The sequence below is a fragment of the Phyllostomus hastatus genome, unplaced genomic scaffold (assembly GCF_019186645.2).
Source record: "Phyllostomus hastatus isolate PE091 unplaced genomic scaffold, TTU_PhHast_1.1 phas_scaffold_78, whole genome shotgun sequence".
Classification (NCBI taxonomy): domain Eukaryota; kingdom Metazoa; phylum Chordata; class Mammalia; order Chiroptera; family Phyllostomidae; genus Phyllostomus; species Phyllostomus hastatus.
Window position 1 is genome coordinate 16,950,380 of NW_025334041.1, and position 144,179 is coordinate 17,094,558.

Here is a 144,179-nt window from a genome sequence, read left to right on the forward strand (position 1 = left end):
AAGTATTGTACTATGGAGTCCTGTGGTTGCCAAATACAGCAGCATATCAGAATCATCCAAAGTGCTGATTAAAGTATATGGGTTATTGGATCCTACTCAAGATTTACTGAAAAGAATCTTGGATGATGAACCCTGAGATATCTATCTATCTATCTATCTATCTATCATCACCTTTTTTATCTATCACCACTTTTAAACATTTTATTTTGAAATTATTATTATTATTTTTATTTAGAAATTATTATAAATTCACAGGAAGATGCTGAAAAATGTTAAGGGATGTCCCATGTACCCTTTGGCCACTTTATTCCAGTGGTAACATCTTGCATGGCCATGGTATAATATAAAAATTTAGAATACTTATTTATTCATTAAATTGTATTTATTTATTTTTTGAGAGAGGGGAAAGGAAGGAGACAGAGAGGGAGAAAAACATCAACGTGTGGTTGACTCTCTCATGCTCCCCACTGGGGACCTGACTGGCAACCCAGCATGTGCCCTGACTGGGAATTGAATTGGTGACCCTTTGGTTCATAGGCCAGCACTCAGTCCACTGAGTCACACCAGCCAGGGCAGAATATTTATTTTTATAAGCTTTCTAGATGATTATTTGGATACCTAGAAATTGTTGAATAGTGAATAATTATTCAAGGAAATGGGTTAACCCAGCTACTTATAATCCTGTAATATTTAGCAAACAAAAATCATCCTTCATTTACCCATAGATTAGATAGTTCATTCATTTCTCTGATTACAGAAGTATTTCAGAATGATTTGTTGAAAACCTTTAAATAATAATCTCCCTTGCCACTTTTTGAGGATTTGTAGCCTCTCACTCAGTGAACCAGCCCATACGGAAGACTTTCTTCAAGTTCTCTGAATCCTCTTAACAGTACTTTGCAGGCAAAATGGAAATGAGAAATATTGAAAAAGTAGATCTGTTCTGACCAGCACTATGCTGATAGCTGCTGAAATCTTTTCATCTTTCCTGCGAAATTTTCTTTTCAGAAAATACATCTCACTCCACCTTACTTTTCATTCCCTCTATGTTACAATTACTTCTTACTAGTGGAACTAAATTAAAAGGTTTTGCCCCCATGGCAAGTCACTCAGCTATTAACTCATTCATTCAATAACTGATAAATTTGAAAAAAACCCATCCCACTAGAGAATACATGGTAGTATTCAGCAGATTTACCCTTTTTTCTTTACTAGAATAAGAAAGGAGCCCAGCAAAGGCAGTTTTGTAGGATGCTCTAGTGACCCAAAAACTTGATAGGAGAACATGTGAGAAATCTTTCAATCAACAGAACATTTAAAAAAATTTAATTGTTCAGTTTTTTTTTCCATTTCTCCCCCCTTGCTCTCTCCTGCCCTGCCCACCCCACCCCACCCAAGTTCGATCCTTCCCCCTCCATTGTCCTTGTCCCTGGGTCGTTTATGTACAATGTTCCTTGACTTGACCCTTCCCCTCTTTCTCCCATTATTCCCTTTTCCCTTCCCCTCTGGTCACTGTAAGTGTGTTCTTTACTTCCATGTCTCCTGTTCTATTTTGCTTGCTTGTTTGTTTTGTTGACTAAGTTCCACTTATAGGTGAGATCATATGGTATTTGTCCTTCACCACCTGCCTTATTTCACTGAGCATAATGCTGTCCAGTTCCATCCTTGTTGTCATGAAGGGTAGGAGTTCCTTCTTTCTTTCTTTTGTGTAGTATTCCATTGTGTAAATGTACCATGGCTTTTTGATCCACTCATTTAGTGATGGGCATTTGGCTATTGTAATAACGCTGCTATGAACATTGTGGTGCATAGCTTCTTTTGAATTGGTGTTTCAGGATTCTTAGGGTATACTCCAAATAGTGGAATTGTTGGGTCAAAAGGAAGTTCCATTTTTAGTTTTTTTGAGGAGATTCCATACTGTTTTCCACAGAGGCTGCACCAGTCTGCCTTCTCACCAACAGTGTTCTAGGGTTCCCTTTTCTCCACATCCTTGTCAGCACTTGTTTCAATCAACAAAATATTTTATGATTGTCAGTCTTGGAAAAGATGGTGCATACTACTTTTTTTTTTTTAACAATGCCCTGCTTTCCCATTCGCACCATAGGTTCCAGGCACACTGAGTCCATAAATACCTTTCTGGTAGATGTTCTCATCATTGATTGGAAGCAGCCATGACTGGTAGGAGATGAGCACGAAGGGTGTGAAATGTTGGTAAGCAACTATATACCCTGCTGGGTGTAGCTTCTGTGCCTCTCATCCTGTATTTTGCATAAAAACCAAAAAAATGTTTCAGTTCACAATGATAACTCATTTTTCCTGTTGAAACAAACAAGCAAATAAAAGCAAGGGGATATTTATAATATAAAGACCATTTTGCAGTTTGAATTCTATCCAAAATAAACCAGAAGGAAATTTTATGAATCTCCATGCTTGGAGTCCTTAATTCAATAAATGTTTAATCCATTACTTCCAATATATCCTTTCATTTATCCAACTGTCCTCAGAATGTTTTATACTTATTTCATAGCCTTTTACTTTAGGTGCTTTTATTGGTTATCTCTGAAATGTTTATCTATGAGTGTATAATAAATTATCCGAAAATGCAGTAGCTTAAAATGATAACATTTATTTTCATTTCTGAGGGTCAGGGATCTGGGTGCAGCTTAGCTGAGCACCTCTGCTTCGGTGTCTCCTAGGCTGCTACCAAATGTCCCCTGGAGCTGCAGTCACCTCCCAGTTCTCCTGGGGTAGGATTGGCAGCATTGAAGCTCACTCATGACTCATGTGGCTATTTGCAGGCCTGCAGGGCTGCTGGCTGGATGTCATACCTCCTTACCACACGGGCCTCTCTGCACACACAGCTCCCACCATGAAAAGTGACTTCCCTCAAGGAGAGCGAAGGAGAGAATGACAAAATCTAGGTTCTCTTTATGACTTGTTTTTAGAAACAACACCCTGTCACTTTTACTGTGTTTTCTATGTAAGAAGAGAGTCACAAGATGCAGCCCAGCCTTAAAGGAAGAGAATTATATGAGGGAATGGGCAGCAGGAGCCACCACAGTGTTCCAAGGATACATGGTATGATCCCTTGCTTTTGAGGTGTTTTCCATATGCATCCGTGGAAAGCATTACATATTTACAAACGAATAAGTTATGAAGTAGTACATGAGTTATGCAGTCAATGAGTAGCAGAAGAGTTCACAGGAGGAAGCAGTTGGGGTTAAGGCAGTTGTGGAAGTTTGGTGTAAGGGATTAAATATTTTGGCCAGGACACATGGATAAACTTTGGGCACAGCACAGAAAGAGATAGGATATTCAAAGTTTGAAAATAAGCAGTTGTAAAGGGTGGGAGACTCTTTAGGGATTTAAAGGGGCTTAAAATGGCTAAAAGTGATTATAATCAATAACTGTATTACCTGTATTCAAAAGTTCAAACTCCTTACCATGCTGCGTCTATCTATCTCTGTCTCTATCCCTACCTCTATCCCTATATATCTATTGCAATATCTATATCATCTATATCTATATCTATATTTATACCTATATCATCGTTGGCTCTTCAGCTGGCACCTCCCTTTATGTGTCCTAGATCCGTTCATGCTGTGTTCCAAAGGAACCCTGCTTTCCTCACCTACATGCATTGGTATATATTATTCTCTTTAGGCTCTCTTATTCTCCACAGTTTGCTTTGCAAATGTCTATTTATCACCCTGTCAGGAAGCATTGTTTTCTAGAAAGTTACCACTGAAGAAACAAGAGGAAGACATGGCCCACCTTCTGCAGCTGGCCTTTCTCCTCCCAGTGGTCGGTGCCCCACCTCTGGCCTTGTCTTAGCCTGTATCATTTTGTACTTATCTGTCTCCCCTTTTAGTAAGTAGAGAGCTCCTCCAGGACAAGAACTGTGCTTTAATTTCTGTCTCTCTGTGACTGACACAGTGCCTGTTAATTTAGTAGGTGCTCTTCTGTGTTTGCTAAATGAAGGACCATAATCCAGTTAATGAGAATGGGGAGACAGTGAAGTAGATGAAACCGATGGAGCGGAGGGACTGGGCTGGGGAGCAGTGATGTAGTTGAAAACAACCATTGACAGAGATACCGAAGTCAGGGAAGAGCCTTCCCTCCCTTCTTTTCTCTCTCTCCTTCTTCTTGATGATAACTTAGATGTGTTCCTGTTTAATACAAGTGACTTTTTTTTTGTCTTATACTGTAATAAAAGGTAAAGGATAGTTTAATGGAGCATTTCCCACAGTGTGTTTTATTAATGTAGACAAAAACTTACTAAACAAGCAAACAGAAAGTACTGTAGGAAATGATGCTGAGTTAAACAAAGTTTTGTTATTATTTTTAATTGTAGGACTTCACAGAATGCTTAATGTTAATGTATGCACTTTTTATCTTGGGAGGCACATTTAATATGGAAGATTACTTAAATATATTTGACTAATTAAGAAACTGTTTTTACAAAACTATCTCTTGAAACCCATGGATAATTCTTTGAAAAATTCAGTAGTGTATTTTACCCTGGACAGAGTCCTAAGTCATATATTCCCATAGTTTCTACTTGTTTCTGGTGTGACATTCAACAACTAACTAAGCTTTACTCTACCTCCAGCCTGTAAATGAAAATAATAAAACCTGACCTTGGCCAACCTCTGATGGGATGTTATAAGATTCAATAAAATAAACACAGCAAAACATAAAAAACAGGTCTTACTCTTGCTCACTATTTGATCTTAAATAGTAATGTGCCACAGAGAAAGATTTCCTTGTGCCACCTTTTAAATCACTCAAAAAATAAGAACCAGATTCCAAAATCTACTAAAGGGATTACAGTGTGTTTAAAATGAACTTTAGAAAAGTAGGAGACAGAAATACACAGTCGTATGTAACTCTGAGAGGGAAGAACCAATATGAGAGAAGACCACTGCGGAGTGTCACTGTTTCTGCCAGTTCTTCCTGCTTCTGGCTTTGCTTTCAACTTTAGTTTCTTTCAAAGATTGTCTGAGGACTGAGGAGAAGGGTAACCTTGAGAAACATTGTTCTTCTGAAAGGGAAGTTCCTCTGCCAGTGCCCATTCAAATCCTGCTGAGACACTTTCTCTAAAGAGACTTTTTAAAAAAATACGCCTGTCTGCTCACTAACAGTAACTGAAATATTGGTGACTTCAAGAGGAGTCAACCAATGCTAAATCTCAAGTAAAAGGAACTGAAAGCTGACTTTCTTTTTTATTTATTGATTTGAGAAAGAGAGAGAGAGGGAGGGAGAGAGAGAGAGAAGAAACATCGATTTTGTTGTTCCACTTATCTATACATTCATTGGTGGATCCTTGTATGTGCCCTGACTGGGGATTGAACCCACTACCTTGGCATATCAGGATGTCCTAACCAACTGAGCTACTGGGCCAGAGTCCAAAATCTGATCTTAAAGAATAAGTGTATAAGTAAAATTATATTTTGGTTGGCACTATATTTGGAGGTGGTGAAACACATTTCTAAATTCCTTTTTCTTGCCCCCACCCCCAGGGAGAATTTGAAGGAATTCCATGAATTTGCTTCAATTCCACTTTGAGGGCTTTGTCCTTTGTCAGAAATGAGTTCAGTTGTAGATCTGCTGGTGACTGGGGCCTTTATCACTTCACCTTTAAAAATGGAGTTTGCTCACTTTGCATGGTTGTTGTGAGAGCTAAATGAGCCAACATAGACTCAACCAAGGGCACTTAGCAGGCATTCAATAAACTGTAGGCTTAATTTTCCTGTAGATTCACAGGGTTGATCAGATCAGACACTTTTGGCCTAACCCTTGGGGCCACTGAAATCTATTGTTCTTTGAGAATACAAAGGTAGACTCCTACTCCTTATAAGATTTGCCTTATAATTTACATAGTAATTCCTTCTTGATTAGTATACTTTTCTTTCTATAAAGAGTTTATATTATTATTTTATATCATTATATTTAAGTATGAATTTTATTTAAATTGAGTCAACTGTGTAACAGAATAACACTCTGTGTGCTTTTTATTAATACATATGCATTATATGGTAATTATTTGCTGTGGTCATTGCCTAACTGAAGTGCTACTAAACCACGTTTTTGTAATACACAAGGTCCCATGCAGTAGGTGAGCTGGAGGCCCTGAGCTGAGCCTCCGAAACTCTGCAAATCATTTACTGAGAGGAAGGGTCTGAGGAGGCTGGAGTTTGAGTCTTTGTCCTTGCCCTGAGGGTCAAGTATGTCCAGGGAATGTACTTAAGTGGTGGGAAATACATGCTGTAGAGATAAATGGGAAGCTGGGAGGAATAACTAATTAAGAGATACTAATTTTGAGACATAAAATCAGTGTAGCCCCAGCCACCCCAGTTCCCAGGTGTCTGTCTGCCCAAACATTGAATCAATAGCATGCATTGTTTCATAAAGAAGGCATATCCCTGTTACAAAATGAGATTTATTGGCTTTTAATTTAAAACAGGATGTTTTTTATTAGTCTGAAAGCAAGCAATTTTGATTATTGAAAATGTCTGGCTTGTTTAACAATGATTTTTCTGAGAACTCCCAAAGCAGACATGCAGCTTGAAGAGGATCAGGCAATCTACATGATGAAACTATTGAAATGGGTGCAAAAGAATGCAGTGCAAGGAACTTTCTTGACACATGGAAAGAGGGAAGTCCTTCTGGTCAACCAGACATGGAGGCTGGGAGAGAGACAGAGAGGAGAACCAGAGATTAGGCCCTAGTATTCTAACTTTCCCCTTCAGGATGAATCCCAAAGAAGGAATTAACAACATCCAAGTAAGTCTGGGGGTTCCCAAGACCATGGGGGTTGATGCCCTGCTTTCTTGGGCATAACCTGGAAAATGGAAAGTTTCATGAAGAAGTGCCATGCATCTAAAATGCCAGGGGCATTTAACAATAATTAAAGGCGATATCAAAGAAAATGGGCCTAAGTGAAGTCTCACATTGGTGTGGTGTGGAGAAAGCAAATAAAAAAACTTAGACCCCCAAGGACATTTTTAAATGTTATTGAAACTTATGATCAGCAGGAAGACTGTTGTAGCCAAATAGATTGTAGAGGTTGGGCTCACTGTGGCTGGAGGATAGAGCAAAGTCTATGGACATCAAGTGATGGTGACATGATGCACTCAGAAGACAAAGCAAAACAACCTCAACTCAGAAGGATATTCAGTGTCCATGTGGTTACATCACTGAAGAGGCAGCCATGCAGGGGCCAACTCAGGGACCAAGCGGGATATGATATATCACCTAGAGACTTGGGTGTTCCACCATCCTGCGTGAGTACATGTCATCTTCATTCTGCACCCAGATGTTCATGTTTGGAAGGAGAATGGAAATAATTAAAGCCACAAGAGAATCGTCTGACTTTCATGGTAAAGAGGCACCTGGAGTAGGTAGAACAAGATAGTTGTGAAGTAAAATTGTATTTTTTAAAAATCTGAATATATAGTTGTCGGGCTCACATCTGTTCTATAGGCAAGAGAGCTGTGAAATTTGGTCAGCCCTTTTAGGATAGAATCTATTTGTCTTGGAACAAGAATCATGAAACATGAAAAATTAACCCAAAGCTATTAATATATTCTACAACTAATTTCTTTGGTTTCTCCTTGGAATTTTAAAATTATCTTTTGTGTGCCAAGATAGCTGAGGCCTGAGTTTAAAGATAGATTAGTATCTTCTTATGGGCTGCATCTGAGCTTCTGGGAATCAAAGGGAGAAAATGCTGATGCCAGCAGTATAGTCTGTGAAAGCAACTTAGGAACTTCTCAAGTTGTGGAATCCCCTAGAGCTCCTAACTGCTCCATCTTGAAAGGATTTGCATGTTATGATGAATGGAAGCCATTCCTTAATAATCTTCATGGTGATGGTATCCTCTTCTCTGCCATCCTGCCATAGTCTCCTGGGTGGCTGGACAAGAGCAGCCAAAGATGACTGTACGCATAATACATGGGTGGCCATGAGACTGGCTTTAGCAGGAGTTGTCAGGAATTGGGGTCTAGTTAGACAGAGAAGGTCTGGAATATAATAGGCCTTAGTCAGGCAGACAAGCAAGTCGAAGCCAAAAAGCTGTGCTGTGACAAGGAGAAGTTGCCTAGTGTTAAGGAAGGCTGGCCTTCAGTAGATCCAGCTCTGTCTACGGGAGGGGTGTGGGTAGTAAACATTGACTTAAATTTAATACCATGCAAAATGCTGAGGGATGCAGTAAACCCCAATTTGCTTGCTGTTCAGCTGTCGAGATGCATTTAGTATGGATACGCCTGATAGAAAAAATACCAGAAATGAGGCAGAAAAAAGGGAGAAATCTGTAAATGTGGTGAATGGCTTCTCCTTGTTTTATCCCAGTGGTGCATGTCTGGAGACATGAATACATTCTCCTCCTGCTTGAAGGCAGACCTCCTTACCAATCTTCCGGACCAACGTGATCCAGTGCCCAGATAAACATATGCAATGCTTACCGTTACATACTCTAGTCGATGAGTGGTTCCTGCCCTCCGTCTGTTCCCAGTGCTGAACAGCGGACTTCTGCCTGTGTGCTGTGCCTGAAGCCCTGCTGTAGTTGTCTTCCAGAGGCAGGATTCTGTTTTGCTCTTTCTCTAATTCTCTCCAGTAACTTCAGCCCACCCTCAGTGCTGCTTGTTCTTGGTACGGACAGCGACAATGGTGACATGTCCTGTTATCTAGTGCTTTCAAGCTCACAGTATTTATGACATTCAAATAAGATATTACATAACAGAACTGGTAAGCAAAATACAAATTTATTAATTTCTATGTGGTATTAACAGATAAAATGCTAGTTATTTTTTTAATAATACCCTGTATCAGTAAGCTCATACATAACCGAGCATTCAAGGGTAAACATTTTAGAGTCACCAAATGAGTCAATGACTGAATAGCAATTAGTTCAAACTCTTAACTTTTCAGAGTTTTAAGGAAGCTCTTTTTTTCCCACAGGAGGACACTTTACTTGAAAAATAAATGTCTATTGGCTCCTCCTAACCTTCTTCCCTTATTGTGCAAGAAAACCAAACAGTAAGTCACAGAACTCCCTGCTTCTCTCTGTGCCAACTCTTTCAGACCACACAGAAGCAAAAGCTAGATGATTTGGCAGAACTCTCTGACCTGAGGAGAGATTCAGCCCTGGGACTAGAGGAAGGGAAGCTGATTGTGCCGTCACCAGGCCGGGACGGAGGGATAGTTATAGGCAGCGCTGGTGAACTGCCTGCACCCTGGGTGGGAGCAGACCAGTTTGGAATCTGACCCTCTGAGGAGGGTGAGGACGTGTTGGTGTCAGGATACAATGGAAGTTGGCATTTTAGAGAGTTATTGAGACCACAGAGATTGCTTGTGGATGGAGAAAAGAAGTGGGGGTAGGATGCTTATGATCCATTGTAGGTTGCTTTAAATACTTGATGCTGCCACTTTCTAGGATTCAGGCCATATAAAATAATACTGTTAGCACATTTTGTTGGGATCAAGTCCCAACTTAAAAACAAACCAAAACATTAAAGAAAGAATTTGGTACAATGATACATTCCAGAATAACACATCTTTATGTTATGGTTGACTTAGAAGAAATTTTTCATATGTAAGGTAAGATAGATCTTATAAAGGTGTAGCATTATTGTTATGGTCTTTAGAAGTAAACATGTAATTTTTAAAAAAAGATATAACCCTATGCATTTTTTGAAATAGAAATAATAATCTTAGTTAACTTCTATTGAACACTTACTATGATCCAGGAAATATGTTTAGTGTTTTAAATTTATTTTCTCTTCAGAATTCACAACAAAATTGGAGGGAGGTACTATTTATATTGTGACTTAATAGAGAACACAGAAGCATAGAGGAGCTAAGATAATTTGTTCGTAATCACACATGGAGTGCATACCATCTGGAATTCAGATTCATGTGTGATTCTATCATCAACCATTTTAACAAGGATTCTCAGTTGCCAATCCAGACTCTTCAAAAATAAACTGTTTCTTAAATGCAGATTAGAACTACAGTGATAAACCGCTATGTACTCACTGAAATAACTAAAACTGAAGGCTGACAATACCAAATGTGACCAGGATATGATGTATCCGAAACTCTCATACACTGCTGATATAGGAAAGGGTGCAACCTATTTGGAGAACAGTTTGACAGTTTCATGTACAATTAGCATACAGTTAGCGACCCTACAGTTTAATTCCTAGGTATTTACCAAGAATAATGAAAATGTACCTGTGCACAAATGTTCACATCAGCTTTATTTATGACATTCAAAATTTGGAAACAATCCAAATGTCCATCAGCCGATGAATTAATAAAGTATTTGTGATGGATACATACAATGGAATATTACTTCGCAATAAAAAGAAATGAACTACTGATATGAAAACATAGATAAGTCTCAGAAGTATTATGGTGAGCAAAATAAGACAGACAAAAGAGTTCAGTTACTGTATGATTTCATTTGTGTGAAGTTCTAGGATAGGCAAAATTAATCTACAGTACTATAAAGTAGATCAGTGGCTGACTAGTACTGGGAAAGAAGGGACAACTTCATAGGGATATGAGCAAAATATTAGATAATATAAATGCTCCATACCTTCCTTGTGGTGGTGGTGACACAGGTTTATATATCGTCAAAAGTCCATGAACCGTATACTTAAAATGGATGCATTTTATTTTATATAAATTATTCCTGAATAAAGTCGATTTAACAATAGGTTATTTCCTATAGTTAAGTCCCTACTGCCCAAAGATTCCCAGCCTTTACTTTTTTGAACTTCCTGCCTGTTCGTCACGTATATGTATGTATGCATGTTTGGTAGTATATATTAATTTAGTTATGAGATTTTGTCCTTACCTGCTCATAGACTACATTCACATCACAAAATTAAATTACATGTATGTATTTTTCTGTTTGTTTGTTCAGTCTTCTTTTGCTGACTGAATCACAGTTATAACAATTTTTGTTAATCTGATTTCTGACAAAAAACTACCCTGCCAGAGTTGTTAAAAATGCAGTGCATAATGCCAGATTGTCAGATATAAGTAAAATAAAGATTTGAATCAAACATTTATATTTATTATATCTTTGGTAACCAAAACAACAAATAAACAATAATAACAAAAACCTCTCAAGCCAGTCTCTCACCTATATGAAACTGTGGGAAAGGAATCTTTAATGATGACCTGGAAGTTTTAACTCCTGAATCACCTTCTACTGATCTCATATAGATTCAGCTGTAGTTTTTCAAGTTTTGGTTGCAATTAGAAGTCAATGTGCTATGCCAGGAAGAATTTAAATGCTGAAGTCCAGTGGCCTCGTTAGAATTTGAATTTGAATGTTAGTCACTGCTTACCTACTGGGTGACTATGAGCCACTGCCTAAGCTTTTTGATCATCAACTTACACACCTGAAAAATAGAGATAATTTCCCTGGGTTGTGAAAAATAGGAAAAGTACCTAGCATATAATCAATACTAATATGCAATATTCATGATTGCTGTTATTTATTGTATTAATGTAGTATGATAAGAAGAATGCTAGTTTTAAAGTTATGATCCTGGGTTTAAGTTTCTATAGCAGCTTGGGGCCTGTGGCACACTCCTGGGCCTCTTTGATTTCATTGGATATTTTTGAAATGGTTATAGTAACAACATTGGTTTATTGTGAGGTTTACATGAAACATGACAAATTGGAGTAATACCTGGTACAGAGTAGGAACCCATAAATGTTAATTGATTTAAAATCCAATATTTATTGAAACTTTCACATAAAGTGTTTGGTAACTCTATTAAGTAGAATATTAATAATCAAACACCATTCACGAATCATGCCTAAATATAGGTATTTGCACAAACTTAGCTTAAGAAAAAAAAACGCTGAGGTCATAAACTGAACTTTTACTATTTTATCCAAATATTCAACATTTTAAAAATACAGCTAAGTAACTGGCCAGATAATGAAGAAAGCATTTCATAATCCTGTACCCCGAATGCTCATTCATATTTGTTGTTAGTTAGGTTTCTACGAAGGTCTAGAAGGTGGGAAACAGAAGGCCATGCTGCTCAGGATAGCACAGCACCGATCATCTCTTTTGATAGCACAACTGCTTCTTCATAACTCGGCTATTAAGCAGATGAATTAAGCAGATGTCGAAATAGACTTGAAGCTCCAGGGACTACAGCTCTATAAAATTATTCAAAATACAAATGAAAATGACATTTTGCATGATCAGAATAATGTTATGTACTATTGCCCCACTGGGAATGCTTTTTTCTAATAAAAGATAAAATAAATGAATGCATATAATAAATAATAGATAATGCATCTTGTGTGAGAACAAGAAAGTTAACTCTAAGAAAATAAAGCATAATAATAAAGGCAAATGTTCTTAAACAGTGAACACAGAAATATTAACTTATTTTCCTGTAAAAGTATAGGTAGCAACACATCTTCTAAACCTTTGAATGAGAAAATAATATATTATTTGACCTATTTATTTGCTTGACACAAGGGCAAGCAGACTCAACAAAAGGTCTACATTTCTGCATAATACTCTATTTGCTGACCTGCAGGTATAATCATTCTAATTTGGGAATCAATATATGGTTGGAGGTCAAGATGTGTCAGCCCATCATAGTTTTTAGTTAAATAGGCATGTACATGTGAGACCTTTTAACTTCCAAGCACTTAGTTTTTGCATTTAATTAGGAAAGATCTTCTATCATTTGTTAGTCTTATTTAGAAAATTTAGTTTATTTTATGTAAAGTGATAGAAATATAACTACTGGTATTTAAAATAATATAGATTGATTCAATCAAATGTAGTTTAAATAATAAGGTAAATCTCACATACAGTTATTTTCTAAATAAATTATCAAAGCAATAGCTTCTATCATCATTCATATTATTTCCATCTCTCATTGTCTCTGAGAATTGTCAAAAGTTCAAACCACAGCATGATATATTAGAGAATACAGGACCTTCTAGTTTGGTCATGGATAGGTTATACAATAAGATAGTCATAAAGCATTAATAAGTCATAAAGAGAGATAAATATATCAGAACAAAATAACTGAATAATAACAAAAGAACACTAGCCAGATAAGGTTCCCTGTAAGGAGCAGAGTTATAAATGCATTATGTGGAGAAACCTCATTGTTCCATAAATCTATGTTGTGTTTCATAAGTTTTATAGCTATTTGACACATAACATCCTTTTGACTTTTATGCAACTTTTTAGAATAGTTACTTGCCCAAGATTGTGAGCTATAATACGGTAAAGTTTACCATGTCACTGAAACCAAAATATTCTGACTTCGTGTTTACTGTTTTTTTTTTTAATCCTTACCCAAGGACATTTTTTTTTCATTGCTTTTACACAGGGAGGAAGGAAGAGAGGAAGGGAGAGAGAGAAATATTCATGGATCACCTCACATATGCGCTGGAACAGGGGATCCTTTGCGCCAGGAAGAGGGATAGGGTCCACAACCTAGGTATGTACCTTCATCAGGAATTGAACCTGCAACCCTTTGGTTAGGGATGACACTCCAACCAGCTGAGCCACATTGGCCAGGGCTGTGTTTACTGTCCTTTCTGCTACCTTGAATAAAGTCAAAATCATGTAGAACTAGGAGTATTTATTTAACCAATTGACTATTCATCTTTTTTAAAATAGAAAATTTATGTTCATTAAATAATTTGGGGGGATTCAAATTTACTATCTAGCTAGTAGTTTCTTGCTTATGGTCATAAACATTTATACTCGGTAAATCTACCATTTCTTATATTTGTGTCTCAAATGAGAATGTCTGATCTTTGAGTCACTGTTTATATTTGAATAATGGAGCTATATTAGCAAATTAACTTACCACAATGAATGGCGTGAAAAGCTTCACTTATGACATTTGTATAAACTAAAATCAACCATGTTTTGCTTAAAAAAAGGATTTTCACTAGTTAAAACTTAATGGATTAAAACTTAAAAACTTAAAATCAAAAACTTAAAAACTTAAAAACTTAAAATCAACCATGTTTTGCTTAAAAAAAGGATTTTCACTAGTTAAAAACTTAATGGATTACCTATGAACAATCCATATATAATTCAATAACCCTGACTTCTGACTAATTCTATAAGAACTTAAAATATGTAGACAACTATTGCATTTTTGCCTGCATCCATTTCCCTTTGTTCTGATGTAAAAGCATCTTGACTTTCCTTGGGGAGCCACACCTCCCTATTTTAGTCTAGGCTGTGGAAATGGTCACCACAGGCTTGGTCAATCAAAATCTTTCAGGTGTTATTAGGAAACAAGACTTCTTTCTCACACTTGGATTGCTCAGATGGATGAAACTAGACCTAAAGTTGCTGGGGCCATCTTGCTACCAGGTGGAGACAACTGGGTAGAGAATTAAGTCAACATAGAGGAAAGGAAAGCCGAGAAATGGAGCGATGTAGATGCATAACAGCATTTCTTCACACCAATTGCATTCTGCTTCACTTTTGGACTTTGGTGAAATGAGCCAATATTTTATGTATGTATATATGTATGTATGTATTTTTATTTACATATTTATTTTTTGTCAAAATCAGTCAACTTTTTCCATTTCAAATAGTGTCAGAAGTATTACCATATTCAATGTGAAAATTAAGAGGCTGTGTGAAAGCAATGGCTATAGTTTCTTTTTTCTCTTTCCCCCCCTCCAGCTTTATTGAGGTATAGTTGGCATATAACTGTGTAAATTTAAGGTGTATGATGTGATGATTTGATGTTTATGGTACAAAATGATCACCACAATACAATTATTTAACACAGCCATCACACCACACAATGACATTTTTCTGTTAAGAGAACATTTCAGATGTACTCTGTATGCCACTTTCAATGATCGAATACAGTATTATTAACTATCATCACCATGCTGTAAACTAGAACTCCAGAATTTACTCAGACCTGGAAGTTTATACACCTTAACCAAAATTTCCTCATTTTCCCCAACCAGCAGCCCCTGGCAACCACAATACTACTAGTTTTATAAGTTTGACTGTTTTTAGACTCCACATATAAATGAGATCCTTCAATATTTGTCTTTTTCTGTCTGACTTTTTAAGTTAGCATAATGTCCTCAAGGACATCCACGGTGTCCCCAAAGGCAGGATTTTCTCCTATTTAAAGGTTGAATTATATTTACATATATACACAGACATACATGTATATACATGTATACATATATGTGTGCGTATACTCCCACATATATATATATATATATATATATATATATATATATATATATATACACACACACACACACACACACACACATACTATTAAGCATATTTTCCTTCTGCATTCGTCTGTACATGAGTACTAAGGCTATTTTCATGTCTTGACTACTGTGTATAATGCTACAATGAATGTGCAAATATCTCTTCAAGAAAGTGACTTCATTTCTTTTGGATATATATATCCAGAAATGGAATTACTGGATCATATAGTAGATTTATTTTTAAATTTTTTAAAAGATTTTATTTATTTATCTTTAGAGAGAGGGGAAGGAAAGAGGAAAGAGAGTGAAACATCAATGTGTGGTGCCTCTTGTGTGCCACTTACTGGGGAACCTGGCCCATAACCCAGGAATGTGCCCTGACTGGGAATCGAACTGATGATCCCTTGGTTTGCAAGTGGGCACTCAATCCATTAAGCCACATCAGCCAAGGCTATTTTTAATTTTTTGAGGAAACTCAAAAAATTGTTTTCCACATTGTTTTCCACAGAGACTGCACCAGTTCATATTTCTACCAATAGTTCATGAGGGTTATTTTCTCCACATCCTTTCAACAGTTGTGATGTCTTATTTTTCTAGTAGTAGACATTCTAATAGTTGTAAGATGATATTATGGTGTTGATTTGCATTCTCTGATGATTAGTGATGTTGAAGATGTTTTCATTTATTTGTTGGTCTTTATACTTCTTGGAAAAAATGTCTATTCAGGCCTCTTTGTAATTGTGCATTATGGAGTTTGGCCTCTTGTTGCCCTTATGTATGACCCAATGAATTGTGTTGAAGGAAACAGGTTTGTATTAACAGGGTTTCAGTTTTGAGGGGAGGCTGAGAGCACTCCTGCTCTGAGCCCATCTCTCCCACAAGACCCAGAACTTCTCTTGCTCCTCAAAAGACTACAAACCAAAACCATGCCCAGAAGTTCCCCATTTCCATATCTGTCCTTAAGCCAGTCACGCAACAGATCTCCATCCTCTCTGACAAGTGCACTCGTGGGTTTCAGAGTCTCCATCCTCTCGAAGGAACTCTCTCTTTCAGGGTCTGAGGTGCACGGTTCCTAGTCTCCCTGTAGTGGTCCAGGACCCTTGTGCTGTGCTCTTCTGGATCATAGTGTCCCAGAAGCTGGAGCCCAGTGTGGCACTTGTCCCAGCATCATACCCTGCCTCCAGGAGTGGACTTCCAACCAGGCAGGGCCTAAGCCCCTGGTGGGCCCAACATCTGCCTGATTCCACCAGTGCTCCTGTCCATGTGGGGCTCAGGGCCAGAGACCCAGAGTGTACAAGTGCTGAAAGCCCAAAATGAGCAAGAGTTCTCAACTGAGAGAGAGAGAGACCCCCAAACCAAGGTCCGAAAGTCCATACCAAGGAAAGAGAGCCCAAACCAAGCAAAGACTGAGTTTCTCTGCACATTTGCTTTAAGAAGGGGCCCCTCCCAAAATTTCACGAAGCCAGTGGGAGTGTCCAGCTTTCCAACCAGTGGCCATGTTTGTCTTTGCCCCTCTTTCTAGGCATGGGCAGGAGTTTCCAGTCACCCTGGGTGGGGCGCCCAGCTCCCACAGCTCACACAAGCACTGTATGGTCTCCCCTAACCCCTGCTTTGCTATGTAACGAGTGGCTCAACTGCTGGCACAAGATGTTCGCACAGCCACTTTGTCTTTGTTTATAGTTTGCCCAGCGCAGTAGCCTCCTTCCACAGCCCCTCCCTTCGGCCAGGCAGGACTGCTTTAAACTGCTACATCAGCAGCTTTCCCTACCCACCACCAACCCTTCTGCTGGACTTGGGGTAGAGTATCCCCTGTTCTCCAGGGATCTCAGATCTGACCTACCCTGTTACATTTTGCCTATTTTAAAATCAGACATTTTTGTGCTATTGATTTGTAGGAGTATAGCATCTATTTTGGGTGCTAACCCCTTATCAGATATATGATTTACAAATATGTTCTCCCCTTATGTAGGCTGCCTTTTCCTTTTGTTGATTGTTTCTTTTGCTGTGTAGAAGCATTTTAGTTTGCGTACTCTTATTTATTTTTGCTTCTCTGCCTGTGCTTTTGGTGTCATATTCAGAAAATCATTGTCAAGTCCAATGTCAAGGAGATTTTACCCTGTTTTCTTCTAGGAGCTTTATGGATTCTTACATTTAAGTCCTTAATCCATTTTGTGTTAATTTGTGAGTGATGTAAGATCCAGTTCCATTATTTTGCATGTGGATATGCAGTTTTCCCAACACCATTGATTGAAGAGTCTGTCTTTTCCTCCTTGAGCATTTCTAACTACCTTGTAAAATATTAGTTTGCCGTATATACATGGGTTTATTTCGGGGCTTTCCATTATGTTTCATTGGTTTGTGGGCCTGTTTTTTGCCAATACTATATCATTTTTATTACTATAGGATTGTAGGGTATTAAAATCAGGAAGCATGACACCTCTAGCTTTGTTGTTTTTCTCAAGATTACTCTGGCTATTTGGGGTTATTAGTGGTTGCATATGATTTTAGGATTTTTTCTATATCTGTTAAAATGCCATTGGAACTTTGATAGGGATTGCTTTGAATTAATAAATGGCTTTGGGTATTATGGGTATTTTAATAGTATTTTTTTCTATGAACATGGGATATTTTTCCACTTATTTGTGTCTTCTTCAGTTTCTTTCATTAATGTGTTATAGTTTTTACCTTCTTGGTTAATTTTATCACTAATATTTAATTTTTTGATGCTACTGTAAATGGAATTTTTCCTTTATTTATTTTTCAGGTAGTTCATTGTTGGTGCATAAAAATGCAATGGATTTTTACATGTAGATTTTTGTATCCTGAAACTTTATGAAATTCAGTTAAGTGTTGTAAGTGTTGAGAATTTTTGCATCTATATTTATCAGTTCTGCTGGTCTATAGTTTTCATCTCTTGTAGTGTCTTTGGTATCTGCCTTTGGTATCAGGGTATTGCTGGCCTTATAAAATGATTTTTAAAGTGTTCTCTCATCTTCAATATTTGAAAGAGTTTGAGAAGAGTTAATATTAATTATTTTTAGCCCTGGCTGGCGTAGCTCAGTGGATTGAGTGTGGGCTGTGAACCAAAGTGTCACAGGTTCGATTCCCAGCCAGGGCACATGTCAGCGTTGCAGGTCATGGCCCCCAGCAACCACACATTCCTGTTTCTCTCTCTTTCTCCCTCCCTTCCCTCTCTAAAAATAAATAAATAAATCTTTAAAAAAATGATTTTTTAATATTTGGTGAAATTCATGAGATACCATCTGTTTTTATTAGTGGTATCCCATAATTCACCTTTTGTTTTTTCTTTTTGCTCCTCTGACTGGAAATTTCAAATGACTTATCTTCTAGATCACTAATTTTTTGTTCTGCTGAGTGGAGTCTGTTGTTGATTGTGGAGTCCCTCTATTGAATTCTTCAGTGAAGTCATTGTATTCTTCAACTCTAGTATTTTTGCCTCTATTTCTTTGTTAAACTCAGTTTGTTCATGCATTTTCCTTTAATTTGTTAAGTCATCTGTGTTTCCTTTTACTTTATTGAAATCTTTAAGAGGATTATTCTGAATTTTTTGTTAGATTGTTCATAGACCTCCATTTATTTAGGGTCAATCACTGAAGCTTTATTTATTTCCTTTAATGATGTAATGTTTCCTTGATTAATCATAATCTTTGTGGTCTTGCATTGTCTGAACATTTCAGGAAGCAGGCAGCTCTTTCAAATTTTACAGGCTGGCTTAAGCAGGAAAATCCCTTACGAGTCAGAGATTCTATTCAGAGGTTCTGGGTGGGCTGACTGGTATCTTCTGTGAGCAGATTTGCTGCTGGAGTCTTTGGGAAGGCTATTCTGAACCTGGGTCAGCAGGTGAGCAGGCCTGGTGATTGAGTCCACATATGTATGTCTGGATCCTGAGTCCTCAGGAGTCAACTAAGTGCAGGGATGGACTAAGGATGGAGCTGGTGTCTGTATCTCCAGGGCCTGCCCTAGTCCTAGGGCAAGTTTGGGCCTGAGGCCATGGGAATTGGCCTGTAGCCTGAGGCGTCAGGGGGCAGCATGAAGGTTTGGGCTATGGGAACCTGTGTGTCACTTGGGTGGGCTGGAATCTTGAAATTGGAGTAATTGGTCTGACACTGTCACCATGGAGCCTGGGTTTGAAGGAGCCTGCCTGGGGCTGCAGGAGTTAGTCTGGAATTGGTGCAGGTGGGTGCTGTGGTTCTTGATCAAATCAGACACTCATTTTACTCTCCCTCCTCCACAGGAAGGGTGTCTCTCTCTGCATTGGGCTGCCCGGGCATGGGAGAGAGTGATGGAGGTAATATGAAACTATCTTTCCTACTCTCTTCAATGCATCGTATATCTCTGCTCCATGCAGAAGCTGTTATCCCTCTCCTAGAACCCTTAGCTCTTGTGGAGGGGTCTTCATGCTTGGATAGTTATTCAAATTGATGTTTCAGGGAGGACACAAGTATTGGAACTTCTTATACTACCCTTTTGCTGACATCACTCTCCATCTGTGGGCCTCCAAAATACTATATTCTAAGATAGCTTCCAGCCTGGAACAATAGGATCTCAGAAGAGTTTAGTAGTATATTAGCAAAATCAAGGGTTGATGGGAAAGGGAGGGAGTTCTTTAATGGCTATCAAGAAGAAATTTTAACTTTGTTAAGGAACCCCTTAACAAAGGGGTTGTTTCTAAATGTCAAATCTACTTTCAAAAGATAAAGATTTGATTTCCATTTCAGGCCAGATGGCATAATAGACATTGTATTATTTTGTGGCTTGCCTTGACCTTATTTATTCCTTGAGGTACTACCACACCATCACTCTCTCAGCTCCTACTTTGTTTCCAGGATATTTTTTTTTCACATTGAAAGACAACTTTCCCTGAAGCATAGGGAGAGTCGTCTTAGAAAACCTCCACACCGAAGCATTTCACATACTAGCTCTTTCTCATCCTGCCTGACTAACTCACTGGAATGGAGGAAGTAAGAGGAGGTTAAAGCTGGAGTGACCTAGTTTCTTAAATATAGTAGATTAACATAACCATTTGTTAGGCAGAATAAATGAATGAGTAGTGATAAGGTAGTATTTTTGACTCTTCCTTCACAATTTTTTTTGTTGTTGTTGAAATTTTGACTCTTTCTTAAAACTCACTTTGGCAGTGATAAACTTTGAGGATGGTTCAGCTAATACTCCGTTTTGTACAGTTGTACAGTCATACAGACCTTGAGCAGGTCCTCAGAAGTACCAGACTATCTTTCAGTTTCTGGAGTTTGCATATGTTAGTGCCTCCTTATAAAATATTCTTTGTGTCACCTATTACTTACCTATCTTCTAGCCTTCCTCCAGACATCAGCTTAGATATCACTTCCTCCAGGAGAGCTTAGAGCTCAAGTTTGGCATAGATGTTATTTCCATACATTCCTAAAATATTCTCTGTTTACATTTATTGTAGCCTTATGATTCTGTGTTGAAATTGCCCTTTCTTTTCTGGTTCTTTTACTGAATGTTAAGCTCCTTTGGGCCAGGATTGTATCTTGTTCAGTCTTATATACCCAGTGCTTAGCATAGTGCCCAGCACGTGGAAGCTACTAGTCCAAGGTTACATAGTCAGTGGGTGGCAGATGTGGAATTCAAATTCAGCTCTATCTGCCTATGAGGCTTTGTGTGCGTGTATGTGCATGTGTGTGTGTGTGTGTGTGTGCGTGTGTTGTGCTGAGAAACACTACCTCTCCCTCCCAAAGACACTCACATAAACACGTAACTATTAAAATGTAGTCTTGAAAGTATTGCATGGTTCAGACTGTTAATATTTGTTAGGGAAAGATCCACAGCTAAAGTAAATTATTCTAAATCCTTCCACTGAAGTGTGGCAAAAGTTGGCACCACCTGTGGTGTTTCTACAGCTGGGTGCTTTGGCCGAGGAATGGGCCTCCATGTGCTTGCCATGTGATGGGCAATAATAATACCTAAGATCCAGCCATGTGGAATGAATATGTCACAAGTGAATTGCATAATTGTGTTCTTCCCCAATCAAATGATGTTATGTCATAAAATATATCTAGAATATGACTTGTTCATTTATGTGAGCATTTACATTTTGTGGGTGTTTCTAATACTGAAAGGAATCACATTTTAAATCTTTTCACTTAAGTGTATTTTAAGAATTTTCATTGTGTGTTGTAATTCATAATGTATCTGTGGTACAAGATAACGTGCATTTTAATTTCAATTGCAATGTGAATTATGCAAGAGTTTTGAAGTGTTTTTTTCTTCTTAATCATTTCAATGTTCAACTTCCAGATTGTGATAGCATTACAGACACTGCAGCTGCAGGGAGAAACAAGAGTTTGATGATAATTCCTACAGCTTACAGAGTGTATTCTATACCCTCATCAGTGAGAAAGTTAATCTGTAATCTAGATGGCACAGGCCAAACACATAATTTGTTTATTATAATTGTTCATCCGTTTTCATGTGTTTGATGTCTGAAAACTCTAATTGGCAAGTATCTACTTAGAGCACAGGTAGTCAGTCACATGGTGTTTTAAACAGGATTTGAGATAAAAAATTTAAAGTAGGAGATTTAGCCTTAAAACACATATTTCTGAGATCTCTTGAACATCAGGTGATCTTGGACCAGATGCTCCTGCAGCATAATGCCCTGGAGTGCTAGAGCACCGGCCTGTCTCCTTTCAGGCACATCTACCAGTTGGCCCTGCGACCCACACGTTTCTCCTTTTCCTATTACCTCCTCGGCCCTCTTGGCATTCATCTCTTCATATTTGGACTAAAGTATTGCTGTTTGTATAAATAATGATAACTTTTCAACAAATCAAATGGATCCATGCAAAATCCATTTTTGAGACTAATAGCTATTGAGTTCTTTAATCTTTTTTAAGGGTTGAGGAATGTTTTTTAAAAATAAGGTGACATCACAATGGGAATAAGTGAACTTTTGGCCAATATTATTTTTTATATGACTTCATTTAGTTAAGTAAGAACTTATTGAATATCCATGGAGCCCTGGGGATACAATCATCCTTCTTCAAGTAACTTACAGACATTCTCTGCCTGTGTCAGTCAGCTGTCAACAAACCAGTAATAGGGCTGTGGATTTGGGATTGGGTAGATTAAAACCTGTTAAATAAAATAGAGTTGAAAGTATTTGACTTTTTAAAAGCTATCTATTTTATGTATTATTAAATTTTAGAGAGAGAGAATAAGGGGGAGAGAGAAAAAAACATCAATTTCTTGTTCCACTTATTTATCCATTCATTGGTTGATTCTTGTATGTGTCCTGACCAGGAATCGAACCTGCAACCTTGACATACCAGGATGATGCTCTAACCAACTGAGCTACTTGGCCAGGGCTTAAAACTATTTATTTCAAAATGTGTTAGTTCACAAATAAAGATAATAAATAGAGTTATCATCAAAATTAAAGGAATCATAAATCCTTAAATTATACTTTTATTTTGAAAAATACCTGTTTTACGAGGAAGCATTTTTCTTCTTGGAATAAAAGAGAGTCATTGAAAAGTAAGGTTCACTTGTTCTCTCACTGAGCATAGTTATTGAAAGTAGGTCATTGCTTTCCACACCAAATTAACTAAATATGTTAGCCTTGACCTTAAAAAAAAAACCACATTGTTAATGCTTAAATGACCATGGTGTTCTTCATTTATTCCTTAGTTGGGAAAGAGCTGTTTACATGTTCTTTGTCCGGACTTATTGCCTTCAGAATGCTTCATTGTTTCTTCCGCTTTCAAGAGAGAGCACAGAGATTTGCCAAATTCTGGTACCAACTTTCCTGGCTGTGGCCCTTATGTGGTATTTCGACTCTGGAATTCCTCAGTAGTCTGATCTGATTTTCTACAATCATGGCAACATAATGAAACAAACCCAGAATGAATGGACAACGTTAAATCAGTTATTAACTGAAGTCTATCAATTTGCTTTTTTACTCCAAAACTTTGCACTTTCCTTTCTAAATCCTGTGGTCCTCACAACCAATACCTCTTCTCTATAAGATGGCACTGGTCTCTTAGGTAAGAAGCAATTTTATACTCGCTGGTATTTCCCCATAGCCACGGGGACTTTCTTGAAGCCTCTAACAAAATCTTCACACATAAATCATTATTTTTGCTCTTGAAGTTCACTCCTAATGGAACCCTAGTACCTTCTTATCCATTCAGTGAATTTCTGACTTTCTCACTCTGCATTCACCATTCCACCAGTAGACTCAAGTTAGCTGAGGCCTCTAAGAAGATATACATGGCCAAATTCAACAAAGCCTCCTTGGTCTTTTCTTCTTTGACCTTTCCACAGTGTTTGGCCCTCTCCTTGAAACTTCTGTTCCCTCATGTGAAACGACAATCTCCTAGTTTTTGTTTCCCTTCTTACCTAGTTTTTTTATATATTTTTTCCACCAATTTCCCTTCTGCCTATCCCTTAAGTAAAGTAAAACACATTTTATTTTTGGACTTTCATGTACTAGCCTCTTCTTTGATGGATCTGCTACATACTTACAGCTAAAGACACACTCCTATGCCACTGGCTCCCAAAGCTGCATCTTTAGTCGAGATCTTTTTTTCTTGCCCCACACTTTTATGCCCAACCCCTAAATACACATATTTATGTGGACTACAGTTCGTCAAATTCAACCCATACTTTTGCACTAAAGACTGATCTTTCTCTTTTACTCCTTATCCTAGGGAAGAGTATCTTTGTATATGTAAAAACTCAAGCTGAGGCCTGGGACTAATCCTAATCAGCTCTTTCTTAATCTTGAGTTCATTCATTTACTCCAGGGAGGTGGAGAGCACTAACTTTCTGTCCCTGCTGCCATCTTGGGATGTGCTCCCCAAATCTCTCACCTTGCCAACCTAATTATTCTCAGGGTCTGACCTTGGGGTTTTTCCACCTTCACTGAAGATCTAGCTAATGATTTCTTAAATCGTAAGTCTGTTCCCATTACTCTAAACAAACAAACAAAAGCCTTTCACGGGCTCATTACCTGTAACAGAGGTTTTGAAACTTTTTTTTCTGTAAAGGAAATATTAAGGGGAAGCCTACACAGGTAAAAGCTAAGAAGAATTTGTTTCCCAGCAGGTGCTGAGAGGACTCTTAATTTGAAAACAACTGGCCTGCAATATGAAATACAGATTTGTCCATATGACAAACAAGGGCCTCCTTATCTTACCTTCCTGGCTTTTCATTGAGCTTTCTGGTGAAGGAGGCCAATTATGAAAACGAATTGCAATCTGAACCAAATGGGATAATAAATGGGAGGAATTAGGTCTATATTTTCATATACTTATTTTTATGTTTCCATAAGCCTTAATTAAAAAGCTAAATTAGCAATACTTCAAGTTATAAATTAATAACCATATATTTTAAATACTTGTACTATAAACAGCTTCATTATTTTCTATAATTTTAATGAGATTCTGCTTTGAATACTTACCAGTTTTATTGTACAGAACAGAGATGCAAAAAAGGAAACTCAGATATTTTGTAGATCATAACTGCGTAGCAGAATTACCTCATTGCTTTTCCTGCCTTTCTCCCTGCTGGCCATCGATAACTTCCTAGGTGTCAAGCTTTGTTTGAAGACACTGAGTGTCTTTCCATGGCCCCCATCTGCTTCCCACCCCCTAGCCCCCCCAGTCCATAAAATAAAAAAATCTGAGTCTGCTAATAGGCAATCAACAAGGTAGAATTTTTAGTGAACTGAATGAAGCACAGCAGAGAAAGGGCTTCTGTTATCATCCAAATCACCAATGGAAGATATAAAACCACGTACTTTTTGCCTAAATTCTCACATTCAGTTGCAGAACCAAGTCTAAAATCTAGATCTCCAGGCTAATAATATTCATGCCATACCACATTGTTCCTTGTATTGAGTTCAACCAGTGATTTATTTGACTAGCATCTGTGCTCTGCATATAAATATAGCACCTCAATATTTCACAAATTTTAAAGGCATATTTATTCACCCCACAAATATTTATTGAGCACCTATTATGTGCTACAGATACAGCTATGAATGAAATGGACAAGTTCCTTGCCTTCACAGGGCTTAAATTCTAATAAGGGGGGGCTGGACAGTAAATAAACTGACAAATCTGTAATGTAATAATAGGTATTTAAAGCAGGATAGAAAGATGGGGTATATTAGAAAATGACTTTGTGAATGGGTTGTTTGTGATTCTTTTTCAAGTGAAAATGGAACTGATGTATTTGGGGGAAAGTATAAACAGAAGGTATGCTTTTATCCATCTTGACACTTGGACTTAATTTAGTGTATTCACATACTCATGAACATACAAACACAAAGTGTGTTAGTGAGCTTATGGTGAGAATGGCTTTTCTGATGAATTGTTAAAATGCTATTTTAACAGCTGTATCTCTTTTCAGTGTGTGTGGTTCCATTTTACTTCAACTGATTTCAAAGACACTGTCAGCTGACAGTGTTAACCTATCTAACTGTTGAGGCAAACTTTGAAAGGCCAAGAGATATAGAAAAAAATACTACAAAATGACTTTGCAAAACAGAACACACACACGGTCCTCAGCACGACTGTGAAGAAGCTTTCCTATCCCTGGGGAATTCCAGTGTGCTGCAAAGAGGTACGTTTCCTCTTATGCTCTCTCTCATCCTCTTTTATTAGGAGAGAAAATGATGGTGTTCATAACTCCTAATGGACACAAAGGCAAGTGGCAAATGTTTTCTCCCCCTGACTACCACTTTTTGCAAATACCTGGGAATTTCCCTCGACAATTGAAAAAAAAAGAACATCCAGTTGGTAATGGCTAGTATCGAGCCCTGACTATGTCCCAGACACAAGGAAGTACTAATCACTAATAACTTCCTGGTATAGTACATATATGAAGTACTTTACGTGAGTTATTTCCTTGAATGAAAACAAAACCCCCATGAGGTAAACATTATTTTTTTCCTATTTTTTTAAAGATTTTATTTATTTATTTTTAGAGACAGGGGAAAGGAGGGAGAAAGAGAAGGAGAGAAACATCAATATGTGGTTGCCCCTGGAGTGCCCCACACTGGGGACCTGGCCTGCAACCAAGGCATGTGCCCTCACTGGGAATGGAACCAGCGACCCTTTGGTTCGCAGGCTGATGCTTAATCCACTGAGTCGCACTACCCAGAGGAGTTAAACATTATTATCTTCGTGTTGCAGGTAGGTGTCCTAAAGAGGTTAAACATTTTGCTGAAGGTTATACACGTACTCAGGGGAGCCAGACATGGCTCCTAGCAAGTGGACTTAGGCCTCAAGTCTTTTTTTTTTAATTATCATCTGAGAATATGTTTTTATTGATTTGAGAGAGGGAAGAAAGTGGGGAAGAGAGAGAGATAGAGGGACAGACAGACATTGATGTGAGAGAGAAATATTGATCAGTTGCCTCCCATATGTGCCCCAACTTGATATCAAATACACAACCTAGGTATGTGCCCTGACCGGGAATTGAACCCACCACCTTTTGGTGTTCAGGATGCTCCAACCAATTGAGCCACCCAAACAGAGCAGCCTCAAATCTTAAACATAGCCATCTGAATGAGTTTTTTATTTCTTAAAAATATACTTCCGGATCAGGTTCTAAGTGGAGAGTCATGGAAAAAAAAAGAACTCTATGAAGTATGAGGCACAGAATGTCCGAGGGAGGTCACTGGTCGTGATCAGGAGGAAAGCAGCCTGGCGTGGCGAAAGAACGCTGTTTTTCTAAGTATCTCTCTACTCTTCCAGAGAAGTAGAACATGGTTGATGTAAACTGAAACCTTGGAGAAAATTAGATAATTTTTTCCTTGCAGGAGTTTTTTTAGACAAGTAAGTTCAGCAAAGCATTTGTAGATTGTGTTTGGAAAGACCAGGGAAAAGCCTTACAAATATCAACCAGAATTAAAAGGGTACTTGTGGTTGGTGGGTATGTGAGCTGTATAGCATGAATTTCTGGGCCCTGCTTCTTCTTTCGTCTGTGGCTTCTAGGAGTGAAATTATTCCCATTTGCAAGCATTTCTCTGTTGACGCATCCATTAACTCAACCGATATTTAGTGCACATCTACTTTACACCGAGTGTGGAACTCCACGTGTGAAATACACAAAAACCACAGAGCGAATTCTCAGTTTAGGAGAGCTTATGGAACGTTCCTGCTTCCTATAATCATTTAACACATTTCATGAGCGTAAATGTATGCGATATATGCTTGCTTCAGGCTTAAAACCATAAACAAGGGAAAATATCTCACTGAGCTTACGCACTGAGCTTGGACATTCTAAAGAGGAGACAGAAGACACATAAACAAATACAGATAAATTCTGAGTATTACTCTGATGGATTAAGTAGGGGCTATGAAAGAGGACAACGGAATATCACTTTTTGGAGGAGAGATCAAGAAAACCTCTCTGAAGGGGTGACATATAAGCTGAGATGGGAAAATGAATTGGGGACAGTCTTGAAAAAGGCAATCATAAAGAAAGGGAATAACAGGCTTACAATCTTCAAAAGTGTCAAAGTCATAAAAGTCAAGGAAAGACTGAGGAACTGCTTCACACTGAAGAACACTAATGAAACATGACAACTTAACACATACAGTATGATGCTGGATTGATCTTTTTGCTATAAAAGATGTTATTGCAACTATTAAAACTCTAGTTGGAATTTGGCAATTAGATGGTAGTAATGTGTGAGTGTTTCTGATGAGAGTGGTTGGATACCGGTTTGTGTAGAACAATGTCCCTGTTTCTAGGGAAGATGCGCTAGCGTGTTCAGGGGTGACGGGCGTGATGCTAGCAAGTTACCCTCTAGTTGAACAACTAGAGGTGGTGGGGTTGGGGGGAGATTTTCACATGTACTTGCAACTATTCTGTGGGATTAAGTTTCTTTCAAAATAAGAAAACCTAAGTAAATAAAAGGGCACAGATGAAGCTAGGAAAAAAAAAAGAAGTCCAGACAAAGGAAATGAAAGACTTTACGTGGGAGGCAGGAGATACAGGGGGAGGGGGATTAAGTAGCTTTAGGTAGATTTAGAAAAATTTAGTTGCAGAGACAAAACAACAGGTTTCAAAGACCTATTCCTATGATTTCTATTATACTTTCTTGTTTTCAAGACAATGAGATGAGCATTAAATGAACTGAAGATCCAGGAGGAGGCAAGAGGAAAAAAATTCTCAAATTTTACCAGGTAGTCAAGATACTAAGGGACAAATTGTATTTCCAGAATACTCTCTGAAGACTAATATATCAAGGTAAAATCATAGGCTACACATTTTATACTTGCAAGAATGTTATTTTCCAACGGTAAATTGAGACACTGGGGATGGGAAAGTTATTATAAACTAGCACTTTGAAACTTCAATTAAAAGGCTTTATTGAAAATGTTTGTCATGACAATACCCCACTTAGTGTTTCAGTGAAGTCATTGCTGAGGTCAATATCTGTGGAAAAATGATGTAATTTTTGTTTCAGTTCAAAAATGACAGAAATAGATTTTCACTAATTATTACTTCCTTATTTTAACGAGGTACTTTTTAATATTGTCACCCCAAGATGCTGACACCTCATTACTTGGCAAATTTATATGCTTTTCAGACCTCTGAGGTATAGAATGAAGGCTTTATGAATCTCTAACTCAGTTTCATTCTTTATATGACTGATTGAAAATTAACTCGTGAGGAACCACTAACAATGTGATTGAAAATATGGTCAGCCTCTACGTTGTCAAAAGAATTCAATATATACACATACACACACATGCACACATGCCCTAAGGACACACATGTGTACACACACACACACACACACACACACACACACACGAAAGCCATGTTTTTATTGAGTGTGGACATAGGAAAGACAAGAGAGTAACAGGATCAACCTTTCTGTTTTATGCTTATAGTAGGTGAGCCTCTAGTCAGAATATTCTCCAAAGAACATTGGAATGTGCCCAGATTACCCCACAATACTGCCTTGTGCCTGTCTGCTGGGGACATGGCTCCTATAAGGGGCCAGAGGGGAACACTGTCTGTAAATCTATGGTTTTTGTCTCTCCTCAATCCAATTCTTTCTCTGATACTTAATTCTCTATATTCTTGCTTCTCAGGGTGAGGTCCCTGAAGCAGCAGGGTCACCTTGGAGCTTGTTTGAAATGCAAAATACAAGCTCCACCCCCAGACCTGCTGAATCAGAATCTAGTTTTCTAAAAGTTCTTGTTTATTCTAAATGTTGTCCCAGTTTCCCCCTCTTTGTCCTCCTTTGCTCAGCCCCCGCCCCCGCAGCCAATCCCCACACTGTTGTCCTTGTCCACGGGTCATTCATACATATTCTTTGACTAGTCTCTTCCCATTCTCTCAACCATCCCTTCCCCCTTTTTAACCACAAGCGTTATGTGTACTTTCCAGTTTTAAGCTCTCCTCTACACTCAAACATGCAGAGTTCCCCTAACTTGCAAAACTATCATCAGACCTTACCCCTGTTTTTTTTGCTGTAATTATGTTTTTCCTTTCTTTTCATGGCCACTTCATGCTGCTTCTTCATTGCAATTCCTTTCTGCTTTCCACTCCATAACACCCTGGAGTCTGGCTTCATGTCCATCTGCATGCATGCATGAAAGTCATGCATTCATTGTCCTTTCACCTCATTCCACCTAGGACCCACCACCTCCCCCTTCTCAGATCATGGGGTTCACACCCCTCCCCCAGGGAGCAGAGGACCCTGTTTAGGTCAAATAGTTGATCACATTCCTCCTGGCCAAAGTGATTGGTGCCTGCAACAGGATGGGCTTGTGACCAGACTTGTTTGGGAATTCTGGGGAGGGAGACTTTTTACTTTTACTTTTGTGGCGTTTCAGGATGACAGGAGATAAATTGGGGAGTTTCTCCTTCAATGTATCCTTTTTAGACCCAGCTAGAAGTGACCTCTGCCCTGGACCCCTTGCTCTTGTCCTCCTCCTGCTGTGTGTTCTTCCCATTGGTCAAGGCATCTTCAAGGCCATGGGGATGGACCAGGCAGAGCCCATGACACCCACTTAACCAGGAACCCAGGACTCTGGAATTCTCTGTCCAGTTGACCACATGCTTTCTTCCTGCACTTCTTGTGCTGCTTCTGAAGTACTTCTTGCTGCTGCTGTTGTGTGTACTTATTGGCCTGAGGGGCGACTACAGGAAGCTGGCGTGGACAAAGCATGCTCCAGTCGGCCGTGTATTCACACGTGTCTGTGAGAATCCCCTCATGGCAAGGCAGAACTGAGGTGAAAACAGAAGCAGCCGCTAACAGCCATCACTGTTCATTCACTATTGGTAGCAGATGAGACTTATCCCCCCCCTCCCCCAATCTGTGCTCTGGAATTTCACCAGTGACTTTACATTGCCACAGCTTTTCCTCTGTTTGCATGTCCTTGGGGCACTACTGACTTCCCTAAAACTTAGAAAACCCAGTTCTCAACTGAGTGAACCTGAGAGCCACTCTAGATTCTCCCCACACCCTCAGGTCTCCTCACCCTCGGGACCATTCAGTTCTAAATTGTTTTTAATCAGCAGTTTCTTTGGTCCTTCACTGTAAATGTCCTGGGTTACTTCGGTAGATTTCAAGCTAGTCTGAAGTGCATTTTCTATGTAACCCAAAAAGTGAACTTCTAACAAGAAATCAAGTATATACATTTTTCTACTCATTAATCATCAGTCTTTCCTCTTCACCTATGGAATGCACACAGTCTTTTGCTGGCTTACAAATCCCTCAGACTCTGTCCCTTGATTACATGCCCAGAGTACTTCATTAATGAGCCCCACGTTTGTTGTCTACTTTGTGGTAGGCGGGATTATAGGCAGCGAGGATGCTGCGGTGAACAAGACAGGCACCTGCTTTGGAAGCACTACTAAGGACAAATTGTTGGTAAACAAATAAACAGAGTAGCCCATAAGGGAAATTTAAAAAAATATTAATAAAGTCTATTCACAGAATGAAAGTGGGGTTGTTTGCCAGAGAGTGACAGGGTGGCTTAATTGAGCTGTATGGTTTGAGAACCTTCTCTAGGGATGTGACGTTTAAGCTGAGATGTGAAGGGCTAGAACCCGGGCATGCAGCGCAGCCGAGTGAGCCTTCTGAACGGAGCGCACGGAGCATGCAAAGGCCCTAAAGGAAAAACTACTGCCCGCTCTTTGGTTCACACTGTGTACCTCAGCCCAGCCTCACACTTGCAGTTCCTTAAGCGTGCCAGGTTATTATAAGCCTCTGTGGCTTTGTGCACACAGGTCTGTCTGCCAGGGATGCCCTGCCTTTCATTCTACCCAGCCAGTTACCACTGACCTTGCCAGCCCCTTGCCAAGCAGGTGGAGGTGCTCCCTCCCCTTTCCTTGCATGGATTTCCGCTATAATAACCTAACCCTGTTATGGTATTGAAGTTCTCTTAAAGGCAGAGAACATGTTGCATCACCCTGTTTTCTCTAGAGCCTTGCATATACTAAACATGCAATGTATATTTATTTAAATAGATGAAGGAAATGTTCTTTTGAAACTCTTTCATCTATTTAAATCCCCATGCCATTTTGTGCTAATTCTTTTCACATATCCTGTAACTTCCTTAATATTCTCTGTCGTGGGCTTTTTCTATTTTTCTCCCCATCTAGTCTCTAGGATTCTCTAGGTTTGAAGATTTATTCACAGCTTTTTAGTTCAGACCCCTTAAATTTCCAGAACTTCAACCACTTCTGTGTTTGTTCATTAAAAAATTTTTGTTTTCAATAAGATGCTAATGTTTCCTTTAAAAATTCTTTATTCATATTAATTGAGTTGACTTTCAGTTCCTTGTTTCCTTACTTGTCTTTAAGATCTTAAACATTATTGACAAAGACAGCGGGCAAAACAAATCTAAGTCAGTATATATTTTTAAGGAATCTCTGGTATCTACCTACATATGTGATAATTGTCAAATATTTTTGAGTTAGACATGCTAAGTGCTTTATAAATACAGTTATTTAACCTGTACAATGGTCTTAGAAAGTAAGTACCTTTATTATTTCCATTTTTCAGGGGGGCAAATGAGGGTTCGAGGGACTGGGAATTTGCAGTCCGCTAGCAGCAGTGTGGGAACCTGGGCTCTGACCCGCATCTGTGTTATGTAGGGTGTAATGGGGGTACACAGGATGTGGCTTAAACATTAAACACTTCACGATAAGGCTGTACCTCCTCAATTTGTCATTCTGCAGATTATTTCCAATAAAGCTAGGAATGTAGGAGGTCTGGAATTCCTGCAGCCCTTTAGTAATTGAGATTTGTACCCAGACTTTTACTATCTTGTTTGGTCACATAAAGAAGCTGATATATGTACACACACACATGCACATGCACGCACATGCACATGCATGCACGTACACACACACACACACACACACACACACACATAAATTCTTTCTGAATCCAGCCACAACACTTTTGTGTTTCTTGCACGTATTGAGACATGTTTACTATTGGAAAGGGCAAGAATAGGACTCAGGTAGCGGCTTGGTAAAATTTTTGCTCTGTAACATAGAGGTGGAAATACAGGATTCATGGAGGCTGTTAAGAGAGGCACATTTTGCACATCAAACAAAGCTATAATCAGTCTTCAGGTACAATGAATGGCTTCTTTTAGTCAATGTTTCTGAGATTAAATCTGCTTCTCCTGGAGAGCTGTATGGAAATGTGACAGGGATCAGACCCCTGGGCTGATGAAGTGCTTAGTGAGCACTGAAATCACTGCACCGTTTCCTTCCCCGCAATTGGGACAGGGCTTAGGTGGGGGCAGCCCAGCCGCCATCCTGGGAGGGGAAAGGCAGGCAATGTCCCATGGCCAGAGAAATTCAATTACACGGGAGAAACCCACCCACAGGCAGAGTGCATCCCACGCCCGCCTCAGGAAGAGGGTAAACAGACCCCTGTGACTCAACTGCAGTCAGTCCACAGACATTGCCAGACTAGGATTCTGAAGAAGCAGCTTGGATCAGTTGTTTGTCCTATTTTAACCTGGGAATTAAAAAGGTTAATTCCCTACTAGAGAGTGTTGGCTCTCTAGTGAGGAATTCTTATGACTGAATGTCAGGACATGTTTGCCCCATGCTGGATTTGAGGAGGGTTGTGACGCTGTGTGCTGCTGCAGGCTTTGGAGAGGAGGTTGCTGAGTCATTGTGTCTTTTCTGTATGAGGAATGCTGCCAGCCGTGATCATCGCTGACCTCAGTACTGACCTCCTTCAGTGGGGTTGCGTGTGGGTGTCGGGGAATGTGTTGTGGGGCTGGAGAGCATATTTGGGGAAGTTAGGACTCGAGTTAGGCCACCTGGATTGGAATCCTGACTCTCTGACTTAATAGCTATGTGACCTTGGATAAGAAATTTACTACCTCCGTTTCTTCAGCTATAAAATAAAGGTGTCAGGAATACTTGTTATATAATATTGGGAAGATCAGAATAAAAGAGTCACATGCAGAAGAAAAAGGGTCTTCATAGGGTATTTAGCCCTGAGTGATAACCAACACACATTACTTCTCTGCAGTTGTATTCCCATGTAAAATGTCAGGAAGCTGGCTTTGCCTTGGGAGACATTTGACAGTGGTGAAGACGATGACCGCACCGTTCCCCATGCAGTGAGCACTTACTACACATTAACTGTGTTATGCACCAGGGCGCGAGGAGAAGGGGGTTGGGCCCAGTTCATGTGTCCCCACCACCGAGACACGTTTGGCATCACCTGTCTTCTTCTTTTTTAAAAAGATTTTCTTTATTTATTTTTAGAGAGGGAAGGGAGGGAGAAAGAGAGAGAGAGAGAGAAACATCAATGTACGGATGCTGAGGGCTGTGGCCTGCAACCCAAGAATGTACCCTGACTGGGAATTGAACCTGGACAATTTGGTTTGCAGCCCGCGCTCAATCCACTAAGCTACGCCAGCCAGGGCCTCACCTGTCTTCTTATGGCTTGCACTTTTCCTCTAGTCATCAAGGCCATCAAGTCACTCCCTGATTTTTGAGCAACAGCAGTTGTCTCTGCCTCCCCTGGCAGGAGCTGAGGCCAGGACTGATGGGAGACTTCAGCTCACCTCCAGCTCCTGGTTGAATCTGGCTGTACCCATGGAGGCTCGGGCTCACCCAGTGGCTGCCCAAAGCATGCAGGCAACACATTTTGGAGGTATGGGAGTTAATGCCCTCTGGGCGACTTGACTCATGAAAGAGAGAAGAGGGGAGTAAATAGATTCATTATTCACCTTTCTTTTTTTGAGGTGGCCTGGTCTGATTCAGTAACAAATCATATGGTATTTGCTTCACTCTTTTTCTACAGTCATTTTACTTTCCCCTTCACTGTACTTCCTTGAGACTATGCTTCCCAATTAAATGTTTGTAGGTTCCCTTTGCCTCAGGCACTGCATCTGAGAATCGAGGGCCCAGAGGCAAGAAACACCTTTTTTTTTCCATAATAAGCTGATAATGTAGCTTAATAAACATGAACACTTTAACAATAATTTTAAAATAATGTGGTAATGGCTATTCTATTGCCATGACAACACAGAAATGTGTCCCTCAAAAAGGAAGGAAATGTCAGGTAGATTTCCCTGAGAAGGAGACTCTTTAGAAGAATGAATAGTTTTTGAAGCATGAACAAAGATGGGAAAGAAAGGCAGAAAGAACAAATCGAGCAAGGACAAAGTTGTATGAACAAATGCAAACTTGCATACAAGGAATGAGGGGTCCCATCTGACGAGAGTAGAGGGCGTGTGGACTGAACGGCTCCGATGGGCAGGAAGTGTGTGCTGATTCAGACTGCGAAGTGTCCTGGATGCCACACTGAGGAGGAACTTCAACATTACACTCTGTGTAAAAAGGAGCTTTTGAAACCTTTGAGCAGGGAGGTGATATGATCAGAATGTAAGTTATTTTTGGCATAAAGTATTACGGAAATTTTTCTCCATGGTCCAAGACAAAAATCATAAAATATTCCTAGGTTCAAAAAATATAGCTGATTTTACTCTGTAATACTATTTTATCTGTGCTTAAGAAAACAATGAAATATTTTAAAAAAACTAACATAAGATATGGAAGGCAAGGAGCCTACGTAGGTGCCACTAACTCCAGCCCACAGATAGCCATAAGCACCTAATCTACAAAAGGGGAGGGACTAGAAAGTGAAGGATAAACACCAGAAATATTTGGCGGCAGTATCAAGAGGACTTGTGGAGTGAGAGAGAGGAGTCGACGATGCTCAGATGGTAGCCACATAACAGAGTGAATGATGGTACCATTACTAAGATGGAGGCCAGAACAGACACGCAATTTTGGAAGGGAAGCTAATTTTATAATAACACAGTTAAGTTTCCTAATGAACATCCAGGTACTAGTTCCTAGAAATAGTTGGACATACAATTCAGACCTAAAGAATGTTGCTAATGTACAGATAAAGTTGACCACAGACATTCACTGGTAATAGATTCCAAGGCTTTTTAGAATAATCAAATTGTAAATATCAATTTAGCATGTTATCCAAGCCTCCATTTGCCCCACCCTCCCAGCCGATGCATTAAACTGCAACAGAAAGCTCTAATAAGCTTGAATAAGGATGATGAATTGTATGATTGAGATGTAAATTCTCTAAGTCATTAGGTTCACTCTCATCTGAGCATCTGGGTCCTTCATAGAACACAGGAGCCAGATACAGGCCTCAAAAAAGAACAAATTATTATGTTTTTGAGAACTTAAGGGTCCTTTATGAATATTCAAAATTGAGATGATTAAGAGTTATTTATAAATGTAAAAGACATTCATATTCAGATGATGAATGAAGGCAAAATAAACCAGGAAGAGTTTACAGAATGTAAATATTTATTAGGCATGGAAGGAAACCTCATAAACATTTATATTTAAGTAATGTATGTCAATTTTATAAACAGCAATTAACATCTATTAAGACATTGTCGTAACATGCCAGACACCGTTGTAGGAACATTCCATGTGTTAACTCTCTTCGCATTTGCAAACTTCTAATGATAAGGTATTATTGCCATCACTTTTAGACACAGGAAGGTCCGAGATCACGGGGATTATGAGCCAGGTTTGGAACAGGCAGTGCTGGGCCTGCCCCCCGCCTTTACCCATTACGTCATTTCACCTCCCTCGATATCTAAGAAAGCACCGCTCTTATTTACGTTTGCCTAGCAATTTATAGTTACTGATGTATGATTTCACATTGACACAGAACAGACCTCCAATTCAGAAAATACAGTTATTATTAAGGAAACCGAGGTTGAGGAGTTTGTATTCTGTAAGGCCACACAGCTTTTTCACAGCTGACCTTGCAGGCAAGCACTGTCAAGGCTCGAGAGTGCTTACTTCTCACTAGAGAAGATGAAAAGGCCAAAGGTGCATGAGCCCTCAGACTGGTGCTGTGAGAATACAATCGAGGAAGTGTGATTTTTACTTCCTAGATTTGAAATTAGCTGCAGCAGCTTCCTTGGGGTCTGTTCCCTGGGGGATAGGGCCCCACATGCCAGACTCGTCCATTCAACATGGTTTACCCCCACAGCTTACCAGAGGCAGAAGATGAATGTGTCCTGTGGGGTTGAACTGGAGGAGAAAGCGCCCCAAGTTGTTTTACCCAAAGCCTGCTAAGACTCAGTGGGCAGCCTCTTTGCGCCTCAATGCCCTGTGCAGCCTGGCCTCAGGCATGTTTAGAAAATGGGCCCATTTTCTCTTTAATGCTCCAAGGAGGTTTTCTTGGTCTCTCTATGAAGGCAAAAGGAATTGATAACCCTTCTTCATAAAATGAGCTTAACTGACATCGTACCCTTAATGTTTTTATGGTTTAGTTATTGTCAGACAATTATAGAAGAAGATGGTGGTTCGTTCACTTATTCAACAAATATGTATAGTCAGTAAATTGTAGCCTTTAGGAGAATGGACTCTGGAGCCAGCCTGAGTTCAAGTCCTGACTCTGCTCTTTGCTGGCTGGGAGATCGATCAACGCCACAGTTTCCTTAACCGTAAATTGAGGCTAATCACAGCACCTAGCTCATGGGTTGTTATGTAGATGAGATGCATGGCACGGGCGTGCTATGCAAGCATTATTATATTACTGAGCACCAGACACTGCTGCAGGGACTGGAAATAAAGCCATAATCAAGGCAGACAAAAACCCTGACTTCGTATGGCCTGAATCCAATTATTGTGGTCAGGCACACAGATAGCAAACAAGCATCAAGTTGGGTATACATTGTGATTTCAGGCTGTGATCTAAATTGCATTATGGCTGTACATATTCATATGTTTAACTACATAACACTTTGTATTCACTACCACTCTACCATTTTAAAGCACCTTCCACATCTCTTATGACCATTGCAATTATTTCTTGGCCCAGGACATGTTCGGCACATAATAATTCGAATCCTCCCCCAAATCCCAAAAGGGAAGGAACTGAAACTCAGACTCGTTCTCTAACATGGTAAATGGGGGAGGTAAAATGCAAACCTCCATGTGTCTCTGTATGAAGTCATAGTCTTGTAACTGTCCTCTGCTGCTTCACAGCCCGGGACGTGGTAGGATGGGAATCATACCCATTTCCTGCTGAGAAAGGTGTGGCTCAGATTCACTACCTTGAGTCAAGGTCATATTATGCAGTAAGTGGAAGAGCTGGGATGTGAATCCAGGTGATTGAATTTCTATGCCAGTGTTTTATCTACTATAGCAAAATTGTCAAATTCCACAGGTATTTGAAGAATGGTCAGAAATGCCATCTACTCCTTCAAACCACTTTCACACCTTTATTGCTATTATTCACATATTCCTCAAGCTTAAACCATGTATACTTTTAAAAATCTTTATGAACTAGCCCTGGCTGGCATAGCTCAGTGGATTGAGCATGGGCTGTGAACCAAAGTGTTGCAGGTTCTATTCCCAGTCAGGGCACATGCCTGGGTTGCAGGCCACGGCCCCCAGCAACCACACATTGATGTTTCTCTCTCTCTCTCTCTTTCTCCCTCCCTTCCCTCTCTAAAAATAAGTAAATAAAATCTTAAAAAATCCTTATGAACTGCATAAGCCAATTTTTTGGAACTGGGAATGCAACCTCTCAAAGAAATACTATTTGAAATAGTGGTTAGGTTCTTAGACCACTCCATAAAAGTCTCCTTAACATTCAGGAGCTTGGAAATACAATGTTAATGGAAGCCACTAGACACTGGTGATTTGCTAGTTACTCCAGATCCATGTCAGGAGACTCCTGTCTAGGGCAATCTGAGAGTCCCGGGGTCAGTGCCCAGTTGGGAAAGGAAAGGTGGAGGGTGACTGTGGAGGAGAATTGCCCTGTCATCCAGCAGGTCTGGACTTCTGTTAGTCAGGGAAAAACTGCATTTTCATCTCCTGGAAAATGTCATAACAGCATGAACAGAGATGATTTTTCTGTGACAATAGTCATGTTCTCTATAGTTTTCAGTTGTTAAAATATAGCATGACAGTCTATTCAGACAAGGATCTGTTCATCCCCCAATTCCACTCCACTGTCTGCCCAAATAGATTATGTGTGAAAAGAATCTTTGAAAATTACTTGCAAATCTAGTATTTCTCTGATACATCCACATTCTCAGTGGTGTTGGGAAAGTTGGTCAGGAGAGAGACAAATAGGCAAATCAATATTAGCAGCATGAATATAAAAGGAAATTGTGTGGTGACACCACAGACTTTTCTCTGAAGACCATTAAATTGTCCAGAAATATTCTTGCATATTATGTGGTTTACAGGCAAATGTACCCAAATAAGCTCCAGAGCTCTCTGAGATTTCGGAACTTTTACTTTCATCTGCCCGCCAATGAATGTGAAAGGGACTTTTCTCTGCTGAATTTCTTCTTTGGAATCCTAAAGCATTTCCCTAAAATGTTTTTGATCCTCACATGCTTTTTTTGAAAATGATGTTTTTCCTTTTTACTAAATGGTTCCCTCTAACTACTTATACAAAACATTTATTTAAAGATAAGTGGTATTATATTGTCCAGAGTGTTGGAACATTGATATTCCAGAAATGAGATTATATTAAATGGAATTATGGTAAAGTAGAAAAAACAGTGAATTAAAAGCCGGACACTCAGGGTCCAGCCTGGTTCACCCACTAAATCCTTTGAGTATCATTTGGTTGCAGTGCTTGCCGCATTGTTGTGTAGCATTGTATGTATTTATTTATTGTACATAAATAAATACATACGTATTTGCAAAATGAAGGTAGTCTTAACCTGAGAAATTCTAAGTAACCTCTTGATGGTAAGAATCTCTCTTTAGACTGTACCTTAGCACCTTTCTAATAACTTTCATGATACCTAGGAGTGTATCATTAATATGTTTTTCATTAAGGCCTTGCCTAAATAATGAGGAAATGATTTAGTCGTCTGCAAAAATGAATGGAATAGGATCAAATCTATTTAATACATTTTGACATCTATTTTATAGGCAAAAATAATAGAGCAAAAATGTTTTCATAATAGCACCAGAATTCACTAAGGTATCTCCAAGAAGTTAATGCTTTAAAGTGCAAAAGAAAGTACAGAGTAATTTAATTACACAGAATATTAATGTAATATCTCTCTGAATTTAGTCTGAAATGTATTTGATATTTTGTCTTCCTTAGATATATTGAAGTTCTCTTTGCCATGTCCACTTTAAAATGCTTTCTTGATCACGCATAGACCTTAAACATGGATTTGCATCTGAAAAATGTAAAATTTCCACCTTGTCCATTGTTGAAAACTTAATTACTCAATTTCACATGCAAATTATCCCCTTTAAGTATGAAGAAACATATATGTAGGACAGCATTTAAAATCCCACCAGGGAAACCTTAATAACTTAAAAGACTTAATATATGTCCAAATTGAGATAAATTATTTCCTTTATACTGGCAGCTTTAATTCTTAGAATGACTACCTTAAATTATCAGCTTGAAATGTAGGGTGACACATTACTTTAATCACTTGTGCAAAGGGTTACTTAATTCCATTTCCCAGAAATTCAGTGAAATCCATAGGCCTGTATTCAGTATGGCATTCATGACTTAAAACTCTTATTTTAGAAATGTACAAATTTTTTCTGAACTATGAAGGGAAGAAACCACTACAACAGTATTCCAGTTAGTTTTTTAAAATGGAAATGGTTGTCTGGAATTGTGTCTAGTCTCTATCTCTAGTGTCACCTTAGGAGTCGGTGCATGAGATGTAACTGTAGAGAGAAGAGCAACTGTGCCTCCTTTATGAGGGAGGTCATCACTAATAGTCTTAAAGCAAGTACATTTTAGCAAAGTTCTCATCTATTCCTGAAAAAATATTTATTGATATATTTTCTAGTGATAAGGACCTCACTCCCTCTTTCCTTCTTTTGCTTTTTGAGCAACTTTGAACAAAGATATGAATATTGACTCCACTAAAATTGAATAAACAAAGAAGTAGGAGATTTTCCATTCATACACTTAAACTGTGTTTGACACACATCTGCTGTATCCCAGACCCCGTGCTGGCAGCTGGGAAAATAATGATGAAGACACGCAGCCATAGGCTCCCGCCTTGTGGAGCTCACCTGAACAACACATATGGATCATTCACAAAAAGCATCATGGAATTGAAAACTTTGTATAAATGCCCAAAGGAAGGCTTTCCTGTGGATGAGCAAGATATAAAGGGAAAGAGCAGAGGGATTATTCCACTTAGAGGAAGTGTGCAGACTCTTTGGTAGAAGAAGAAAACTTGGAAAATTGCAGGAACTACAAAAAGTTTCCTCTGGAGAGGAGTAAATTATTGTGAATGGACAGACAGGAAAGGGGTTAAGAGAGCATGGAGGGCCTTACTGGCCAAATAGGGATTTTAGTGTTACCCTGACAGCAGGGTAAAGCTACTTAAAAATTTTAAGGTGGGGCATTATATTTACATTTTGGGAAAAAAACTCCATATTCAACACAAAGAATGGATTTAAGAACATTAAGATTGGGTAAGGAGAGGCCAGTTAGGGTATTGTTTAATTCCCAGTGAGGGATGTGGGTAGTTTGGAGCAGGGCAGTGACAGTCAGTGAGTGCGGACAGAGGATGATGGGATTAGTTACTTTTAGGAGGCAAACCTGACAGGGACTGATGGTAACACGACTTCCTAGCTGACCATGGGTGCGCGTGGCCCTGTGTTTAGTTTGGGCTGAAGACTTACATGCAAAAAGAATGTGTGTTGATTCTGGGCACACTCTGTACTCACCTATATGACATTTATCAGGCTCTCCCTCTACCAGTACAATGGGCAATGTTCCAGATCGAGGCCTCTCTGAAGGTCTAAAGCCCTGAGTGACTAAGATAAACAAAGCCCTTCTGCAAGCCCGCCTACAAGTCCTCAGGCAGAGTGAGCAAGAAAGAAACTTCTGTCATGGTAAGTCTGAGGTTTTAGAGCTGTTTCTGTTCTGCAGCATAATCTAGGTCATTCTGACTGGCTTAAGTGTTAAAATGTGCTGAGAGATCAAGAAAGGTGAAGCTTGGGAAAAATCCATGGACTGTAAGGAGAACTGGATGGAGGCAGAAGTCAGAGTAGAAAGGGAGGGCTGAGGCGTGAGAAGATACGGAAACTGACACCAAGTGTACAGAGAGAGATTCTGTCAAGAGCTTATCAATGATGGGGAGCAAACGTTGTCATGGTTGCTGGAGAATGATGTAAAGGGTTGTCGTCGTTGTAAAATGGGGGAGACTTGAGGGATGTGTGAGTAAGGAGGGATTCCAATGAGAGAAAAGGATAGAACAGAAAAGAAAATACAAAGGAAAGCAAGTGGTGATCGATGTTGCGTGTTCCCTGAAAAGGCAGAAGTGGTCTGCAGTGAGGGCTACTGAAGAACTAGGCCAGTTTTGACTAAAAGGTAATTCTTGGTTCTTTAAAAAGAGAATCATTTGTTGGGACAAAAACAAATAAGTTAATTTAAAATGTAACTCACTAAATAAAGAAATAAGTAAATAAGTAAACTGGAAACAGTGATGAAACCTTCATCATATTTAACTTACGTCAGTCTTTTTTTGTTCCAAAGCTGTCTATCTGCAGTAAAGGAAGTGCTCTTACTTTGTCCCCTTCCAAGTGAGATCTTTTTAACATTTAGAAGCAGCCTTTGGCAAAACTCTAAGTCATCATCTCTAATGTCACCCACAATTAATGTGGGTCACATTAATTAAGCTCTTTCATGTCGCAAGAAATACAATGATGAGGATGTTGAAAGGACAGAGAACAAAGTAAGGGAGCACAGGAAATCACTGTGACATTTGTATAGTCAAAAAGAACTCAAGCACAGTTTAGGGTACAACTTGGTAGAATGTAGACCCCCTGAAGGCATGGATTTGAGTCTGTTTCCTTCACTGCAGTGTGGCCAGCTCTTAGAACAATCTCCGGCACCTAGTGAGCACTCAGTAAGTATTTGCAGAATGTATGAATGACTAACAACTCATCACGCCTTGCCCTTATAAATTTATGAATGCTTCTGAACTCTGTGGTTCTGCCATTCCTGTGACTAGCCTTTCTCTTATTCTGCTTCTTTCAGTCAGTCTTTCTGCAGTCACCACCAGTCACCAGCCCTCCACTCTGCTGTGCACTCCTCCCACGGTCTCTACATATTACTCAGGTTTTTAACTATTTTGTGGTTTCCATTTTCCGTCTTGTCAAGAGTTTATCTGATGTTGCAGCACTCCACAGCCTATGCATCTGTTTGAAGGTTTTCATTTGCAGGTCATAAAAGACATGATTTGATTGGTGAGTTAGTTACTATCTGATATTAAAAAAACACAAAACCCTGACAGTGCATAGCTCTGGTGCCAGAATACTTAATAAGACCCCCATTTAGCTCTGTAGCTTTCGGATTTGCCCACAGAAATGAAAACATTTTGTGTTTGACCCAGGACTCAAACAGATACACAAACATATGCTCACACACACACACACACACACACACACACACTGAAACAAACACTCATGACACAACACTGACCCTTTTTAGTCAAATGCCTTCAAATCTATTCTAACATATTTTTATACTGTTTACTCCATTTTACCCCTTCTGTTCTGTTCCATTTCCACATATTCCATTTTCACTTAGAAATGATGATGAATTGATTCATGACCAAAAGTCAGGTCTGACATATGGTTTGAAAAATCCTGGTCGAGCCTGCATTTGGCCAGCTTTGGTTTGGACTTGAATTTTCAATCCAGTTACCTACGATTAATCATCAGTGGTCAGTCAAGACAGTAGAGTCCTGTTATAGGCGTGAGAAATTACTTGTATGTCTGTCACTAGAGTCTTTCATGAGATGGGAAGACACTCCTTTTTCACGCGGGTGTGAGAGGCACTTCTCATAGTCTTTCTGATACAGGCAAATTCCTCCTCAATACAATGCTCCTTTCTCCTTCTCCCACTCTGCCCGTTTCATAAACTAACCCCTACTAAAATGTTGGTTGATGAGTTCTTGCACTGGGAACCCTCCTAAGGTGTATTTCGGTTTTAATATCATCTTACTTAACTTAATGGAATTGCTCTTGAGAGCACATCACGTTTAGAAATGATTCATGGGTCTCTTAGGAAATAATGGTGACAGAGCAGAGACAGGTGATGTTTGGAGGACACAGGGACTTTTTAATGCCTCTTTGATTATATATATTCTCCTAATACTGGTTCTGTGTGCACATAAAAGTATTATATCTCAACTCTAATGGGAAGTTTGTACAGGACCCAACTCCACCCCTAACATACTATATAGAGAATTTCCTGAGGTAGAAACGCAGTGCAGTGGCCGAAATAAAGGCCCCTCAAAGATGTCCACATCCTAATTCCCGGGACATGTGAATATGTTACCTGGCATGGCAAAGGGGACTTTGCAGATGGGATTAAAGGTCTGTACTTTAAGAGGGGTGGGTAGTGTCCTGGGTTACTAGGGGTCCCAATGTAATCAGTGAGCCCTTTGCATAGTTCTTTTCGCTGTTGTTAAAAAGGGAGGAAAGAAGGAAAGAGGCAAGAGAGAAAGAGGGGAAGAGGACTAATGTGAGGACGGGATCAGAAAGATGCGACTTGAGGGGGCTCGACCTGCTGCTGTTGCCGGGGGGAGGGGGTCCACGCTGAGGAGCTGGAGATGTGGGCGGTCTAGCAAAAGCTGCACAGAGGGTTCTCTGTTGTCCATCCGTATAGCAAAAGGGCAGCATGGAAACATCTCTGGTCATGCAGAATTGGCATGTAATTCCTTGTGTTAGACTGAAAGCAACAAAAGAAAGAGAACACCAATGAACTTCTAAACCGGGGGTCAATTTATGGATGATTCATCCTATGGTTCAGTAAAGAGCCAGAAAGATGTAATGAAGGAAAATATGAAACTGTGAGAACAACTTGGCTCACTTTCTTAATCCAGGAAAACAAGATCACTCTGACCTGAATTAACTTGGGCCCTAACATTTCACTATAATTTGAGCTATTCACTGAAATTAACTGGTAAATGGCACAGTTATTAACTATTTTTAGAAAGTCACAGTGTGATCATGACTCAGGGACAAAGTGAAGCAGAAAACGGATGTCATAGGCAGACAACCCAGGGGTCTGAGAGCCAATACATACTGAAACAGGACAGAGAAAAACTCCAAGGGGAACTTTCTTTTAAGGTTGCAAGTGTGGCCTTTCTCTTTTCAAGATAACCTCACACTGGAAAAAAATCTGAGCACGCGGGGGGTGTGGCTGTTTCCTATTGCTCTTTCTGGTATATTTGTACTGCAGGGACTGAACATGAATGACATTTAACATAGGTCATTGAAGGATACCAGGAAAATCCCCTTTTTATTATTATGTAACTCCCTGGGCATATTTAAACCACTGTTTGTGTGTTTGATTTCCCCCTTTGGGTGCAAATGGTCACTTGCTTTGCTCCCTACTGGATAAAGATAGGGGGTAAAGTCTAAATTTTCAATGAGCTGTGGCATTAAGAGAAAAAAAATTACCTCTGCATTAATAAGCAGCTGAGAGCTTCTGTGTGGTCAGATAATTTTAAGTTAGAAGGAAGTTTAAGCAAGACTTCTTTATTTTACTGGCCATTCCAATTTAGATCAATGCATATGTACTCTGGCCAGGCACTGTGGAGCTTTTGGATAGAGATGAAGTAAGATCCAGTCCTTGATCTGAGGGAATCTAAATATAGTGGGGTGGGCAGAGGTGCTACCTGTTACAATGAGGTAAAGGCTATGTTAGGTGTGTCAGTGTTTTTAGCTCCAAGCAATAGTAAATGATTTTGGCTAATATAAATCAAAAAACAATACATCCAGCTGCAGTTCCACAATTGCTGGGAAGGCTGGAGAATTAGGCACAAAGCTTGTGAAGCCAGAGCAGCTGCCCAAATACAGTAAAGCTACTGGATAAATTAGTTGTTTCTGCTAAGCTCTAGAAACCACCCGTTTGTGTGACCATCACCCTAAGTCTGGGACTGGACTCTCCACGGCCGCGACTGCCACATCCAGAGCAGGACGTTGTTTGCACAGCTGCCTCTGTCCACCTGGGTACAGGGCTCTCTCTGTCTCGGCTTCTTTGTGTCGCCAGTTCCTAATTCCAGGTCCCTGAGAGTGGTGTCTGATTAGCCATTCTAAGTGCTTGGCTTCTCCCTTGTCTCCCAGGCTGGCCTGACAGTGAGTCTCTGGCACTGCAGCTTCCATGCTGCCTGCCGCCATTAGAGTGCAGCTGGGTGAAGCAGATTTTAAACTCACAACTTAGTCCATCACAGTCTCTTTTAGCTTACACGATCTTTTGGGTGAGTCCTTTTTAATTCTCAGTCTTTCACTTTCTCCCCCCACCCCCCTTGCCTGGTTTCTCTCCAACTTGGTATCTGAGTGTGTGGTGGGATAACAGTCATATGGCAGTATGGTCCCGGCTGGTCCCCTGCTGTGGAGGAGTCTGGTTTGATTCTGGTGCCGGACCAGTGTGCCTTTCTGGAACGCCGTGCGCAAGTGCCATCCACTGTGGATGATTCCCGTCATTTTTTTTGGAGTCGTGAAGGCACAGTGTAGCTTCTTTGCCCTGACCCTTAGCGTTGGCCGGTCCACTGGCCCTCTTGGCACCTTCACATTCCCACACCGATGGGTGTGGGAGTCTCCCGGCTGGGCAAAGAGTGCCACGGTGAAGTGCGAGCGGCCAAACACAGATCAGAGCAGAGGCCCTGCTCCCCACAGATCTCACTCTTCAGAACCTGCAGCGTGCTTCTGCTGAACCCCCTGAGAGCTCCCTTCACCCTCGAGCTTTCTTCTCCTCACATACTGGGGTGGGAGGGACCAGCTCTCTGTGCCCCTTTCACGTCTGTCAGGAATTAACCGATGTCCCTGTTTTAGTTATTGTTGAGGTACAATGAATCTCGTGGTTGCAAATGATCATGATTTCAGCGGAGAAATGAACCAAGTGTCAACCTGGCCAGACAACTGTATAAATCAGTGCAAGAAACGTGTAAGGGGCAAGGAAAGGGTCAAAAAAGACTTCCTTAAGGAAGCAACCCTGCACCGTGTGCTGAGGATGAACCCATGCCCCAGTTTAGATAGTTTAGATTCTACTCACACAGGCCGGTTAGGGGCTAGGAGTCCTCACGATGTAACAGAGAAGAGTTGGGGGCACTGTCCGAACAGTAGCCATTTATACCAGCCTGTCTTCAAGTCCGAGGGTCCACAGGAACCTTGTTTTGTGTCAGCAATATCTAGAAGGTTGCTTCTTCCAGTGGCTGGTGGCTTGAAGACACAGCTGAGTGAGTGAGGCCCAGGAGAAGCCCGGAGAAGCCGAGGTTTGAGGAACCAACTTCGGAGAGAATTCCCTTTGCTGGCAGGGTGCAGGGGTGGGGAGTGCCGGAGGGGTTGGTGGGGGAAGATCAGTGATTAAACTATTTAAAGGAGTGCAAAGGGCAGAGTTTTGACATCAGAGCCAGGAGGCTAGATAAAAGGGGAAGGAACCCAGAAATGCTGGAGCTGGTGATCAAAAAATCATAGACAAGGGCAAGGCCAGTTCCCCAAGATGCAGCTGAGGTACGGAGGGCCACTCACTGGGAGGCAGAGCTGGTGAAACAATTCGTACTGATCCCTGAGAGCTTTCATTTCAGATGCTGTCAGGTTCTACTAGTAGATTTAATACTTTACTTTTCTGCAAATAAAGGTTGGGGGGGCCTTATCACACTACACCACAGGGGGATTGTGGTAACAGTATCCCAAGAGTTTTAAAGTGCAAATGTTTTCTGAGACAGGTAAAGGTTGCATTAGGTATTAAAATCCAGCTTAGAGTTAATATCTTCATTGTTGCATCCATTGTTTACCAGACACCTCTACGTGTAAATTACTGAGTTAGTGAGTTGGGAATAAAATAAGGTCTTGCCTTCAAATAGGAAGGCAGTGTTGCCATGTGAACACACGTATACACACAACAGTGTCCAAGGCATGAAATCTGTTATAAGAGGACTGGGTAAAATATTACAGAATTTATTAGAAGGGAGAGAATAATTCAGATTAGGGCCAGACTGAGGAAGGCTTCTTAGAGAAGAGTGTTTTTTCATTAAGCATTGAAAGACATGAAAAATCTGAACACTTAAAGATGGGTCAAAAAAAAACAAAAACCCTTCAGGGAGAAGAAACAGCATGGAGAACAAACATCTGTAGGGTTTGTAGAAATGGAGAACCATTTGTTTTTGAAAGGAATGTCAATGATGTAAGAGACCATTATCAGGTTCTAGTAAGGAGACTGACGGTCCTGTGACAAAGGAGAATGGGGTGGTGCTGTTTGGACGGGCGGTTGACCCAAGGGGGCCATCCCGTGACTGGAGCTCTGGGTGGATCACGTAGGTTGGGCAACAGGAAGCCTCAGCCTACCATTGGGAGGTGGCAAGTAAGGAAGGAGGAGAGAACGTACACAAGAGGGAAAGAAATTTCTCCTTTCTCATTATCCTGGTGCCTCCTTACTGGAGCCGAATCCTCCCATTACATTTTTTGGCACGTCCCAAGCCGAGGCCTTGTCTGCCTGCATCTTCTGGGCTGCGTCTAACAGCAAATGAAAGGCTAGAGACAGATCGGGTAGGACGAAATGGAAGAAACACTTTTCTTAGTTTTTGTTTCTTTGTTTTAAACACTCTGTGTTCTTGATGTTGCAAAGAAGTGAAACCATGATTGCACCTTTCATTTCATGCATGTTTTAAAGTTTATTTTTTCCCGTTTTCCCCTCCAAATTTATTTTTCTTAAATTTTGAGCCATCAGAAACAATCTTGGATTATAAAGAAGGAAAATACAAAATGAAGACATGTCAAGGAAAATGGAAGGAAACGCCGACAGGCGTTCTGTATTGCTCACATTTTTAAAAAATCCAGGGCCTTTTGGAAGATTGAAGGGTAAAAGTTCTGCATTATGTCCCCAGCTCCTCTGAATGATGGTAACAGTGCCAGGGATGTGGGAGGTGTTTAGTCCTCGCCTGGGAAGGCCTCATTCACCTGCCCCAGGCTGGCAGGCATCCTCTGCTCTGAATCACTGCAGCAGAATCTGGTAGGGCCGGTTCCACGACTGCACGAGGATTTGCAGGTATGAAGATTTTTAGTTCCTGTCAACACTGAGGGTGCCTTTTTACCTCTATGCAAACATCAAATCACTTCTATTTCCTCTTATAGAAGGAGGTCCCTATTTGTCAATTGTTCTTAGACATACCCACCTGCTATACATATGTAATTACTAATTGCTTTGCTTTTCCATGTACTTACTCTTTCTTGCTAGGGTGAAACTGTAGCCATCCACCCTCTTCTCTTGGTTTCAGGAAAGGAGTATGAATTGTGGGTGTTGTAGTTCTTATGCCTGTGAGGGTTTCTGGTTGGGCAGCCTGGAGCTGCACTGGGAGGACTTCTAGTCCCAGGTGGCTTGGTAAGCTGCAGCTTGGGTGCCACAGACAGAGCAGGACACGTTTGGAGAGAGTCCTTGGTTTTCCTAGAGTGACTTCCATTCACTGACATAATGTTCCTGAACTGAAGAGGCTTGAGTTCATTTCCACAATTGTAAGTGTTGTTTTTAAAAATTAATATTTTCTTCACTACTGATATATGGTACACATAGGACATTGTGTCATTTCCAAAATAATTAAAGAAACTAAATGCTTCTTCCTTTTTCCCCAAGCCCTGCTTGGAAAGGAAAAAAGGGAAGGTTATTGATATTCGGTGTTGGTGGGACATGGTTTAAAATAAACTTGGACACATGGGATAGATTAATACTTGAGACATGTTATAAAATAAACTGATTTATAAAAAGAGGAGGAAGACACAGAACATTCAAAATCAAATGTAAAAGAAAAAACACTTTGATTTGCTTCAAATATGTGGATGATTGAAATCCTCTGAAAATTTTAAATATTTTGAAAGACAGCCAAGGGTGTTGAAAAGCCTCTGGGCACTGAAGTCAGAGGAGTTCAGATTCAGGGGCCCCGCCACTTTAAGTAGGTGACCTTCGAAAAGATGTTCTACCTGGTCCAACCTCAGATTTCTCATTTGTAAAATTGGCATTAAACCTACTTCACTGGGTTACTAGAGTGGAATTAGCACAGTGCATTGCATCAAATAGACGGTTGGGAAATAACTGATGGAGGACAAACTTAGCTTCTTCCTAAGTAAGTTTCAGTTGAATTTCAGAAAGAGATGAAAGAGACAAAAATATTGTATGATTCCACTACGTGAGATAGCTAAAGTAGTCAAATTCATAGGAACGCAAAGTAGAAATGAAATGGTGGTTGCCTGTGAGTGGGGGAAGGGAGAAAATAAGAGATGTTTAATGACTACAGAGTTTCAGTTTTGCAATTTGAAAACATTCTGGAGATTGGTTGCACAACATTGTAAGTACACTTAACACCATTAAATTGTACAGTTGTAAATAGTTAAGATGATAAGTTTTATATTATGTATTTTTCACTACAATTTTTTAAAAGAAGATGAAGAAAACATAGTGGAAATTCTGGCGCCTCCTATTTATTAAGGTATCTCTGACTCCTTAAAAATTGCCCAAGTCCATTTTCAGTAGACCTAATTTCAGATTGAAATTGGATTATCTATGTTCATGTGTAGTTTTAACATAACAATAATTAGTTATGATTATGATGTATTTCTGACCAGTCATTCAAGGTCAAGACTAAGAATAAAGTCTTAGTCTTTGTGGTAATCCTTTTATACTTTCCTTAACTTAATTATGTGATTACTAATTTATAATAGTTATTTTTAATATGATTTCATGGGTACTGTAAAGGTATAGCAATTTTGAAGTCCTGATTATTAGTTCAAACTTGAAAAGTTTAGATATGACCAAATATATTATTTATTCTGGTTTTCTCACATTCTCTGTAGCTTATTTATTTTTAAAGATTTTATGTATTTATTTTTAGAGAGAGGGGAAGGGAATGAAAAAGAGAGGGAGAGAAGCATCAGTGCGTGGTTGCCTCTCGTGCACCCCCCTACTGGGGACCTGGCCTGCAACCCAGGCATGTGCCCTGACTGGGAATTGAACTGGTGACCCTTTGGTTTGCAGGCCCATGCTCAATCCACAGAGCTACCTCAGCCAGGGCCCTTTATCTTATTTATAAACAGATCATTTTTGTGTCTGTGATTTCAAAATAATAAAGAGTGTTAAGACAGGACCTATTAAACACCATCTTACCTTAAAATGTATTAGGTAATCTGGAAGACAAAAGACAATTTAGGGTTTTATTTATTTTAAACATGAAAGAATGTCATCATTGACTTTCTGGAAAATCTTTTCTTAAAAAAACACTCATATGCCTGGCTGTCTATTAAAACTAAGTATCCTTTATGGCATTTGGTTACAGAAACCAGGATTCATGATGAGTGTTCAAAGTTTTGCATGCGATCTATTTAAATGAACATATTTAAAGGAAAACTCTCTGAAGAGCTATGTCAACAAGTCCAGGGAAGCATGAGAACGAACACACAGGAGAAGGAAAGCTGCAGAAGCACTCGATCAATATGATTCTGTGCCTGAGAGGGCAGCCCTGGGCTTGCTCTTGAATGCCCTACATGGTGTACTCTCTCTAGGAAGTGTCATTTATTCATTTAACAGTTAATGTTCTTCCACTGGATTTGGGGTTAAAGAGTGACTGAGTCACACGTAGTCCTTAAGGGTATCCTGGTCCACTAGAAAAGATATGTACTCATAAAAAACCTAAAGGGAGGAAGTACTAATCTGTGCATCACTCATGCCTTTCCTGGCGTTACTGTTGGTTAATTCCCACTCCGTAGAAGACATGCTCAATGTCATGGGATTGAAACAAGCCTCCATAAATCTTTGCTTGAACTGTAACCATTAGAGACCAGAAAAAGCTGAATTTGAAAACTTGCGTATGAGTCACTCAAAAGCAGAGTGAAGTAAGTGCCCCAAACACGGAAGAAATGTGTACCCAGCATTTCAGAGGAAGGGGAGGTCATGGTGTGTAAATATCCAGAAGACGCTCTGGGAAATGATGGAGATGTAGCCAGGCCTGGAAGCATGTGCAGAGTTGAAATCAAGAGAAAACAATAGAGAAAATATCTCCTCTGGAGCCATGCTTCCCAAAGTTTTTACAGATGAGATGATTCTAGGCAATATCAATAAAATCAATAACTGATTTGCACAGTGAGAAAGTTATTATATTTTTCATTCTACTTTTGTTTTTCCAAGGACATAGATGTATTGTTTATATGACTTTTAAAAATTTTCTAACACTTGTTTAATCCTCCTTTGTAACAATAGAGTTGTAACAAGCTCAATGATTTTAGCAGGCAAAACTTATTTAGTTGTAACTTAATAACTTTTAGAAAGACATTTGTTTTTATAGCCGTTGCCTATTTACTGTAATAGATACTGGTTTTTCCCATTTATGTTACTGATAGACATTTTCTATTAAAAGACTTCTCTGAGCTAAAATGCGAGCGGATTTACAGAAACTAGTAAGTACAAATTAGTCTGGTGCTTGGTCATGGAAATATCATGAAGAGCTACCAGAAGGCCTGAAGTTTGGGAACCACTGAGGTAGAGGCAATGTCAAGTCCAGAAATGAGGAAGTGAAACTGAACAGGCTGTCTTTATGTATGGCTGGAAAGGAGGGGCGTTGGTGTTCTGTGGAGGATGTCCTGGGGACTTTGGATGATGATGCTGGGATAAGGTTAAGGCAGTGGAAGTTTAAAGGGATTCTGACTTCACCTTTTCCATGGTGGGGTTTCAAATGGGTTTCCATCCTGGGACAACATGTGGGAAGTTGTGCTTTAGGAAGATCATCCACGGATTGGCCTATAGGTGGGTTGGAGCTCAAGGAGTGTGAATGTGGAGAGGGCACTTTGGAAACAGGTTTTAATAATCTGATCATGAATAAGTAACAGGAGCTGGGAATGAAAATGCAAGAGAGAGATGAGGAAGATATTCAATAAAAAAGAAAATATGATGATGATGATGATGATGGTGATGATGCTAATGATGATAAAAAATGACAGGCAAGATGCTCTTGAGTTTTTAAGCTTGGTGGCCTGAGAGAGTGACAGTGACACTGAAGCTAAAGAGAGACAGCTAGTTCTTGTGGGGACAGATGTTCCTTTTACTTCAGGCAACTTGAAGTGGCCTGATGGGCAGACCTTCCAGTGGAAGGGGAAACCGCGCTGTTAATCATGTGGGGTTGGAGTTAGCGAGAGAAATGCAGGCAATAAGCACCTCATTAAGGGGCAGCTTAGTTCTGCTCTTCCTTCTGCCCATTCTAGGAGGAATGCCGACGACAGAGAGTCTTCAGGATCTAGGGATAGGAAGGGCAAGGACGAGCAGCTTGACTATTTCCTCCCAAGATTTTCCTTTTCCTTTGGGGAGTTCTCTCTTCGTTACTGTAGCTTCCACCTTACTCGGTGACGACACATCTTTACAGAGTCCTTCCTCAGATTAAGCAAAAACATTTTCATTTCTACCCAGGAGAATAGCCACCAGATAGAATTTCTAGGAATGATAGAGGGGATTTGTGTTTTCTATTTCCATTGGGAAAAGCACTGAATCTGAATGTTTTCCCAAACAATACAATTCACAGTAGATAGATATTTAAAGATAGACAAATACCACAAAGGCTAGTGTGCTCACCTTCCAGCTTAACAAGCACAATATGCAAATTAAAAAAAAATTTAAATTGTTTATGGTATTAACCTTTTTGTCCACATTTTTTCTAGAAATTTATTTAAATGAAGGCCCCCCCATCCTATTCCCCAATTTCATTTCAGTGAAGTGAAGGTTACTGCTTATCCTCTCTTTGTAGATTTTCTCTCCATTGTGTGTTTTTATTCTTTTATCTGTTTTTAGTTTTGTTTAGTCTTTCCACTGCAATCACCACACTGTTGTCCCTGCCTGTGAGTCTTTCACAGCCACTAAGATGTGGAAGCAGCCCAAGTGTCCACCTGTAGACAAGTGGATAAAACAACTATGGGACATGTATACAATGGAATACTACTCAGCTGTAAAAAAAAGAAGAAAAATTTTTGAGAACATTGTGCTAAGTGAAATAAGCCTGTCGGAGAAAGACAAAAACCTGTGTGAACTTAATTCTAAACCTTCAGACTAAGGTGCTAAAAGGAGCCTCTTTACTCTTTGCTAACAAAAAAAAAATAGCAAGTCTCCAGCAGAGTAAGCAGTCTCTACTCACAGGCATTCTCTTTGTGGAGGATTTTGATAAACTGAAAGTTCAGTAAAAGAAAAAAGTACTGCTTGTTCTTGACTATCAAGAATCAGGCATCATTTTCCAGATGTAAAGTGTTGGAATATAGTTTTATGTTATGTCTGTAATCCAGCCTATTTTTCTGTATTCTCCTGGGAAAAGAAAGCATGTTTGTTACAGCTCACCTACTTACTGAAAAATATAGACAATTATACTGTCTCTGGTGTTTTATTCAAGTTCCCAGAGGTTGATGTCACAAATGAGCTAGTCAATGACTTGGAAAGTGCATTTCACTTGGACTAGGATTTAGAGAAAACCGTTTCAGGATATTAGAGCTGAAAAAAATGTTGGGGACTGTACCACCTAAAAAGACTTGAAAATAATATTAAAAAATATTGAACTATGCCTAGAGGTCTTAATATGGACCTAAATATATTCACAAAGATATTAAATAAAAAACTTAAGGTCATTCTTACATATAATTTAAAAATTCAAATAATATAAAAGCATGAAGAATGAAAAGTAAGCTAAAATGCCAGGTTTCGGATTTCTGGCTGCGAGTCCCCTCCTAGGAAGTGCAGTGTGGAAGCGTTCAGTTTCTATGGAGTGCTCCCAGTGATAAATATCCTAAGTATATGGAATGTCTAGTGCCTTTATTTTCTTATTTTGGTGATCGACCCGTATCATTGCATATGAAAATACCACATTATTTCTTACCACAGGGTTATGGATGTGCCCGAGTTTATTTATTGGTCTCATATGGATGATTTTTAAATGTAATTTCTGGTCTTTAGCTGCTATTAACACAGCTGCAGTGACAAAAGATGTTAAATTGGAAAATTTGGCTTATGATTCTGAGACAAGAGATTTCAGATACCAAAAAAAAATGTATGTGACTAAAACCCCAACTGGGAATATTTTCACAATTCCTAATGTCCTCACTTGCTTCTAGGTTTTTTAAAAAAGGAGGAAAAACACTGTGAGGATTTTGTGAGAATGATTTTGACAATATCTGGATATAGGGAGGTAGAAATGAAGGATGGTCCTTTTTTTACCTCAAGCTAGAGGAGCTGGCTTTCTTGCACACTCCTGGAAAGCCAGGCATGCTTTCTGTTAGATACCCAGAGCCGAGGGAGGCATAGCTGACAGAGGAATTAGATGCATTGCTCAATCCACAGGCAGTTGTAAGCTCTGAGGGTACCCAGAGCTTGCTCACGTACGTAGGCATACACACACACACATGCATGTGCACACCCTCCTACACACAGTATTAGCAATGGGCATCACATCAGCAAAGCCACCTTACAATAAGAGCTATAGATTAAAAATATTCTGTTTTTATTTATCCCTTTGCTTCATCATTCTCCAACTTTAGAGGAGGCTTCAGTAACAGAAGCTGGCAAATTGGGTGATGGAGGAGGTGAGGAAGAAAAAGAGATGTGCCCTGTACTGTCCTCAGAAGGCTGTAGACTTACAGGGCACATGGGCAATGGAGTCTGTCATACACTGGAAGACTCCCATGCTGATGGAAATATTAGATGGGGTATTCTAATTTATGAATCAAAACTGCATTTTGCGACTTAAATTAACCACAAGATTTTCTTTCAATCTAAGAGTGACCAGAAGATACACGGGGCCAACTGGGGAATTTTTGTCAGTGGTGTTAGAAAAACTCCCTCCAGTGAGTACATTTTTAAGAGGAAAGCAGTGGACAGAATATAATTGCATTCTGATTCATCTCACAAATTGTGTTTGAAGGAGTTACCTACCTATCTTTGCCTACATATAAGGGAAAAATTCGTTCTTAAGCAAGGACAGTATACTAATATAAGGGTTTCCAGAGCAGCAGAGAGTTAATTAACTTGCAGTCGGAATCACTGAAACTCAAACCATGCTCTCTAGAGCTACATTTTCAATTCGGTAATCACTGGCTACATGTGCCTTTTAACATTTAAACTGTCCAATAAAAAACTTAGTCTCTCAGTTGCACTATCCATATTTCAAGTGTTCAAAAGCTAAGTGTAGCTACTGATTACCTGATTTGACAAGGCAGATGTGGAACATTCTCCAAACCACAGAACTTTTGGTCTTCGTCAGGGACATTAAACCACTTAAATCTCCCAAAACATGGTGGAAAAGGTATACAATTATTGTTCCCACAAAGCAGATGTAAGAATCAAAGTTCAGAGAGGCTTAGAAATTTGATCAAGAAACTTGGTCTTTCCTCTAAACCACATTGGTTGACCCTCAAAGCAAGTATAAAATATAAAACTACCCTCACTCTACTTTCAAAATACATTGTTGAATATTCTAAAATCTAGAAATCCCTAAGGGAAGGAGGCTTTACTCATCTCTGTATCATTACTGGATTGGTGGGAAACACAGTCTCATGTCCACTTTCTAATACCCCTATGTTTTAACCCATACAATTTATTCCCAGATGTAGGCGCAACTAAAAGACTTTTGGTGAATACAAAAGGTTTTAGTAGTAATAGAGAAATACTAAATAATAGTGTTTATCTATTTATCCCTTCACTTTGGTATATGGTTCTCTAAGAAAGTAATCACTGACTTGGTTATACATAGATTGTTTTGAGACCAGATTTATTTTCTGTTGTCTTTTACAAATGAAGATAAATGCAACTCATAATAAAACTATCACCTCACACTAAGTATCTGGTAGTGTGTGGGGATAACTGATTTACTAGAGAGAGAAAACACAGGAACAACTGAAAAGAGATAAAGATAGTTAGCAGTCACTGGGTTATACACACCCCCATTCCTTTACAGGAGGCCAAAGAGGTTCAGCTGGTGCGCGGACCAAGGGTGTCACCTCCGAGTTGTGTGTCCCTAAAGGCTGAAGCTCAGAAATGCAGTCTAAGGGGGCCTAGAGTGCAAGGCCTCAAGGGCTGACTTGCAGTCCTGAGGGAGCTGGGGAGTGGGCTCTGCCCCTTCTCTCCACTCTCACCGCTACCTCCCTAGTTCAGGCTGCCGCCACCTCTCCTTGTTTCCAGGTCCACTTCATCTTTTGCTTTCCATTTTCTAAAGTGTGAATCATAGATCAGGTCATATTATTCCCTGACTTTAAACTCATCTGCATCTTCTTTCTCGTAGGCTAAAGTTCAAGCTCCTGGGGAGGTCTCATAAGGCCATTCAAGGCCAGTCCCTGCTGGCCTTTGTGTCCTTTCCCCAGACCTCCTACCTCTTGCCACTTCCCCAGACCTCCTACATCTGTGCCTGCCCCACTGCTGTGACCCAGCTTTCCTCAACTACTTCCTGTTTCCAGAATGAGCCACGTTCACCCCTGTGTCCCTGTTCTGTATATAACATTCCTTTTATTTGAAGCACTCTTTACCTTTCTCCCTACAAACCCTTTAGTGTAGAGGTGGCATTTGAACCCAGACAGCTCAACCTCCAGAGCCCATTTCATAAATACTATGTGACACCATAGAACAGACTGGCTAAAGGGCCTCTCCCAGCCTCTTGTACTTCACAACCCGTCTGCTACTCTCATCCCTCCCTTTTGCATAACTGCAGGTTGTGTCCACCTTCCTGTGTGTCTGACCAGCACCCATTCAAGTCATCTTTGTATTTGACTTGCCAGTTCAGATGACATAGTGTCACTTCCCTCCCATTAGAATATATATTTTTAATAAGGAAACATAATAATAGAAATCCATCCTCATAAATAATTCCCAGTCATCTTTAAGACTTTTAAAAAAGAGAGATGAACAACTTAGGCTGATACTTGACTGGATGCAGAGTGATACTACAAATATTCAAAAATGGTTATAGCACAGCCATGACCTGTCAGGACGGGTATTGGCCATTAGATGGTACCCAGTATCCTCACCTAATATCCACTCTGCCTGCACGCAGGGGATAGGCGTGGGAACATTGCATTGACCCATGTTTCTGGACAGGCCGGGCGAGGGATGTCTTTTAATTGTGCATCAATGGGAATTTCTCCTGGCTCAAGTAAAAAGGAAATTAGGTTCAGATTGTTGAGTGCATTGCTTCACCCTCCCTCTTATGTAATTGCTTGATCTCTTCATGTCTTGAGTTGAATTTGGCCATTTCCTAAAGTTGAAATTCCCTGTAATTAACCTATGTACTTATGCCTGTTGCAATTTGAGAACAGTTTACTTTCTTTTCCAGAATCGGTTGTTATTGTCAGTAAATTGATTGAGAATGTTGATACCAAAGGTTTCTCAGTAACCTCCTTTTTTCTTGGATATCATCGTGTTTTTTTTAAATGTAGTTATTACTATTATTTTGAAATATAACTTAGTGCTTGTCAATGAGAGAGATATTTTTGTTTATCTGTAGATCATCATTTCTAGTAATCTTTTAAGTGTGTGTGTAAATGCGTGTGAGTGTGCAAAATGGTATAGTGACTTGCTTTTCCTTCAGTCTCTATCTTGCTAATGATTGTACAGGATGTGGTTAAATCAGAACTGCATTATAAAATTCTGTTTGAAAGGCCTTTTTCCTTTATGAAAATATGTATAATTCACAGCTTTCTTACTGATTCATTTTACAGTGCATTTAGTGTTATTTAATCCTAATATTTTTAAACAGTGCCATAAAATAAGAATTATTTTAAGATGAGGTCCATTTTATCATTCAAAGAAGATGGTAAGGATTGAAAGTGGTTTCCATAGTATTGGTTTTGAATGACATTTTACATACTCTTGACTCGACTGTGTGGGGTCCTCTTCATGCACTGTGTCGTTTAATTCTCACGTTAATAAGTGCTCTGTTCTTGCCGTGTGCTTCCTATTTGACTGGAGCAATTTCTCATGTCCCTCCTTTGAATTCATACTTCAGAACATGATTCTGAAGTCATTGCTTTCTGATGATTATGTGATGATCCCCCTGGTGTTGTTGGAAGGTGTGGTGGGAAAGCAAGGGGTTAGCTGCAGGCCAAGAACATGCCAGAATGTCCATTATGCTGAGCGAGGCAGGCCCAGGCGTTCACCTCTGTATGTCAGTGGTACCTCCTACACAGAGCGGCTGCCTTCGACCCCCTTGTGCCTCAGGTGTCTTCAGCTGGGATACTGGCTACATTTGCATGCATCTGAACGGGAGAAGGTCAAAGGTGCCAACTCTTTATCTGTGGACCACATTCCCACCTTCATAGCTAACGATTTTTCCTTCTACTCCCCGTTTCCTTGTGCAAACCTTGTATAAGCTACATAATCCGTCTGTGTCTCAATTCCTTATCTGCAAAAGGAACTGGTAACATTGGCTACTTTTCCCATGAGTAGGGCTGAGAATTAATAAACTGGCATTCAAAGGCACAAGTGTCTGAGATGATAGGGCCTCCATAAATTTAGATTGCTGTTATTACCATCCTCCCTTTTTGACTGCCAGCAGAATAATGACTCACACGGGATCCAGTGTTTATAGGGGGCTTTGCATTTTAAAGTATTTTATAATACTTAATAATTCAGAAAAGCCTCTCTGTGTAGTCTCAGCCTCATACTTCTATGGACAAAAGAGTCACTGAAAGTTCTCTGTAGATCACTCTTTTTCATGAACTATTTGTTGATTTGTCTGTTCAGATTATTATTTTTTTAGTCTTATTTTGTGTCTCATTAAAAGGATTTGTTCTACGTCAAGCCTCCTTGGGGCGCATGGGGTTTATTCTTCTGATTAAGTTAATTGGATAATCTATATGTAACTTGACTTATCAGTTGGTGATCCTTATAAATATCTTGCTTCCTTAAAGGGAACTGCAGAGCTTAAAACTGAGGCTGAGGTCAGAATGGAGAGCTCCAGAAGAGAGGGAGGACCAGGGGCAGACTTCAGGAGCTTATCAAGCCATGATTGCATAATCAAAGGGTGGAGCCCAGACAGGGTATTTACTTGTATGGATAAGCCTTAAGTGTTTACCCTGCCTGTTGCATCCCCTTTCATCCCCTCTTGCCCACTAGGAGACCACTATCCAATAAATTTGAGTCCTGGGCCATCTTGCTTTGTTCATTGTTTATATCCTGAACTAATATGATACGCTTGGGCTCTTTATCCCTCTTGATCTCCCATCCAATGCCTAATTCTGGTTCAGAAAAGTCCCTGGGACTTTACCCAGGCACTGGTTTAATTAGTGCCAGGTTTTTCCCAGCACTCGTGAAAGGGGACCAGGCATGGCTTTGATCAGTATCTTCTTGGCAATGGTTTGCTTCTTTTCCCACTGCTCTCCTCCATGCCCTAGGTATCCTGCGCTCTCAGGCACACCCAGATGTACGCGGTCTTCTTGAGGTTTCTTTGTGAATGCCCAGACTTCAGGCCGTCCTGCTATCCCCTGCTCTACCTGGGTGAGTTACGGTGGTGACTGGAAGAGTCTGCTTTGAAGACTTTGCTGTTTCAGGGTTCCACCACAAACATGGTGTTTTTCACACAATCCTGGAAGTGTTTAACATCAACATGGTCTTTATTAAAGAACTATTTCTATAAATGAAAGCACCTGTCCACATCCTAGTGGACAAAATGAGCCTGTGTATGGTAAGATGTAAAAGTGAAAACAAACAATAAATAGTAGCTTCGGAGGCATTTCTCCTAAAAGCCATGACACTAAGCCTGAAAATTCTATTCGAACTTTTATGTAGTTTTCTGTTCCATCTGAAAAAATTGATTGTGAAGAATTGCGACTTTGAAATTGGCAGCTCAAATGTGGCTTTAAAAATCTTTATATGGTATATCCAATGTTTGTCTGAAATCTTAGTGCATCATAGAATTACCTTCTACTTTTAAAATTTTTGTCTGGAGACATTTATAAATTAAGCCACGCTCCCAGCCTTATTCAGCCCTCAGTGTGTTGGTAGTAGGTACACAAGGACATGTGCAGCCTTTACTAACAAACAAAAGATTTGGTATGTATGATGTTAGAAAATTAAAGTCAGGTCAATATTTAAAAATGACCAAGAAACAGAAACATTTTTTTTCACTAAAATTCCACAGAATCTTTATCTTAGCTATGCTTATTAAATATAAAAATGCAGGACCACATGCTTCTTTACTGAGAGGGTCTAAAACTTTAGATACGTTAATTTTGCATAGGGAATAGGTAAGGGTCAGAACCAGTTGAAAGCAAACCTGAGAAGACAGGACAGCCCCCAAATGGATAGGTTTGGAAGGAGAAAGAAAGAGAAAATAATGTTTGCATTCTTGTTGAGTTAAAAAAAATCTTAGAGTGTCTTTAATTTTTAACAAAATCCCAAATCATTTGACTCGTTCCAAACACCATAATTTTAACTTTAAGTCAATATGGGGAATGACCTCTCTTTTGTGTGACTGAAAGAAACACCTGGCTATCAGGAATCCTGAGGTCTGGTGTCGACGTGTCACCCACCAGGTAAGTGCTTTAGGAGATTCACTGCTCCGCCGTCTGTCCATGTTTACCAAAGGAGAGGACTGAGGTCGAGCAGGAGCATTCACATGCGTACTGCAGGAAACTCTGAGTTCTGTGCGGTGACTCCGGACCCCATTTTTGTAGTGAAAGCAGTGGCTAAAATGTGAGGGGCGTCAGCTATTTTCTCTTTGCCTTTCAACCAGATGGACTTGGCATCTACTTATTTATTTGCCAACTGTATTTCTGTAAGATTTGAAGAAATAGGTTCTCATGCATGAGAGAATTATGTTTGCAACCATTCAATTAAATTATTGCTAAAGTCTTGTCAGTTTGAAAGGTATGTTTTCTGTAACCATTAATGATAATATGTACTGCATACAACACGCGTGGACACATATTGATACACATGGTTATATATTCCTATATTACCTTTCCACATTATAACTTCATGCACCCAATCATAAAAATACATATGCAAGAATATTGAAAGCCCTTAACAATAAAAGCTAATTCCCAATAATGGCAAGGTATGGTGAGTTGGGGAGGAGATCAAATATTAAACAAATAAGCAAACAATGGGGGATATGGGAAGTTAATGAAAATGTACAAAAACCCAGCCTAAGCTTCTTTAGTAGTCAAGGTAAACCCTGAAATGTGAGGAGGGTATGAGTCTTTTAAAAGAGAAAACGTTAAAATTAGGAAGAAGAAACTTCCCATCCCCAAGCTCAGAATAATGTGCCATACATGGCTTTATGTGATAACATAATGGAAAACCCCCCTCCTTACAGTTTTACAAAAATATAGAGAAATTTCATATACAGCTACAGTTCATCTTTGTCATGAGGAAACACCGAGGAGGTAGTGCGAAGCCATCTCTCTGTAAAGGCCACTTTGGTAGGAGGCTGGAGTAATGTGTTTTCCCTTTTTTTTCAATGTTCCCTAAATTTTTCATCGAATTTATTTGGATGACATTGATTAATAAAGTTTTTTAAGTTTCAGGTGTACAGTTCTACAGCCCATCACCTGTACATTGCGTTACACGCTCACCACCCCAAGTCAAGTCTCCATTCATCACCATGTATCGCCCCTTTACCCTCTTCCACCTGCCCATACCCCCTTTTCATCTGGTAATCACCATACTGCTGTCGGTGTCTATGAGGGTTTTTGTTGTTGTTATTTGTTTGTTTGTTTGTTTTTTGCTTAATCCCTTCACCATTTTCACCTGGACCTCCACTGTTGGTGGGAGCACAGACTGGTGCAGCCACCGTGGAGAGCTGTATGAAGTTACCTCAGAAAATTAAAAATGGATCTGCCTTATGACCCAGCAATTCCACTTCTGGGACTATATCCCAAAACACCCTGAAACATGGATTTGAAAGAATATATGCATCCCTATGTTCAGTGCAGTGTTATTCACAATCACTAAGATTTGGAAACGGCCCAACTGCCCACCAGTCGGTAAGTGGGTAAAAAGCTGTGGTGCATTTACAGGATGGAACACTACTCAGGCATAAAAAAAGAAGGAAATCTTACCTTTTGCACCAGATGGATGGACCTGGAGGGTATTATGCTAAGTGAAATTAAGGCAGTCAGAGAAAGGCAAATACCATATGATTTCACTTACATGGGGAACCTGATGAATGAAATAAACTAACAAACAGTATAAGCTTAAAGTAGCCTTTTGGTTCAAATTGATTTGGGGATAAGACTAGAAAACCTGTATGCTGTGAAGGGGTCACATACCCCCTCTTTGTATCAGCGTGACTTTTAATGGAAACTACACGGCAGGCCATCTTAGATTCACATTCTGAGGACGTGTCCGAAGGGAGACTTTCCCTACTGTTCTCAAATACTGCACAACAAAGTTTCGTGTAGAAATAAAGTTCCTGACATGGTTTTGCTTTTCTAGATGCCTGCTGGCGCTTGGCTGGAGGAGCCGAGAGGTTGTGCAGGCTCTTGGGCAGCAGCACCTGAGTAGGTCAGGTGTAAGGTTTGGGGTACAGTAAAAGGGGCGGGGCCTACTTAGGAGGTTCTTCATGCCTCTGCTATGGGGCTGGGTTAAAATGTCTCTCCCTGTGTTTCTCTCTAGTAGAAACTAAAAAGAAAGAAGATGGAAGGGGGCTACAACTGTGTTGTACTTTTTGGGGGGTTTGAAGAAAAGAAAAGCTGTGTTCCCTGCCTCTGTCACTACTGAGCAGTGTGTCGGAACCTGGCAATCATTTGCAGTTTCATTAGTAATACATACATAAGCATACTTTATCCCTGAAGCTTCATGAGTACTGTGGTTTGTGATTTGATTATTTTTCGCTGATGTAGCTGGCATGACCAGATCACATTTTCCATGGAAAACTTGCGTTAGTGTGTGTTTCTTTGCTTCTTAGAAAGGCATAGTGTGTTATCTCTTACTCCATTGCAAACTAGCCCAAAACAGTGACTCAAAACAAGCATTTTGTTATCTCACACCTGGTAACTGACAGATTTAGGTAGGAATTGGCTGTGTGGTGTTCTGCCGGTCATAGGGTGCATCGTGGCTCTGGGCTTGCAGATGGGCTGGCCTGGAGGGTCCAAGATGACTTCACACTCATACCTGGCATTTTGCGGGGATGACTAGAAGTCAGGGCTCAGTTGGTACTGTCGCCTGGAGCACTTATGAATTGTCTGTACAGCATGGTGACCTGAGGGCTGTAGGAATTCTCAGACAGCAGCTGGTTTCACCTAGAGGAAGTTTTCCAAGAGACCTAGGCAGAGGCTACAAGGTCATTTATAATAGACTTGGAAATCCCAGCACACTGCTTTTCCTGCTTTCTATATGTCAAGCAAATCACTAGAGCCCGTCTCGATTCCCGGGGAATCTCAATGAGAGGATAGCTAAGAACTGAATCATAGGTCATCTCTAACATACCACAGGCCAATATGCACTTCTTGCTCATATACTTCGTGCATAAACGATCTGCTCAACAACATTATCTTCTGAAATTTGAACAGAACTATGAAGGTTTAAGTAGAACATGAACATGGCTTTATGACAGTCAAAGAAAGATAAGATGTCATTTAGTAACTTGCATACAATTACTAAATGCTCCATTATTAAAGTTGAACTAGAATTTCTTTGATAGTAGGCTTAAATAAATACATTAGCTTATAGTTATATATTATGTCTATTATATATCTATTATATTATATCATCTTCTATTTACATCTTATTTACTTACTATTTTATTCCTTTTGTAAAATGGATAAAATGAGATGCCAAATTCTTATTGACATATTTAGGTGTTAATGTTAAAGCCTACAGAAAAACTGGCACAGAGGATAGGAGATATGCCAGCCATTGGCCTGTTTGCCCTCAGCCTGCATTCCTACAAGTTAGTGCTCCTCTGTGTATTGTACGTTTTCCATACCCCACAGATTACCGTTCCATGTTTTTTATTGTCAGCAAGATTCCAGTTTGGTCTTGCGGATGAGAGGTCCTGGTAAGAGACTGAGAAATGACGGAATGGGGAAAGTGACTCACTTCCTGTTTTTAGCTTCTGGGCCTCTATCCTCAGCAGCAAAAAGCTGTGAACTCCAGCATCTTCTGTCTGTTCCAAGAGCCATAGACAGAATTCTGCCTTGGAGCCAGCACCAATGCCTCCTCAGGTGCCCCAGCATGTGCCAGGTGGTGCTCCCCTGGGTTATACCAGCACTTGGCAGCACGGCCCCTGGGTAGCCTCAGCTCCAGCTGAGCAGTGCGTCCTCAGCAGTCCCAGCACCAGTTTTGTAGGTCCCAGTTGTATCTTCCAACTAGTGTGCTCAACACACCTTGTCCCAGCTGTGCAAGCGTCTACTGAATGGCACCCCATCATGGTCCAGGTCTGACTGACGGGCCCCGTGGTTGGTGTTCCCAGTACTTCCCAAGGCATCCTGACCATGCAGTGGCTAGTAGACCTCTGGGTCCTACCACCACGGCCCGCCTTTTGTTTTCCTGGCCGTGGGGGTAGTAGCTGCTTCCTGCAGGTATCCATGTCTAGGTTAATTCACATTCACTTTCTGTTCTTTCAGCCTTCCACTTGCCCCTGATAGGAAAACCTTGTATGGTTTCTGTTTTCCTTACTGCATCCTGAGTGGTGCAGTAGGTGCTATGTTGCTGCTAGTCATTTGCAGAGTTGGATAAAATGTCCACTAAGGAAGAATGTTCGGATTAGTGGAACTGGTGTGACAGAAAGGTGAGCAGGCCATTCATGAAGTATTGGTTCTTTCTGTTTTCTGAGTTTTTAATGCTCCCCCTTGTTTGCAGGCTTTGTGTACGTAGTCCCAGTTGTGCTTTTCAAGGAAAGACTGTATTTACATAAAACAGAAAGCAAACATTACTGGGAGTAATACTTGTTTTGTATTTTTGTCAGCGCCAAATTGAATTTTGTAACAGCCTAAGCCCTAGGAATAGGTCTACTGATCATTCTGTCATTAACAGTTTGCAGACACACTCTCAAAAAAAAGAAAAACTGGTTGTTGTTAGGAAAAGGGCTTGTGATAAAAACCCTTTCATCTCTCTTGGTTTGAAAGAACTAACAATTTTTGGCTTTGCCGATGTTTTGAAGCCATGAACTTCTCCAAAATTTTTATGCTTTAGAATTATGTGTACAGGCTGTGGGAGTGGAAAAAGGCATAGCCAATTTCTTTTTGAACAGAGGAATCAACAAAGAGGAATGTTTATTTGCTGTGCCTTGGCTCTTCATTCGTCACCTCTGCAAAATTTTGTGCTAAGAAAAAACTTTTATTTAATGTTAAGACTTAGTAACAATGTGTTATTTCATTTTTGGCTTTAAGTATACAAACGCTAAATAAAGATTAAAATATTAGTATTAAAATGTTTTGAATAAAGGTAGCTAGGAGGAAAACTTTAAAATTAGCATTTAGTTTGGCATCACTGTAATAATCTTTGATATTTAGCAGACAAAAATGATATGGTATATGTGTATTTGAACAAACATGTAAAATGGCCCTGATTTATTTTTAGCACAGGAAACCTGGTCAGTGGGGTACTTCTCTTTCTATCTTTAGAGTACCCCTTATTTATGGTTAGTCCATATCCTAGATGTTTTTTGATTATTAAATAACTTTGGGATACAAATTACTGGCTTGAATTGAACTAAGTTTATTTGTTAAAGCCAACTGGGGCTTCTTTAGAAGATCACTTGATGTGACTGTCTCTGTGAGCTTGGAAAAAAACAAATAAATGGTTGAAATTCATAACCACCCTAGGTCAGGAGTGAGCTATTCAAATATTCACGGAATGAGGTCTTAGGCGGAATGTAGACTGAAGAATCAAGACATTAGCTAGCTCTCAAATGTATGACTCTGAAGATAATTTAGAAAAGTGAAAATACTTGTGATTGTTTGGTTTACTTACTTGCAATGAGCTACTTTAGTCCTTTAATAGAGCATTGAGTATAATACAGATGAGGAGGTAAAAGGATAGATATCAGAATCTCATTTATGGTTGGGGATCTCTGTCTATCATCTCTGTTCCTTTCCCTCCACTTTCTGTTTACAGGCAACCTCCTCATTTTGGCCTACAGCTGATAGTGGAAATTAAATATGTCCCTTCTTGGTTAGTCTTTCCAGAGCTTTTTCACTGTGGCTGGCATTTCTTTCTTTTTTTTTTAAATTTTGTTCAAGTATGGTTGTCTCCATTTTTCTCCACCACTCCCTCCACTCTCTGCCCACCCCACCTCCCACTCTCGACCCTACCCCCTTCGGCTTTGTCCATGTGTCCTTTATACATGTTCCTTGAGGACCCTTCCCCTTTTTTTCCCCATTATCCCCTCCCCCATCTCCTCTGGTTACTGTCAGTATGTTCTTTATTTCAATGTCTCTGGTTCTATTTACTTGCTTGTTTGTTTTGTTGATTAGGTTCCACTTATAGATGAGATCATATGGTATTTGTCTGTCACTGCCTGGCTTATTTCACTTGGTGTAATGCTCTCCAGCCAGCCACTCATGTAAACTACCTATGTGGCAGATTTGCAGTAGATTTGCAAACTACCTAGAGCACCTTCACAGACTTCTATTGATTGGTTGCATATTAATTTTGGTCTGTTAACCCAGTTAGTTCTTTCTCACTTTTCAAGGGAAAATAAAATTCATTTAATATGTACTCTATATTTATTGAGCACCTACTATACACTAAAAACTGTTCTAGGTTCTGGGGATATAAAAGTGAATGAAACAGACAAAGAAATAAATCTTTGCTTTTATGGAGATTATATTCTAGTGTGGGGAAATGGGACATAACAAAATGAATTACTTATACATATAGCATATTTAGCTGCTGTAAGTGGTATGGACAAAAACAGACAGAGAAATTGAATAATGAATGTGTATTATTAATTTTAATGAGGAGGGAACTCCTCATCAATGAAGTGATATTTAGAAAATATCTGAGATGCTGAGGAAGTCACCCTAGATATCCAGGGAGAGGAAAAACGAGTATAAAAGCCCAGAAGGAGTATGCCCTGTGTTTGCAAGGAACAGCAAGTAACCAGTTTAGCTGGAGTCATATGTGGAAGGAGAGAGACCTCAGACAGGGGGCCTGACACTAGGGTACAGGGCCATGTGGGCCATATGACTTTGGCTTTTGCTTGGTTGATAAGCCACTGCATAGTTTTGAACATGGACAAAATGGTATGACCTGAGTGGTATGATCTGTTTTCCAGAGAAGAAAGTGACAAACTGTATTGTGTGGTGCTGATAGGTCAAGTAAGATTCGGTATTTACCATTGAATTTGGCAATAGGAGGTCATAGGTGACCTTGACAAGAGCATTTCTGGCGAAGAAGGGGATGGCCCCATGGTGTGAGAGAGGGGAAGAAAGTATTTGTGGATAAGGAGAGAAGGCTTTTTTTGCCTGCCTGTTTTGGCTACAAGGGGAAGTGTACAATGGGGCAAAGCAAGGTCATGACAAATTTGGTTGACTTTTTGTTGAAGACATCAGAAGTATCAGCATGTTCTTATGCTGACGGGAAAGATGCAATACAGGGAATACACTTGTAATGCAGGGAAGATGGAGGAGAGTTTCTGATGCATTTCCTCTGAGTGGGCCAGCAGGAATGGGACCAGCCACACATGTGGAGGAGAGACTTGGCTGGCAGTGCGGACAGCTCATCCACAGTAATAGGAGAGAAATCCAAATGTGTGAGTCCAAGTAGTTCAAGGGAAGTGCTGGTAGGAACAGGTGGACATTCTCTCTGATTGCTTCTTTTGAAAATCCTTAATAAAATATGAAGCAAGATCACCAGGGAAAAATGAAACCAGAGAAGGTCATTAGAGATTTGGCAAGGAAGGAGAGGGGGTGTACGTGCCACAGACATTGAGTACAACTGCTCGTTAGCCTTAAGAACCAACCTGGGGTTAGCTTGGTTTTTCATCAGCTATAAGCAGCTTTCTGGATTAGGACAAGTGGATGGAGTGTTGCATTTCACCAAAGTGTGGTTCCATTAGTCAGTAGGAGAAAGTTGTGTGGTACTAAGAGAATTACGGAGGCACACAGGAAGGCCATTAAGACTGCTTTTCGTTTAAGGTATGAATAGAGGAAGAGAGGGTTTGTGGGGAGGCAGGTAAAGTATGGGGCAGTGAAAAGGTAGTAGGATCAGTAGGTGGCTGGCCTTACAGGGTAAAAGGATTATTGAAATCAAAGGATTGCCATGAAATATTAATTTATATTAGAGTTATCTCAATTTTAAGAATTTTCCTTTGTTCCCATTGTGCTTTCCTATTTATCCTGTTTTTTTCTAAACCTGTCCTTCATAAATGATCTGTGATTTAATCACTATTTCCCTCTCTATGTAAAATGATTATTTTTATAATCAAATAATATCTGCTTATTACAAATTGGAAAATATAGAAAAAGAAAGTGAAAATCTGTATCAAGACCCTTACTATTTAAACATGTACTGACAATTTATGACTGCCATCCCTAACTTCGACCTTGTTTCTCTTTGTCTAAATTGATAAAGCACAATAGTAATCATTCTATGCATTTAATTTTGTATCATGTTTAAATTCTTTGATCTTACCATAGTCTCACAAGTATAATGATGCTGTTACACACTTTCCTCAAGATTGTCTTTAATGACTGCATAATATCCCAATACAGGGATGTTTAATACATTATTTAATTTTGTCTACATTACAGGATATTTATAGTAATTTACTTTGGCATTAAAACTGTATGGTAATGAATGTCTTTGTTCATAATTTAAACAATTATTATTTAGCTTTCCTAAGGAATCTTTATAGGTTTATTCTTCCCTATTTCCAACAGAATAATCCCAATTCTGCAAACTGATTCTTACACATTTTTGTTTTCTTTATGTGAGTCCTCTCAAAGTTTCCACATAGCATTTTCATTATTTCCACAATATTTTAACATAACAGAGATCTTATGTGATCAGCGTGTCAGGCTCCAGTTTATTTATTATTTTACCCATTTTTCAATATGTTGCTACATTTTTTAATGATGCTCTGTCATGACCACAGCCATAAATTCACTCAGGATACTTCTTGCTGTGTTGATTAAGAACATTTATTTTTAAGTACTTAGTTCAGTGACTAAATATTTTATATTTACGGTCCAGTTTTTCCTTTTGAAAGTTTTCAGAGCCATTTAGGATGTTATTTATATTGAAAAACTCAAAAAACATGCCAGTTAGCAGGTGCCTTTGAGCTGCCTTTAGATTGCACGGGGCATGGAGGGGCAACGTGTGGGGGTCAGGAAGAGCAACCTGAGTGACCGAGGAGTGAGGCTTTAATGAACTGGAAGCCCATGATGGGTGCTGGTAATTCTTGTAGCTGTTTCCTCAGAAGAGCTACTCCATGCCCACATCAGCGTCTCCAGGGACATTGCCCACAGGATGCTCTGTACGTAGTTGCTGGCAGTGTTGACGTCAGGGTAAGATTCTTGAGCCTTGGCTTCTGGCTCTTACTTCAGCTGCATGATTTGGGGTAACTTCGTTAATATCTATGTATGTCAGTTTCCTTAACTGGAAAAGGGAGACAATAATGTCATTTACCCCAGGGCGCTGTTGTGCTGGTGAGAAGAGATAACAGACGGGAAGGACAAAGGACCCAGAACTCCGCCTGGCACAGATTGTGCCCAGTAATTGTTAGCTATTATTAGTTCCTGCAAATCTCAGTGAACCAGTATTAGACAATGCCTTTCCTACTTCTACCAGATTTCTCTTGTTTTCTCTCTTTGTTTCCCATTACCTTATTTTAGTCACAATGACTTTAAAATATTAAAAATAATTTTTTCACATTGTTCTCTATTTTCATCCTCTTCCCTTTGTAACTAAACAGGCTTAATTTTCTGTTTTTAAAATTTTGTTGTAGATTAAAATTTGTTTAAAGGAATGTTCTTATTTCCTCCTACAGGTTTTGTAAGTGTCATCTCATTTTTACCTTGGATATCCAACTCAGTCCTAAGAGACTTTCTTATTTCCTATCTTTCTTCGATTATTACATGTCACTTCCACTGTTTATGATATGTTGGTTGAATTTAATTAGATGCTCATTTTGGTTATTGTTTGAAGATATATTTTGAAAAAATGTTTTAATATAGTCATGATAAATAAGTGTCTGGGTTATTGATAAAATTTTAAAGAGCAATTTATCTCTTCTTAGGCCTTACACTTGCAAATTTTAGGCCTCTGCACAAATAACAATTTCTTGGCGATTCAGATTAATTTTTCCTACCTTTTAGAGAGGACTAGTCCTGATTATCCTTTGTAGTCTCACCAGGAGGTTGAAGAGAAATGTGATGTATGTTTAGAAATTGGAAATAGGGAACAAAAGGGAATATTGAAAAACTTATCAATCCAAGAGAAGGAACAGAACAATAAAAGCAAGTAACACACCACATAATGTAGTAGAGAGTAAAAGTCATGAGTTTTAAAATAAATGTAGGCCCTGGCTGGCGTAGCTCAGTGGATTGAGCGCGGGCTAGAAACCAAAGTGTCCCAGGTTTGATTCCCAGCCAGGGTACATGCCTGGGTTGCAGGCCATAACCCCCAGCAACCGCACATTGATGTTTCTCTCTCTCTCTCTCTCTCTCTCTCCCCCTCCCTTCCCTCTCTAAAAATAAATAAATAAAAATTAAAAAAAATAAATGTAAAATGATAGAGGTCAACTATTTAAAGATAGATTAATGATCAGTGTGAATTTTTTAAGCATATATTTCTTTGAATTGAAGACACCATCCATTTTAAGATACACACTTACTTTATGAAATACCAAAAAGGAAACATCTACATTCTGACACCAATTGCATAATGCATCTTTCTTTTGGAGATATTGAACTGTGTAAAAATGTGTTTTAAATTGTAAAATACAATTATAAAAAGGAAGTTGGAATGGCAATATTAATATAAATATATAATTTAGGTCAGACAACATGTATGGGAATAAAGAGAAACACTACAGAAAATAAAGAGAAAATCCAGTAAGAAAACATAACCTTTACATATTTATATGGTATTAGCAACAAGGCCCTGAACCCGATGAAGTAAAAATAGACCAAATTACAAGAAAGGTTGATTTTACAATTTTAAAATCATGGTTAGAAATTTTGTTACACCTTCAGCAGAAACTTATAACCAAATGTGTAAAATGATTATAGAGTGTCCTTGAACAATGTAATTTAAAAACTTCATCTAATAGACACAAAGGGACTCAGGAATTTCATGCATATAGTTAATAACTCATTCTTTAATTTTAGATTCTTATTTTTATGAGAAAAATGAAAATGTACTATATATCTCCCAAAACCTTCCCATACACACTAAATGCCATACAGTTAATATAGTTATAAAAGAGAATATATTGCTTAGTTTCAGCAGCTTCAAAATTCATATTTCCTTTATTTATACTCTTTTGATTTTGAAATGACTAATTATAATTCTAATATTCTACTGGTTGGATTTGAAATGAAACTTTTAGTTTTCTTGAATATTATTTAGCTGAAACTGTTCCTTTGAGTTTAGGGAAAATAAATATATATTTTGCCTAGAGACACATTGACCAATAGGTCATAATCAGAGATTCTTATGACATATAAAGTTTGTGTATTAAAGACTAAGAGACCTTTATTAGGGAAACATTAACCATGAAGACCTTCAGATATACACGTATCTGGTGAGCTGGAAAGTGCCACATGGAGCAACAGAGAACTCTTTTTGCCTGAGCTACCTTCAGAACCAAGGCTTATGCTAAAAGCAGGTTTTTATATTATCTTAATATCCAAAAGTGTCTTCATCTAAATCTTTCTAAGAGAAAGAAAAGACAAGGAGATGATGAACTCCAACCAAACATACTGAGGGAGACAGTATTTGTCCCTAAACCGTAGAGTAGAACTCATCTTAGATGTGATCCCTAGGCTGTCCCAGGGAGGACCACAGCACCCAAGGGAATTTCCTTTATCCGTTTTCCTTTTCCCTAAAACAGGAAGAGGATTTCCTTTATCACCCCGAAATCCCATGTCTAGCACAAGGTCCCAAAGATGTTTGCCCCGGAAGGGTTGATGTGTAGGGATGGCCTCTTGAGCTGTCATGTATTTTATTATGTCTAGTAATATGTTTGTCTAAAACCAAGCAAAATGCAACCAACATATTCTCATCACCTTATAATTGCAACTTGGTGATGCTCTGCCTTCACTATGCATCAGAACCTCCTGGGAATTTTTATAAAAATAATGATATCTAGGCTCCATGCCAGGATCTTGGGCGAGACTAGACATCTGTATTTTTAAGTTCCATCGCTGATTTTGATGCAGAGGAATAGATGAGAAGCATTATTTTACACTAACCTTCTTAGAACCAGTTAGGGGGCTGGAAGCAAGGCCATCTCAAAGTTTGGGAACAGCAGTCCAGGAGGTCCCAACCCGTAGCAGGTGGTGCTGCGGGCACAACTCCTAGCCTCCTCAAGTTTTTCCAGATGGACGCAAGGAACCCGCCAGCTCCCACAGAGCAGTGTGGCTTCAGCAGAGGGACACTCACCCAACCTGAATATTTCACCTGCTTTCAAGGAAAAGGGGAGATGGACAGGAAGGGAAAGGAAGAGCTCCTGCTGGACAGCTTGGAAGTTCCTTTGGGCCGCTAGGTGAGCAGGTTCAGTTTTTGACTAATGAAAAATGTTTTAATTTTTCAGAAGGTTAACAAAGTACAAAGGACAGTGATAGACACTTATTTATTCCATTCCGGGTGGTTTCCTTTGTATTTAATTTGCCATTTTTATTAGAATTTAACACCTGAACAGAATGACAAATAGATGGTTCTCCTAATGGTTCTAAATATTTTTAAAATGTGTTCAAATAGAAGGAATTTACATTGAGTATTTCACACTTTCACATCCTCAATCTGGGACCATGTATTTATACCCTAATATGTGTAATTACAGTAACCAGTTTTCCTGGTTTTCCCTGGGCTGAGAGATTTTAGTTTCCAAATGGGGTTGTCCTGGGCAAACCCAGATTGATGGATGGTCCCTCTACTTGTTATGTAACTGTTCACTTGAACAACTGTTTTCCTGTTACTCATGCCTTTGAGTAGGACTCAGCCTCTTGTTATTCACTATGGTTTTTTGCATCAGTAAGTAATATGAATATTTTGGAAGATTGTATGGGAAAGGAGATGATAGAGTTGACCAGGTATACCCCCCCACTCCGTGTTCCACTGAGAACATGTTCATTATTTATGTCTTCTTTTTACCCTTTAGGCTAAAATAACCCACAGCTCGAGCCCCCAAGATCCTCAGTAGGTTTTCTTTCTTAGACAGGAAAAGTTTGGTCTCTCTCCGTTTTTTTCTTAAGACTTTTTTTGCATTTCATCAATACTTAATATTGTATTCAAATAAGCAAACTTTTGAAGACTTAATCATCTTTCTGAAAGGGAATGATCTTCCAGTTCTTCAGTTCCAGAATACCAAAGCATTACTACTAATAAAATATTCTTGTTTAGCTACATTATATATGTATATTCATTTATGACTACATTTATCTACCTATCTATCTGAATATTTATTCATATATGAATACATATAGTATTTCTCAAGTTTGTGTTTTGAAAAACATTTCATACTTTGCACACGATTCTCATTTACAAAACTGACAAAAAAAACACACAAAAAACCACTGTGATTCCCTGAAATGTTAAAACTTAGGCACGATAAATTGTTGAGAATTTAAGGGAAAATCCTGCTTTACACATTGGATGATGTGGCATTAGTGCGTTTCTTTCCTTAATATTATCAGTCCCACCAGACTTTTCCCATGCGCTCCTTCCCACAGTAATTATTATCTCATGAACACTCTGTTCTCATGCAACAGTGACTCGACATTCATATTTACTCTCTGTCAAGAAGGTAAATCTGCCAGATGATATGTAAATGATTCATTCACACCAGTGTTCTAAGTTCAAACCCAAGGAAAACTGTGGGTGTACAAAAAATATTTGGTAGGTTTTTTACTCTCTTGGCAAAGAATATTGGGGATCTTATAATTAATGTATCCAGTAATAGTGGGACAAGTATTGGCTGAAAAAGTTGGATTTTATTGCAAAAGGACTGATAAAACCTAGTTATGAAATAATATAGTAATTTTTCAAATATTCTCTTTAAGGAGGCAAAAAAAACATTTTCAGTATGAACAATCAATTAAACTACGATGGCAATTAAAATTCCACAGTGATTTTTCTTCTTCCTCTTTTACAATATTCCTTAAGCATCTTTGTCAGTAGCCACTCATTACTCTTGCTGTAACCGACAGAATTGGCACAGATGGGAAAAATGAAACAGACAAGGACTGCCATTTTAAGCAGCTATTTGGTGTTAGCTGGGGATTTGTGGTATTTAATTTAATCTTTACAACAACTTTTTTAAAGAATAAAAACAGCTTCCTTGAAATGTGATTGACATACCACTACAACAACTATAAATATTTAGATATTTTATGCTCTGGTGATGAGAAAAGTGATTCTCAGACCAGAGACTTCCTTTGTAAGCTCTGCTTTGAACCCATGTCTGTCTAATTCCAAAGCCCGCATTCTTCCTGATGCACCTTCAGGCCTCTGTTGCTGTGAGCCCAGCACTCTTGTTGGCAGGAATAATGCAAACAGCTGCTAGAATGTCCGGGGAAGAGTGACGAAGAGGGGACAGCCCTGGTTTGGTAAGAGGTATGATTGCAGGGGAGCATGGGGTTGGAGACTGCTTTGTTTCACTCCTAGTGAGTTAATTTTTTTATTATTTTTACTTCAAGCTCTTAAAATCTAAGCTATTATTGCTTGTGAGATGAGATAGCATGAGACTTTTTTAAGGATCTCCTATTTTATAGAATTCATGGGATGGGTAGAACCACTTAACTTGTACCCACCTTCTTAAGGGGTTCAAATCAGGAGAGGACAGTTTGATTTCTGAATGTGCTACCTTGGGCAATTCGTTTAACCTTCCTGCCACTCACTTTTATCATCTGAAAAATGAGCATTCTTCATCTTTATGATAACGTTTTTCTCTTTTCTTCACGATCACTTGCAGTCACTTCCCTTGGGTCTGAAGGCCAAGGGTTTCCAATTTCATGAACTGGGACTGGCTGCATAATTTGCAATGCTCAGAGCAAAATGAAAATATGGGACTTCTTGTTGAAAACATATTAAGCATTTCAAGGTGGCAACAGCAGAGCATTATGCCAAGCATAAAGCCTCTCTGAGAATGGGGCCCTGTGTGACTGTCCGCAGAGGTCACACGTTCATGTGCTGGGCCCTGCTGTGAACTTGGTGGAGGTCTCCTGGGATCAAGAATGAGGCTTGGCGCTCTCCGGCAACGAGCCCACGGCGTAGTCCGCAGTCTTACTTCCTTTGAAAGGGAAGGTCTGACCCCATGGGTAGGAAGCATAGTGTAGAGTTCAAAACCATGTCCTCAAAAGTCTGGTATTTCTAAATGGAAAGAATGGCTGTGCTGCTTCACGCCTATATAATCTTGGGCAAATAAATCCCTTAAACATAATTTTGTTACATTTAAAATGGGAATAATGATAGAACCAATTTTCTAGAATTACTGCAAGTTATAAATGAGAAAATTAATGCATGCCACTTGGAATGTAGCAAACAATAAATAATAGCTCTTACGATAGATAGTTTTAAATTATTTTATAGTTGTGTACCTGGTGAGAGTCCTCACACTGTCCCTTCCCGAGTGAGGCTTCTGGGAAGGTTCTGCGCTATGCCATCGAGCTGAACATAAAACAATTTCTGATCTACTGTTCCTCTGTGTCTGATTCTCGCTCACTAATATGATGTTATCTTGAAAAATTATTATAATTTCCCCAAACTTCAGTTCTGCCAGTGATGGAAAGGCCAATGCATAAAGGAACTGATAGATGGTTTGACATGCTGCTGTCACCAAGATGACATACTGATGGAATGTTTTGAGTTACCAACATTGAAGGCATCATTGAAATTATTGTGCATTACTAATACTGCTTAATGCACCGGCGTCCCTGGAGATTCTTATAAAGCCATATTTCTTAAGAAAAGTGACTTCTGTCATTTTCCCTGTCAGATCTTTTAAATATTTAGTCATTATGACTAAAGATAACACTCAAACTATTTAATAATTGGTGATAGGGCATATACACTATCGATCAGAGAGCCCTGCTAGCCCATCAGAAGACGCCCTGGGGTAGCATTCAATAAGACCATCACACCAGGATGATGTCTAGTGAAATCACACTGGGCAAGCATCATCTGATGGTTATAGTTCCTTTGTGGTCCATCCAGGCATTTTGTACCAGTTACATACTCTCAGGAACTCAAAGTTATTCGGTTAGGTTTGGCCTTTGAGGGACGAAGAAGTCCACCTGCTCAATAATTGCTCTTCTGACATTTTCGCATTTGCTCTCACCTCTGAGAGTGATAGCCTGCATGGAAGTACTTTCACTAGCACATAGGTTAAGAGTTAAAAGCAGTGCAGGCCATAGAAATATGAAGGAGGTCTGAGGTATTCGAGAACTAGCTGGAAAAGACTTTGAGCCTACTAGATGGCTAAAAATAGCAATTTTCACCATAAAATGACAACCATAAACATAATGACTACAAAAGAACACATTTAAAAGGAATACTTCTTTTAAATGGTATTGCTTCCCTGGTTATTTGTTGGTAAACTCACTTGACCCATAAAAAGCTGAAGTCTTTTGCTAAGTTGTACAGTTAGTAAATGTTTCCAGCTACTTAATGCCTGGGTTAAACGGTAAACTAAGAGCAAAACATTATTCATTGACTTTTTAAGGAAAAACATAATGAATCATGTGGATTCAGATAAGTGTGTTGTTAAAGGCATAGTGACAACAATGTGTCCCCAATTAACTGGGTGGTAAACTGCTCTTTTCCCACTTACTCATTCCAATAAAGACTGACTCATGCTTCTTTAGACAAAGTTTTAAAAATTCCTATTTAGGATAGCACTTGCACTGAGTGTGAAGTTGGATTGGAAGAAAGCACAGGGTAATGACAAATGTGGCTGGCTCCTTGCACCTGTGTAAACAAGCACTGACCTCCACAGGTCAGCATCACCGACCTTCCAGCAAGGCTTTGCTCTGATACAGCCTTTCCCTGTATTCATAAGGAGAAAAAAAATCCAGATTTAGGATGAAGTCCTGTGTGTGCGCACACACACACATAAAAAAGATTGGGAGAAGAAGGAGGATTTGTTGGGGGGTTATGGGAGCAACCACAGAACAGGGAGAAATCCCTTAGGCCAGGGGAAGAAATTAACATGGTGGTTTTGAGAATGTGGTTCTCAGAACACACTGCCCCAGGACCACAGGACTGCAGCCTCACATCACTTGGTCACTTTGTTACAAATGCAAGTTCTTCGGTGCCAGATTGGAAACACTGGAGTGGATCCAGCCAATAGCATTTGATCAGACCCTCCAGGTGATTTTGGTACAGCTGAGATTTAGAACTACTGGCTTAAAGGACAGTGAAGGTCTGCTTGGTGACCAGAAGAGGGCTACTCCAGAAAGAATTTTAGCTAATCACCAACTTGTGCCTCTGTTTCTGAGATATTATGGTTCTCCAGGACCAGAGCTGCATAGGCACCATTCCTGGTTCTTATGTGGGTGAGAACTTCTAACTGTATTTGACTGAGTTATAACTACTTTTTCCATCAAGTGTTTGCTTCAAAGGAATCCTGGGTATAAATTGTTTCTTACTGCTTTTTTCTCCATAAGAAATTAGAGTTTAGGTAGATCTGTCTAAACTGGTTTCCAACTTAAAATGTGCTTTATCTTTTTGAAAAACACTTTTTCGTCTAAAATTTTTTAACTTATTTTATTTTGATTTTCTTAATTTTGTTGAGAGAAATGAACTTAGTTTTCCTATCACAAAGCTTTAGTGATAGGAAACCTATGGTGTGCTAAGGACTTTTAGTTTTGGACATGGTATTTGCTAAAATCAACCACAGAATTTTAAAGATCTGCCAGGAAACTTGAGGTTTCAGCACGAATTGCATATTGCATAATTCAGCTTTTCGTCCGATCTTTCCATGTAGTTTCAACTGTCAGAGGAAAAAACTGCTATTGCACCATTTGATGTTTTGAAGTATGGCACCTTATGAGATAATTTTTGCATTTGTTTATTCATTATGCTTGGAAAATATGCTGGTCCCCGTCCTTTTCTTTCCTTCTTTTTCTTTCTTCATTTAATTTGTTCTTTATACCAGAAAAGTTTTTTGGTTTCTTTTAAAAATGAAATAAACTTCTCTGAAATAAAATGCCAAGACTTTGGAGGAGTAATATGACAAAACAGAAGAGTCAAAGTTCAAGGACTTGTATTAACACAAAAAGAACAAGAAGTAGGGATGGAAGTAGCATGCTGGAAATTTGAACTGGAAGGTGGGATGTTTCAGAATATTCTGTTAGGAACCTTGAGTCCAAGAAGGGGTTTACAGTATCCTGAGTTATAGCTCTATGGGGTGGCAGTAATGTATATGAGTAATTATTTCTGAGTAAATCACTCACCAGCTGTTTGACCTTGTAGGTTACTTACGTCTCATTGCTGCTATTCATTTTTGTACTCTGTAAAATCTGACTTAAAATGGCTTTTTAGCAGTATACAAAATTAATATACAGAAATTTGTTGCATTCCTGTACACTAATACTGAACAACCAGAAAGAGAAATTAAGAAAATAATCCCATTTTTTGCATTAAAAAGAATAAAATACCTCAGCTAAGTTTCAGCGATGGGGTACCTAATCTAGTACATTTTGATACTTTTAGTTGTAATTCACCTGTGTTCATAGTTACATGGTTCCGCATTGTATTAAAACACAATTTATTTATCTATTCATATGACAAAGGATATTTTGGTTGAGTTCACTTTTTTATTAATATTATATAATGAACATTTATGTACGTCTCTTCTGATGAACATATGCACGGTTTTGCTGGAACAAATAACTGGGATGGGACTTGCTGGGTATTAGGTTGTAATTATCTTTCCTAGATGATGCCAGATTGATTTCCAGGTGGTTGTACCTGCTGATGCTTCTGCTAGGAGTGCATAGGATTGCCCTCCCCAAACGTCTTTGCCAGTAATTGGTGCTGCTAGTTTTTAAAATTTTGCACATTTGATGGGTAGTAATTGTATCTCATGGTTTCATTTAGCATTTCTCTTATAACCAATAAATAGAACATATTTTAATATATTAGAGGTCATTTGTATTTATTATTTTTTGTGAGAAATACTCATGCATATCTTTTCCCCCAAATTTTCTATAATGTTTTTATTTTGCTTAGTAATGTGTAGAAATCTTTTATATATTTTGGAATTCACTGCTTTTTTCTTTTTTACTCGTATGTAATAGATATGTCTTCCCCCAGTGTTTGCCTTGTGGGGTGGGTCTGCTTCTAGGGGTACTCTGTGTCCTTAGTCTACTTCTGTTCCAAGTTCACGTCGTCTTCCTCAGCACTTATTTATAATAAATATCAGTGTCTGCTGACACAGATTACTTTCATGACCTTTTACTGGGTTATCTTGAATATTAACCTTTTGTTTTCCTTTTCTTTTTTTGTGATTATTTTTAAATTTTTTACTTTTATTACATGTATTGAGTAATAAGATCATATAGGTTTCAAGCGTACATTTGTATGATATGCTGGTGTCATCTATGTATTGTATTGTGTTGCCACCGTCCAGAATCAAATCATCTTCCATCACCATATATTTGGTCCCCTTTACCCTCTACCACTCCCCCACCCCTTCTCTCTAATAACCACCACACTGTTGTCCGTGTCTGTGAGTTCGTTTTATATCCCACATCTGAGCGAAATTACATGGTTCTCAGCTTTTTCTGACTGACTTATTCCACTTAGCATAATATTCTCAAAGTATAATATATATGTTTTAAAATAGCTTAAGGACTTATAAACACAGATATATATGTCATATGTTATATATACATAACGTGATTTTTCTTTGAAGTGAATTGAATGTATAGAAGGATTTGGGAAAGAAATCCAGTTTTGTGATTTTAGTCTTCTAGTCACCAAACAGGCAATGCCTATTTATTGAAGTTTCAACTTAATATTCTTTTTATTATACTTGAGATTCTCATTATTACTTTTTTGTAGAATTAAAAATGCATTTCTAGGGTTTTTTTTCAAGGCATATTTATTTATTTATTTTAATATATTTTATTGATTATGCTATTACAGTTGTCCCATTTCCCCCTCTTCTTAGGTTTTCTTGTTTATATTAATCCAGGCTCTGAAATTTTTTTTCCAATGGAGTGCTAACACACATCTAGCCCAGCATCCTACCAGAAGGCAAGGATTTGTGAAGAATATGTTTATATGCATTTTTCTATTTAAATGGGAGTGATTACCTTGAATTTGGTTTCTCTGCCAACCTAAATATGCTTACATACATGTAGTTGTATTTTTCACTTTGTAGGTGGAAAATGTTAACCAGTGAAAGAGCCCATTTTTGGTCAGGAGGTGCTCCACGAAGTAGGTCTGCAGGAAATTTGATTGACATGGAAGCCCCAAAACCCTCCAAAAAGTGCAATATCACAGGTATGGGAAGGTAAAACTGTTGTAACTTCTTTCATCCATCACCAGCAACTATTGAAGGTCTAACTCTGAAAAGTCTTACAAAAGATTAAAAGAATTATAAAATCCCAATATTATCATGGACACACATACACTATCATTAAAAAGAGGAATAAAATAGCAGATGCAACAGATTATAATACTAAAAGAAGGCAAAAACTCATTAAATGAGTGGTATATGCAGTACATATATAATGAATTCCAGGGTTAAAGACATCTCTAGAGGTTGGAGTGGGCTACGAAATCTGTATGGAGCATAAAAGAATTAAATTGAATCTTAGAGGAAAAGTCGTTTTGAGAGTTAGATGGAAGTTGTTTGATGAAAGTCTGGAACTGGGAGAAACACAACTTTTCCAAAATGCATCTTCTATTTTTAATATCTGCCACTGAAAATGTACTTCAGTCAAGATAATAGTTCTGTACACATCAAACAAAAAAAATTCCGACAGTTTACTCAAATTCATCTTTCTCTTTTGGCTGGCCTCTTGGCTTTCATTTTTCTCTGAAACAGAACCAGCTTCATGAAGTCCACAGAGTCATGACCAATATTATTGAGAAATGACCAAGTATGAGTAGCTCTGAATGCAAAAAAAGACTTCAGTACTTTGACATATGCAAAATTCCTTAGAGCTGATATGTTAATATTTTAATGCGTTGCTGATTCTTAAATTTTTCATATTTCAAAGTAATAACATGTTTTCATTTCATAGTGGAAAACCTGTTTTTTTTTGTCATTTTGAACTGAAAAAGCCCAATGAATTCTTGCAAGTAGTAAATCTGATGTTTATTGTATATGAAAAAATTATAATGTTAAAATTTATCAATACAAAGTCATCAGGAAATAATCTGAAAAATGCATTGTCCATTTGGCCTATTGCATTTATTAATTAATTTATTTTTATTTTTTTATTTTAGAAAGAGTGGAAGGGAGGGAGAAAGAGGGAAACAAACATCGATGTGATGAGATACATTGATTGCCTGCCTTCCATGTGCACCCCAACTGGGGACCGAACCTGTAATTCAGGCATCTGCCCTGATCAGGAATCGAACTGCCGACCTTTTAGTTTGTGGAACAATGCTCCGACCAACTGAGCCACACCAGCTAGGTGGCCTGTTTTTTTTTTAAAACAATTATTTTGCCTACTAACAGATGTATTTGACATTTTTTACATATTATATATTATTATAAAATAAAAAATAGATAAATAATATAGATATATTGAGACTAACTATTCAATGTTTAGAAAAAATCTGGATAATTGGCTAAATTAGTCTATTTGTTCAGAGATTTTCTTTTGTGAAAATAAAACACAAAACTATAAGGTATAAGTTTATATAGTGTGGGTCATTTTGAAGGAAATGTTGACTATTATCTAAATTATTAACCATTCATTTATTTTTAAATTATTGTCTTATCATATATGGTCACAGTAAACTGGTAGAATAAGTTCTTTTTCTCACAGCATGAAAATATGACCAAATTTAATATTAATTTTGGAGCACCTATTAGCCTGGAGATCAAAAAGCAAAATAAAAAGTCTTGAATTTTTAAGCTATAATGAAAGCTATAGTGAATCTATAGTGAAGCTATAGTGAATCTTGGTTGTATCATAGAATGACACTCACCTTTGTTTTGCTTTGTTTTTGTTTAAATAACAAGAATGTCCAGACCCAAGCTTGCTTCTCAGCTGGCCAGATGCTTTCACACTGCATGGCAATAATGTTTCCAAAGCTACAAATCCATTCTGGAATGAACTGTCTGCTTCTAACCCATTTTTGGATGATATAACTCAGCTAAGAAATAACCAGAAGAAAGGTAATATTTCCATCTTGAAGGAAGATCCTTTTCTTTTTTTTAGAGAAATAGAACCTGGAAATTCTGTAGATTCCTCTGGAGATGAACTTACTGTGCACCAATTGCTTAGGCAGTCTTCCTCGAGGAAATCAGCAAGATCTAAAAGTGTTTCAGAACTTTTGGACATTTTAGATGACACAGTGCACGCCCGTCAGAATATACAGAACTCTGACCAGATCCTAGAACAAGATTTGGAATGGCTTCAGAATGATCGAGAGGCTTATAAAATGGCTTGGTTAAGTCAACGCCAGCTGGCCCGCTCCTGCCTGGATTTGAACACAATCAGTCAGAGCCCGGGATGGGCACAAACGCAAGTTGCAGAGACTGTCGTCGTTTGTCAATTAAACCACCAAGGAGGGTCAGTACAGTTACCTGAATCAGATATCACTGTTCACGTGCCCCACGGTCATGTAGCTGTGGGAGAATTCCAGGAAGTATCCCTAAGGGTTTTTCTTGATCCTCCACAAATGCTTAACCATGATCATTTATGCACTGTAAGCCCACTGTTGGAAATCATGTTAGGCAACCTTAACACAATGGAAGCCATTTTGCTGGAGATGAAAATCGGCGCTGAAGTGAGAAAGGATCCTTTCAGCCAAGTCATGACAGAAATGGTGTGTTTACACAGCCTGAGTAAAGAAGGCCCTTTCAAAGTGCTGAACAGCTGCTACATTTATAAAGACACCATCCAAGTCAAGCTAATAGATTTGAGTCAGGTGATGTATCTAGTGGTTGCTGCGCAAGCTAAAGCTACTCAGTCACCAGCTGTCACTATTTGGGATTATATCCACAAAACCACCTCGGTTGGAATTTATGGGCCCAAACATATCCATCCCCGTTTCACTACTGTTTTCACAGTTTGCGGACACAGTTATTTGCCAGGAAAGCTGACAATCTCTGATATTAGGAAGGGTAGAAAAAACACATCTCCAGTTGTGTTTCAGCTCTGGGGGAAGCATTCATTCTTACTCGACAAGCCACAAGATTTAAATATTTCTGTTTTTTCGTGTGATCCTGATTTTGAAGTACAGGCAGGAGGAGAAAAAGGAATTAAACAAAAGCAGTTGCAAGCAAGTCAAGTAGTTCATCACCAATTTTTATTTTCTTTGGTTGGCTCCAGAGAAATGCACGTGTTTGTTTTCCGTGTTCAGCTGGAGCCTGCCGGTGGCAGGCCGGTTGCACAGTTCTGTATCACTACGCCTGACCCAGCTCCAAACCTAAAGAGACGCTCAAATCTGCCAGGTGGTTTGCAGAAGGGGAAGGAAATCAAGTCTGCTCCTTCATTACCAACAGTGCATGTTAAATATCCCACCTTTCAAGACAAAAAGTTGAACTTTACCAATTATGGAGTAACTCTGAAGACGGTGCTAAGAAAAAAGAAGATTGACTACTTACTTGAATATTTCAAAGGAGACACAATAGCTCTCCTTGGAGAAGGTAAGGTCAAAGCCATTGGACAGTCCAAAGTGAAAGAATGGTATGTGGCAGTCTTGAGAGGTAAGATTGGACTTGTACATTGCAGAAATGTCAAGGTGATTGCAAAGGAACAAGTAATGCCAGTGACAGATAGTGTCTTCACTACAAGGAGCCTCCTTGAACAAATTGTCCTGCCCTTTAAGAAACTGACTTATATCTACTCAGTTGTATTGACCTTGGTGTCAGAAAAAGTTAATGATTGGAAAGCTTTAGCTGATGTCCTGGGTTACTCACATACGGCACTGGAAGATTTTGATCGAACACAAGCAGACAAAGAATCAGAAAAAGTTTCTTACCTTTTAAAGAAGTTAAAGGAAGATTGCCATGCAGACAGGAATGCCAGAAGGTTTCTTTATGAGCTTGTCGTGGTGAGTATTGCTTGATCACAGTAATTTATTTACTACAGAACATGTTATTAACTTGGTAATATTTATAACCAAACACATGAGAGAAGAAGCTAAAACATTCTCAGCAGTCTTGAATTAAGTGGAAGTCACTTTACAGCAAACATGTAGCTTTTCCTACGAGGTCATATAAATGGTTTCTTAGATTCAGTTGCGGTTTTCCCAGAAACTAGGCCCATAAGGATCATCTTTTGAAGGAAGATTAAAGTTTCTGTTTGTGCTAGAGTATAACAGTTAAGAGATTCTCCTCCTCTCTCAAATATTTAGATAGCTCTTAAAATATCAGACAAACTCCAGTAACCTGAATAAGAGAAAACTGAAATAGAACTAATTAACTTGGCCTTTGCAATAGGTCCACATTTTTGTGTTTTTTAAAAACATACAATCACTGTCTTTTACTTTAGAAATTTATTCTTCTTCTGTATGTAATTCATCAAAACCTTAAAATAATATTATTTAATCTTTTCTTAATCCTCATGTTTTAACAGTACTCCAAGGATCATTTTTTTAAAGATAACATTCACCCCAGTGTAAGACTCCATGGAGAATTATTAAAAAGATGAAGAACAATTTTGCTTTTAAAGTGGAAATTCAGTATTTTATAAAAGTAAAAAATTCAAGAGCATATTTTTAAAATTTTCTAAAATTTATAAGTAATAATGATAGGTAGCACTCCTCCGAAGTTCTTTATGTGTTTGGCACTGTGCTGAACACTCTACCCACACTGTCTAATTTAACCATTATAACAATGCCATGGGGGAAGTATAGCTGGTCTTCATCTTACAAATAGAGGAAACTGAGTCTTAGGAGGTTGGGTTCCACGGTTGTTAGTATTGGAGATGAGATTTGAAAGCTTTTGGTTCCAAAGTCAGGTTTAAAACCACTACACCTTTCTGAAACAAAGTTGTCTGTGTGTAGAAACGTTTAAGTGTGTGTGTTGGCATGTGTAGTAAATGACATTATAATTGTGCAAGGTTGGTGCCCTTAGGAGAGGCATGGTCCATGTAGATGAGGCAGGTTCATGTTAGAGGAGCAGAGTGTTTTTTTAAAAGATTCTATCTATTTATTTTTAGACAGAGGGGAAGGGAGGGAGAAAGAGAGGGAGAGAGACATCCATATGTGGTTGCCTCTCAACATGCCCCCTGCTGGGGATCTGGCCAGCAACCCAGGCTTGTGCCCTGACTGGGAATCAAACCTGCGACCCTTTGGTTCACAGGCCGACACTCAATCCGCTGAGCTACACCAGCCAAAGTAATAGGAGCAGAGTGTTAATCAAAGTGCAAAATGTGGAGATAAATTTATTCAATGACATTAACAATAATTTATATAATAAATAAATATATATAAAATATTTCTTCTCCTTCAATTATTTTTATGGTTCTATAGTGATACTGAGAGAAAGCCTATATATTAGGCACAATTCCATTGGTGAAGAAGAGAGAGTTAATTTTTCAAAACTCATAATTATCAATAGCATTGTTTAAAGTTGTAGGACTGTCTCATTGTCATGCAATGGCATGATTCTGGAAAGTTTTAATCACATTTTGATGAAAAGTAGTACAGTGTTTACCATGTTTACCAACACTAGTATGCTCACTCCTTAGAGAAATCCTGTAGCCAATCACCTGGTAAGGAAAGGAATTAGTTTTTGAAGAGTAAATGATCATCCTGGGTTGATAAATTATAGGCTGCTAGAACTTTAGGGTGTCTTTAGAAGTGTCTAGTTCAACATCCTCTTTTGCAATTAAAGATATTAAGAAACAGATGAGTGGTTAACCCAAGGCCCTATAATTAGCCATGGAGTTAGTCTTCCATCTCCTCTAATTTTGGCCCAGTTGTGCCTGCTGTACTTTGCTAACTGGATGTGCTTGAGAGTAAATCAACTTTTTCCATTTTAAGAAATTCATATATATATGTGTGGTGAGAAATGGGATGCCAGCTTCTAAAATATGTAATGAAAAATTAAATTTCTAGGAAAAAAACCAAATTACTGGCTTTTGATTATGACATGTAATTATTGCTGCAGGCTCTGCTCAAGATGGATCGCCAAGGGTTGGTGGCTCACATCATCCAAGAGGCCACTATCCTGACTTCAGCTGTCAAGCTGGGCAAGGGCTGGAGGGAACTAGCTCCAAAATTAGCACGACTCACAAAGAAACAAATGGAAGCATATGAAGTTCCTCACCGAGGAAAAGCTGGGCATGTCGCTGTTGAGGTAATATTTCTGTTTGTCTAATTCAACAGTGAAAAAATGCAGACCAAGTAAATCAAATGTAATCAAGCCTGAAGCACTTACATGGGTTAATTTAGGGCGTGTTCTCAAAGACCCACTAACTAAAGTCATTGCCTCTATAATCATCAATGGTATCTGAAATATACACATACCACTTTTTAAAGGCCTTTGAAATATGTATCAAGACTCTTTAAAATATATTGATGTTTCTCCTATTGGATTGCATGTTAATATGGCCTTTGATCAAATAAATTGATCAAACTGGATAGCTAACCAGTTAGTAGGCAGGGCTAGAAAATCTTGAGGCAGATAACACATAAATGTGATGGGACCCAGTCAGGGCATGGGGAAATTTTAAACATAATAATAATATTTACCAGTCTGAGGCATAGACTTAGTCATTTGTGATAAATAATATTTGGTGATAATAGCATTAAGAGTGTGGATGGTAATGAGAAAAGATTTCTAAGAACTTCACTGTTTCTTTGACAAGTCTGTGTGCAATAAGAATTGTAGGCATCAAATACAGAGTGGCGGCACATACAGCAAAGTAAATATTCACATTGCAAATATTAAATTAAATTAAATTTAATTTTTATTAATATTAAAACAAATGTATACTGTTAGGTATAAGTTAGATACATATTTTCTCTATTCACCATAAAATGTGAGTCAATTTTTATGACTTAAATTAAAACATTCCAGTGATGAGCACATATAAAATGTTCTGTATCTTTCTCTCGCATGAGTGTAAGCATTTTTGAGTCATTGCAGTTAAGGAGAGATGATCTCTCTGATTAGGTGGTGACTTGGTAGGAGGCAGAAGCTATGTCATCCACTTCCTTTGGGGGCATAGAGCTGCAGAAAATTTTCTTTTTTTTTTCCTTTTTTACTGTTACTTCTTTTTTTAAATTGTTATTCAACTACACTTGTCCCCATTTCCCCCCACCACTCTCCCCCGCTCTACCCACCCCCACTTCCCACACTCAATCCTATGCTCCACTGGCTTTGTCCATGGGTCCTTTATACATGTTTCTTGACAACCCTTCCCCTTCTTTCCCTCTTACCCCCACTCCCCACTCTGGTTACTGTCAGATTGTTCTTTATTTCAATGTCTCTGGTTATATTTTGCTTGTTTGTTTTGTTGATTAGGTTCCACTTATAGGTGAGATCATATGGTATTTGTCTTTCACCACCTGGCTTATTTCACTTAGCATAATGCTCTCCAGTTTCATCCATGCTGTTGCAAAGGGTAGGAGCTCCTTCTTTCTTTCTGCTGTGTAGTATTCCTTTGTGTAAATGTACCACCATTTTTTGATCCACTCACTTACTGATGGGCACTTATGCTGCTTCCAGCACTTGGCCACCATTATAAATTGTTAAGCTATGAACATTGGGGTGCATATGTTCTTTTGAATTGGTTTTTCAGGATTCTTAGGGTATACTCCAAGTAGTGGAATTGCCGGGTCAAAAGGCAGCTTCATTTTTATTTTTTTTTTTGAGGAAATTCCATACTGTTTTCCACAGTGGCTGCACCAGTCTGCATTCTCACCAGCAATGTACTAGGGTTCTGTTTTCTCCACATCCTCTCCAACACTTATTTGGTAATTTGTTAATGATGGCCATTCTGACTGGTGTGAAGTGGTGTCATTTTGGTTTTAACTTTCATCTCTCTGATGGCTAGTGATGCTGAACATCCTTTTATATGTCTCTGGACCCCGTGTATGTCCTACCTGGAGAAGTGTCTGTTCAGGTCCTTTGCCCATTTTCTAATTGGATTATTTGTCTTCCTGGTGTGGAGTCATGTGAGCTCTTTACATATTTTGGGGATCAAACCCTTGTCTGAGGTATCATTGGCAAATACATTTTCCTATATAATTGCTTACCTTTTCATTTTGCTGATGTTTTCGTTAGCCATGAAGAAGGTTTTCTTCCTATGCCAGTTGGGTGTGCAGGACAAAAGAAATTTTCATGAAAGGACAAGAGTCAAACCAAGTCCGTTGAATCCCAGCAGGTGCAGTAGAAGTCACAGCAGACCCACTTCTGGGTACCTAGAGCCTCGCTCTCCAGCAAGACTACTTCACACAGACTTTTCAGCCAAGAGCAGCCAGAGGCTGAGGACAGGTTTTCTCCCCATAGACTACATTTATCTCCGTACCCTAAGCAGTGCACCACCACCTACAAATCACTTTCTACCAAATGGGCTAAAGGATGAGAAATTTATAAGAAAGAAGACGGCAACAATACTATGGGGGATATGCTGCTCTGATATTTCAGTTAACAGATTAAAAAATTGTCTAACTGAGATACCACTACACACCTACTCAGACTGGCAAATCCAGAACACTGCTAACACCAAATGCTGGTGAGGATGTGGAGCAACAGGAATCCTCACTCATTGCCGGTGGGAATGCAAAATGGTACAGTCATTGGGAGGGGACTTCGGCTGTTTCCTACGAATGAAACATACTCCATACTTGGCATATACTCCATCAGTTGTGCTCCTTGGTATTTACCCAAAGGAACTGAAAACACATGTCTACACAAAAATGGCACGTGGATATTTATAGGAAGTTTATTTATAATGACCAAAACTTGGAGGCAACCAAGATGCCTTCAGTAGGTGAATGGATACATGAACTTATGTGCATCTAGACGATGGAATATTACTTAGTGCTAAAAAGAAACAAGTTATTAATTCATGAAGAGACATGGAGGAGCCTTAAATGCATATTGCTAAGCAAAATATGTCAGTCAGAAAAGGCTCCACACTGTGTGATTCCAAATATATGACATTCTAGAAAAGGTAAAACTATAAAGACAGTAAAAAAATCAGTGGTTCCCAGGGATTGGGAGGGAGGGATGAATAGGATGAACACAGAGGATTTTGGGGGGCAGTGATACCATGATGGATATATGTCACTATACATTGATCCAAACCCATAGAATATACAACACCAGAAGTAGACCATAATGTGATAGACTCTAGGCTTTGGGTGATTGTGCTGTATCAATGTAGATTCACCAGTTGTAACAAATAGAGCGCTCTGGTGGAGCGATTGATAATAGGGATGCTATGCATATGAGGGGGCAGGAGGTACACGGAAAATCTCTATACCTTCCTCTAAACTGTTCTGTGAACCTCAAATGTCTCTTTAAACAATCTTTTTAAATTTGTATAATTGAAAGCAGGGCTTTTTTTTCATAGTAAGTCTCTGTTTTCAAAAAGGCTTTGTTGAAAGTGATTTATCAAAGAATTATTTATTCTCTCAGCATTGTTAAGTATCTGACTTCTCTCTAATTATGGATGTTTACAGTTTGTCTTCTCCCAAATCTTGGTGGAGGCCAAGCAGCCTACTTTTCCATTATTTACTTTTGTACTGCCCAAATCACAAATGACTGTGCCAGAGGCTAATAAATACTCCGAAGCAGGAAAGGAAAGTCCCTAGGTGTCTTTCTAGGGGCTAATGTTTAACTTATTGTGATTCATGCTCACAGTCATCACTCCGATCCCTGTTGCTAAATTCTTAAAAATAATCCACGGTATTGGCCCAAGCCATCCCAGACAATGTGTGGGAACTGCTACCCGTTAGGCCACTTAAACTACAAAGTATCTTGATTTCCATCCCCCTGAAAAAAAAAGTAGCTGTATAATTTATTCTCTCAGGAAGGAGATGATTCTTAAATATGACCAATTTGCAAGTCAAGTAGTCGATTTCAAAACACACTGATACTGGTTCGGGGTAGGGGGTGCAGAGGAAGGGAACCGCGGTTGTGGCAGGAAGGTAACCAGGCCTGCTGCTCCCCAGGCTGCTTTTATTTCGTTATCTCACTGCCTCAGAGGGTCCACACTCCCAAAATGTCCTTCTCTGTCTGCCAGTGCCGACAGGCCCTTTCTCCCTCTTTCTTTTCAACCTCTCTCGTTCCCTTTGTCCTATTTTTATTGTAGCTCACATTTGTCTGGCACTTACTCTGTGGCAGCACTGTTCTGGTAATGTTTCAAAAATTGACTTAATCCTTTCAACAAAAAAGCTTGTGGGTCAGGCACTAATATTATCTAAAATGGAGGGAGGCTACGCTACTTGCTTAAACACGTGTTGCCACAAACGCATGGAACCAGGTGAGGAGCGCAGGCTTTGCCTTTGGGGTCCTTGTGCTTTACACTGTGCCCACCCACCCCAAGTCCAATGTGGTGGCTCAGGGGCAGAGCTGGTAGATGTGGTTAGGGTGGGGGTTTAAGCATCGCATCTTCCATTTCTCCCCCTTTTTAAAGTGATGATACTACTAAAATTGGCCTCAACATCTTCATTAAGGCTCAAGCCAATTAAATAATGGAGATTATTAATAGTATGTCTGTCAGATTTTTGTTGAGTACTTTGGCCATTTCTTATTCTTTTATAAGATGAATAAAAGCCTCTGTCTGGAGACTTCTGAGAACATTACTTTTTAAATTAACCATCTCCCTAAATTAAATTTTAAGAAATGTTACTCAATTTTTCTAATGACATTGCAATTCCTACATAAAAACAAAACTATAAAACTTGAAATATGATTCTGTCCTTCTGTTTCGCAGAGTATTTCTTTAAAAAAAAACAGTTATGCTATACAGATGTTTAATTGTTGTCAGGGTCTTCCTGTGAAAGTTAGTAAAAATTGGACTTTTTCTGAGGATATTTATATCTTTAAATAAAATAGGAATCAATAAAATATTAGAAAATAGCCCATTTTTTATGGCAGTTGGGCTTCGCAAGGGGCTATGCTGGGGGTTTTGGGGATAAGAGACACAGACCTAAATTAGGAACTCTTCACTTAGCCCTCTGGGGATGATGACCATAGATGGCAATAAATTCCCTAGCAACTGTCTCCCATTGGCCCCCTACCTAACAATAAAGATCATGATCTTTCCATCTTATTCAGTATGGACACATTCACCAAGGACACTCATGGTTCACTTACCCCTTTAAGATACCTTTTACCAAAGCTCTCCTCAACCCTAGGCTCAGTGAGTAGGCCTGTTGAGGCTGATTTCTTATTGACCTGCCGCCCTTCCTATGGAAGCCCAATGAAATCAATATTTCTAATTGTAACTTCTTTTTCTTTCTCAGAAACCACTCACCTATAGAGAGTTAGAACTGGCAAGGTATGTTTGTGTCTTTTTGTAGTCAACGCTTAAATAGTGAGGATCTACCTCTCTGTGTCATCTTCTGGCCTTCCTCATTTTTGACTGGCTGCTGTAGTGTTCAGAGCACTTTATTTGAAGTCTGGATAAAAAAATGACAGAGTAGGTGATCCTCATACAACTATTTTTTTGTTTCATAAGGAAATGAAACTTCTGTATGGAATTCTTCCTACTTGTTTAGTACTTTTTTCCTCTGTATATTTGCTCTCAGTAATTAATTCATTCATACTTGACACATTTTCAGGGACTTCATTCTCAGCACTGGAGCTTTAGGAGCTACAAAAAAACACAGACAGAATGAAAAAAATTTTTTTCCTCTCTAAAGCCAAATTTTATTTGCTCTTAGAATTGGGACAAACTCAATATTTGAATTGTTATACTTTAAAGAAGTATGTGATTAGATGCTAAAAACATGAAAATAACTAAAAATGAGAATGTAATAGTTGTGTAATGTATTGTGAGCAAACTGAGTTGTCAGCTAATCATATCAACATTTTCTTCACATATCTCATTTATTTCAACAAACTTTGTAGGGAAGACATTATACTATCTGCTTTTTATAGGAATGCAAACTAAAAGTGAATTAATTTGTATTATTCAGAATAACATGGCTATGAAGTGACAGAATTAGGATTCAAATTCGGGTATTTCATTCACAGTCCTAACCACTGTGCTCTACTGGTGATAAGTCCTTTTAAAATTAACTGGATTAAAAAAAGACCAAAGTTGGGAGAAACCATTTGGGGGACAGAGCCCAGTCCTGAAGGGTGGGAAACCTTTGAATAATTGGAGAAGACTAGAAGGGGATTTCAGTGCTTTTGGGCACCAGTGACTGCTAGAAACCACTGAGGAGGACATGTGGACCTGAGGGTAGAGTTTATCTTAATAATTATTGGGTTACATGGATATGTATGTGTGTGTGTGTGTGGGTGTGTGTGTCTGTAGTCTGTCCAGAACATATCCAGCCATGTAATATAAAAAATAGAGACATTTATTGAAGAAAATACAAGAAACATTGTACATAGGACAATGACACCTCAGTTCCCTTCAAAATAGGCACCTGGGGACCTTTCACAGTTCTCCCAATTGCCATCAGCTGCCCTGTAGTAATTTTCTGAATCTCACTAATGGTCTGAAATCTCTTCCCTTTCAAAAAGTGATTTTAGTTTTGGGAAAAACCAGGAGTTGCAGGGCACCAAATCTGGGCTGTAGTGGGGCTGAGTCACCTAGGTGATTTGATATTTTGCCAAAAACTTTGCATAAGACGTGATGCATGAGTGGGCACATTGTCCTGATGAAACTGCCAATCACCAGTTGCCCGTAGTTGCAGCCTCCTGAATCATCTGAATAGTTCCTGTGGAGGAATGTTCAAGCTTAATGCAAAATTGATGCACATTCATTGCTTTACTCATTCAGTCAGTTTGAATGGGATGCTCACACAGTACACATGCTCACTCAATGGCTTCTACCACCCCCACTGACTAGTACAGTGAAGTTGTCATTGTTCACGCATGCACATTTTAGTCCATTCTCCTTGGCCACCAGGTTACACTGATATCACGTAAACCATTTTCATTATATTAAAAATTGCCGGACCTTTTCTGGATGGATGGATAGATAGATAGATAGATAGATAGATAGATAGATAGACAGACAGACAGACAGATGGAGGAAGGAGTCTCTAATGATTGCCAGATCTTAGAGGTTAGGATATCTTGTCTGGATTCAAGTTCCAGCTCTGCCATTTATTAGCTCTAGAACCTTGGGAAATTTATTTGACTTTTCTAGGAATCAGTTTTTTTTTAATTGAGGTGAATTATCCTCTCCTATTCATTGGATGTTTGGAGGATTAAAAGACATAATATGTATGAAGTATTTAGGATGATGCTTTGTACATTGTAATAACTTAATACATATTATCTGTTATTTTGACTAAGAGAGGAGAGTTTGGCAACTGTGTGACAATGAGTGATTTTGGAAAGAGAGTAGTGTACCGTAGAGTAATTTTTACTAAAACGACTGAGAGTAACAATAGAAACAATGCCGGTAAGGGAAGAGTCAGCAGTGATTTCAAGGCTTCTCCTGAGAAACTGGCAGGATGGTAAAACATGGGAAAAAATGAGAAAACGTCTTGGCTGATCAGCTTGTTCTTCCTGGCTTAACAGCATTTCATTTTCCTTGGAAAATGTCTCTTGCAAAAGGTAGAAAGGATGTCCTGGGCTCCCACTGTTTTCTGGCTCATGAGGCCCCTCCTGAATTCTGCTCACAGAGACAAGCATTGTCTGCTGCTGTCTCTGGAACGCACTCAGTTCTAGCCTCGGTTCTTAAATCTGTAGGTCGCTGTTCTTTTTCGGTAAGAAATATATTTGTGGTGTCTTTAAAAAGGGAAAAGGATTATATGGAAATGTATCTAACAGTGGTAAGGTATATATAATAATTTCTCAAATCTTTGTTGTTTTCACTAAAGAGTTGGCATAGTGACATAGTATTAGATCACCATTGTCTAGTTTTTGCAATAGTTTAAGGCTTGTTGCTATAGTCCTCAGTTCCAAAAATGCTCCCTTTTTTTGAAATGATGGAATAAAGAAAAAAGACATCACAGTAAGGGGTAGTGCATTGTATTCCTATGATCTTTGATTTAATTCTGTATGTCTCATCACCACTCTGAAAATAGAATAGAAATAATAATTGTATTAGGTTAAATATTATAAAAATACTTTAAAATTGATTTTAAGACACTAATATTTGATTTAGATTTTCTTTATCAAGGTTTATTATTAAGGATCACAAACCAAGAAAGAGTTTTAGAAAACCAAAGTCTACCTAAGTAAAAGACATAAATCAGCACTTACTGAAACTGTTTAACATTGTGATCGATTCATGGGAATAATCTAGTGAAATGACCTTATATTTATGGTTAGGTGACCTGGATTCTTTTCTTGGATTTTGTTCTTTTCAAGTACAAGCTCTAATTAGCATTAATCAAGCAGCTAGCATGCGCCAGAACCTTTCATACCTGTTTACCTTGTATACTTGGCAATGCTTCTATGGCATTGGGTACACTTCCCATCTGCCCCCTATTTTACAAGAGAAAACACGGTGCAGAGAAGTTGTGTAACTTACTCAAGACCCTGTAGCTACTAAGTCAGGAGTCTAGATTCAAACCCACAGTGTGGTTCTCTAAATCCAGAGCTCCCACCACTATCCAGGCTGAGGCAAAAGTAGGTTTACCGTCATTCATATGGAAAACAACACAATAATTAATAAATAACAATACAAGAATAAACTATGTCCCCTTCTTGTAACTGTCAACCTGTTTTTGCCACACCCTGTATTTTTCCTCATTTACTTCCATATTGAAAGACTGGATTGGAAAGGCCCAGTGTCTTTAAACTCTGATGTTCAGATGTTTCTACTGATACACACTTGCGGTGGGCTTGAGGGATGGATGGCAAGGGGGCAGCCTGGAACCTTCCTAGTTGGAAATTTGTGAGAATGGTTTGACCAGCAGGTTTTCTTCTGATATTAGACTGTTTTGAACTGATGTACTAATAAGGAATGAGTTCCCTATAGTCCTCTGGCTCATTCTGAACCCCTGGCATTCCAAGTGGTTGGTTATTCCTTGAACAAGTAAAGCTTGGCTGTCTTAGAGTCTTTTCCAAGAGAATCTTATGTCAAGTTTTAACCAAGTATCACCTCCCTTCTGAGGAAATAGGGGTGCTTAGTATGTTTTCTTCTGAACATAACGGCAACTTCCTCTTCAACAATATTTATGTCCTTACCAGTTACAGGTGATGGGAGGCCCACCTGAAAATTGTAAATGATAAATATATGTAATAATTATTCCTAAGGCAAATTTGTCTTAATATTTCTGCAACTAACTGTACTTAAAATGAAACCTTGCTTCTATAGTTTTATGAGGAAGTAGGTGGATGATTAGTCTTTTAATGTGGCAAAGTGTAATTATTTAAAGGTAGTTAAAACCAATGGTATTCTTTATGCTATTCATATTTTACAAGCTAAAAAAAAAAGACAGAGCTACTATGGTCCAATCTGAATTGCTTTTATTCATGTCAAATTTCATTATCAAGTCTACTATCTAACATCTTACTGGCTTCTGGGAATAAGTACTCTAAACTTGGAAAACTTTATTTTTTTTTAATCTCTACCCCTGTTTCTTTTATTTTATCATTTCACTGATTTCTTTTTCTTTGCTCCTATGTTTTGTTCTCTGGTACCTAGAAAGTAAACTGAAATAAGAAATATTCCTTCCACTCAAATGCTGGGACTTTGGAAAACCACTCAACTCTGATAGATTAAATGCTTACTGAGGCTGCCACCCTTTCTATAAAGAGATCAAAGCATATAGAAGAGAAATGAACAGCTCCTCATTTTGATCAGCATCATGCTGCCCATTCAAAGATGAATTGGTAACACCGTGAAGTTACGATTAAAACATACCTAAGAGTTGAGGGATAAGAATGATGCCTATGTGTCCAGCATTTGTGATAGAGATGAGAAGGCTGAGAGAATTATTCTGTGGTTAGGGATAATTAAACAAAAACAAACCCTTGGGAGCATGCTTTCCTTTTGATTTGTCAAAGCATTAGGGCAGAGTTTCTGCATATTTTACTCTTAAATCATAACATTGAGCAACAGTGGAAGAACTATTTTAAAACCACTGAATAGATACAACATAAACCTGGGAGAGATCTTGGCAGTTCACCACTCATTTCCAGCTTTTGGAGCACTTAACTTAGGTTATCTTGGAAAGGATCTTGTTTACTCTACTCATTTTATTCAAACGTTTCCAGAGGACACGGCTTAATTTTCTTATTAATTTACCATGCAGTTTAGAATCCTTTGTGGCTTAATGTATGTAGTTTGTAACATAATTTTATAAAGTCTGTAGTTAATTAATGTACACAAGTTGCCTCTGGTGTCTCTGCCTTTAATAATATATGTTCACTTGCTGAGTAAGAAAACTAGAATGACATAAGATAATAAGAAACGCCCAAAGAAGTGAAAGTGTAAAATTGAAGGATTGGAGTTCAGACGTCATAGAGCTGTACACAAGGGACAACAGACAACTGATGAGACTATTTATTGTGCTGATGAACACTGGACTTTTGTCAGGTGTTGTTACAGCAAATCTCAATAAAGAAAAAGTTATATTTATCGTATCTGGCAGATGTTTGCTTACTAAAGGAAAACATAGTTGCCCAAAATTAGTATTTTTCTTCATCATATCAAGGTACAAAACTATAACATTTACTTTTGATTCCATTCCTTTTCAATTTTTCTTGATACTTGCCCCCTAACCACATAGCCCTATTCCATAATAATTTTAATACCTGCCTGTGGTTTATGTTTTCTACCTAGGGGAATCCAACTCTTTTTCTTGAGTATTTTATATATGCTACCTCTTTACTTCTCAATAACCCTAAATTCTCCATCTAGTGAAATTAGGATTCAAAACAAACTCTCCATTGTAGAATATTACTTTTTACATATTTTTATTTTAAAAATACTTTTCTTTTCCACTGCTGCTCCTTCTAGCTTTGTCTCTTAATCTTTTAACTTTCAAATTCCAAATGTGACCCATTTGTCACAGCCACAGATGGCTTGAATTTCCTTGACACCTGCTCACTCCTGCAGATTGCCCTCCACCACTCTCTTTAAACTGTCTTCTCCAAGGTTTCCAAAGGCCTACCGATCACCAGAATCCTTGCTTTTTTCACCTTTCCTTCATGTTTCCACATTACTTGATGTTAGAGGAAGTAGAGAAGGTAACAAAAATGGGATGTCCTCTGTGAGTGGCGTATTGCTAGGTGTTTAACAACCAGCTCTTCAATAGTAGCTGTTGCCAAAGTCCATGGTGTAGATACTCCCAACAAGGATGCTTTAAATCCCCCAAAGTGATGTCACTGAACGTGGAGTTGGGAGGCCGTGTGAACAACACACTGTGGGGAGCTCTGGTGAAGTGGCTGCAGCAAACCCCTGCAGGTCTTTTCTGGAATGCTAGTGGGCCTTGGCTTTTGCAATATGAAGCACCCCGTTTCATTTTCTGTCACCCTGACTCCAGTGTCCCTCCATGTCTTTATTGCTTTTATTTCTTACTGTGGCCCCTAGTTGCAGACTTAGTTGAGGGTTACATTTTTTATCTCTTCATTCTTTTCCTTGGCATTTTCTTCTACTTACATGCTTTTCATCATTACTTTATTTCTTATAAGTGATGCTAAACCCTTGCATGCTCCCCATTCAATTTCATATCAGACAGCCCCTCCCTTACCTCACACTCATAGAGCTAAAACCAGACTTCTGATCTCGCCTCCAAAGTACTCATTTCCTACTATACGCCAAACACATCACGAGGTGCCTTGGACATGAGACTTGGAAGTTAGTACCCATATTTTATAGGGTAAAAAAACCCAAAGTTATGATTATTTGATTAACTTACCCAAATTGACCCATTCAATAGGCAAGAGAATGCTGTTGTGAAGACAGGTTTTGGTACTATGATACCAAAACCCATCTTTCTTTCTATTATCCCGTAGTGCTTCTAGATAGTAGAACTATCCTTTTTACTTACACTGAGTTAAAATATGCAAGTAAGTTTTGCATATTTATTGGTTGTTATTATTACCAAGTCCTGTATATTCATACTCTGGGCCATTTGTGCAAGTATATCTCCCTCGTATGTTATAAACTTCTAAAAATAAGAGCCATGCTCTAGTGATAATTTTATCCCTTTATGTGACAAAGTTTCTTATAGCTGTACGTACTCTCTTGGTTTAATAAGTGAAATAATTATTTAATGAACAGTGATATTTTTCAAATATTTCTATTACATTTGTTCTATAATCATGCTTTTCTGTCATCTGTGTTGTGAGCAACCGATGTTGTGATATACAGAAAATCAAATTTTGCACTGAAGAAATATCCAGGAGAAAAACAGTACATGAAAGATGCTCATAGTTTAGTACAAATCATGATGGTTACCATTATCCTAGTATTTTCAGCCTATTGCTATAGCATCCACTTCTAGGCAGCTTACGGCTTAGACTCTAGGGAATGAGTTTGGAGCTATATCCCTCATTGCATTTCAGAGTAATTGAGGTCTCCTGAGGAGTCTTTTTTATACTTTCAGAAGTCTTAACTGGGGTCCAGGACTCAGCAATCTATCCAGATTTCTCTGAATTCAAGAACTGGTCACACTGTTCTGCTCTGAGTACCAATTGCCAAATGCGAGAGGGTTAGCTTGCCCTCTGTCTGCTTACGTGGATGTATCACTGAGCTTCTGAATTTGAAGTTTCCAACTCCTGCATCACTTGGTGTATCTCCTACTGCCGACGGCACTGAGGAGCTGCTTCATGATTATGCCCCAGGCTTTTCTACACACAGTGATCGTGTGCTGCAGCGAGCTATGTGATGCAGAGCTTTTCTACCCAAGAAGTCAGTGGGGCTGTTTGCGCTGCCTCTGTCTATGAAGTGACTTTGACTCTATAGTGAACAAGCCAAAAAGACCTGCTTGTGATTCTTAAGAAACTTTCGTTTTCTGCGATACTATGCTATATCACCTTGGTGCTGAAATGCTCTCAGTAGCTGTTTGTCATAAAATATCCTCGAATACATCTTTCATCAGGCTCGATCACTAAAGGACTTAGATTAAATTTTTAGGTGCCTGTGCCTGAAAACACCGTTCTGTTAAACAATATATGGCAAATTGAAAAATAATATACCCATTAGTTGAGCGTCAGGGACAATTAAGTGAATGCAACATAGAATTCAGTTCTCAAAGCTTTTATAGAGGGTTATCAACTAAAGAATAATCTACTTTCTTAGTGCTTCTTTGTATCTGAGGAGGGACAAGTAAGGTAGAGTTTGGCGAAAAGGCTCTATTAATATGTCCAATTCTTTTCCTACTACTGAGCTATTAGTGGTGACCTGCACTTTTAGGAGGTTTGATTTCAATGACTACTCAGAAATAGAAATAGAAAAATAGATGAAAGACCTCATTTACTTTCTATCAGAGTGGTAGGTTGGTGAGGGTGAAACTCAGAGAATACAAAAATTTAGGGTGATTTCTGTTGTTCTATCAAGGCCACACTGATACGCTATAATTTGGATAATTGTCTTCCCTTCTCTCCCTTGCAGAGTCAAACTTTGTCAGAGAGGCAAAAAGATACAGGCATACATAGTCCTCAAGGAAGGCCATTTTGGACAAATAACACCAAATTATCTTTTGAGCCTGATGTCTAGCTTTTTATGTAGATTGAATTGAAACATAATGATACTCTTTATTCAGGTCTTTCATTCTTTTAACTTAAACTGTAGCATATATTGGGGATATCAGAAGAGAGTGAAAATTATAAAATTGTATCCCAATGCCCTACTTCATCTGATATGACTGTTAATGGAAGCCCTATTTTAAGAAGGCAACTCTGCATAACATTTAGCTCAGTCTGTGTTCCTGCATTTTGCAAGTGATAAAATTACAAATGAATTAGTTTAGTGAGCCCAAGTAGCAAGTAATAAAGTTTATATTCCAAAATATTCCAATGATAACTTCATGGTTCCTTTTGTTGTTTTCCTAGAGAAAATCCATTTTAAGCTGCGTGTGTGTATTACTCAATTTGTCTTATTTGGTTGGCCTTTGTCTCTATTCTCTCCCAGCCTGGTTGCCTTGGTTACCATCACATACACTCTTGTACATGAGAATTTTCTTTGACGTACATTTATTTCTATGGAAACAATGACTCCATTGGTATGGGTGGGTGCTTAGGGATAGCATAATGAAAGGTTGAATATTGATCTTTTGGCCATAAAATGTATCATTAAATTACTTTTTTAGTTAGAGGACTACATTTTTGCTTTCCCTATGACTTGATTATGAAGCTATGTTTTTCCTTGTTTTTAGGCTTGCTTGAATAAAATGACTAATGTGTTCAACATACTATACATCCCATTATGATATGTGGCATCTTACAGCTCAACACAGATGCGTATAACAATAATAGTATTATTACTTTAACATTAAAAGTCTCTCAATGAGTTATTAAAATGTTTTCTATCATATTAAATAAGTCCATGTATAATTAGTATTTCTTATTTTTTATGTCTTAAGAGGCTTTTAAACCTTTTTTTAAGCATCTGGTTTTCTCTCTGTTTTACTTCCACACTACTCCAGTTTAATTTTTTTTCCTTATAGATGATGTGGAAGCCGGCCTACGATTTTCTCTACACTTGGGGAGCTCACTGCGGAAACAGCTGCCGAGACGTGTTACAAGACCTCCAGTCGGCGTTAGACAGAATGAAAAACCCTGTGACCAAACAATGGCGAGACTTAACCGGAGCTTTAATACTAGTGCATTCTTTAGAGCTTTTAAGAGCAACTGCATTCTCCACTTCTGAGGAAGTATAGAAATGAAGGGTATGTTTTTTTGGAGGCAGAGAATGGTCGAGGGAAACGTGTGCGCGCGCGTGCGTGCAAAAGAGAAAGTGCTCAGAAACATATTACTTATTTTTTATTTATGTTTGAAAAAAATATTCTCCGTGTGAAAGCACAGCAGAACACAAAACCCAGGAGTGGGTTTTATAATCAAACATGTATTTTTGTTTTTATTTCAGATGCAAACATCAGGCCGCTTTGTTGTTGAGGAAGGAAAGAAAAACCCTCTCTCCCTTTCAAAGTTACTTTTAACTTAAGTGAAAACAAAGGGCCGTTAGCATAATTACATCATGCAGATACCCAGATAAACGAGAAGCTGGCAACGTGAATAATGAAGTTTTACCAGGAGGCAGGCAGGGACGGAGGAGAAGCAAGCACAAGCTTTGTGGACCAACCAGCACCAGTCTGCAGGGTTCCTGCCTCTCCTCTCTTCTCTCTGTGGGGCGTGTGCGGCCATTATTCCCATTTTCCGTGTGAAGAAACTAAGAACCAGAGATGATGCTCAGGGTTATAATAGCTAGTGTAAAGTAGGTTTTTTCTCTGCAAAACCTGGTTCTATTTTTTTAAAATCCAGAGTGCATAGTAAAATAGTAAAAAAAAATTTAAAAATGCATATTAAAACTTAACTGAAACTCACTACTCTTGTCCACCATCTCTTGAAAGACAGCCAGATGGAACTTGTGACTTATCGGAAATCTGTTGCTACAAATATGAACTGGAGTTTTCACCGCCCTCCTCTTGCATCTCGGGGCCTAGCTAACCCTGGGACTTTCTTTAGGATTGTAATGTAGAATAATAGTTTGTCAACTCTCAGGGATTTTTAGTACTAAGGTTTATGTAAAAAAATAAATTTGACTTATCACTCTTGAATACCATCATCTTAACCAGCAAAAACACTGATATCCATATATGTGGGTGTGCACATGCTCTCTCGAATGTGGGTGTATACCAGAGCGTTTCATAATGGTTTTGGAAGGCAAAGATAAAATAGGAATTTGGGCCAGGATAAAGAGTATCTCCTGGCAGAGAGTTCACAAAGATATGGTTTGTGCTTATGCATATGTCAGTCCTCTGGCCACCTGCCAGCATTCCTGTGCTTTGGCCAATCATTCATTTATTGTCATTCAATCGATAGAGGGAATGAGTGTTCCTACTTGTGGCAGGCACGTAGATGCTTAGGTCAGTGATGGGAAAATAAAACCAGCACCATCTCCGACTTCAGTATTGCTGAGTGATGGATACAGATAATAACGAACACTTATACAATTCAATGTAAATGGCATCTGTAATAACAGCTACAGTGGAGAGGCTGGGATACCAAGAGATGTAAGATGGGGCCACGTCCTGAATCAGAGGGATCATGTAAGTTTTCCCTGGGAAAGAAGTGATGAGCCTGAAAGAGGATCAGGCTTTGCTTCCAGTCTGGGGATGGAGGGAGGTGGAGCTCCTCAGTGCACCGAAGCCCGAAGCCCGCAGGCAGGCAGGAGGGGAGCACAGGCAGGCAGGGGCTGGGCAGGGCAAAGGGTGAAACAGGGAAAGAAGGAAGGACACACCTTCAAAGGTTTTGAGCACAAGCCAAGTCAGGATTTTGTTTTGGGATCCTGAATAAAACATGCCCATTTGGCTGAAAAGTAAAAAGCAGAATCATTTCAGAGCTTTTAATACATCCACCCTAGGGTATTTGGTATGATGGCAAAAGAAACCTGAATTAGGGTTTAAGAACTATCTTTGTGGCTTTCAATATTTCTATGTGATGATAAGAGAACAAAGCCTTCCCAAGGAGTTATAGACACACATTCAAGGACGGAATTCATTTTCAAAATAAATTCTAGAGGAGAGAAATAAAAAACGACTTGAAGTTCAGGGCACCAGTATTTTAGTAGTATTTTGCTTTCTTTAGAACATTCTTGGAATCTTATTAAGATGTCAGCAAACCAGAGAACATGGGGAAGGAATAGTAAGGAATTAATAACTGGGTTTCCCCAGGCTCTGAGACCTGAGCAGACAGAGATCTCGTTAGCTGATTAGGATAGTAAGATTAAACAAATCACTTCAGATTTACATTGTATCCTGTGTTGTGATTGTGGCTGGGAAGTTTAAAAAGAGTTTAAAAATGCAAAACGTGATCTTTGCAATGTAAGAATGAAGCAATGGTTTAAATGTTAATATACACAAAGATATTTTATAATCTTGTAATAAATCATTTCAGGCAAATTTTAAACCCATGACCAAACATTCTCTTCTTATATATCCTACTATTTTATAAATCATTTCTAGTTTTCTGAATTTTATACTTTTTTTCCATAATGGATTTTCACAATCAGAGAAGATTAACTCAGTAATCATGAATTGCCTTTCATTTTTGGCAGCAAATCAAGGGAATTAATAAGGCACTTAAATCCCATCCCTGACATCATTAAAAACATCAAAAGTGATTAATCTAAAACTTCTTTAAGCACTTTGGAAGTGAAAAAGCATAGAGGGTTCTCTCATTTCCTCAGGCTTTGTCTCTAATGATGCCTTAGGATGGGATTTCGGTTCAGTGTTCAGCTTGCAGCATGCCAGCTTTCCCGTGTAAGCCTCAACCCTCTACTTCCTCCTGTTCAAGTCTTAGTAGGAAGGCCAGTTAAGGAGGTGCATGCAGTAGTGAGTATCAGTAATGGATGCAGCACATCGCATGTCCGGCAATGCAGAAAATAGTATAGGAAGTTTTGAACTTGGGGATGACTGGTTTTTTGGAAGAAGAATGCACTGCATTAATGGATGGTGTTGGTCTAAGAAATATCGTGGCTAATAAACAGCTTTGAACATGTGATATGCAAATACAAGAGAGAAAATATGCTGGAAATCATACAATACTATAAACTAGAAATTTCAAAATTTGAGTTTTCATACTGTGCTACTGTAACTTATACTTTCTGTAATTTTTGTAACGCCTAAGGAATATTTGAAACAATTCAAAAGAAAAAGAGAATAATGAAAAATTATGCTGCTGAAGGCTTTTCTAATTAAAATAGATCTTTTTTCTTCTTATACATAGAAACTCTTCCCTGTTCTTCTCTATGAAGTGTCTCCCCATGTGTTGCTGTATAGCTGAGTGAGTGATGATCCAGGAGTCATATGTTGCCATTACACTAGGTTGAGTTAATCCGAAGACATTTTTAAGAATAAAATAATCACCTGGAGAGTTTGTTGGAACTCAGACTGCTGGGACCCACCCCAGAATTTCTGACTCAGTGGGTCTCGAGCGGTGCCTGAGCATTTGCATTTCTGATAAGTCCCCAGGTGACACAGATGCTGCTGGTCCAGGGACCCCAAATTGAGAAGCACTGCATTAATTTCCTTCATTCCTATGGAAATAGAAGAATCTCTGATAAACTACAAAAACTAACTTTTAGATAAATAAAATTCTGTCATTTCATCAGAGAAATAATTTTTTAACTGTAAAAGAAAAAAACAAACAAACCCAAATCACATTTATTTATATAAAGGGAACTTTTTCAAAATGAAGTAAGACCCTGAAAAGTAGTAATTTTGATTATAAAACTAGTTAAAATACTTAAGATCTGCCTCATTCCAAATGTAATGATGTTTGAATGAAAATAGATTAGGAATTTGAGACACCTGTGCAATGTGTTGAGCTTTTGCAAGTATAGGCGATGATGCTCTTGTCACTCTAAAACATCTTTGGCGAAAGTCTTGTTTTTATTGATTTGACACTTGTTAAATGTCTGGTTGAATTAATGTTTCCCCACCAAAAAATATGTTTATAGCCAACATGATTAGTTAAACTATCTACATGCCTTACTTTCATTGTAGAATTATGCAGTGATTACAGGTACTTGTTGAAGGGATGGCCAGGTGTTCTCCCTTCCATGAGCAGTTCTGCATTTAAAGGGATGGTGACTCTGAGAAGAGGCGATCAGCAGAATGACCTCACTTTGACATTCATGTGTCACGTCTCATTTTCTGCTATAGTTCTCCTTTTAGTTATTCCTCGGTGGGTGAGTAGGAGGATCTGTGACTTCTTTCTTTCTGTTCTTAGAGATATGCGAGACTGTGCTTTTATTCCAAAGAAGCAGATTTAACTGAGACATTTATAATCATATATATAATCATATATATAAAATAATATATAATCATATATGATTATCATTTATAATCATATATATATATATGGCTAAGTTGAAAATCAAAACTTAGTCATGATGAAGCTACTGGTTTTACTTAAACTGATTCTACCTAGGTCAGTCTTCTAAAAGCATTTGGAATTGGCAAGTTTGATGTAACCTTGAGCTTATACATGTAAGGTTTAATGGTAATACAATTACCATTACTACTATACTCCTTGGCACAGCAGACAAACCCATTCTGGGGGATTTGACTCCCAGGAAATATGTACTCAGTGCTCACGGAGTCCCCTCACATCCTGGTGAAAAGTAAGGGTAATGTGAGGGAGGACCCAGGAAAGAATCTGATGCGGTCTAATGACAGAAGACTATTCAGGGACAATGGGAACATTGTCTTCTCCTCCTTGTGCTGGTCTTCTTCAAAATGGAATATGTATTTTATTCTTTCTTCTTATTTAATCAATAGTAAGATACAAATTAACGGTTGCTTTGTTTTCCCCAGGACTGATTTAACGCAACTTAAGGCTGCTCTTTAGGAGTCCTGAGAAACTTCAGCTAGAGCGATCTCCCAACCCTGAGTCGAACTGTCCTTTGGCAGTCTTCAGGAGCTGGTGTCAGAAAACCAATTTCAAATTGGCTTAAGCACAAAGAATTTATTGTCCCTCACAACTGAAAACTCCAGGGATACTTTCAGACATTCCAGGATTCAGGCCTTGAAGGTGTGATCAAATTGCTCGTGTGTGTGTGTGTGTTTTTTTTCCCCTCTTCCATTTTCTTTGGGCTCCGCAAAGCTGCCCAGTGGCCATTGGGACTTTTGGAAGGTAGACATAGGTCAGGCCCGGACACCGCCCCTGACTGCTTGTTAGTGGGGGAGGCCGCTACTGGTCTGCGGTGCAGTCTCCCTTCAGCCCCCACCTTTCCCTTCCCCAAATCCTGGCCAGGTGTGTGTGTGGGTCTGCGGTGAGGGTGCCACTTCTCTTGAGGGCCCTCCACAGCAACGGGGCCGCAGGCTTGGTCAGGGAGGGACCAACAGGGACACCAGTGACTGAGACAAATGCAGAGTCTAGTTGTCCCTGCTCTCCCCCAGGCCGTGTCCCCCTTTTCTTTCACTCAGCCCGACCTACAACTTTTGCCTTAGCGCCAGAGATGAAACAAAAAAAGGTAGGACTCGAACCAGCTCTCACTAAAGTGTCTGATCAAGCCACTGTAATAAGTCCCTGTGATATCTCATTGCTGGTGGTGCAGCTTTTCTGAGTGAATCCTGATTGACAGGTAGGGCAAGAGAATAGTTCTTGATAACGCCACAAAAAGAGGCCCTCTGATTGGACCAATTTAGGGTTTGTGCTTATCCCTCAGCCAATCACTGAGGACTGTAATCAGTGGTCCTTTGATTGGGCAGGCCTGGGTCATGTGCTCTGTTTGTGCCACTCCATCCAGGCCACCAGGTTTGAGAGTCATTGGTTACCCCTGGGGAAATAAAAATCTGTTCCTGGCAAGTGGGAAGAGGTGGTTGTTGGGGAGGCCAAAAGCAATTTTCCGCTAAAAATGTGAGTGAGATTAACCTCAGCACTATTTTCTGTATCAGGAAACCTCTATCCTTCAAGTGTAATTGAAGAAGCTAGTCATATAAGTCCTTGTGAGACTGGGCAATGGGCCTGCTTCTGTAAACTTCTGCAGTAAATCAAACGCTAAGTAAATGAGACTTCACCAGCAGTATCTACCCTCCACAGACCATCGATAAATTGTTGGTGACATGACAGAGCCATTTAAAACCCCATCAAGACTACGGGTTCACCCGGCACAGAGACCAGGGTCAGATCCCCTTTAACTGCTCACTCTGCAGCAGGACCTATATATAACCTGATAGATGCACCCCGCCTGCTGCCAGGGAGAAGCTGGGAGACCGGCTAGGGGAGGAGGCTCCAGAGTGACTGGCTGAGAAAACTGTAGTTAGGCTCCCGTGGCTGACCTGCCAGTGAAAAACAGCCCGGGAACCTCTATGGACCTTCTCTGAATGAAATGACAAAAGCAAGTCTAAGGTCAGTGGTATTTCCATCTATCTCAGCTATGTGACTTTTCATTGGAGACTTTTATCTCCCCTTTAGAATTAGTAATAGCCTCTAAATACTGTCCAAGGGGAAAGTGAAACAGCAATGTGAGCTAAGTGAATTAGATGATTCTAATCAGTGGTCCTTTAGATGATTCTAAGGGAAAAGTACGGCAAAATGAAAGGGACATAGAAAGATGGCGTGTGTGTTTGCTTTGTATACATATGCTTTATTAAGAAATAATTCACATGCACAATTCACCCTGCCCATTTTTTTAAAGAACACATTAACTTTCTTTCTGAAAACACAGTTTGTGTTTATTGCATGCTCAGTCACATTCACCATTTACTCTGTGGAGAAATGCCCCTCTGGAGAGAATATCATATTGTTGCATGCTCAGGGTTGAGGGGAATGCTGTGGGTTGCAGCAAAATGAAAGATTAGTGATCAAAGGTATTTGTGAGAAGATGAGAGAGCACTTGATGTTACATTCCTAAAGCTATTTTTGAGAGGTTTCACTGATAGTTCAGGAAAAAAAAAATCCTAATTCCTCCTTTCACACTCTCAGAGAACCTTCGTATTTGTATTAGTTTTCCCCATTTTGGTTGCTGAGGAGATGACTGTGTGCTTAGGGAAAAGAGTCCAAGTTCTGATGTGAGCGCGGCCACCCAACTGCGAGGAGTGAAGCCACCTGTTCTGGGTTCCCCCTCTGAGCAAGGTTGCAACTCTGTCCTTAAAGGGAGCTCTCTGTTAACCACTTAGTGCATTCTGTGTTTATCTACTAGAAAAGTGCATTAGTTTGCTAGGGCTGCCACAGCAGAGCACCACAGACTGGGTGGCTCAACCAACAGAAATTCATTTTCTTGCAAGCCCAAGGTCAAAGTCTTGCCACGGTTGGTTTCTCCTGAGGGCCACAAAGGAGGGATTTGTCCCAGGCCTCACTCCTGGCTTGTAGCTTGTTACCGTCTCCTGTGTCTTCACATGGTTTTGCCTCTGTGTGTGAATCTCTGTCCCAGTTTCGTCTCCCCTGAGAGACACCAGCGACTGGATTAAGGCCCATTCTCCTGACCTCATTTGAGCTTCGTTACCTCTTGAAAGACGCTGTCTCCAAAGACAGTGGCATTCCTAGTACCTGGGGCCGAGACTAAAATATGCCAGCCAGGGCGAGGGGAGCATAATTCAGCCCATAACAAAAATGATTTGGTCAAGTTTTGTTTCCTTTTATTTACCCAAATCAACTACTTTGTTTAGATGCCTTTTGGGCAATCCTGCAATGAGCCTTTTTAAGTTTGACTTCCTTTTCCATCACAGGCAAATCACAGATTCCTGAGAAAGGATAGGCCTCCCAGCCCCACAGAATGAGCAGAACTGTGGGAGATGGCACACCTAGAGAGCTGCGACTCGCATCGCTGTCCTTTTACCTCAGGCAAGATATGTCATCAAACTTCGCTTCCTAGAAGTAATGAAAACTATTGGTGTAGATAATACATGCTTGTAGATAATTTCCCTTGGGTTTTCTTTGTTGTCACTATGGAATCTCAGTGCTGCCGATAAAGACAGTCTAAGAACAGCCTGGGTGCCCTGGGTGAGGGCTCTGACATAAATCCGAACATAAACAAATTATTAATTTGTTTATGTTCTAGTGAACAATGAGATGACCGGGATTATCGTCTGTTGGGGAGAAAACTAAATAATGGACGGCCTAGATCACCCAACAAGCACACGGAGCAAATCTAGGGAATTTGTCCTGCAGGCTGTGGTGGGCGGGGAACACAGACAGGGTGCCCTGGCCTCGGAGGGCTGCGTGAGTTATCCAGAACAGGGATGTGAGAGAAGAGGCAGAAAAATCTCCAACTGGGAACTGCAATTTGAGAGGGAAGCTGAACAAGCCTTCCCAGATTGTCATTTTTTAGAGTTTCTTCAGTGCAATTAGGGTAAGCAACATTTCCCAATTTGCCTGGACTTAGGGGTTTCCTGAGACTTGGAAATTTCGTTGCTGAAACCAGGAAAGTCCCAGGCACACTGAGACAGTCAGTCATCCCAGGTACCAAACACTGAAAGCCACTGTTAACAATAAAAGTGGCCGCTGGGAAGGATCACACTTTAAATCGTCAACAGGCTTTCTGCCCCAGAGCCCAAATAATCACATTCGTTAAACCAGTGTTAGCGAAGGGACATGGGATATTTTTATAGGTGAAGGGAGTCGTGAAAAGTACCAAGAATGTGTCACTGACTTGGAGACAGAGTGTTTTGAGAAAAGGGCAAAACTTAAAGTGAGTACAAGGTGCAACAATTGATAGGGAGAGATACCAAGAACAAACCTCACTAATTAAAATTTTGGCTGAGGACCAAACCTGATAAAGCTCACACTGCTCTTTGGACCGTCTTTGCACAGATATTTGTGAGTTTGTTACTCAGTTACAAAACACTGAATTATTAACTTAATTCAGTAAAAAAAATAACCCAGTTGTCAAATCAATTTGCAACTTTACTGGCCACTTATGGAAAAAAATATTTGTCAAATATTAATTTGGTTTACAAAGACCAGTGTTAGAAATATTCACCTGCACATTCAATTTAAAACATGGAGAAGGTGTGAAAATATTTGCAGTGTCTAACTTTGTGATCTTTGAAAAGCATCCTTGGAAAAATTCTCAGGATTCCCTAGAACATGATAGTGACTTAACTATTAGGACTTAAGGAACACTAAATTATGCCAAGTCAAGCACCCTATGATGTGTGAGCAATGATCCAAATAAATTTCAATGGAAAGTCATTGTTTTAATTATGATAGTCCAGTCACTGTTAGTCTCCTCTTTTTTCCCCTTCTTCTTCCTCCTCACCTGATCTCCCCTTGTCCTCTGTTTCCTTGTCTTCTTTTTATGCATTGGCAAGAAGAATAAATGTAGATCTATTATTTTCAGAACAATATATGAAGTAACTGCTTCTGAGAAAACTGTTCATTGTCCATTACGTCTAAAGCACTATGCACAGCATGAGACATAAATAAAAAACTCTTTCCATTCTTACTTCATTTCCTTTCTAATTGGAGGAGCTAGGCATGCAAATATATAATTACAGAGAAGGCAGACAAAAATAACCCATCAAAAGTTCAGTTTACATGTAGACAGGCCTTGAATGAAAGCTCACTGTCTGGAAGGATTTACAAAACATATTAAACATGAAAAATCGTGAGAGCTGTTGTCACCATCACTGCGACTCCTCCCCGATGCTGCCCCTGTGGTTTTGTGGCAAAACAACGGACACGCTTGTGTTAACCAAGATTCTAATTTTTTAAATTCACATTTAGCTACACTCAAAGCTCATTTAACAGTTCATTTCAACTGTGCACATAGTAAAAGCAGTGGACTCGAAGACTTCTCTTCTCTCTGAACTACCAGCTTCTTAAATTCCATTTGCCCATGTCCTGGGGATGCAGAGTAAGCATAATCAAACTGCCATCCTGCCTTCTCAGCCCGTTTGTATATTGATAGGCTCTGTATTATTTAGGAGCAAAAAAACACCTTCAAATGGAAAGTTTCTAAAAACTTATACAAGGTTCCTTATTAAATATTACAGTGACAACTCCATTAAATGCACTCCTTGATTTCTTGGGGGCAAAGGGCACTTGGAACAAAACATTTAAAGCTCTGAGTAAATTCAGGAATCTATCAGTAAGTCCTGACTCAACAGAATTAACTCAAGTTTACGGGCAAGGCTCTTACATTAATAAAGGAGATTGTATTTCCAAAACATTCCAGTGTTTAAAAAAGTCTTAGAAAAACTACAACCCTGATTAAACAATGCTCAAGAAGAAATAATTCTGTTTGACTAAGTACTTCATACAGGAAAAGACCTTGAGAGAGGCCCCGTTATAATTAACTGTGAAGATGTGACTTTGACAGTTGTTTCTCTTTTTTTGGGGGGGAAAGTAAACATTTTAATGATTGGGATACAAAGATTAAATACTTTCTGGATATTGAATAAGGTAATTGGAAAGAATCCCTGGAGCAAGGGAATTGATATATCTCCTAAAACACTCTAACAAATAAAGTTGTAGACTATCAGAGCCATGCATGAAAGGATTATCTAAAATTATATATTATATAGGATTATGTATATGACCCATTCCAATCAGTAAACACACTGCAGCAATTTTTAAACAAAAATATATAATGCAATAGATTTTTGATGCTTTTATTTATTTTAATTTAAAAAAATTTTAAAGATTTTATTTATTCATTTTTAGAGAGAGGGTAAGGAAGAGAGAAAGAGAGGGAGAGAAACATCAATGTGTGGTTTCTTCTCACATGGCCCCCACTGGGGACCTGGCCTGCAACCCAGGCATATGCCCTTCCTGGGAATTGAACCGGCCACGCTTTGGTTCACAGGCTGGCACTCAATCCACTGAGCTATACCAGCCAGGGCTTATTTATCTATTTTGAAAAATAATTTGATATTTCACCCTGGCTGCAACTGAAGACCTGAGAAATAACATAAATTATGAAGTGATCAAATTTTAATACGTAAAGTGGAATCATTGTGACATAAGCCTCTCTAAGGTTGTGGTAAATCATAACAAACCTGTAGATTTCTAACCATTATTGATTTGAAAACACGAGTATGTAGAAATATTTATGATAGAGCTAGGAAGCCTTACATGTTGCCACCATTTTGGATTAGTAACATGTTGTTTTTGTTTCCTTTTCTTCCTCCCAAGTAGTGACAGTCTTATTAGTGATACCTTGAATGTAAGTGTCTCTACTTTGGTCTCCTACTTCCTGCAAACAAAAGGTTCCCTGCCCATTCTGTGCTCGGTGTTAAGGCTTTGTATTTTGAGTATACTTGGGACTTGCACTACAAGGAGAATTTGTGAACAAAGTGGCTTTAGTCATTCATCCACATACCTATTCATTTTATTCATTTACTAAATTTTTAAATGAGTTTAGTGCCTGGTCTGTATTTGGAATTCCACTAACTTCAGTGGAATGAGTGACTGAATGGGTGGGGACCTAGTTAACCAACCCTGCGTCTCAGTACAATCAGGTTCATTTGTATAAATAGGGAGGAACAAGACCCAGGTTTCTCGCTGCCTCAGGAAGCTACATGTCTGTGATGGACAAATAATGGCCACAACGTCAGGACGACCACAAAGGATGGCAGTCCAGTGAGGGACAGGGGAGCTGTCATTCCGCTCATGTGATTCTGTGCCTCTCAAGTGACAAGCAAGTATCATGGCATTTTGCCCCTAGCAAAGCTTGGTCCTACAGAAGATCACTGATGAACTTCAATGTTCCTTTGGGCCTTTCTTACAGACGTTTTGAAGATGACTCATTATTGCTACATAACATTAGACGTCCATATTGATTGCTCTCTGCCTGTGCCTTACTTGTTATTACATATTGTCAATAGCACCCTGCTGCTGGGAGTTCAGCTCAGGCACCATTTGGAAAGGGCTCTTCCCATGAGAGGTTTACAGCGAGCCTCCAGTCCTCTCAGCATGGTGGAGAGAAAGGCATAGGTGCTCAGGTCAGGGAGCAGTGTGACTGAGCCAAGAAAACAGGCAGGTAGCCCCTCCAGGGCAATAAATACATAGCCCACCGAGGTTTTACATAATCAAAGCTATTATCAACATATTTTGCAAAGTGTCATTCTTGCATTCTTTTCTGGGATGTGTATATGCAGAGACTGAGAAGTAAGGATCCAGATACAAACAAGCGACAGTTCTCAAGGAGAAAACAGAAGAGCAGCGTGGAAAACAGAAGTAGGTGAAGAAGGATTCAGGCAGGGTGACAATAGAGCCTTACCTCGGTGGCTGGTTATCACTGCTGCCTTAAGAAGAAGAAACTGGAAACTACAATGTAATTTCAGAAACCAGATCTAAGCAGTCGCAAGGATAGATTTTAATGCCCAATTTAACCATATAGTACTGCGAGCGGGGTAAGACGAATTTCCTAAAGCTCTCCAAAACCAGTTCAAGAAACTTCTGGGAATGTGCTGTGTATCAAAGTTTAAATAACAAAGAGGGGTGGTTTTATCAGTGGAAACCACAGCGAAGAAGTTGATAGGCATGTTCTGCACTGTGGCACGTAGAAGATCTGATGACAGGGTGTGGCTTTTCGTGGGAAAGCTCAGGGTCTAAAGCTGCTAGGTCCCTACCAATCATAAGAACCCATGGTATAAGGCAGGGATTTTCAACCTTTTTTCTCATGGCACACATAACTAAGTAATGAAATTCTGTGACACACCAAAAAATATATACATCTTTTGCAGGTCTGTCAAAAAATAGGTATAATTTTGATTCATTCATACTGGACAGCTATTGTTGGGTTTTCATCATTTATATATTTGACAATCTAAAGGAAAAGAGGTCAGTGCCCCCAATTAAATAGTCAAATATTGCATGTTTTAAAAATTCTTGCGGCACATCGGTTGAAAATCACTGGTATAAAGGATGACTAACAAGCCACGTTCAAAGCCAGAGGAAAGAAGGGGCAGGGTGTTGTAAGACTAAGGGTCTGTGGATGAATGTGTTTGAGAGCTCAAAACCCCAAGTGATGCTTTTTTTAAATTGCAGAGTAGTCCGTTTTGTGCAGGTGATGTGTTTGGAACTAATTATTACATTAGTTAGCTGGGACTACCATAAGAAAATACCGTAGACTCGATGGCTTAAACAACAGGAGTTTATTTTTTCATAGCTCTGGAGGCTGGAAATCCAAGTGCATGCGCCAGCAGGGCTGGTTTCTCCTGAAGTCTGTCTCCTTGGCTGGTGGATGGACGCCCTCTGGTTGCCTCTTTATGTGGCCATTCCTCTGATACCCCTTGTTCCTCTCCTTTAAGGACACCACCCTAACTCATTTTAATTTAATTACCTCTTTAAAACCCAATTTCTAAATACAGTTACATTGTAAAGTATGGATGGGGGACCTTTAACATGTAAATTTGGGGGGGGGGCACAACTCAGCCCATAACATTGCAATGTACAGTCTTCAAGAGACAGGTTAAATGGGCTAGAGAAGACATATTCACATCGCAGGCACCGCTAGACTTTGTGTGGAGGGAGAGAACACTCTCCGGTGGCAGCGCGTATGTGGCTAAGACATGACCTTTACTGTGGGCTGCACCGTGCTGCACTCCTCTCCTGGGGACGTGGGGCTGGGGTTACAGCACCCACACAGACCTGCCAGTCCCGAGTGCAGATTACGGCACTCTCACCTAATCTTCTATCATCTTAATGCAATTCAGAAGTACACCACTCTCCAGATATGATCCCAGAAACCTAGGTTAGTTAGCCCTGATCTCAGTTCTGCATGAAAATGTCCACAGCCAAGTGGGCCTCGTCAGACAGTAAGCAGGCCCCTGCCTCTGGAGAATGCTGTCTTCAAAATGCTTATTTTCTCAGGTGTGCTATGTGTTTACCTCTTTGATTTGGATTCCAAAAGACAAGCCCATATCCAACTTTCCTTGTCTCTGTACTCTGTAGTGTATGATATATATGTGAAGACAGAGGCAAATTAGAAGGGACAGTAGTCTGCAGCTCTAAATGGCACTTTTTTTTAAAGATCTCACTGTTGTGAACATCAAATAAGGTAGTATAAATGCGAGTGATTTGTAAAACTATTAAGTGACTTCTACACAAGCAAATCTAATGATCTAGGTTATTTGGTCCCTGTGCTGGTGATTCTGGCATTTATCTAATTTGGGGGTCAGTTAGAGACCAGCCTCATTCATCTCTTTACCCGTTTACAAAGTCAGGACCATCCGCTTCATGTGCTATGACAGGCGACTCCTGGAGAAATATCACCCGAGAAGGCACTGAGTTATTAAAGTTACTTACAAATGTGCATGCTTTACTCACACAACAACAGATGTGGGGAATGAAAAATGTGTGTCAAAAGGAATAAAATGCCTTGAGGAGTTTTCTCAGACTAAAAGCATGAATAATGCAGCAAGTAAGAAATGCAAAACAATTTGTTGAAGGGAGGACATTAGCAGGAGAGCTCCGGGGCAGGTGGGTTGCTTGCTGGGGGATTTTGCTGGGTGGCACATTTTCAAGGGAAAGGAAGAGGATGAGTTTCCACTGGCATTTCCTGCCAGGGCTATAAAACTCAGAACTGGGTGGACAGAGGACAGGGAGCCTTTACAAGCCCAGGAGATGACAGCAGTGGGGACAGAGCATTGGGAAGGCCGTGAATGGGCAGAAAGCGGAAGGCTGAGCAGCCTGGGGTATGAGAACGTTTGGAATCCTCCACCCTTCTCCGATGGGTCTCGCTCATCCTGGATTTTCTTATGATGTTTGACAGCTTGGTTCTCTGTGTGTGATCCTTGGTATTGTTATAGCTCCACACTTTATTATGTCAGTTTTTCAGCTTTAAGAAGTACATACTACCTACATTAAAGACTACAAGATGCATAATTTAAGATAAACAATATCCCTTGCCTTAATGAGATCTGCTATTTAAACGTGTTTCTTCTTCACAATCATATCTTATGCTCATACTTGTCATGTACCTTAACACCTAATTATAATTTATATACCTAATGACAACACTTTCTAACTGAAAGTTAAAACAAAAACATAATGTTGAGTAAAGAAAGTGAGGAGAAAAAGGATCCATGTACTATGTAACACTTCATATACATTTTTTCTAAAATAACATTTTCAATACTGGAATTAAGTCATCTTTGTAAGGTTCATAAACAGTTAAAATTCCTAAACAATTCTGTAAATGCTCAAGATTATATAATTAAGAATAACTGAGCAAACACTCACTGTCCACAGTATTTCTTAATTGTTTATTTATCAAGAGAAGCTATTCCTGAACTCATATTCTTGTTGCATGGTTCATGAACACAGGTCAGTGGCAAACTTTCATGGAATTCAACCCAAAGAAATTCCTTTTGTTGTTGTTGTTGGGTTTTTTTTGTAGTATGTTTATTAATTATGCTATTACAGTTGTCCCAATATTATCCTCCTTTTCCCCTGTCCACCTAGTCCCCCCCGCCCCTGGCCCTAGCCTTCAGCAATTTCCCTCACCTTAGTTCATGTCTATGGGCTGTGCGTGTAGTTCTTGACACTCCAAGGTCATTTTGCACTTTGAAAGATAACAGCCTTCCTCATCTCTACAACATGTTTCAATGAGTCATTTCTTTAGAAATCTGCTTAAGCCTTCTTTCTTGGTTCGGCCCCAGCAAACTCACAGAAAGCTGCACCCCCGGGGATGTAAGGTTGTCTCCAACAATATAAAATCACAGATGCACGGCCAGAAAGCCACACACGTGAGGTTTTGTCAAAGCACTAGAAACGTGGCAGTTATAGTGTCCTCAACACTAACATCCTCCCTGATGGAGAAATGGACCCTGCATATACGTGTTAGGTATATAAATTCTGTGTTATCTGGGATCACATGCACTTATGTCTACTAAAAGTATAAAGAACATGCATGGGGAGATGCATGGCAAGTAAAGTGATCATATTTAAAGAGAAAGAAGCAGTTAAGCAGTGGGTCATTAGCTGTTTTTATTACGCTTTTGTTTTCTTCTAATTGGAGTTTGGACCTATATGCAGCAAAATATTACCATACATTTTCCCTAGTTCCTCTTACCTATAGATGCTTGTATGAACAATACAGTCTCTCTTTTCATGTTGGAAATACTTGGTAGCCAAAAATCAATTAAAAATTAAAAAGATAAACAAACAAAAGCCTAAAACCATATTTTTCTACTAGGAAAAATCCTAGCAGAATTACTCATCAAGCATAATTTTGCCTGAAAATTTTCATCAAGCCAAATCTCAAATCACTGAGGACTCTTGGCCAACCTCCCCACTTTGTAGTAAAGAAATACACTTTTATCCAACACTAAGTGGTTCAGGATGCTACCTTTAGAACAACCAGTTATTATGTCTGACTGTGTTGTAAGGATCACTCGGTGCCATGAACTGAGTAGGCAGAGGACTGAAAACCTTTATGATTACTACAGTTGTCCTCTAAAACATTAAAGCCACACATGAATGACATATATGGACTGTCTCCCAAACACGGAGGCATGCTGCAGTGAAGGGACCCTGAGCTCAGGACCAGACAACTGGGGTCCAGCTCAGTTCTGCCATTTAACAGTAGTTTAACCACAGGCGGGCCAGTCACCCTCTCTGTCTTTTGTTCTTGCGCTGTAAACTCAAGATTTGAAATTTGTTCTGACTGTGGGTCCTCTCAGGAGGTGGCAAAGTAGTGGAGTGTTAAGGAGGTAGGTTCAGAGGGGAGCCTGTGGAGGACTGTCACCCCTTCCTGACAGGCTGCTTGTAGGGATTAAATAAAAATCACACCAGCATGGCTGTTAGCACCATATCATACTTGCTATTTGACATAACTAGTGTATGTTTGCAGGTTCCAGCAAGTATAAAAGGACTCACCTCTTTTTACTGCTGTGATTCTCTACACGGAGAACCATGCTAGGCTTGTGGAAGTTTATGATGCTGAATGTTTTGTCTTGATTGATTGCAAGTGAAATATATATTCACACTATTTGTTGCATCCCGGGATTTCAGTGACATATATGGCCTGTCCTGGGCCTTGAGGAGTTAACAATGTCGTTGAGATATAACAAGTAAAGTATATGAGAGAATTGCAAACCCATATAAGGCTCTGGAGGTGAAGAGCTGGGTAGTGAGGGTTACAGCCCATCTAGAGGAGGAGATATGGGATAAGACACACCAGTGCTGGAGCCTGAGCTGGAACAAAAGAATTATTCATTGAATTACATGGGAACCCAGCTAAGTCCCAGAGTCCTTTGTTATCTTAGTCTCTTCCCAACCACTGTCAGTGCTGATTAATAAAATGGAATAACAAAGTCCTGAGTGCTCTCATCACTAGCAAGGAGGGCTCTGGGTTCTGGGAAGAAGCTGGCTTAATTATTTACAACTTGGGGCATGGATTGATAACTTCTTTCTTTCTTAAGCAAGAAACTATGTGCCAACATTTACTTTCCTCCACTTAAAAGAATTAATTCCATTCCATTCTAAAGCTCAAATACTCTTTCCAAGCAAGCTATTTACTTTTTCAATCCTCTCTGCCAGGAATTCGTCTGCATGCTCATTACTGATATCCTGCTCAGTGAGGCAATGTGTTTGGTTTTATGCTTCTTAGGTTGAACCCAGAGAATAATTCAGCCACCACAAAAGAGGGAAGTAAGCCTTGAGCAGAGACTTACTGCCCACCACTGTTTTCTAGAATGGGCAATGCCTTTCCTCCCCGCTACCAGTTCCTTGTAGGAATCAGGCTCTGGGAGATTTTCTTTCGGGCTGACTACAGCATGGAGAACGGCGGTACGCGAAGGTCCAGAGGCAGATGGAACTGGGTCGGCCTCTACTTTCTACAACCTACTGTGTTTATTTTGGCAAATTACTCAGCTGCTCTGAGACTGTTTCCTTATTTGTAAGATAGGAAAAAATTGGATTATTGTGAGAAGGAACAAGATAATTCATGTAAAATACTTAGAAAAATGAACTAATTGAAGTTCTCTATTTGTGTGGCACACAGAATTTAAAATACCCATAATGATTCCCTCCCCTTTCCCTTCTCTCTCTTTCAGTAAAGTAAACCATGACATTTTAGAATAGTGATATTTAATGATTTCTTTTTATTTTTGAGAAAAATGTTAAGAGGAAATTTGAACCTCAAGTAATTGAAATAAGAACTCAAGACTTCAGTTAGTTAAAAGAGAGAGGGCAGCTGTGAACAGAATAGAGCCAGGCACTTTGCTTACACCACCCCAGCCACCTAGAGGAGGACGGTGCTGTTTCCCCAGTGCATGCTCTGGGGGGCACCGCTACTAATGTTCTGTTCTACGAGGATTACAGCTTTCCTTTGTGTGTAGCCGTGAACATGAAACATCTAAGTTTTTGTTTTGCTTTGTTTTGTAGCTATTTGAATTTCTCATGTTATTTGATGTCAAGCTTTCTGAACAAAGAGGTTTTTCACTGAACTGAGTAAGATGATCAGAGAGGTGATTTAGGATGCAACCTGAGTGAATGTGTTCTTCTGTGTCCCATATTAATCATTTTATTCACTTCAGCTGGCTCGTTAGCTCACAAAGCTAATAAACTCTTTGAAACCCTTCCACCCCCGTTTTGGCGTTGCCCGCCACAAGGGAGGACAAGCAGAGGGTCCTGAGTGTTTGGACGGAAGCTGCATAGAAGGGTCACTGACTGCTGCTTTGACATCGCGGTCTCTGTGTTTCCTTAATGTGGCCCAGGTCTCAGGAGCAATGGCCGCAGAGCAGCTCTTCAGAGAGGGGCCCCCTGCACCTTCCTCTCGTGAGAGCATGACTGGAGCTGAGGTATTTTCTTTCATTATCCTTACTTGGCTTAAAACAACCCCAAATTTCTGGACCACTTCCTGCAGTGACCCTGATGAAACCATATATGGCTCAGGAAAGCGAGGAAATAACAGTGCACTCTCTGATGTCATCAGCTAAAGGTACTGGAAAGGGATTCCACAAGGGCTTTTTAATTTTATCAAGTGCCTTTTTTTTTTCTACATAATTACTTACCTTTGTGAGAGAAATAATGGAAATGCTGGGCATTTAAGTGCCTTAATGTGCATAGGAACTACCTGTGAGTGGTAGGTGCTGTTATATGTGGCTTTACTAATGAGGACACTGAAACACAGGACGTTGAGGAAATAGCTCATGGTCACACAGCTTGTAAGGTTAAGCGATAGTCCCTAGAATCAAACTTGAGTCTTTGGACTCTGACTACAGCAGAACCATATTTGGGGAGTGTTCAAAAAAAAAAAAGGCTGTAATTTGCCCCAGGATGCTATTGCTCCCGGATGCCATTTGGATTGTGTGAATAAGATAGTTTTCAAAAGGCAATTGCCAATCCCGATTCAGGGTTCGTTTTGAATGGCCTTGCCTCTGCGACAGTTACCTCGGTGTTTCTCCCACGCAGTAAGTCTCCCAAGTCATTCTCTTTCCACACCAGATGGCTATGTGGTTTATTAGTAAAGGCGTGAGATGTCATGCTATTCACTGAGGGCCTGCTATAAGAAGATTATTTTCTGAATTTATTATAAATTTCCCAGGCATGTACTAGATATATTTGCTATCGTAATGCCCAATTTTTTTAAAGATTTATTCTTTTAGGAAGAGAAGTAGCAAGCTGCTGCAGAGAATAAGTATTTTCACTCTTTTTCAGTGCACATATTACATCATGCACGTATAAAAAGTCAGAAACAATGGTATTGGGGGGATGCTAAAAAAAGAACTACAAGAAGAACCTTAAATCACAGAACTGTGGAATGCACTAAGCAGGTCACAGTGGAGAAATGGCAAAGGGGAATGTGAATCAGAAATGCTTAGAGGAATCTCATTTTTCACTTCTGCTTAGTAATAGGCAATGAAATGAAAGGTTTTTTCTAGTTACAGCCCAGAAGGAAATGAGTAGTGATACCATTCAGCCCATAGGAAATACCTCGTTACCCTACATCATTGAGATTATTTTCTCCTTTTCTTGTGACATAATATAAAATACCATGTAGATTTTTTTTTACAGAAATGTGCATTAATGAAAATAAATGTCCCTTTCCCCAAATTTTGTGTGGGAACTATGCTGGGGCATAGAATGTTCTTCTGGTTTAACATCCCCTTTAATCAGGTTATCATTTATCCTTATAATTGCATGGACTCCAGCATCTACCAGGTCACCTGGGAAGCCCCTTTTTCTCGACTTTCTTGTCTCCATGGCCTTGTAGGTATTTATACCATCAAACCTCAATGCTAAGACATTGGAATTATTCCTCGAACTGAAACTGCTATCCCACATGGAAAGCAGTGCTTACGACTCCCTTTAAATACAAATATCAAGAACTGGTGTAACTGAGGATAAAAACCTCTGAATGACACATAAATATTTCTTTTTGCTTTGAAAAAGTATGGTCAAGAGTCAATACAATTAAGAAAGAAACACATGGTCATTGTTTGTTTAGAATCTTTCCTAATATAGAACAACTTTATTCTTATGTGTCAAGACTTCCAAATAAAATGGTATTACACTTATCAAGAACTGTGTAATTATTCCACACAATTTTAATCTCTTTAGATAATAAAGTCCTATTCTTTATTTCTCTCCCTTTCATGTTACTAAACATTTTATGTCTTTGCAAAATGTCTTATAAAAGTTTCTACCAATGCATAATAATATAAATAAAGTATACTCTAAACATGATTTAGCTATTTCTGAATAATGCATGTTGCCCTGTATTGCAACTTTTTAATAAAAGTTTTTAAATTTCTCTGACCTCTTCCTTGGATGTTTTCCATCTTTTCCTATTTCAGCTCTTGCTGATAACCAGGCCTTTCTCTCAGCCCATGTCTTTGTTCAAACTAGCTATTTTTAATCTGTCATAAAAATAGAACTAGATAATAGTTCTTGTCTAAAGTTAGAGTTAACAGGCCCTAAATTAGTCACTCTTTGGTCTTTGTGCCATCAATTTCATCTTATTTGGGAACCTGTGCTAATCTCATCTCAGATTGGCCAGCGCCCGGATGACTGACCCGTCCAGACCCGTGACCCCGGTGGGGGAGAGAAGAGGTACAGGGGTGGTCCCCATTCAGCCCGCCCGCCCGTGGGTGTTGGGAATGTGGTGTCTTTGGGAACTGCAGGTGCTGACCAAGGCTGCAGCCTCAACTGTAAGACACGGAGAAGGGGTGTGGGCTTCGAGAATAAGGGTCACAGAAGGGAGCGGTGAGCAGAGGCAAAGCGATGAAGGCTCTTGCAGTTCACGCCAAGGGGTTTTACCTTCGACAGCGAGAGAAGAGCTCCTAGATGCCACGGAGGTGTTTTAGAAGAGACGACACTGTGATCTGATTTGCCTTTTAGTCGTCATTATTTCACAAGAAAGATTATTAGTATTTATTTAGAAAAAGATCATTCTTGTGAAGTCCTTGCGACAGAAAAACCTTATGCTAAAAATGAAAAGGCAGACACTTTGTGTCCATGTGGACAGCGGTTGTCACTTAGACGTTTAGACCCAGCCATGGAGCCCCTGATGCCGCACAGCCCCGAGCTCTCAGAGCCCCGAGCTCTGGACACGGGGCTGAAAAATAACACTGGAAAATAAGTGGTGAAACAAGTCACATTGAAAAACAAGTTGCACTGAAAAATGTCATGCCCCGGGACTGAAAAATGCGTCGTGATAAATAAGTCGCAATGAAAAATAAGCCACGATAAATAAGTCATACTGAAAAGTACGTCACACCCTGGGACTGAAATGCATTGCACTTCAGAAATGTAACTGTCATGTCATTGTGACAATGGTGCTGTAAATGACTGACGACGTCATGTTTATGGCATGTATTCCATTAGTAACAGCATTTGATTCGGTAACTGGAGTAGTGGACGGGGCTTGTTTCTAACCCTTCTTTATAATATGACTTCTCTTATTCAAACCTCAAACCTTACAAAAAGCCATACAAACTGGAGCTAAAGCTCAAATGTGACAATAACAGGTGCACTCCGGCCACAAGGAACAGGGAGAAAGGAACCATGTCCGAGCGTCCCAGAAGCCTCTGCGGTGTGCTCGGACCCCGGTGAAGCCTGGACCCGGGTCCACGTGCCCTCCTTCCTGTCGCAGGGCTGTCCGGCCCTCGGGCCCCTGGGCCACCCTGGCAGAAGAATAGTTGTCTTGAGGCACACATTAAGTGCGTTGCGACATGTAATCACAAAAAATCTCATAATGTTTTAAGTAAACTTACGATTCTGTGTGGGGCCACATTCCCATCCAACCTGGGCCACATGTGGGTCAGAACCCCTGAAAACATTCCTGTTGAGAAAGAATGCAAATGTGAGAGACGGTGTATTTAGAAGGTTGAGTTAAAATATCAAGAAATGCCAATCACCAATTATTAAGTTTTCATTTATCCCTATCAACATACATACATGGGGGGGGGACCCAACACCCACAGAATTTACTTATAAAAATTGTGTATTCTTACATGTTTAAGCTTCAGTCACCTTCAGAATACTCCCCATTTGATGCAATCCACCTACTGAGACTTCTTTCCCACTGCTCAAAACAGTTTTTGAACTCATTGATTTTGAAGCCTCGTAGGTCTGCTGTTTTTTGTTTCACCTCTTCCACATCAGCAAAACATTTCTCTTTGAGGATTTTTTCATCCCAGGGAACAACATCGCTCAGGGTGAGTCGGGTGAATGGGGTGGGGTCAGGCATGGGGTCATGCCATTTTTTGGTCATAAAGTGCTGAATGCTTGGTGTGGAATGGGCAAGGGCACTCGTAAATGACCCATCAGGAAATGGGCAAACAAGGTGAAAGAGTCTGCAAAAAAACTCACTGAAGCTGAACGCAGCCTCTCACAGCAACACCAGCTGGTACACTGACACAGACGGGTTCCTAGAACACTCACCTAGTGGGGGAAGCCTGTACTGCAAGGGGTCCAGCTACCAGAAAATAATTTCATTTTTGGGGGGGTCTCTGCTCATATTAACCATTCCCTTAAACTTTAGTGATAAAAGAGGTGTCAAGAAGGTTGGTGGCTTGCTTAAGAAATACACAGCAAGAATAAATACACAAAGCATTTTCACTTAAAATGGTGAGTTTTTTTTCTTATGTGCTGCTCAGAGACCATAACACCCAGGTGTACTTCTTTGCCTGCTGTAGGAAACTGAGAATGGAACTCTGAGAAATATTTTGCTTGCTGTGCTGTCATGAACATGACAATAACAATAACATTATCACAGTGACAATGTGATGATGGTGATGAAGATGATGACAGTGGTGGTGGTGATGATGGTGGTGATGAGAATGATGATTATCTAGTTTTCTGACCAGTAGTTGTGTCTCTTTGTTTTCCTATGTGGAAAAATCCCTTTTAAAAATAAAGTATAGGAGGAGCTAAATATATAAAGTTGATTCTAATCTACTTATTATTTAAAGAGCTAGATACAATCTTTAATTTACTGATTAGGAAACAAACTTGAAAGCGGTAAAAGGCCACTTAATTGGACACAGAGTTTCAAAGCACCCTTCTTCGCACACTTCAGAATCCAGTACATGTTTTTCATGCATTGAATGTCCCTTAAATTAACTGGCCCTTTGGGGCTCTGTCCCTAAATCACTAGGGATAGTGAAGGGGAATAAGACAGAAGGGGTTTAACACCCCTGAAGTCTGTTCCTGGGTTGGCTGGTGCCCGGGTTCTATTCGGTAGCATGTGGACACCCCGAGGTAAGCACATATCATGTCTTTTCAGCAAGGCAGACAACGTACACTTCTGCTAATCAACTCCCCAGAGGGTGACAACACCGAGGGCCTGCAGGTTTGTTCCTCATATCTCCTTGCTCATGTTTCTTTAGGTGACTTCAGCATTTTGCTGGGTATCATTAAATCCAGCCAAGCACCATGCAAGTTTGATCACCCCATGCCAAAGGGCTAGTGTCTTGTGGCAATGTCCTAGGCTTAGATTTTGTGAGATTGACGTCAGTAATCTGACACAGAAATACCTATTTTTGCCCTTTGGATGTATTTTTTGATTAGTCTGCATATTTTCAATCCAGAATGAGAGCTCTCTTTTTGATTCATTCTTAAACTATTCTAGTACAATAGAATTAGCTTGCTTTATTTCAGTGAGCTTATAGTAGTCTCTATGCTTAACCAGGAAAAATTCCAAGAAAATGTTCTGATAATTAAAAAGTATGACTTTTCTAAAAATTGTATAAACGGGTAGGTGTTTATAGGATTCTGCTGAAAATGACTAGAGAAAATGTGTGGCCATCCACGGTATGCGTCTGGAAACTGTTTTGATAGAAAATAATTCCCTTATCCAAGATGCAGTGTGATCCATCTTATGAGTTGTAACATACCAATATGCTTATTGTAAGTATAAAGGCTTAGTAGATTTTCTTAGGAATATAGTTTCATGAAATGCATGAATGGTGTGTATTGAGTCACTTGTCTAGTTGAGACTTAGGAAAGCTGAATCAGCTTTATTCTAAACCATCAACATTGTGACCTTGGAACAAATCAATAGACTCTATTCAGCTTATCTTTGGGGAATGGAGTTAATTCTACTTTTAATTCAAGTCAATTAATACCTATGGATCTCTCACAATGTTCCTGGCTCTAGGGATACAATAAATGTTTACCTTTCTTGTCCCTCAGTAGCTCACTGTCTAGCTAGGAGACAGACTTGTATACATCAAACCAAAATAGAAATTTGGGCTATGACCTTTCATACTTTTCATGTTTAATAGTCGTAGCCCAGATTTGTGAAGGTTGAAGGAAGCTGGGGGAGGGGACACTTCACAGAGGAGTTTCCTGGAGTTTATACCTGGAGTTTAAGGTATTTAAGAAAAAGTGCCTTTTCCCTTCATTCTTACAAAATGTTCAAGAATCCTGTGTAACCACTCATCCTTACTTCCTGATTGGCAGATATTTCCAATATGTTTTATATGAACTACGGTTATTGTTAAAGAATTGGTGAACTAAATAGATTTTTTAAAATGTAATGTTATCTTGTATTCATTTGTGAAGACTAGAGCGGGGAGGAAGTAGATATCCTCATTTCTCAAATGGGAAATGGGAGTCAAAAACAATTCGATGGAAAGCCAGAAGAGAATCAGCACTCTGTCTCTACAAAGATAAAACATTTCCATTATCAAAACAAAACAAAGACCAACAACAAACAGAGTAAGCATCTTACTTAGAGCCCTTGAGGGATTATATATTTACCGAAAGAACAGGCCTGAGACTGATTCTGCTTCGTTCTGGATTTCTGACCAGGACCAACAATTTTTTTTCAGATGCACACTAGGACCAATGGTTTGAGCTTCATAAAGGCAACCTTCTAGCACTAAGAGTGGCTCAAAATGCATACAGAATACTTTTGGGAAATAGCGAACAATCAGTTTTTATATAGAAGGAAGATCACCCTTTTAAATAAAGTTAGGCTCAGGGGTCATGGGCAAACATAAACATTTCCTCAAGAAGCAATGCTGCATGGACTCAAACAGTGAAGTCAAGAGAGCCCCACTCCATTGATTGAGACTGAACTCACTGGCTCAGACATGAAAAACACATGAGCAGCTGACAGAAAAAAAGAGCAAACAACACTTTCTTTTGCTGAACCATTTGGGAATGTGTATATATTAACTCTGCAAGCTATATAAAAAGAGAGATTGCAAAGAAAACTAACAAGTCATTTTTTCCCCTTTCCATTATGAGTTAAGGACACATGGATAAAACCAGGGGAGGGGGTGTGGAAGCAGGGGAGGGGGCGTGGAAGCAGGGGAGGGAGGTGGGGATGGCTGGGGTAAGGGGACAGTGAATGGGTGCAAATGCGGACAACTGTACTTGAACAACAATAAAATAATTTTAAAAAATTATCTGTACAGCAAAATGCCTGAACAGATATCAAATGTTCTATCATGCAATAGATGAAAGGAAATGTATAAAGAACTAGATGTGTATACAGGTTTCTTTGAAAAATACTTATAAAGTACATTTTAAATGAGCATTTAAAATATCAGAAGTAGATATGGGTTAGGTTCTTCAGTGCTTTAATCATAATTTTGCTCGATATCACAAGACGGTTGTTTGATCTAGAGACAAGCAAAGAAGCGGAACTCTATGACCAGCCGATTGTTCCAAGCATCATTTTTCAGGCCAATGAAATGCAGTGCTGAGTTGCACTTTTCTATTAATAGTGATCGATTTGACATAACTGACATTGGATGACTTCTGAGTTTCTTCCTGTCAACCAAAGGGAAAGGGGGATTTGTGTCATTTGGATAATTATTTCTGGCGGTGCCTAGTGGCCATCAGGATCAGACTCCTTGTATTTCCACGCAGGGCTCTGACAGCATTTGTGTGGCTGTCGTCTCCTCTTGTTTTTTTTTTTTTTTTTTCCTGGACTTCAGCGATAATAGCATTGGCAGTAGAGGCAGAAGGAGCTCGATGGGTCTGGGCACGTTTCAGTTCTAGGTATTTGGTTTTGAGGGGTCCCTGTAGGCCCCTGTTACCTTTGCTGAAGTGGCCCCGTTCTACCTCTCATGTTCCCACTTACGACCTTAAATCATCTTTTCTGCGGCGAGGGCTGCTGGCAGGATTGCCCTGAACTCCCACTCCCTGCACTTCCAGTCTTTCTTGGCAGAGACACAGGTCTCCATCCTGATATGACTCTAGGCATTAGACATTTTCATACTTTTATCTTCCCTATTGAGGAATATAATTGACTTTGTGGGGTTTTTGTAGATTCTTTTTTATTGTTTATTGTCTATGCTATTACAGTTGTTTCTGCTTTTATTCTCCCTTCCCACCTCCGCCCAGCCCCACCCTCTGCTGCTCCCTCCATCAATCCCCATATCATTGTCTGTGTCCATGAGTCACACAGAAATGTTCTTTGCTTAATCCCTTCATGATTTTTCATCCAGCCCCCCACCCCCTCCTCCCGTCTGGCAGCCGTCAGACTGTTTTATGCATTTATGCTTTTGTTTTCTGTTTCTATTTTTTCTTGGTTTATTATGTTTATTAGATTCCACATATAAGTGAGATCATGGGATATTTGTCTTTCACTGCCTGGCTTATTTCATTTACCATATTCTCCAGGCCCATCCATGCCGTTGCAACAGGTAAGAGTTCATTTATTTTTATGGTGAAATAATATTCCTTTGTGTAAATATACTAAAGCTTTTTTATCTACTCATCTACTGATGGGCATTTAGGCTATTTCCAGATCTTGGCTATTATAAACAGTGCTGTTATGAACATAGTAGTGCATACATTTTTTTGTATTGGTATGTCAGGATTCTTAGGATATACAAGGTCTGTTCAGAAGGGACCCAGCCATGTAATATGGAAAATAGAGACACTTATTGAAGAAGATACAAGATACAAGAAACATTGTACATAGGATGCCTCAGTCCCCTTCAAACTAGGCACCTTGGGACCTTACACAGTTCTCCCAGTCACCATCAGCTGCCCCATCATATTTTCTTGCATCTCATTGATGGTCTGAAATCTCTTCCCTTCCAAAAATGATTTTAGTTTTGGGAAAAGCCAGAAGTTGCAGGGCACCAAATCTGGGCTATTGTGGGGCTGAGTCACCTGGGTGATTTGATGTTTCACCAAAAAACTCCTACACAAGACATGATGTGTGAGCAGGCATGTTGTGATGAAGCTTCCAATCACCGGTTGCCCAGAACTACAGCCTTATGAATTATCCAAATAGTTCCCATGGAAGAATTCCATCTTAACACAACATTTGATGCAGATTCATTGCTCTACTTGCTCAGTCACTTTGAATGCAAAAGCCACACATTATATGCTCACTCAACAGTGTTACTGCCCCCACTGAGTAGTACAGTGAAGTCATCATTGTTCACCCATGTGCATTCCAGTCCACCCTCCTTGGCTGCCAGTTTACATCGATGTTGCACAAACTGTTCTACTTATAGTAACAATGGCCGAACTATTTCTGGACAGATCTCTTATTCTCAGAAGTGGAATCACTATGTCATAAGGCAGTTCCATTGTTAGCTTTCTGAGGAATCTCTGTACTATGTTCCACAGTGACTGCACCAGTCTGCATTTCCACCAACAGTCTACTAGGGTTCTGTTTTCTCCACATCCTCTCTTTAGCTCTTGATTAATGGCTCAGTGGAGGCTGTTCTGTGAGGGAGTGTGTTGGAAGACCCTTCTGGGACTTTTCTGTTGGAGTTACACAAATTAGAACAGTATTCTAGAGGCTTGTTTGTATCATTTAAAAGCACTCAGTAATACACTCACTATTAAAATAAAAAAAACACAAATTATCACCACAAACACACTTTTATATCTTCTTAATTTCATGTGAAAAAAAAGGAATCATTGTATAAGACACTTTTTCTTTAAGTCAGAGTGAACTTTCTTCCTTCTCCTGGGTCACCTGTTGTTTAGCCTATTTCACAGACACTATTGAGAAAATAATTGAAGAGATGAAGGTAACAGCAAAACTGTGGATTTGTATATATCAATTTGGGATATTTATATAGCTAAATGGTAATCCAGGTTCAACTCATGGTTCTTAATATGTAGTAGAATGGCTAGTGAAAGAGAAAACCCATCATAAAGAACTAATATGTGTCTTTCTTTCCATGTACCCTTCTTTTTCATTGCTCCATTCTTGTTAGATAATTAAGTCAAACTATGTATGTTATAGAAAACTAATCTATGGTAATATACAGAAGAAAATAATTATTTCTCAGGATGCTGATAACTGGAAAGGCAGATGAAGTAGCCTTATAAGGTGTTAAAAATACCTTTTACCTTGGTACGGGCAGTGAGTATATGCATTTATGTATATTAGGCAAAAATTGAGTGGTTTGTACATTGAACATTATTTACCTTATTCCTCTGTTTTTAAAATAGAAGGATATAATGATTAAAGGCCTTAGGCAGTAACAAGCAAATAACCAGACATTAAATGAGTCTGACTGGAGTGAATGGATTTGTATAGTAAATAAGTAGGAGGAAGAGTTGAGATTGTTGTCTCACACTAAGTTCTTAGAGTCTTGTCTACAGAAGGGAACCACATTCCTTACATCTGAGGTAACTTTTGGGTATTCCATTCTTGAACATTTCATACTGAACCACATTGGGGCAAACCGATAACTAGAAAAATTGTTTGGGGATCTTCTGGAAAGCATATTGTTATTCCTAAAGAAGCCAGTAAGTCATGATTCCTGAGTAGAGGGTCAGAATCAATGACCTCCACCTCAACCTAGGCAAGAAGGGGCCAAGAGCATCCCCCAAGAGATTCCATGGTTTTAGAATGAACCGCACGTGGAGATTCAAAGGCCTGGAGCAGAAAGTGAGAGGCAATGCAAAGAAGTGCTGCGTGGGTGAGCTCCTTGGTATACAGCAGAGGTGATCCAGGGCTGCCTGGGGGTATCGGCCTTTCTGCATAAGATGTCTTCCTCGCCTCTTCCTCTAAGAGCCGACAGAATTTATTTTCTTCAATATGGCCAGCACATAACAGGTGAAAGGGTCAGGCCAGTTTTCCTACCTGCTGGACTGCTTATGACTCAGTTATCGCAACTCGCTTGGTAGCCCACAGCCTAATCAAAACTCTCTCCCATCTCTCACAATAGACATCTGACCCCAGCCATAATGGCCAGTGGTCAGACTGCCCTTCCTGTACCTGGGAACAGCCCAGCCCTTTACCTAACCCATTGTCTCAGCTCACATCCTGAAACCCTGAGGCAACCACCTGGAAGAATAGGAGACTAACCCCTCCCCTACCCCACCACAGACCCTGCGCTTTTTCTTTTAAAAACTGCCTTCTTTCTTCCACGCCAGGGCTGCAGTCAGTCCAGACTCAGCCCACCTGTGAGTGAGTATAGAATAAAGGCACTTGGATCCAATCATCCGGCTCCTCCCGCCTCTCTCTTGCACATTTCTAACAGTAGGAATTTAATGAAGTGTTTTGAATGAATGAAGGAAGATGGATAATCCACTCAAAGCATATAAATTTTGCAAAAGAACTATTTGTTGTTTTGTCTATTATTGGCAAGATCATTAAATATTGTGGTCACTCTAAGTTAATATATTCAATATATTAAATATGTATATGATTTAATATTTAACATTAAATATATATATGTTTTTAATACCAAATGAAGGCAATTTAGCAACTGAAGGTTTTATTGGTGGGGGTGTGTGTAAGTACAACAAATACTGCACTAAACATACTCATAAGCTACATCCCAAGTTCATAAATATTAGAACTGAAAAGTAATGCATTTCAGAAATGATTGAATGGACATGCCTTAAGCCCCCTTCCCGCACCCTTTCTCAATGACCACATCGCACATTCATGACACACCCACCTTTCCTTCCCTCACATCCTCAAAGGCTCCCAGGATTAGCTGTCGATGCCTTTATTCCTGCAGACTCAATGGGAATATCCAGAAGATTAGAATTGGAGGGAAAAGTGGTGATCCCACACTTGCTCTGCACAGTTTACAGGAAACCGTGTGCCATTCCAGACCTCACACCTTCAAAAAAAACAAGAAGAAGAAGAAGACTACAATTGGGAAAGTAAGAAAAGCTTGGAAGTCCCCTCCACTACGACATTATTCTTGGCAAGATAATTCCATGATTATAGTTATGTGCTTGAAAGCTGAGTGTTCCTGCGTGTGAACTTCCAGTAAAACCTCCCAAAACATAAACAGCCTTAACTTCACCTAACTTAGCCTCATGCAGATTTCCTGCTGCGAATTTACCCTTCTCTGTGTGTCCTGCAGGCTCATGTGTTGCTCATTCCTTCAGCTTCTTCTGGGCCTTGGCTGGGATTTAATACTTCTATTTAATAGTAGAAGTATAATATCACTTTATAATTATTTATATATAATTACCATACATAAATATAAAACTACTTTACAGTTTTCCAAGTACCTTTATACACTGTTTTATTTAATGTGGATAGGGCAGCTATTATTAATTATATTTTAAAGACAAATAGGTGAATGTTTACTGAATAAGCGCATGTTGAGTAGCAGCTTGCCCAAGATCACACAGCTATCACATGTCGGCTAAGGATGTAGAACTGAGGAACAGCACGGCTTTGACAAGTGTTTGGGAAAACACTCCTACTCTTTCCTATGCTTGTAGCTATTCCTTTCTTTGTGATTAATTTCTCAAGGAACCACCTATTTATATAAAAACAAATGCAATGTTTATGTTTGCTTGTGCTGGGCCCCTGGATTGTGCCCTGAAGATCTCTCAGAAACAACGTTTGCCCCATTGTCTGTGTTGCTTCTCACAGTCCAGTTTCAGCCCTCATGCTATTTCCTTTGCATGGAGAATTCTCTCTCTCCCGGGTCACCTCCAAGTCTCAGTTCAAACACCACCTTTTCACACAAACCCCTGACTTCCTTGACTTGTCAGTTCTCCCCTTCATGGCAGGACGCTCCTTCCCTCTGGGGCCCTCACCACTGGGGTAGGTTTACTTTCGCTGTTTGACCAGGTGTGGCGAAGGAAGATGTGAACGGTGGCCCCGTAACATTCTTTCCACCTTGGCAACGCTGGAGACAGTTTTTCTTTGAAAGCCAACCACACACCTTCTTGCAAATATTGACTGGTGAAATTTAGTAGCTCCTCTTCACTGATGTAGCAATGCTTTTAACAAACATACCCGATCTGTCTGGGCTGTTTCTTGTAAATCCATCTGTAAGTTGGGGATTTATGAACTGCAGCTGTGCTGATGAATGCCAGTTAAATCACATGGCTAGAATGGGACTGTGAGCTGATGAGATGTGTAAACTGTGAGACCACAGGCCGCAACACTAAAGGTTTCTCCTTGCTAATTCAAGCCAGAGTGAGCTCCCTACACTTCAGAACTGAAACACATCATAGTACAGTAAACAAGAGGCTGCATCTGAGAAGTTTTATTTTGATACAAATAGCATGTCTTATATCCTTATGAATAAATTCTAAAAAATCAGTACAGCGCTGCATTTCTCCAAGCTCTGGGGGAGTAGTTGAGGGAAATCACCTGTTACCCACCTTCTCCTCCAAGTAGGCAGAAGGACTGCTGCCGAACATGAAGGTGGAAAGGTGGGATTCTGAGTGCGAGCAGAACGGGGAAAATCTGGAACAGCAGCTGTGGGATTTCAAGTATGGAGTCAACTAAAATTACTAAACTGATTTTCAAGGGGCAAGGACTAAGGCAAAAAGAAACAGGATGCACTTTTAATAAGTCTCATATGAATGTCTTTTGTTCATTAGTAAGCAGTAACTTTGGACTAAGAATTTTGAACATAATACAAAACAAGACAAATTGTAGGTTATCTCAGGTTGGGAATTGGCAGGGTGGGTGGGTAAAGAAGCTAAAGGGTCATAGGGTATTGATAAAATAATAGTTGATCTCTTTGGTCATGAGGGTGCAGGCAAAACAGACAAGAAATGATGAGCTAGGAAGGCAGAAAAAGACAAGGAGCTGGAGCACTCAAGGGTGATGGAGAACATTCAATAAAGCCGAGAGCATACAATGAAAGAAGACTTATTTTACACAGATTGCCTGAGCTAATCCTAGTATAATTACTAACGAGGTCCCTTTTCACTCTCTGAATGTCCTTGTGTGCACCAACACCGAATGAGGTCTTCATGGGGGAAGGGATCATTGAGTAGGGTCAGCGACGCGGGAGTCGGAAGAGATCTCACCTGCTGGGAAGGAGCCCGTGGAGGTCCCAGCTCACAGAGTACACTTGGGATGCAGCAACCCAACACAGAGAGGGTGGTTTGTGCTGACTTTTGTTTCGTAAAAAGCAATGACGATTTACAGATGGGATGTGTACTGTGTTTATTAGACAGCATATTTCTCAAACTCTGAGACTATCTTCAAACTTCATCATATTTTGAGAATTCTCTCGGGTACTTACTAACGAGTCAGGGCAATGGGTTGCTCTGTAGATTTCTGCACTATCTGCACCCCACAAAGGGCTCTGGGGTCAGTGAGCATCTCTCTGCCTCCATATTCTTTGCTTCTATAACTTTCAAAATGTTGCCTTTGCCCGCTAGTTGTCCCATATCACACTATATATCTGTACGTTGCAGTCCGTATGTGAGGACTTGAACTTTGTGAATGCATAAAAAAAAACAAACAAACCTTGAATTTAAACTAAGTGTGAGAGGATCCTCTTTATTCAGATTGACAGCAGTTAGAATTTTAGCTTTGCCTCTTGCTAGCTGTATGATGAGACAAATTACTTGAATCTTTGAGTTTCAAGGTCTTGAATCTCTAAAATATCTATTTTCAGAATTTTTATAGGCAACACAGTACATAACATATATAAAGCAAGTGGCACAGTGGCAAGCATATATTGAGGGCTTAAAGTTGTTAGTTTTCTATTTCTACTTGGTTGTATTCGGAATTACTACTCTTTAACCAATTGCATTAAATACTTAGCATACTCATCTTTCCCTTAGCAGTAATGCCTAACACCCAAGGCTAACACAATGGTAGTGTTTTCAAAATCAAAATCATGCACAACAGAAGTTATCCCTGAAATAAGGAAAATAAACTCGTTATCCCACATCATACCATATATTTAATTTTAAGCAAATTTTAAAACTGACATTGCAACATTTTTCATCTTGCCTCCCACATCCATAAAATAATTTATATGGATTTATTTTAGATTGTTTGGTTTCAGGAGAATACTTGACAGAGACTATGAAAATAGAAGTTTAGGGTTTTTTAGACTCTTAAGACAATGTGCTTATTATACTTGGAGCCTACATTGCTGAAATTTAACTGCAAATAAATGGGCATATTCCATTCCAATTTATCAATATATTAGTTTTTATTGCTCTGTAGCAAAGTACTAGAGATTTAGTGGCTTAAAAACAGCATCCATTTATCATGTCGGTTTTGGAATATCAGATGTCTGGGCACAAAGTAGCTGAGTTCTCTGCTCCAGTCTCAGAAAATCGCAATCGTGGTATCATTCCAGGCTGCCTTCTCACCTGGAGCTTTGAGTGGTAGTCCAAGCTCATTCCTATTACTGGCAGATTTCATTGCCTTGCACATATATGTTGGAATCCGCTCTTTCTTGCTAGATAGTGACAGGCCTCAGCAGCCGGCGATCGCCGTCAGGTCCTGCCGCATGGTCTCATCCTCTCTCTACAGGAAAGGTGGCTTCTTTGAGGCCAACGTGCACAATTGTGTCACCCTTTGAATCTCTTCCTTCAGAAAGGACAGGCTCTCTTATAAAGACTTATCTGATTAGGCCAGGCCCACCTAAGGTAGTCTCCCTTTTGCTTACCTCACTGAACTGATTTGGGGTCTTACTTGGTCTAAAAAAATCCCTTCATCTTTATCATGTAGCATGATCCATTTGTTATATAAACTGACAAGCATGGACATGGATTCGATTATCTTCCCAGTGACTGCCTCGCTCAAGGGAAGGAGAGGTTATACAGAGAGTGTACACCAGGGGGCGGTGGTGTTGGGTGTCATCTCAGAACTCTGCCTACCACAAACAGATTTAGATGAAACATCATATTCCTATTGTTTTTGTAGCAAGTGACAGTCGTATCATAGGGAAAGATGAAATTGAAGATGCATGGTGTAATTATGCTGTACTTTTTTCACCTATTATTTTAACCATTCACAATTGAAAATAGATTTTTCCTTTTCTTATACCATGTACAAAGAAACAGTTTTGAAGTTTAGTCCATATACAATTTAGATGGAAAAAAATTATCAAAGGTTATTACTATTATTAATTATTAGTTCTCTTCATTGTAGATATTTAAGAGCAGCAAAATTATTGCCATTTATTTTTTGGACATAAAAAGGGACTCTGCATGTATGATGTAAAAGTTTAAAATTGTATATTTAGACTCCTAGAAAAGCAAAGACACTTTTCTATTAGATGAATAGTGTATATTTTAATTATTTTTATTTTTAGCATTCTCAATTATTGCAACTTTTTAAAAATTTCTGTTTAGTTTAGAGTAGATTACTTGTTAAATTTTAGGTACTTCTTTTAACAATAATGTTTTTTCTAGAATTAGCATTTATAATACTATCAGAGAAATGGATGGAATTAGTATTGAAATAAAAATTGGTTAAAATAGGTTAGAAATATATATTATTAATGTATCAAATCATCCCAAGAAATGCTAGAAGCCATCATCTGTTAATAATTTACCTTCAAAATATATCAATTTGTTGCTTTTCTAAAAATTCATCTGTAGTACCATTAATTAAAAAAATCAGGTAATAACCTCTGTTTATTTTAAGTTTATTATTTCTACAGAGAATATTTATTTTCTTTTTAAAGCACTATGATTATCTGGAGATATTGAGGTTTTAGGATCAGTTGTTACTGATGTTGAGGAGTCCCATGTCTTACTTTATGTCCCTGAAGAAAGCATAGCAGGAGAAAAAGGCTTGAATAAGTGGAGATTGTTTTGCTAAAAGAGTCCAAGGAACTGGAGAGGGTGACTGGAAAGAGTGAAAAAGGGAAGAAGGAAAAGCCGTTCCAAGAGCATGCTACTGAGCTGATCACAACTGTGGACAAACTCCATCACGCTGTGGGCCTTTTACGGACCTGAGTTTAATGCACCTGAAAGTTGCCTGCCTGATGATAAACGACTATTTGTCCACCAGCTTCCACCCACTGTCAGTCAAGTGTTACCTCGTCGGGTATCAACCTCCTTGCCTTTTCTGCCTTATGGATGTGTCGGAATGGCGGAGCACGTTCCTGAGTGCACCCTGCGTGGAGGTAGCCGACCAGCAGGGGGGCAGAAAGTGAGCCACCTGTGGGCAGCTGAGGTGAGATGCCATCAAGTTATACTTGCTTGCAGTTGACTGTTTAGAAATTGGTGGAATAAAACACTAGTGGAACTTCTGGTCATGTGCCCAGGTTTGCAACATCTTACTATTAAACGGGTGCCTTGGTCTGAGGCAACGACATGTGGGAAGCCATACTAGTGAATAGAGTGTTCTGCCAGCTTCTCATGTGGATGGTGGCAGGTAGAAGCAGGGAAAGAAAAGTTACATCCAGAGCAAATGTCATCTCCATTGAGGAGGAATTAACTACTGCCCCTTTTTGGCTACCATGTTGCAATAATAGTTTATCCTTGGTGTCAATGTAAGAGGTCATGGAGGACCACAGGATTCCCTTGATCATTTTAATACATGGTGACTGAGTAACCCAAAGGACTTCCCGGCCTCATCAGCGCCCTGGACAGTCTCTGGCCAGTCTGGCATTTCCATGTTCTTCGACACTGAATGCATTCATTGTAGACCATCTGGACAGCTACAGAACTGGTAGAATAAAATTCTGCAGAGCTGATTAGTGTTTATTTGTTGATTTTTGTGACTAAATTACCATGACCTCACCAGAGGCATTCAGCGAAGGGAACAGTAATTATTGAATTAACTGCAGCTGCTGAAGTTGAGTCACCTTCAATTTCTGTACATACATGAGAGAAAAGCAAATCCCTTTACTAGATAGAGGTTTATGGAAATTCACTCAATGTTTACTCAGAATTTAGTAGGTATTCACTATATTCCAATAGATACTAGCTTATACACGGGACGGCAGTGGATCAGAGAGATAAGGCCCCTGCTCTTTGGGCTCAGATTAGCCGGGTATGAAGGAGAGAGCTTCACGATTGTGGCTTAGGTGGTGGTTTGCTGTATGGATGGTGTTGCTTCTGTAAGTAGATGTGCCATGTGTAACGACTTAGGGTTATAGAGAAGAACAGCATTGGCCCTAATGAGTAACTCATTAGGCTGACGATCTTCCAAACTTGGGTTATTGCTACACAAAATAACATGCCATTCAAAGATTCTTCAGAAGAGAATATTTCATGTTAGCAGTAAAAGAGTTACAGAAACAGGGAAGAGGATATAAAGAGGTTGTCAGTTGTTGGATTGCCTGGTCTGCTCATCTAATTTCTTATTTTTTTCTTATTTATCATTTCTTTGTTTTTTCACTGTACTTTTTGGGATCATTTCCTCAATTATCTCTTCCAACTATCCACCTTCCTTTAAATTTTTCAGTTTTATTATAATACGTTTTAATTCCTTAGAATACTTATTTGCATGTTTTATCTGATCGACCTGGAGTAATGTGAGCAATATCCTCTCCTAGCTCTGCATATATTTGTGATAGCAATGCTTCCGGGTCCCTCATAGTCTCTGTTTCTTTCTGTTTGTTTTTGACCCTTTTTTGATGGCTTATATCACTGCAGGCATGCCTGGTTTAATGACAGAGATATGTAGTGAGAAATGTATCCTTAGGCAATTTGTCAGGGTGGGGACATCATAGAGTGCACTTACAGACGCCTAGATGGCATAGCCCACTGCACACCCGTGCTACATGGTACAGCCTGTTGCTCCTGGGCTACAAGCCTCTATAGCATGTTACTGCATTGAATACTGCAGGCGATTGTAACACCTCTCTAAGTATATAATACTTGTGTACCACTGGCAGTGCAGTTGGTTGGTTTACTCCGGCATCACCACAGACGCGTGAGTAATGAATGCATTGCACTACCATGACGGGGTTTCCAAAAAGGTGTCTGAGGCCCTGGGGTGTGCCTTCCAGCCTTTGGGCTCCAGGCTCCTCCTGGAGTGAGCCCTGGTGCAGCGAGAGCAGCTGGAGAAGGAATGTAGGGAGGAGGAGGAGGGAGAGAAGGAAGGAGGGAGAGGTGAGTCTTAATGGAAGCCAGGTAGGAGGCGCTGGGTGTCTGGCAGCCACACTACAGGTCCCTGCCAGCAGTGCTATGACATTATGTCAACTATGTCTTCACAGGAATTTTTCACAGGATGACAGGAATTTTTCAGCTCCATGATTATCTTATGGAGCCACCATGGTGTATTCAGTCCTTGTTCTGGTCCACCGAGGTCTGTTTCATGACTTGCTGTTTCTCTAGAAACGTACAGTCCCCTGATTCCATACATTTGCCCTTACCAATCTCTCCATCTGGAAACTCTTCCTTCTTCTTCCCCATCTGTGTGTGCTAAATTTTATCCACCCCTAAAGTCCCAATTCAAGAGTCACTTCTTACCAAACTTGATAAACTTTACAGCATTAAAGTTGATCATGTGTGGTATTCATGTAATTTCTCTTAATTTTTGCTTGTTTAGAAAAATTCTTTTAAAAAAATCTCTCCAGCTCTGAGCCAGGAACCTGGCAAATAGTACCTACTGAATAATGAATAATTCTTCCCTGAATGAGCGATATCCTGAGTGTTTCGGATATTTTTTGGAAGCTAGATTTATAATAGATTGTGTTGGGACAGAGAGAAGGCATTTGTTTTGTAAGGGAAATTTCGTTGCCTTTGTAATTTCGAGGTTTCAGCGGGCAAAGAATCTTTATACCTGGCTGAGTACTCCACGTTCCAGACTTGCCTTCTCTGCAGGGTCAGTTACAACTCGGCACTGCGCTTCTGCCTCAGCGTGGACACAAGAGGCGGACTGGAACCCCTGTGTGGTTGAAGTTGACCTCTAGGTTTATCCGAGTGGGCTGTTTCTGAGGACACTGGAGGGTCAGCCTCTCGAAACAGGGCCGCTGTTCAGGGTGCTCAGCTCCTGAGCTCCAGGAGGCAGCTGGAGGAGCCGGGCTGGGGTTCTGCCGCCGGCGTGTGGAACTGGCAGTGGCCACTTAACCCTCGTTTCAGAAACGTGCCTCTGAGGCTGCTGTGGGCCGCCCCGAGCAGAGACCCATTCTTTTCACCTGCTCTAAGGCTAAGCCTGCAGATTCTGCTGCGGGTGGGGTCAGTTCCCCTGAGGCCTGGTGTGGGAGAGAAATTCAGCTTCTCAAATCGTGTTCCCGCTGGTCTCTGGCCTCTGCGCCCACTTTCCTTCCCACTTAGCGCCGCTGGTCCCGTGCTCCTTGAAATACAGATCGTGTCGGTTCTTTGTTTCCCTGCCGCCAGCTTCCACTTGGGCCTCCTCGGGCCGGCGTGCTGAGCCCGTTACCCATGTGAATCAAGGAAAAGCGTTCCCTCCCGACGACGGGTCTTGCTGGGTGACGGCAGGGTGAAGAGCTGGACCGCCTATCCCCTGACCCTCCTCCCGGCCTCCATCACGCAGGGCGGTGGTGCTCACCACAGGCCCATCTGCTGTTTACCTCACCTTTGTGGGGTTTTATTTTTCATTTAAAAAAAATATTCCCTTGGCAAAAGCTTTAAATGAGTGGTTTTCTTTTTCTGGAAAAGGCGAAGTTACATATATTTATTTGATCTTTTATCCTAACCTGGGAAAGATAGTTAGCAATTTTTACAGGTAGATAAGTATCATGTTCTGGAATCATTATCTCACCAGATCTGTTCAGGGATTTGTATTCCACCGTTGTGGCTACATAGAATTATCTTGTCAACATTCTGAAGGCAGACCGTGTGGCATCTGAGACCAGGATACTGCTGCATAAGCAACACTGAAGAACATACCATTTGCAAAGCAAACTCAAAACCACACACTTGGCTTGAGTTGGATAATATTAAAGCTTAGACGTCAGTGAGGATAGGTTTGAGATTTAAAACTAATTAAGAAGTTATGCAAGTTGTACATAAATATATTACTCAGCATATCCTGCATGGCTCAGTAATTGCAGAACATTATTCCTCTCACTGAGTGACCTCCCGCTCAGAGGTGAAAACAGAGATTTCTTTATTCTCAGTGATGGAAGCCAGGAGCTATTTGCTCTAAAGCTAAGAGTTCTCACACTCTCACTTTTCTAATGGGCTGGAAATTAGCAAAATCACAAGGGACTCTGCAGTTTTCTTCTCTTTGCCACAGAGCTGAGGGCAGGAATGCATAACACGGATTTTCTTTTATAGAATGTGTTTGCTAAGAATGTTTGCATTAGACCTATACAAAGTGCAATTCTTTTTTATTTTGGAAGCTAAAGAATGATTTGGTGTCTGGGGACCACTCCCTGTGCCCATACCCCATAAGTGACACTAGGCGTGTCCCTCTCTGCAGCGACCGGCTCCCTCACACAACCCGCACAAACAAAGTGACCATCCTGCCTGGCCCCCCTGAGTGCTCAGGGGCCCGCCCGTGTCTCTTGGACTCCGTGGCCCTGCTCTGAGCACAGAGACATCTTTACCCAAATACAATTTTCTGAAGTACAGTTCAGATTTGCATTGATTTTGTTAAGACCCTTTGCGGTTCCTTATCCCCGTCCACTAAGGTCTGTATTCACGACTTGCTGTTTCTCTAGAAATGTACAATTCCCTGATTCTGTACGTTTGCCCTTACCAGTCCCTCCATCTGGACACTCTTCCCTCTGCCCATCCGTCTGTGTTAAATTTCATCCACCCCTGAAGTCCCAGCTCAAGAGTCACTTCTTCACCAAACTTTACAGACTTTACGGCATTAAATTTGATCTTATGGGGCATATATTTATATACTTTCTCTTACTCAATTTTTGTTAGTTTAGGAAAATTCGTTTTTTTCTTCTTTAATTCAAGCTCTCCAGCTCTGAGCCAGGAACCTGGCAAATAGTACCTACTGAATAATGAATAATTCTTCCCTGAATGAGTGATATAGTGAGTGTTTTGGATATTTTTTGGAAGCTAGATTTACAATAGACTGTGTTTGGACAGAGAGAAGACATTTGTTTTGTGAAGGAAATTTTGTTGCTTTTGTAATTTTCAGGTTTCAGTGGGCGTCCACATTGCTGTTTCACATTGAGTGGGAGATACATTGTTGCCACTTGGCCAGAATTGCTTTGTGCCCCAGTACCAGGCAAACTTTTATAAATATTCCACATATGATGGAAAAGAGTATGTAATCTTTCTCTTTGCTGGAAGACTTGGTAAGGTTTCTAGCACTCAGTATCACCTGAGTCCCACTTCACCTTCAGGGGACTTACAACCATGGCCCCCACCTCCGTAAGATGCACCCACACAGTTGAGCTCATTGAAGGGGTGTTGCGATGCCAAATTCCACCCGCCTCTCTCACATCAGTGCCCAACACACTCCTGGCACACAGGTGTATCCTTTTCTCTGCTTTCTAGTTCAGATAGATATTCATTTAACTTTATTATTGGTATTTGTTGTCCAGCATTTCAAGTGTTTTTAGTAAGATGGGGTTCATTTCCTGCCAGATTAAAACATGTTGCCAAAATTCATAAACAGCTTTGTGATGTCCACATATCAGACAGAGTACTCAGGAGAACCCCTTTCTCCACACCCCGAAACACTGGAAAATGCGTGTTAGTCCTCAGGCCCTTGGACCAATGTCAGGTTGCCTTTGTTGGTTAGCTGAGTCCTAGGCATGCTAACATACCCCTGAAAACGGAGGGCAAAACCAAAATGAACCCTTAATGGCATCAGAAGTCTGCAGTAGAACTGCAGGCAAGGGAAGACATCTCCCTCTCTTGCTGTTAATAGCTTCATCCAACACAGAGTCAGAAATGAAGGATTTTTCTAACGCTGGGGATGGTTCTTAAAAACAGATGTCATTATCCATAATTTAGGGTAAAAAAGGGTAGATTGTTTGTTTATAAATTTCAACTATGTGTCCTTCATAAGACGACTGAAAATTGCTAAAAGGAAGCACGTTGTCTGTTCTTAGTTTTGTGTGAATGTTGGACCATGAGTTGTATATGTTAGTTCACAGTCCTATCCCCATTCCCATCCAAAATTCTACTTAAGAAATAGTATTTAATGATTACAACAAATACTTCCTTTCCTATCCCTTCTACACAATCATATGGGACTGTTTTGGTAAAAACAAGATACTCATTGCTTCTCAGAATTCAAAAGTCAGGCTTTCCTGGCCTCCTGAGCTCACGAACATTCGGTTTCTCTGCACTGAGCCGAAGGGGCCCACACTCACATTTCTCAGCCTCCACTGTGAGCTGGCGCTGCACAGACATTACTCCATTTCTCCCTCACAACCGTCAGGCAAGTAGTTACCATTACTCGTTTCTGGCAGAAGTGAGGGAATGAGGCCCACAAAGATTCAGTACCCTTACTAATGTCTAAGAATTATTCAGCAGGTAAGAAGAGTTAAGACATAAGGCCCATAACTAATGCCTTGGCTTCATGAACTATCTAAAATAAGAGAAATTCAAAACTCATTTCTGAAAGCTGACTAGTGATTCCAGGCCTTTGCTAGACAAAAATGGATGGACCTAGAGCCAGAATTTAAGCCTCTTAACCTTATTACATCATGCTCTCTTTTCCTTAACCTTTAACTTCTAAAGAATGGTCGTCTTTTGAAAATCCTTTCTATTTACATGAGCTACTTCAGGATGATCAAATCCATAAAATTTTTTTCTTAGGTATTCTAATCCTAAAATGGTGCTCCTTTTGTCCATACTTCAAAGCAAGAGTTTTATAGCACTAAGTATAGGTGACTATTTTAGCGATATAAATACTTTTATTGGTTTAATATTTGCCTCAAT

The 144,179-nt window shown here is 39.5% G+C and overlaps 1 protein-coding gene across 7 annotated transcripts; it reads left to right on the forward strand.

Moving 5' to 3' along the window:
- The first annotated feature begins 41,668 nt into the window (after positions 1 to 41,668).
- MACC1 (MET transcriptional regulator MACC1) lies at positions 41,669 to 111,033 on the forward strand. Of its 7 annotated transcripts, none has more exons than XM_045828461.1 (7): positions 49,229 to 49,323; positions 60,202 to 60,304; positions 81,312 to 81,433; positions 83,130 to 85,168; positions 87,231 to 87,419; positions 101,828 to 102,049; positions 109,556 to 111,033. In XM_045828461.1, the coding sequence occupies exons 2-6, from the start codon at positions 60,261 to 60,263 to the stop codon at positions 102,038 to 102,040; spliced, it is 2,607 nt and encodes an 868-aa protein (XP_045684417.1). In that variant the 5' UTR covers positions 49,229 to 49,323; positions 60,202 to 60,260; the 3' UTR covers positions 102,041 to 102,049; positions 109,556 to 111,033. The 7 variants fall into 7 exon arrangements, with proteins under 7 accessions (XP_045684420.1, XP_045684418.1, XP_045684417.1 ...); XM_045828460.1 differs by lacking the exon at positions 109,556 to 111,033 and adding an exon at positions 102,247 to 102,937; XM_045828459.1 differs by lacking the exon at positions 109,556 to 111,033 and having other exon boundaries at positions 101,828 to 102,937.
- Positions 111,034 to 144,179: the final 33,146 nt, after the last annotated feature.

What these genes read in the sequence shown, in the direction of transcription:
- MACC1 (XM_045828461.1), top strand. Translation starts at nt 60,261, where the DNA reads ATGCCCAGACTTCAGGCCGTCCTGCTATCCCCTGCTCTACCTGG. An exon ending in TTCTTTATGAGCTTGTCGTG is followed by an intron (nt 85,169 to 87,230) that starts GTGAGTATTGCT and finishes TTATTGCTGCAG; the next exon opens with GCTCTGCTCAAGATGGATCG. An exon ending in CTGGGCATGTCGCTGTTGAG is followed by an intron (nt 87,420 to 101,827) that starts GTAATATTTCTG and finishes TTTTCCTTATAG; the next exon opens with ATGATGTGGAAGCCGGCCTA.